General features: G+C 37.4%; 6 protein-coding genes across 11 annotated transcripts; all 6 read right to left on the reverse strand.

Annotated features, from left to right (window-relative positions):
* Positions 1 to 18: 18 nt before the first annotated feature.
* Positions 19 to 33,668, reverse strand: LOC135694323 (uncharacterized). Of its 4 annotated transcripts, XM_089115324.1 has the most exons (4): positions 31,401 to 33,668; positions 25,000 to 25,064; positions 7,466 to 20,716; positions 19 to 4,025 (listed from the first exon to the last, which is right to left on the reverse strand). In XM_089115324.1, exons 3-4 carry the CDS (start codon positions 20,694 to 20,696, stop codon positions 1,993 to 1,995), a joined length of 15,264 nt encoding a protein of 5,087 aa, XP_088971450.1. In that variant the 5' UTR covers positions 20,697 to 20,716; positions 25,000 to 25,064; positions 31,401 to 33,668; the 3' UTR covers positions 19 to 1,992. The 4 variants fall into 4 exon arrangements, with proteins under 4 accessions (XP_088971450.1, XP_088971453.1, XP_088971451.1 ...); XM_089115327.1 differs by lacking the exon at positions 25,000 to 25,064; XM_089115325.1 differs by lacking the exon at positions 31,401 to 33,668 and having other exon boundaries at positions 25,000 to 30,464.
* Positions 33,669 to 33,813: 145 nt separating this feature from the next.
* On the reverse strand, positions 33,814 to 44,023 carry LOC135694324 (uncharacterized). The gene is made up of 2 exons (XM_065213008.2): positions 43,753 to 44,023; positions 33,814 to 38,729 (listed from the first exon to the last, which is right to left on the reverse strand). The coding sequence occupies exon 2, from the start codon at positions 38,632 to 38,634 to the stop codon at positions 35,308 to 35,310; it is 3,327 nt and encodes a 1,108-aa protein (XP_065069080.2). The 5' UTR covers positions 38,635 to 38,729; positions 43,753 to 44,023; the 3' UTR covers positions 33,814 to 35,307.
* Positions 44,024 to 54,327: 10,304 nt separating this feature from the next.
* On the reverse strand, positions 54,328 to 60,360 carry LOC135694753 (RWD domain-containing protein 3). 2 transcript variants are annotated; one of them, XM_089115328.1, is made up of 3 exons: positions 58,462 to 59,240; positions 57,454 to 57,547; positions 54,328 to 54,435 (listed from the first exon to the last, which is right to left on the reverse strand). In XM_089115328.1, exons 1-2 carry the CDS (start codon positions 59,238 to 59,240, stop codon positions 57,457 to 57,459), a joined length of 870 nt encoding a protein of 289 aa, XP_088971454.1. In that variant the 3' UTR covers positions 54,328 to 54,435; positions 57,454 to 57,456. The 2 variants fall into 2 exon arrangements, with proteins under 2 accessions (XP_088971454.1, XP_065069686.2); XM_065213614.2 differs by lacking the exon at positions 54,328 to 54,435 and having other exon boundaries at positions 56,532 to 57,547; positions 58,462 to 60,360.
* Positions 60,361 to 60,497: 137 nt separating this feature from the next.
* LOC135694754 (putative hydroxypyruvate isomerase) lies at positions 60,498 to 72,105 on the reverse strand. The gene is made up of 9 exons (XM_089115329.1): positions 71,833 to 72,105; positions 67,924 to 68,031; positions 67,449 to 67,548; positions 65,939 to 66,050; positions 65,164 to 65,233; positions 64,702 to 64,751; positions 63,748 to 63,817; positions 62,413 to 62,547; positions 60,498 to 60,835 (listed from the first exon to the last, which is right to left on the reverse strand). The coding sequence occupies exons 1-9, from the start codon at positions 71,933 to 71,935 to the stop codon at positions 60,759 to 60,761; spliced, it is 825 nt and encodes a 274-aa protein (XP_088971455.1). The 5' UTR covers positions 71,936 to 72,105; the 3' UTR covers positions 60,498 to 60,758.
* Positions 72,106 to 73,990: 1,885 nt separating this feature from the next.
* On the reverse strand, positions 73,991 to 87,573 carry LOC135694752 (uncharacterized). Of its 2 annotated transcripts, none has more exons than XM_065213613.2 (11): positions 86,880 to 87,573; positions 85,190 to 85,259; positions 84,819 to 84,967; positions 83,119 to 83,200; positions 82,689 to 82,762; positions 81,788 to 81,915; positions 80,803 to 80,870; positions 80,415 to 80,491; positions 79,726 to 79,826; positions 74,964 to 75,052; positions 73,991 to 74,289 (listed from the first exon to the last, which is right to left on the reverse strand). In XM_065213613.2, the coding sequence occupies exons 1-11, from the start codon at positions 86,955 to 86,957 to the stop codon at positions 74,087 to 74,089; spliced, it is 1,119 nt and encodes a 372-aa protein (XP_065069685.2). In that variant the 5' UTR covers positions 86,958 to 87,573; the 3' UTR covers positions 73,991 to 74,086. The 2 variants fall into 2 exon arrangements, with proteins under 2 accessions (XP_065069685.2, XP_065069684.2); XM_065213612.2 differs by having other exon boundaries at positions 74,955 to 75,052.
* Positions 87,574 to 87,710: 137 nt separating this feature from the next.
* On the reverse strand, positions 87,711 to 115,012 carry LOC135694748 (receptor-type tyrosine-protein phosphatase S). The gene is made up of 28 exons (XM_065213609.2): positions 114,396 to 115,012; positions 111,114 to 111,476; positions 108,841 to 109,101; positions 108,129 to 108,395; positions 107,310 to 107,594; positions 105,963 to 106,068; positions 105,068 to 105,264; positions 103,731 to 104,033; positions 100,970 to 101,193; positions 100,626 to 100,701; positions 100,259 to 100,370; positions 99,366 to 99,511; positions 98,851 to 98,984; positions 97,895 to 97,982; positions 97,293 to 97,369; positions 96,948 to 96,984; positions 96,628 to 96,725; positions 96,027 to 96,146; positions 95,486 to 95,649; positions 95,229 to 95,364; positions 94,674 to 94,823; positions 94,057 to 94,150; positions 93,300 to 93,376; positions 92,516 to 92,650; positions 91,640 to 91,768; positions 91,010 to 91,161; positions 90,504 to 90,639; positions 87,711 to 89,748 (listed from the first exon to the last, which is right to left on the reverse strand). Exons 1-28 carry the CDS (start codon positions 114,493 to 114,495, stop codon positions 89,674 to 89,676), a joined length of 4,242 nt encoding a protein of 1,413 aa, XP_065069681.2. The 5' UTR covers positions 114,496 to 115,012; the 3' UTR covers positions 87,711 to 89,673.
* Positions 115,013 to 125,000: the final 9,988 nt, after the last annotated feature.

Here is a 125,000-nt window from a genome sequence, read left to right on the forward strand (position 1 = left end):
TATCCTCCGGAAAAAATGGCATCGTCCAAAAGGGCGTGGTCATTGACACACCTTTTGCCCCCCTCCCATTTATCCTAGGCTGGAGCCACCGCTGCTCGTCCTCATGGTTGTCACTCCCCATCTCCGTCTGCTGCATCGTCAATGCTGCAGAATGACTGGCACTTGAAGAGGTTGATGAAAGATTACACCAGTGTTTCGTATTCAATGGTGCTACATTGGTAGCGTTGTCCTATGCCCTATGCGTGATGAATGACTTGAGCCAATCCATGCCAATAAATTGGGGGGGATCGGCATTAGCTTCGAATATTCTTGAATTTAATTTCTGTCTCTTTAGCTGATATGCCAAACTTTGTACCAATTTTAGCCAAACTATTAATTTTCTTAAAATTGTCTCGGAACTCTTTACTAAATTTATTGTATAGACAATCATACATCTGAACTTTTGCCATAAAATCAGAAATATTTAAAGTTTCAAGCTCTAAACTGTTATTTTGTTGAGTATCTGCCATCTTGAAATAAACTTGTGATAAGAAAACTAATTTGCATCACAATCATTCTCAGTCGTTTCGAGTCATTGGAATGTTTCGATTAAAATCCCTGGGTCGTTGTCAGTCTTTCTTGGTCCTACCTCAGCGACCCACCACAACGACCGAGTCGTTATGTGTCATTGTGGGTCGCTGTTTGTGATGTCTCCATATAGTCGTTCTTTCAGTTTTACCAACGACCCTTAAAGACGGTCAACGACCCTCAACGACTATATAAAAACCAGGCTTTGTGTAACAGGTTTATGGTTGGTTGTGCGCTTTGTGCCTAACTCGCTCTCAATAATGTGGTCAGATAACCTCACGACCGACTTGCCGATGTTTATTACATGCTTGTTGATAGAGAAATCTTAGCCCTACAACTTGTTATGTAACTTCAGTCGCGAGTTACAAAATAAAATGAAGTTAAACCTATTCTACTCAACCCTTGTCGCGATATCCTAATGCTAGAGACGAAGGGTTTCTTTTTACAAAGGTTCTTCTGTGCCTCCCCGTTTTCTAACCTGTCCAGAACTTTCTACCTAACTACCTTTGCAAAATATTTTAAAGTCTCCATAAAAAAGAAATGCCTTTTTCAAGCTTGCTTGTATCGTGAGACACCTCTCTGGTTACATTAGTTACACTTCTGGTTACATTAAATTTGGTTCGAAAAGAACTTTCAGTCTCTTTCAGTCTACAAACCTCCAACAAAACGCTTCGAGTTTTGGTTCGAAGCAGCATACTGGCATTCAAATTTCCATTCCAAGGTTTTTAAGTCAACATTATCGCTCGGCAGATTGCACTAACTAGCACTGCTCAACAATAAGCACTGCCCAGGTTCCAAAACATCTACAACAGATCGCAGTTTCAGGCAACTATCCTCTGTTTAAAATCGAAGTACCTATTTAAAAGAGGTGTCAAAACACCTCATATTCACAAAAATACATGCATCTCTGATAATATTTGTCAACTGAAAGAACCTTGCCAATTAAGACAATTATATTCTTAAAAGTAGAGACCCGAAAGCTTGTCAAACGATTATGCAAAAGTGACTGGTTTCACCCTGGCAAATAACTTCCTAATTGGAAATTCAGAGAGATTCTTTGAAACTAATGATACAGTTTTAAAATCTCGCACTTTCTCCATTTCTCGAACATTTAGAGAAAAAACCACCTTTCTTAGCCACCTGTCAGTAACATTTGAACATTTTTTAACCTTTTCACTCACCATTAACATAAATGAAAAAAATAAGAGCGTGACATGCAAAATTTGAAATTAAAAAAATCTTGAAATAAAAATAATTAATCATATAAAAAGTGCAGGTTAGTGTGTTAATATAAAAGTAAACCTGGAGGTAAAAACGGATGCGTGTTATTTATGTGTACGTATTAGGAATCTCTGGTATACGAATTGGCGTGTATGTGCGTTTATGGGAACGATGTTTGCGTTTGTGAATGCACATGGTATACAGTCACAAAAACACGTACCCTTGCTTTTTTTCTTTGCTTTTTGAATCCTTCAGTGGCTTAGCGTCCACATCAATCGCAACCTCTCTATATGGCAACACGTTTACACCTCCAAACACCCAAGATCTCCGACTACTCGTTGAATCTAGGCCAATGCCATTTAATTCGGCTAAACTACCAAGAGACTTGGTTCTCTTCAGTCTGCGAACATCTCCAAGCTCGTCATCTGTTAAGGACATGGGTCTCCGTGCCTCCGGACGGCCTGAACTATAAACCAAACGCTGCCGTGTTGCTCGTACCCTTTCCAGTTCGGCTTGTCTTTCTGATACGGAATTACACCTTGCCCGCCTTTCTTCCAAGACATCGGCAAAATCACCTTCAGCTCGAATGCGACGAATTTCTCCAATCTCCTTATTAACTTCATTTTCCTTGTCATTTTTTGATTTCGTTGGTGTGTAACCAGCGCTCTCTCTGACTTGCCTCACCATCTTGAGTTCTCGCTCGATATCAGATGGCTTCTCCTTCATGGCTTTCACAATACCATCGTCTTCCTTGGGTTCTTCTGGTAAACTATGGCCCCAATTATAAACAAGAGTTTTATATTTAGTGTCTACATCGTCGCAAGCAACGCCGTCTGGCTTTTCGCGGATGATGTTCAACTCCATCTCAATTTCATGCTTCCTCTGTTGCAACGAACTTTCATATCTGTAGCTGTAATCAAAGCTCGCTGAACGCATACTTCTGTTTATCATTTCCAGCTCCTCCTCAAGCCTTTTGCACTTTACGCTGTTTCTTTCGTCAGTACTTGAATCATCATAATCATTCGATTCGGAATCAAAACTCATGCTCCTTCGCAGTTCCCGAACCATTTCAAGTTCGCTATCTATCTCTGATCTGCGGGTAGAGCTGGTATCAGAATTGAAATCTGCAACAATGAATATTTCATCGCTTGAATCTGAGTAACTGGACAACGAGCGATGGCCGCCCTTCCTTTTTATTTCAGGATATACAACAGGTGTGCGTGGCAGGTCATCGGAAAAACTGCCCTCATATTCAGTACGAGGCCCGATAGCATTTGTTTCACTAGCCTTTTTTCTGGCATCTATTATCCTAGAAATTTCATTTTCTGTCTCAGAACTCTTAAAACTTCGTCTTTGTGCCTTTTCTTCCATTTCTAACTCCTTTAAACTATTCTCTCGCATTTTTCGCACCAGTTGCAGCTCTCTCTTCCTCCCTTGCTCAAACATTCTCTGTGATATTTGCTTCGATTCAATATGCTTTTTTGCATTTATTTCTTTCCTTAACTTCCGAACATTTGCTAACTCTTTTTCGATTGCTCGCACTGGTGTCTCGGCTGTTTTCACACTCGCAGACTTTTTCGACCTTTGTAGTTCCTTAACGCCGGGAACAAACGATTCACTACTCCTGAAACCATGACCTTTCGTTTTACTTAGATTTCCGTCCCCCTCTTCATGGCTTCCCCTAGAACCAGTCTCTATAACTGGCGTAACTGAAAGTTCCTCTGTTGCTGTTGATAATGGATCTGCCACTTCAAAACCACGAGTTAACAAGTCTTTATTTTCCGCGTTTTTATTGACAGAAATGTCTGAAATATTTGCTATATCTGTGGAAATTTCTAAATATTCAGAAACATTTTCTGTTTTTCCTTTTCTTGGCGTGCTTGTGCAAACTGTCATTTCATTTGCATCAATATCTTTAAAACCTGTCTGGTTTTCGTTAGTCGCTTCACTGTTTTCCAACGTGGGCAACACAGAGCTCATAGAACCGTTTTGAAATGAATAAGAACATGCGTGCTCCATCTTAACTTTGCTTGCAGTCGGTTGAGCCGTTTTCACTTCATTTTTGTTATCACTCATATCTTCATCAGCCAAAAATTTTACGCTTAGAATGATATCTTCCTGTAAGTCATCGAAACCTAGGCCATGTATTTCACATTCAATTGTCATTTCAGCTCTGATACCATCATCGCACTGTTTAACGTTATTCTTCGAATCATCTTTACTAAAAATCTCGCAATCTGCAATAAATAGCATTTGAAATATTGCATTTGATAATGTTCATATTGACAATTTCAAGAGAGCTCTAACCATCAGCCAAGCAGTTCCAAATTGTATTCATGATCGAAATTCCAGTAAAACAATAAACTTAACAGTGCGTTTAAGGATAACAATAAAATTTACAGTTAACAGCTTAACCAATGTTTAAATTAGTAATTAATATTGTGCATGGTTCAAAAGAAGGAAAAAAATGATAGTTGTAAAAATATCGATACAGTAGAGAATTTTTATCATAGAAGCTTCCGAAAATTTAGTTAAAGGTTTAGTTTTTTCCACAGACCAATCCAGAGTTGTGTACAACGTGGCATGAAAAGTATGCATAACTTGAGATTTGACCGCAGGGCTGTTTGTGAGCTGTTTACGCAATCACCAGAGAAACAAATTAGCTACATGGTAAACAAAAGAGACATAAATCCAACAAAGAAAGTACGAGGACATAAACTCTGAAAAGAGCTATTGAAAATAATATAATAGGGCACCGGGGAATCAACAGTATGCATGGTGAAGGCGTTTTCACTGAAGCGGCAAGGACAAGATAATCAAGAGTAAAAGCCAAGAAAGAAAAAAAACCACCGAAATCTGCAAACATAGTCAATTCTCCAGTCAACCGAGACAGGAGCATTCCGTTCGTTCCTCTCAGTTTAATGACGTCATAGATCTTAATCTCGAGTGTTCCTCCCGTTCTCTAAAGAATATTCATTATCATGGAAATAATTCCTATTTTGATTAAACATTATCAGTGATTAATTTCCATCATCAGTTCAAATTGAATTTATTATCGATCATCAATCTTAGCTAAGACCTAAGCGTCTTCCAATGTTTTAAAGATAATCTCCAAATATAATCTATATTTTTACTTATTACGTTCATGCAAACCACACAAATGTTACTTTTGTATGAAAATTCATTAATATTGTATATTTGCGTATATTCGTTCACAAACCTCATCTTTCCTCTCTCGCTTCCTAATCATTTCTCCTTTTCTCTTGTCCGGGCCTAGTTTGAGGCTCGTGAGCCTTTCCCTAACATCACCAATTAAAAACAACAATAAGTGATGTCTTTCACAAATTCTGTCTAACACGATACCTTACACGTCTTTAAAACGCTTAGGTGAAACCAAATTCTCAAAAATCAAGCAACCTCCAAGAAATATTTAATAGGAATATTTGTGGAATATGGAGGTAACTTAGAGCACGAGATTTTCCCGCAAAACTGTAGACAATACGCAAAACAGTCGTTCAACTCGAGCTCACTGCCCTCGAAATAGCCAAGTTAAAGATGGATAACTCTGTGCAGCCTAATTACGCAATTAAAATTCTACAGATTCTGGTGCTTTATTCAAACCGCAAAATCATTTCATTTTCAAACTTTGTGCTTGCTCCAAAAAATGCTTCTCGAAGATTTGAGACATGACACACCTCAAAATTATCACAACGTGGCTATGATTTTGCGAAGGTGCTTCTCTATAGCAGATATAATCATAGGATCAATTGATGCATTAAATATTTATTTTCTAAGAAGTCTTTTGCAAAATTAAAGACGCAAATTTTCCGAAATCATGCACGACCCCTTAAAATTTCCTGAAGCATTATCACAACCCTCTATCACTTACGATATTGATGGTAGGCCTGCCTCCAAATAGGCAACTGCATGCCTTCAATAATAATTAATAATAATAAATTAAACTGTATTGAACGCTTACCCGTCCAAATTCCAGTATATATTTGCCGAAACAGGGTATTGATAAATAGCGTGCATTTCACACGAAACGTGTCCTAACTTCCTTGCTTTCCGAAGAATTCTATGGTTTTCGAGACACAAAAGTTGGTTAATCACAGCTTAACAGAGCAGCAATCAGCCGTGTCAGGGACAAAAACCCTTTAAATGGGTTACGGCACAGACAAATACGAAATACATTTTATACCCCCATTCTTTCGATAACAGCGACTGAATGCATCATAATAATCATAATCGAAATCATCGTAAAATTGAGTTGAAAACAACGTTCAACGAGTGAATAGGTCTGATGTCCCATACTGCTATAAAAGTCGTAGGAAATCATATATCGCAAAACATGCTTACGATTGTGACCCACAGTGTATGGTTTTCCGTTGATTTCAACCTACCCTTTTCTGACCCCAACTCCTTCAGCTGCGACAACCCACGCAGCCCACTCGCGAAAGCCTCCTCTTTTTGAGCAAGTAGGCTATTTTCAGTGGTGTAGGAGTCGGGGGCCTAGGGCTGGGGCATGCGCCCCAACTCTTCAAACAACGGTGAAAAGTGCCCCTGATGCATGACATTACAATACAAAACGATGCACCTTTTTCATTTTGTACTCTTACCTTTCAACACTTCTAACCCACTGCTCTTGTCCTTTTAGTTGCCACGCCCCACGTTCTTTTATAGCTGCCATTCCTATAGCATGCCCATAGAAACCCTCTCAACCACAACACCACACTGTAGATGTAATCACATTTGTTTTCTTTTGCGGCTGAGACCCTCATTACACTCTTTTCTTTTTATAAGAACAATTTTATAAGAACACGAGCCTCAAAATTGGTCGAAAGTTCAGAACAAATCAAAAACTAGCTGAGGCTGAGCTTCTGCAAAATGCAATTTTGAACAAGGTTTTATTTCTATATCTATCACATTTGTTTTCTTTATTTTGATCATTCACAGCCCATACAGAGGGGGAGGGCCGCTTAAGTTATGTGTACGGGAGGGGGGTGGCAGCCAAAATTATCATTTCCAGAAATGAACCAATAATGATAACATCTATGAGAATTTTAGAAATTTGTCGTAATTTGGATCTGGCGCGCAAACCAAACAGCCAGAGATCAATCTTGAATTAACTTTCCTTTTTTTAGTTTGCAGCAATCAATCAGACCTGCTAAAACTGTTTCATAACATAGGCCTTATCATGCAGAGACAAGGTCCCTTTATGTTTTTAAAGCAGCTTAATGTACAATGCTGCAAAGATCGCTATAACTGTCAAACACGAGGACTGAGTCACTGACAATAACATATGGTCCCTGTGCTGTGCTCTGCAGGAGAAATCGACGTGAAAAAATAACAGAGCTGCTCATAACTCTTCAAATTGTTGGTTTCTAGACAAAAAACCCTGCTTCCCGTTCTCATTCATAATGAAAAAAAAAATACCACAATAATCTCGTATATAACAGCCAATTCCTCATCCTCCTTTCGTCTTTACAGTATTTTATCCCAAGCAAAAGGTTACAAATTTATGACAAAGACGCAAAAACCAGGTTCTAATTCTCCCTATTGTCTTTCACCTCCAAACTTTCACAAGCCCAATAAATGTAAATATATGGAAAATGGAAAGGTTCTCGGATGTAAAAGAAATAACTAATTAAAAAAAAATTCAGAAGCACAAACTTACCATCCTTATTGAGCTTAAAAGGTACTTCCGCAGCTAAGCCAGATATGCAACTTTCATCGTTCTTGAAAACGTGGTGACAGTCTGTTCTGACAGTATCTACAGGGATCTTGTAAACGCAGCTAGGTTCACCAAACAAACGCATTTCACACAGCTGGCTCTTCCCAAGAAACTCAATAGGAACTAAGGACTCGATGATAGGCTCCTCCTTGACATCAACGTCCAATGACCACGTCTTCAAGTCAAAAGAATCAGGGGCTGTAAACAAAACTATAGGATCTTCTTTAATTTCACTGCTTTCCAAATCAAATTTTAGGGGGGTGTCAGACGACTTCGCCTCTAGACCATGATCAGTTGGAAAACTATAGACAATGACTTGTTCATTGTTCAAACTGTCATCGTCTTCTTCAGGAGTAGATTCAGAAGTTTTTTTGTCCGTCTCATCTTCTTCCAAGTCTTCAAAGTTGAAGTCAGTTGACTCTACTACTGCCACATCAATTTCATCTGAGATGACAACCTCTGGTTCCATATCACCTACGTCAACAGTTACCCTTACAACTGGCAGAGCACGCCTAGCCTCAGTGTCATCGTCGTCTACGTTGTCTTTACTGTCAGCAATACTAACAGGTTCCAAACTCAGCGGTTGTACGGAGAGTGTTTCCTCTTCGGTCGATATTTCCTCTGGTTCAGGTGCTTTCTCCTCTTTAGAACTTCCGAAAATTCGTTTAAACCTCCCGGTCACTTTCCCAGAAATAGTCCTCACGACACCACCTTGTGGAATTGTTTCTTCTTCGACATATTGAATATTGTAATCAGGAGAGACTTCACTGCCTTTCAGATCTGATAACGAATCATTGTCATGTTCATCTGACTGCACAATCTTCTCTCTGTAAACAACTCTTCTAGGAACAATCTCTGTGGAAGCAGTTTCAAAAAACGCTTCTTCATCATGCTTGTCCAGACTGTCTTCGTCTTCTTCAGGAGTAGATTCAGAAGTTTTTTTGTCCGTCTCATCTTCTTCCAAGTCTTCAAAGTTAAAGTCAGTTGACTCTACTACTGCCACATCAATTTCATCTGAGATGACAACCTCTGGTTCCATATCACCTACGTCAACAGTTACCCTTACAACTGGCAGAGCACGCCTAGCCTCAGTGTCATCGTCGTCTACGTTGCCTTTACTGTCAGCAATACTAACAGGTTCCAAACTCAGCGGTTGTACGGAGAGTGTCTCTTCTTCGGTTGATATTTCCTCTGGTTCAGGTGCTTTCTCTTCTTTAGAACTTCTGAAAATTCGTTTAAACCTCCCGGTCACTTTCCCAGAAATAGTCCTCACGACACCACCTTGTGGAATTGTTTCTTCTTCGACATATTGAATATTGTAATCAGGAGAGACTTCACTGCCTTTCAGATCTGATAACGAATCATTGTCATGTTCATCTGACTGCACAATCTTCTCTCTGTAAACAACTCTTCTAGGAACTATCTCTGTGGAAGCAGTTTCAAAAGTCGCTTCTTCATCATGCTTGTCCAGACTGTCTTCGTCTTCTTCAGGAGAAGATTCAGAAGTTTCTTTGTCTGTCTCATTTTCTTCCAAGTCTTCAATGTTGAAGTCAGTTGACTCTACTACTGCCACATCAATTTCATCTGAGATGACAACCTCTGGTTCCATATCACCTACGTCAACAGTTACCCTTACAACTGGCAGAGCACGCCTAGCCTCAGTGTCATCGTCGTCTACGTTGTCTTTACTGTCAGCAATACTAACAGGTTCCAAACTCAGCGGTTGTACGGAGAGTGTCTCTTCTTCGGTCGATATTTCCTCTGGTTCAGGTGCTTTCTCTTCTTTAGAACTTCGGAAAATTCGTTTAAACCTTCCGGTCACTTTCTCAGGAATAGTCCTCACGACACCACCTTGTGGAATTGTTTCTTCTTCGACATATTGAATATTGTAATCAGGAGAGACTTCACTGCCTTTCAGATCTGATAACGAATCATTGTCATGTTCATCTGACTGCACAATCTTCTCTCTGTAAACAACTCTTCTAGGAACTATCTCTGTGGAAGCAGTTTCAAAAAACGCTTCTTCATCATGCTTGTCCAGACTGTCTTCGTCTTCTTCAGGAGTAGATTCAGAAGTTTCTTTGTCCGTCTCATCTTCTTCCAAGTCTTCAAAGTTGAAGTCAGTTGACTCTACTACTGCCACATCAATTTCATCTGAGATGACAACCTCTGGTTCCATATCACCTACATCAACAGTTACCCTTACAACTGGCAGAGCACGCCTAGCCTCAGTGTCATCGTCGTCTACGTTGTCTTTACTGTCAGCAATACTAACAGGTTCCAAACTCAGCGGTTGTACGGAGAGTCTCTCTTCTTCGGTCGATATTTCCTCTGGTTCAGGTGCTTTCTCTTCTTTAGAACTTCTGAAAAATCTTTTAAACCTTCCAGTCACTATCCCAGAAATAGTCCTCACGACACCACCTTGTGGAATTGTTTCTTCTTCGACATATTGAATATTGTAATCAGGAGAGACTTCACTGCCTTTCAGATCTGATAACGAATCATTGTCATGTTCATCTGACTGCACAATCTTCTCTCTGTAAACAACTCTTCTAGGAACTATCTCTGTGGAAGCAGTTTCAAAAAACGCTTCTTCATCATGCTTGTCCAGACTGTCTTTGTCTTCTTCAGGAGTAGAGTCAGAAGTTTCTTTGTCCGTCTCATCTTCTTCCAAGTCTTCAAAGTTGAAGTCAGTTGACTCTACTACTGCCACATCAATTTCATCTGAGATGACAACCTCTGGTTCCATATCACCTACGTCAACAGTTACCCTTACAACTGGCAGAGCACGCCTAGCCTCAGTGTCATCGTCGTCTACGTTGTCTTTACTGTCAGCAATACTAACAGGTTCCAAACTCAGCGGTTGTACGGAGAGTGTCTCCTCTTCGGTCGATATTTCCTCTTGTTCAGGTGCTTTCTCTTCTTTAGAACTTCTGAAAATTCTTTTAAACCTCCCGGTAACTTTCCCAGAAATAGTCCTCACGACACCACCTTGTGGAATTGTCTCTTCTTCGACATATTGAATATTGTAATCAGGAGAGACTTCACTGCCTTTCAGATCTGATAACGAATCATTGTCATGTTCATCTGACTGCACAATCTTCTCTCTGTAAACAACTCTTCTAGGAACTATCTCTGTGGAAGCAGTTTCAAAAAACGCTTCTTCATCATGCTTGTCCAGACTGTCTTCGTCTTCTTCAGGAGTAGATTCAGAAGTTTCTTTGTCCGTCTCATCTTCTTCCAAGTCTTCAAAGTTGAAGTCAGTTGACTCTACTACTGCCACATCAATTTCATCTGAGATGACAACCTCTGGTTCCATATCACCTACATCAACAGTTACCCTTACAACTGGCAGAGCACGCCTAGCCTCAGTGTCATCGTCGTCTACGTTGTCTTTACTGTCAGCAATACTAACAGGTTCCAAACTCAGCGGTTGTACGGAGAGTGTCTCTTCTTCGGTCGATATTTCCTCTGGTTCAGGTGCTTTCTCTTCTTTAGAACTTCTGAAAAATCTTTTAAACCTTCCAGTCACTTTCCCAGAAATAGTCCTCACGACACCACCTTGTGGAATTGTTTCTTCTTCGACATATTGAATATTGTAATCAGGAGAGACTTCACTGCCTTTCAGATCTGATAACGAATTATTGTCATATTCATCTGACTGCACAATCTTCTCTCTGTAAACAACTCTTCTAGGAACTATCTCTGTGGAAGCAGTTTCAAAACTTGCTTCTTCATCATGCTTGTCCAGACTGTCTTTGTCGTCTTCAGGAGTAGAGTCAGAAGTTTCTTTGTCCGGCTCATCTTCTTCCAAGTCTTCAAAGTTGAAGTCAGTTGACTCTACTACTGCCACATCAATTTCATCTGAGATGACAACCTCTGGTTCCATATCACCTACATCAATGGTTATCCTTACAACTGGTAGAGCACGCCTAGCCTCAGTGTCATCGTCGTCTACGTTGTCTTTACTGTCAGCAATACTAACAGGTTCCAAACTCAGCGGTTGTACGGAGAGTGTCTCCTCTTCGGTTGATATTTCCTCTGGTTCAGGTTCTTTCTCTTCTTTAGAACTCCTGAAAATTCGTTTAAACCTCCCGGTAACTTTCCCAGAAATAGTCCTCACGACACCACCTTGTGGAATTGTTTCTTCTTCGACATATTGAATATTGTAATCAGGAGAGACTTCACTGCCTTTCAGATCTGATAACGAATTATTGTCATATTCATCTGACTGCACAATCTTCTCTCTGTAAACAACTCTTCTAGGAACTATCTCTGTGGAAGCAGTTTCAAAACTTGCTTCTTCATCATGCTTGTCCAGACTGTCTTTGTCGTCTTCAGGAGTAGAGTCAGAAGTTTCTTTGTCCGGCTCATCTTCTTCCAAGTCTTCAAAGTTGAAGTCAGTTGACTCTACTACTGCCACATCAATTTCATCTGAGATGACAACCTCTGGTTCCATATCACCTACGTCAACAGTTACCCTTACAACTGGCAGAGCACGCCTAGCCTCAGTGTCATCGTCGTCTACGTTGTCTTTACTGTCAGCAATACTAACAGGTTCCAAACTCAGCGGTTGTACGGAGAGTGTCTCTTCCTCGGTTGATATTTCCTCTGGTTCAGGTTCTTTCTCTTCTTTAGAACTCCTGAAAATTCGTTTAAACCTCCCGGTAACTTTCCCAGAAATAGTCCTCACGACACCACCTTGTGGAATTGTTTCTTCTTCGACATATTGAATATTGTAATCAGGAGAGACTTCACTGCCTTTCAGATCTGATAACAAATTATTGTCATATTCATCTGACTGCACAATCTTCTCTCTGTAAACAACTCTTCTAGGAACTATCTCTGTGGAAGCAGTTTCAAAACTTGCTTCTTCATCATGCTTGTCCAGACTGTCTTTGTCGTCTTCAGGAGTAGAGTCAGAAGTTTCTTTGTCCGTCTCATCTTCTTCCAAGTCTTCAAAGTTGAAGTCAGTTGACTCTACTACTGCCACATCAATTTCATCTGAGATGACAACCTCTGGTTCCATATCACCTACATCAATGGTTATCCTTACAACTGGCAGAGCACGTCTAGCCTCAGTGTCATCGTCGTCTACGTTGTCTTTACTGTCAGCAATACTAACAAGTTCCAAACTCAGCGGTTGTACGGAGAGTGTCTCTTCTTCGGTCAATATTTCCTCTGGTTCAGGTGCTTTCTCTTCTTTAGACCTTCGGAAAATTCGATTAAACCTTCCGGTCACTTTCCCAGAAATAGTCCTCACGAAACCACCTTGTGGAATTGTTTCTTCTTCGACATATTGAATATTGTAATCAGGAGAGACTTCACTACCTTTCAGATCTGATAACGAATTATTGTCATGTTCATCTGACTGCACAATCTTCTCTCTGTAAACAACTCTTCTAGGAACTATCTCTGTGGAAGCAGTTTCAAAAGTCGCTTCTTCATCATGCTTGTCCAGACTGTCTTCGTCTTCTTCAGGAGAAGATTCAGAAGTTTCTTTGTCCGTCTCATCTTCTTCCAAGTCTTCAAAGTTGAAGTCAGTTGACTCTACTACTGCCACATCAATTTCATCTGAGATGACAACCTCTGGTTCCATATCACCTACGTCAACAGTTACCCTTACAACTGGCAGAGCACGCCTAGCCTCAGTGTGATCGTCGTCTACGTTGTCTTTACTGTCAGCAATACTAACAGGTTCCAAACTCAGCGGTTGTACGGAGAGTGTCTCCTCTTCGGTTGATATTTCCTCTGGTTCAGGTGCTTTCTCTTCTTTAGATCTTCGGAAAATTCGTTGAAACCTTCCGGTCACTCTCCCAGAAATAGTCCTCACGAAACCACCTTGTGGAATTGTTTCTTCTTCGACATATTGAATATTGTAATCAGGAGAGACATCACTGCATTTCAGATCTGATAACGAATCATTGTCATGTTCATCTGGCTGCACAATCTTCTCTCTGTAAACAACTCTTCTAGGAACTATCTCTGTGGAAGCAGTTTCAAAAGTCGCTTCTTCATCATGCTTGTCCAGACTGTCTTCGTCTTCTTCAGGAGTAGATTCAGAAGTTTCTTTGTCCGTCTCATCTTCTTCCAAGTCTTCAAAGTTGAAGTCAGTTGACTCTACTACTGCCACATCAATTTCATCTGAGATGACAACCTCTGGTTCCATATCACCTACATCAACAGTTACCCTTACAACTGGCAGAGCACGCCTAACCTCAGTGTCATCGTCGTCTACGTTGTCTTTACTGTCAGCAATACTAACAGGTTCCAAACTCAGCGGTTGTACGGAGAGTGTCTCCTCTTCGGTTGATATTTCCTCTGGTTCAGGTGCTTTCTCTTCTTTAGATCTTCGGAAAATTCGTTGAAACCTTCCGGTCACTCTCCCAGAAATAGTCCTCACGAAACCACCTTGTGGAATTGTTTCTTCTTCGACATATTGAATATTGTAATCAGGAGAGACATCACTGCATTTCAGATCTGATAACGAATCATTGTCATGTTCATCTGGCTGCACAATCTTCTCTCTGTAAACAACTCTTCTAGGAACTATCTCTGTGGAAGCAGTTTCAAAAGTCGCTTCTTCATCATGCTTGTCCAGACTGTCTTTGTCGTCTTCAGGAATAGAGTCAGAAGTTTCTTTGTCCGGCTCATCTTCTTCCAAGTCTTCAAAGTTGAAGTCAGTTGACTCTACTACTGCCACATCAATTTCATCTGAGATGACAACCTCTGGTTCCATATCACCTACATCAACAGTTACCCTTACAACTGGCAGAGCACGCCTAGCCTCAGTGTCATCGTCGTCTACGTTGTCTTTACTGTCAGCAATACTAACAGGTTCCAAACTCAGCGGTTGTACGGAGAGTGTTTCCTCTTCGGTCGATATTTCCTCTGGTTCAGGTGCTTTCTCTTCTTTAGAACTTCGGAAAATTCGTTTAAACCTTCCGGTCACTTTCCCAGAAATAGTCCTCACGAAACCACCTTGTGGAATTTTTTCTTCTTCGACATATTGAATTTTGTAATCAGGAGAGACTTCACTGCCTTTCAGATCTGATAACGAATCATTGTCATGTTCATCTGGCTGCACAATCTTCTCTCTGTAAACAACTCTTCTAGGAACTATCTCTGTGGAAGCAGTTTCAAAAGTCGCTTCTTCATCATGCTTGTCCAGACTGTCTTCGTCTTCTTCAGGAGAAGATTCAGAAGTTTCTTTGTCCGTCTCATCTTCTTCCAAGTCTTCAAAGTTGAAGTCAGTTGACTCTACTACTGCCACATCAATTTCATCTGAGATGACAACCTCTGGTTCCATATCACCTACGTCAACAGTTACCCTTACAACTGGCAGAGGACGCCTAGCCTCAGTGTCATCGTCTTCTACGTTGTCTTTACTGTCAGCAATACTAACAGGTTCCAAACTCAGCGGTTGTACGGAGAGTGTTTCCTCTTCGGTCAATATTTCCTCTGGTTCAGGTGCTTTCTCTTCTTTAGACCTTCGGAAAATTCGATTAAACCTTCCGGTCACTTTCCCAGAAATAGTCCTCACGACACCCCCTTGTGGAATTGTTTCTTCTTCGACAGATTGAATATTGTAATCAGGAGAGACTTCACTGCCTTTCAGATCTGATAACGAATTATTGTCATATTCATCTGACTGCACAATCTTCTCTCTGTAAACAACTCTTCTAGGAACTATCTCTGTGGAAGCAGTTTCAAAAGTCGCTTCTTCATCATGCTTGTCCAGACTGTCTTCGTCTTCTTCAGGAGTAGATTCAGAAGTTTCTTTGTCCGTCTCATCTTCTTCCAAGTCTTCAAACTTGAAGTCAGTTGACTCTACTACTGCCACATCAATTTCATCTGAGATGACAACCTCTGGTTCCATATCACCTACGTCAACAGTTACCCTTACAACTGGCAGAGGACGCCTAGCCTCAGTGTCATCGTCGTCTACGTTGTCTTTACTGTCAGCAATACTAACAGGTTCCAAACTCAGCGGTTGTACGGAGAGTGTTTCCTCTTCGGTCGATATTTCCTCTGGTTCAGGTGCTTTCTCTTCTTTAGACCTTCGGAAAATTCGATTAAACCTTCCGGTCACTTTCCCAGAAATAGTCCTCACGACACCCCCTTGTGGAATTGTTTCTTCTTCAACATATTGAATATTGTAATCAGGAGAGACTTCACTGCTTTTCAGATCTGATAACGAATTATTGTCATATTTATCTGACTGCACAATCTTCTCTCTGTAAACAACTCTTCTAGGAACTATCTCTGTGGAAGCAGTTTCAAAACTTGCTTCTTCATCATGCTTGTCCAGACTGTCTTCGTCTTCTTCAGGAGTAGATTCAGAAGTTTCTTTGTCCGTCTCATCTTCTTCCAAGTCTTCAAACTTGAAGTCAGTTGACTCTACTACTGCCACATCAATTTCATCTGAGATGACAACCTCTGGTTCCATATCACCTACGTCAACAGTTACCCTTACAGCTGGCAGAGGACGCCTAGCCTCAGTGTCATCGTCGTCTACGTTGTCTTTACTGTCAGCAATACTAACAGGTTCCAAACTCAGCGGTTGTACGGAGAGTGTTTCCTCTTCGGTCGATATTTCCTCTGGTTCAGGTGCTTTCTCTTCTTTAGACCTTCGGAAAATTCGATTAAACCTTCCGGTCACTTTCCCAGAAATAGTCCTCACGACACCCCCTTGTGGAATTGTTTCTTCTTCGACATATTGAATATTGTAATCAGGAGAGACTTCACTGCCTTTCAGATCTGATAACGAATTATTGTCATATTCATTTGACTGCACAATCTTCTCTCTGTAAACAACTCTTCTAGGAACTATCTCTGTGGAAGCAGTTTCAAAACTTGCTTCTTCATCATGCTTGTCCAGACTGTCTTCGTCTTCTTCAGGAGTAGATTCAGAAGTTTCTTTGTCCGTCTCATCTTCTTCCAAGTCTTCAAACTTGAAGTCAGTTGACTCTACTACTGCCACATCAATTTCATCTGAGATGACAACCTCTGGTTCCATATCACCTACGTCAACAGTTACCCTTACAACTGGCAGAGGACGCCTAGCCTCAGTGTCATCGTCGTCTACGTTGTCTTTACTGTCAGCAATACTAACAGGTTCCAAACTCAGCGGTTGAACGGAGAGTGTTTCCTCTTCGGTCGATATTTCCTCTGGTTCAGGTGCTTTCTCTTCTTTAGACCTTCGGAAAATTCGATTAAACCTTCCGGTCACTTTCCCAGAAATAGTCCTCACGAAACCACCTTGTGGAATTGTTTCTTCTTCGACATATTGAATATTGTAATCAGGAGAGACTTCACTACCTTTCAGATCTGATAACGAATTATTGTCATGTTCATCTGACTGCACAATCTTCTCTCTGTAAACAACTCTTCTAGGAACTATCTCTGTGGAAGCAGTTTCAAAAAACGCTTCTTCATCATGCTTGTCCAGACTGTCTTCGTCTTCTTCAGGAGTAGATTCAGAAGTTTCTTTGTCCGTCTCATCTTCTTCCAAGTCTTCAAAGTTGAAGTCAGTTGACTCTACTACTGCCACATCAATTTCATCTGAGATGACAACCTCTGGTTCCATATCACCTACATCAACAGTTACCCTTACAACTGGCAGAGCACGCCTAACCTCAGTGTCATCGTCGTCTACGTTGTCTTTACTGTCAGCAATACTAACAGGTTCCAAACTCAGCGGTTGTACGGAGAGTGTCTCCTCTTCGGTTGATATTTCCTCTGGTTCAGGTTCTTTCTCTTCTTTAGAACTCCTGAAAATTCGTTTAAACCTCCCGGTAACTTTCCCAGAAATAGTCCTCACGAAACCACCTTGTGGAATTGTTTCTTCTTCGACATATTGAATATTGTAATCAGGAGAGACTTCACTGCATTTCAGATCTGATAACGAATCATTGTCATGTTCATCTGGCTGCACAATCTTCTCTCTGTAAACAACTCTTCTAGGAACTATCTCTGTGGAAGCAGTTTCAAAAGTCGCTTCTTCATCATGCTTGTCCAGACTGTCTTTGTCGTCTTCAGGAATAGAGTCAGAAGTTTCTTTGTCCGGCTCATCTTCTTCCAAGTCTTCAAAGTTGAAGTCAGTTGACTCTACTACTGCCACATCAATTTCATCTGAGATGACAACCTCTGGTTCCATATCACCTACATCAACAGTTACCCTTACAACTGGCAGAGCACGCCTAGCCTCAGTGTCATCGTCGTCTACGTTGTCTTTACTGTCAGCAATACTAACAGGTTCCAAACTCAGCGGTTGTACGGAGAGTGTTTCCTCTTCGGTCGATATTTCCTCTGGTTCAGGTGCTTTCTCTTCTTTAGAACTTCCGAAAATTCGTTTAAACCTTCCGGTCACTTTCCCAGAAATAGTCCTCACGAAACCACCTTGTGGAATTTTTTCTTCTTCGACATATTGAATTTTGTAATCAGGAGAGACTTCACTGCCTTTCAGATCTGATAACGAATCATTGTCATGTTCATCTGGCTGCACAATCTTCTCTCTGTAAACAACTCTTCTAGGAACTATCTCTGTGGAAGCAGTTTCAAAAAATGCTTCTTCATCATGCTTGTCCAGACTGTCTTCGTCTTCTTCAGGAGTAGATTCAGAAGTTTCTTTGTCCGTCTCATTTTCTTCCAAGTCTTCAAAGTTGAAGTCAGTTGACTCCACCACTGCCACATCAATTTCATCTGAGATGACAACCTCTGGTTCCATATCACCTACATCAACAGTTACCCTTACAACTGGCAGAGCACGCCTAGCCTCAGTGTCATCGTAGTCTACGTTGTCTTTACTGTCAGCAATACTAACAGGTTCCAAACTCAGCGGTTGTACGGAGAGTGTCTCCTCTTCGGTTGATATTTCCTCTGGTTCAGGTGCTTTCTCTTCTTTAGATCTTCGGAAAATTCGTTGAAACCTTCCGGTCACTCTCCCAGAAATAGTCCTCACGAAACCACCTTGTGGAATTGTTTCTTCTTCGACATATTGAATATTGTAATCAGGAGAGACTTCACTGCATTTCAGATCTGATAACGAATCATTGTCATGTTCATCTGGCTGCACAATCTTCTCTCTGTAAACAACTCTTCTAGGAACTATCTCTGTGGAAGCAGTTTCAAAAGTCGCTTCTTCATCATGCTTGTCCAGACTGTCTTCGTCTTCTTCAGGAGTAAATTCAGAAGTTTCTTTGTCCGTCTCATCTTCTTCCAAGTCTTCAAAGTTGAAGTCAGTTGACTCTACTACTGCCACATCGATTTGATCCGAAATGACCACCTCTGGCGTTTTGCTGTGAAATTCCGATGGGACAATCCATTCGTCTGTGGCGATTGTATTTATTTCTTCAGTAAGTTGACGCTCTTTCCATGGTTCATGTTTGCCCTCTCTTTGTTTTATCTTGATATCATCTCTTATCGTATTTTGGGTTATAGTATTCAAAACTAATGGTTGCACTGATATCTTTTCTTCTTCGAAACCATCCATTACAGAACCTTCATCATTTATAATCTTTTTCTTAGATCCTGTCAAAATACTGCTGAAAACATTTGTAAACTTTGATCGCAAAGAACCGGAGCTCTGTTTCCGGATACGCTCTTCTTCTAGAAAGAAAATTGTCAAGTTCTCTTTATTTTCTTCTGAATTGTTATTAAAAATCTGGGCTATTTCCTCAAAATTGCTTGATTTATTTAACGTCGGATCAGTATCAGTTTGTTGGGATTGGTTGGGTTTGTGTTGGCGCGCAGCACTCAAAATGGATTTTTCCCTACCATGCTTTGAGATTTTCCCCAAATCAGTCTTCGAATCCTCTTTTTTAGGCGTACTCGTCTGAAAAGTAGAAGCATTGCCATTTTGCTCTTGAAAATTTTGTACTATTATATAGTCTTCTTTGGAAATGCGATCATCTTCTATGTCAATATCAACGGCAATAGGCCTAGGGTAATGAAGAACTTCTTCACATGACTTTGAAAAGTCACCTGACAGTGTCAACTTCGATTTTACTTCCGGGTTGTCTTCGTTCGTGAAAACAATCTCAAATCCCCCATTCTTTTTTCCGCTTCCTTCAAAAGAGGGCTCATTAATGTTAAAATCCAAATCCTCATGTGATATTGATGCAGTAATTAGCCTTGTATATTGTTTGTCCTTCGGTTTCCGTCTTTTTGCTTTCGTTTTCTGCACTGGTTTCTCGTCAATAAATTCGATACTGTATTCGGTACTCCTTTGAAATACATCATCCTCGTCAAAGTCACTGCTACCCCTTGAGTTTATACCATTGATACTCCCACAGCTGACTGACAATAAACTTTGTGTTTTCAGCTCAAACGAACGCGTGAAATCAGCGGAAAGAGACAATGTTCTCAATTCTCGATTCTCCTTTTCGTCAATAAAAGATATCTGGTACCCATCTTCGGATGCGACATAGCTGTGACAAAAATTGCTCTCCTCTTCTTCTTCCTCAGCGCCTAGAGACAATTTGCTATCATTTCTGTCAACATAGATACGGAAAGATTCTTCCTGATCCCTTTCTGCTCGATAAATTTGCGTCTCGTACTCCTTTTCAAACTCTGTAATCTGTATTCGTCTTCGTTTTTGAATCAACGTAATGATGATGCTAAATGGGCAAATGTAATACCAATACCTCGTCCTACATATCACCACCCTCAGCTGTCTTCGTAACAAATACATCGCAAAACTGCAAAAGCTTCTCCATTCTGTTCGCCGTAACACCGAATCATTACCACAGCTACGTCGTTTCTTCGTTAGAAAAATAATTAAGGAACTCGTAACGATGGTTTTACGTCGAAAATGCCGTGAATTATATTTGCAAAGAATCAAAACAGACCTACTAGTTGAAGATTTTTGAGCGTCATCCTCTTCATCAGAGAGGAAATCAATGACAACATACTCAAGGTCACTGTCACTTTGAACTTCTTCATCCCCTTGGACTGGAGCGTAATCTCTCGATAACTGGCTAAGGTTTCCAACTGATGTGCTGAGCTCCCGACTTTTGTCATAAATATGACCGACATCAGATCCTACTTCATCATCTATGTACGAAGATGAAACACTGCTGGGCCTTATCTTCAGAGATCCGGTAAAGTCAGATGTGATTTCGATGTGTAAATCATGGGAATTCTTGGTGGTACTTGAGTATTCTTCTGCCATCCTGATACTGAATTACTTGTCTGTAAAAGAAATTTATCGTTCAATCCAATTTTAGACCAAAATTTGCTTGCTACACGATGACATTGATAAAAATCATGATCATAAAAATCTACAAAAGCGAAGATCAAGATTGATCGATCAGTCAACCAAGGTAAGGATCAGTCAGGATAATAATGTCATAGTCAATCCGTTTTCCAAACAATGCAGAACAGATATTTGTGCCTTAAATCATCATTTTGGAAATATGAGTATAAAAACTACTGAAATTTCTTGCGACAATTGAAACCACGTTCATGACTCAATTCTTACTTTAAATATAGTGAAGAAGGGCGGCGATGAAAAACTATTAAGCAATATTGTATGAAGAATGTCTGCATATGTTTTAGAGCTTCTGACAAACATATTTTGTGATATTCTTAAAAATTAGATGTTGACTGAAATACCAAATGACATTAAACATAAATCAACATTACTAGGATACATTTTCATTTTAACGGATATTGCCAAAAATGGATATAAATTTTCAGACTTTTTTCAGAAATTAAAAAGCTGAGATTATTGAGCTGTGTCCTGGTACATGTGGCCACATCTGGTGATGCCTGGGCCTGAAAGTAAAGCGAGCTGGCGACTCTCTTTAATTTATATGTGAATCTGGTCATATCAGGGACTCAAACCACATCACAGACCCTTGTCAGGGACCTGCCTTCCACGACACAAACCACAGAGTCACCCTGAGACGCTAACCATTAAGCTGTTCTCTTTGCTTGGATAATTTTGACAGTCTATGGAAGAACGGTTCAGAAAAGTTTTTAAATAGCACATTGAGGTAGCCTGTTAGAGAATATGCGAGGAAGATTACAAAGAATGTAAGAAAAACGTTTATGTTTTCGAATAAGTCAAATTCAGTTATCAAATGCGCCAAATACGTTCAAAACAAATTGGCTTTGACTGTGGTAAAAATGACTGGGGACAAACAAGGGGCCATGCAAATTTCTCGAGGGGTCATGGCTCACTTGGCCCTTTATGCGTGTAGATATGCTTAATCTGAATGCTTGTGCATGCATGTGTCTTAGCATAACTAATGGTTCAATATTTGCTAGCAAGGATAAAAAATAACGGTTTCTAGCATAAAATACATGAGAATTTCAAGAATCCAGATGACACTGTTGTTTGGGATACAAATAAACATACAGTTACCTCTCCAATTAATGGACACTCTTAAAGGCGGACACCTCTGATTAGCGGTCAAATTTTCTTCCCCTGATCGTTTTCTGGTCGAAGTCTCATGAAAAACCTTCTAAAAAGCGGACAATATTTTTTGCACATAATAGTCAATTTGGCTGTTTTCTTTCAAATTAGCGGACAGTACAAAAAAGTTATGAGCCAGCGAACAAAAAGCTGAGACGAATGAACATTTGCTCAAATATTCATTTCAAACAATTTGACACGTGACAATCAAATTGGCTTTTTACAGCTTCGAGCTTCTTTACAGCCCAGCTTACTAACTTTTCTTTTCCATGAAAGTGGTAAATTACTGGAATCTCCAGACTATAGCCACCTCCACGCTTCAACCTCTTTCCAATAACTTCAGATGTAATGTGTTTGGCACTTTCAAGAATAATAAGCATATTTTTTAAATGTTTTGTAGCACGTGTCCAACAATGCTTTCCTTTCGCAAAGAATCAGTTCTAATGATTTGCTATTGCATTTTCGTCCACCTCATTAGATGGCTCATGCCTGCATTGTAACATTTCCCCCACCAACGGACTCCAGACGTTCATATAGGCATGATATCCTCTTGTAAAAGACTTGTACTGATATAAATTCCAATTCTTTTCGATACATTTGGGTATCTCGATCTCGATCTCGGTCTTCAGTGATCATATTTGAGTTACAAATTGTCATATCTCTGAATTAAAATAGTTATTACTATGAATCAAGTTCCTTTTTCAAAGTTAACCTAAAATTTCCTCCGATAGGGGGGTGGCTAGATGTTTCCGACGGCTGTAGGCCCCCTAGCCCTCCCCTGGTGCCACCATTGATTACAGTTTTTAAATACAAAACTCGGGTCTATTTTCAAATTTAGGACTTATATTACAAAACTTTCCAAAAGGCGGACACTTCCAATTAACGGACACTTTGCTCTTGCCCCGACGGTGTCCGCCAATTGAAGAGAATACTGTATGTTCAAAGGTCCGTTGGCTTTAAAAATTTTGTATCATATGAATATGCACAGAAAACATCGATGACCTTGTGTGGTAGGAGCATAGGAGCATTCGTGGCTCTTATGGCAAAAATAAAGTCTTGAGAAAAATGAGAATGATACATCTAGTTTATATGGGACAGTTATGTTGAATAACTGTTTTTATCAAATGCTTTGAAGCGCTACGAGAAGCAAACTTGTTCTGCGAGCATTCGCCCCAATCCGCATGTGCATTTGACACTCTTATTTCATTGGTTCGGATAAATAGATAGAACAATCGATGAAAATCTAGACTCATCTCCTCAATAACTGCCTTAAAATAGTCAAGATAACTCATGAGCGAGCATACCACAAAAGGCAATCAGGCATACATAGCAAGCCCCTCCGTAATAAACAACGTTTCAGATTTGAGTGGATTATATAAACCCTAAGTCTTCGAATGTTGTCAAATACGCGTATCTATAAACAGTGGGTGAAAATGGTAAGAAATGCAATAGAAAGAATCCTTTAATCGTAACCACTTGATTCAAAACAACTTTGCGGATTTTCCTTTTATCTTAATCATCTTATGTCGTCGTCTGTGACCTTTATTACATTGTTATCCTTCGATTGACTACTTCATCTAAGAGGCAGCTAGACCCTGCAATATTTTTCAAAATAGAACAGGGGAATCACATATATCCAACAGTATTATTCTAAAAAATGCGCTTATTGTTAAGTCAAAGGCAATCTGTCTCGTTGTGGATTGGTTAACGAGAACAATAGCTGGAACAATAGCCTAAACACAATTCCAGCGCTCCGCCATATTTTTTACAATGCGATAAATTAAAGGGGACTGGAAACAATAAAAATCTCTTTGTTATTATAATCAATCAACGTTGTGACAGATTGCCTTTAAAGGAATCGGGCTCTGAAACAAACAATTAATTAAGCAAAGAAAGAAAAGAATTAGCAAGCAGCAACTTGTCATTGGAAAATCCATTTCCTGATCAAACCTTCATTTCTATAAGATTCCAACTGTTAGAAACGAGCAAGGGGAACCGTGAAAACATTATTAGTAACTGAAACTGTAGAGCTTCTGAAACCCGAGATTTGTTTATTATTCGGGCAAACATGAGTTTATGATTCAACTGTATACCATTCAAAATACCATTCTAGGAAAGAGCTTTCCCGCCCATCGCGGACCTAAATCTAAAGACAAATAAAATCTAGATTAACTCTAAGGATCAATGTTCCTAATAAAGGAGGAACAACCAGTGGTGGATTTAAGGGGGGCAACTAGGGGCAGTTGCCCCTCCCTCAACGAGTTGAGGCAAGTCTGGCGCCCCTTTTTTGGAAATTCTGCGCCCCTTTTGAAGAATGAGAATCAGATGAAAAAGGTTCTTGGACCGATAGGTTAATTTGCTTCATAGATTACCTAAAAGTTATAATGTTTATTCTGAAAAGGTATCTGAAATTGTTGTATACAGCGTACTCTCGTAAACAATTTTTGAAAATTTTTCAGCGCCCCCACTACCAGCTGCCCCTCCCTCAAATTTGCTCTGGATCCGCCCCTGGGACCAACTATCTGCAAGTATTAGAGGAAATCAGGCCAATAAGAAAAGGCCGAGAGGTAACTTGCAAGAATTTCGGAGGAGAAAATATTGTACGGTTGCTACGTATCAAACACGCCCATTAGCACAAGACTGTACTTAAATGACTAGGCAACAAAACTCCCACTCTGTCTGTCGCCTTGCTGTCATGCCTATCAAAATGATGTAAAAAAGGCATGGAATTCTTTAAACCTGCCAAATAGACTGCAGAAAAAATGTTTTTTTGACCGAATGAGGCGTGCAACCAGGACTGGAAGACTTTGTCCCGGATAAATCGCGGCTACAACCGTGCAATCTTTAACATACATTGTATATAAGTATATTCTTATCAACATACATATTTAGCTGTAAATTATAGTAGTGCAAATCAAACATCACCGCTCAATACACCTTGTACCAAAGGTTGCCTATTAATTTAAAACTTTGCACGATACCTCTGTAAATGCACCAAGTCGTTAAACTAAACCAGTACTAAACGTGATGAAATCTAAAACATTAAACGACTTACCAAGATGTCTTATGCGAATTATTACCAAAATGCGAATAGTATCTATTCCATAACTTTGAATTGACCTAGAAACAAAGAGAGACTTTGTTTACAGTGCTGAACCAGACGTGAAAACACAATTACGTAAAAATAACAAAGCAAAACACTGCGATGTTTCTTTTAGGCTCCCCTCACTCATCTTGTTTTAAAATCCGCCCATGCAAGCCGAGCAACAGCAGCTAAAAACAAATGTTTATGCGAAGATATCTTCTTACAGAAAATATTTTCAAGTCAAATATTTGAAGAAAACGAATGACTCGCATACACCAGACAAGCGAGGCCATGCTTTGGTATTTGACCTTCCTGTCAGTCGTTTCTGGAAATGATTATGACAAGTCAGGCATAACAGACAACTCCCTAAAGCTTATAAAAACATTAGTACATTTACAAAAAGGAAGCTCCCGTGAAGTCTCTGTGTTCCAAAGGAGTAAATAGGTTGAAACTCTAAATTAACTTTACATGGCAACCCAAAAATAAAAACAAGCAGGGCCGCGGAGAGAATTTATGGGCCCTGGGTCAGGACAAAAATTAAATTATAAGGCATGCCTAAAGCAGACGCTTCTAGGAGGTATGGGGAATGCTCCCCAGAAATTTTTATAAATTATGGTTGCTTAAACTGCTAGGGTGGCTATTTTGGTTGCTAAAATTGCCATGGTGGCTAATCTGCGCCGGTGGCAATGGTGTAGATAGAGGGGGTCAGAGGGAGCAAAACAAGAGGGTTAGGCACAAGATTTAGGGATATTTAATGAACGAGATCTAATTTATCACAACTATATTTAAGCAGGGTCTCTGGGTTGGCAGAGTCTCTTTTTAATGCTGAAAAGTGAGCCTTTTCTACTTCTTCCGAAAATATAAAGTGTATTGCTAGCCTGTGTGCCAAACCCTTTACTTTGAAGTGAGGAGTCTGCAGCACTGGAGCTCACATAATACTCCAAAGTTCTCCCGCCTCAGACCCCCACCGTTACGAGGAGCAGCATACAACCAGGGGCGAAACTACTGGGGGTATGGTAGGGGTGCTGCACCTCCCCAATCTTCAAAAAAAAAGATTTTGTCGGGCAAATTTATGGCTGTCAGTGTATCTGTCGGGCAAATCTGGAAATTTTCTTTAGGTCGGACTTTTATTGCTACTTTTTGCCCTAGCTTGGTTTTTTAATTCATGGTCTTTTCCCTCATCTTTTTTTCAATCTCCTCCCAGTTGAGAAAACAAAACAGAAACGAGGCTAGGGACAGCAACATATATACATTTCTGTCTTTTGTCCACCGATCAGCACTTTCGTCTCGAGCTCGACACGCACATGTTTATCTTCGCCTCGAGATGAAGTCTGAAGTATTGATCGACAGCGAAAGTATAGACGGAAAGTAAAGTGTGTTTGATGCGAGAAGGAAATGAACACTGTGCATACCCATTCCCCCTACTTTTTGCGAAACAAGTGAGCTTTTTACAAAATATTTTGTTGTGATTTCTAAATTTTCCCTTGACAAGCCCCCGCCCCCCCCCCTTTCCATTCTGCCTCGGAGCCCATGGAGCACTGACAGTTTTAAAAGCATCATAAATCAAAGCATGAAGGATATACCACCTCGGAATACGTTGTTTACGTTGTTGACATACGGAATACTTTCTTTTCCAAATGTATGATACTTTTATCATAAATTCATAAGGAGTTACAATTACAAATGGTCATACAGACGCCAAAGTATTTTAACTAAAAAAATTCGAATAACCGTAACAAGTAACAGAAAGTTTTAATCAGTTCAAGCGTGAAATAATATAAAATTTATCAAGAAATTGTAGTTAAGATATGAATTATAAAAAACTTTCGAGTTTATTCTATTTCTGAACATTATCCATGATTACAAAAATTGAGCTTTAATGATAGGTGTACCTGTAAAATACCTCCAATAAAAAACTTTTCTTTGCTTGAGGGATTTTGTTATGGTGAATTTAGAGATACGTGCTTGGGTGTCTAAAAATGTTGAAATTGCTTCCGGGGCAAACGAAAATTGAAAAAGTAACTCAGAAAATGCAACTGAAGCTCTTTTTTGTTGAAACAATTTTTAGACATACATTTGTTGAAACAATAATAAACAACTTTTTGGTGTTCCGCTTTGATAAAATTGAGACCCTACTTCAGTCTCCATTTTGGATTGCTCTCTTAACAGCTAGGTGATTTAGAAAGTGAAGACTTTTTTTTCTTTTATAGAAAAGACTGGCCTTACAAATGCACGCTTTTCGGAAACAAATGGTCACCAGAAAAACTAGAGGCATATTTTTTGACTTAAAACAAACAGCCTTAGTCTAAAGACCCTCTCTCGGGCTTCCCGATGATTTCAGCCCTTGAGGCGATGTGCTCTAAAAATGAAGTTCATGTATGACACGCCCTTTCATCAAGCATGCCACGCCCTTTCATCTAAGCTTCATACCCCCCTAATGAAAAAAGTGAAGTTTCGCCCCTGCATACAACACTGCTTCTTGGCTCAGTTACGGAGCAATGTTCATCAAATAACACAGGATATGTGATATAAGATTAGGGTAACCATAAGATGTTTCCAAAGAAAAGTCTTATTTCATCGCTGACCCCAGGAAACAGTAGAGGCTAAATAGCTTTTCTTTGATACTCGATGTCTATGGAAACCAGCATCAGAGATTAGAGACAGTATAGGAAATTTCCTTTTTCTGTGGTCAAGGGTTCCAGTCCAGTCAATAGTGACAAAAATGTCATGACTGGACACATCTTGTAGAATAAGCTCGTAGCTATGCGTGACGCAATCCGATCAGCATCATTATTCCAGGGAAACCAGGGTTGTAGAGTTTGGAGATCGGGGAGGCTGAGTCCCCCCTCCTCATGTTAATACTGAAATAGCTCTTTCATACTTTTTCTGTAACTTTTTAGATATTTCCTGCGATGGACGTATTGCTCTTTTCACAGCATTTCCCCCATGCGTCGGTAGAGTTTACACACTTTCGTTACTGGTTACTCGTTTTGTTATAAACAACCTAGTATCTAAAATGCTCAAAATTTTGGAAACACGAGTACCAGGCCCGTAGCCACGGGGTGGCATGGGGTGGCAATGCCACCCCTGGAGCACGAGAATACCGGCTGTTTGCAAGCCCCAAAACTTTTGTGTCCAATCTTGCCAATGTCTTTTCTGTTGCTTTATTGGATTGTCGTGAAAATTTATGTCAAGCTAATATTAGCGGAAGGAAAATTGTTCATTGGGGCATCTTGTTACCCATGTAGGACTTAAGACAAATTTTACATTGCTTCCACTTAGAAATAACTTCACTTTAAACTTTGCCTGAATTCCTGAACATGGCGAGTTTGCCACCCCTGCTCCACAGGCCTGGCTACGGGCTTGACGAGTACTGAAAACGCATTGCTAAGACACCCATATAACGAAGGTTGAGGAGAAAAGGTTCTATATGCTGACTAAAATGACAATAAGTCCTTCTTTAATTGATAGTTGGCATGGAAATCATACTGCTTTGATGAGCTGACAATGTATTTTGCATTCTTTACTGTGCTTCGTTCAGTTGTTTATTGCAGTTCTGCTTTGTTCCTAAAAAATGTTGCTTGGACACAAAAAGCCACAAAGTAGATTCAAACATCATTGAGGATTCTAATTAAAAACTAAAGAATTAATGCAAAAGTAGGATTATTCGTGAATAAAAGAGATTCACAATTTTGAGAAAGACTTATTTTCCTTAGAAATCGTTATCGCCCAAAAAATTGATAATTCCTAAGACACTTTTAATCCTGACCCAGATTTTGAAATGCTTAGAGAATAATTTTATGTTGTATCCAGTAAGATATTAAATATTTGCATTCAAAAATACAGTTTCTTTCTTATAATCTTAATACGCTAAAACTTTTCAAATGGGGGCCCCACTCTTGTTATCCGTAGAGACCCCGGTTTGCTTGTTGCTTAATAACTAGCTCGCTTTTAATTAATCCAAGAAATCACTCAAGATAAGTTCTTCCATTTTGTAACCTTTTATCCAAGTCTTTGTATGCCCTTCAGCAGGGGCGAAACTACTGGGGGGGTATGGGGGGTGCTGCACCCCCCCAATCTTCAAAAAAGCAGATTTTGTCGGGCAAATTTATGGCTGCCAGTGTATCTGTCGGGCAAATCTGGAAATTTCTTTAGATCGCACTCTTATTGCTACTTTTTGCCCTAGCTTGGTTTTTTAATTCATGGTCTTTTCCCCTATCTTTTTTCAATCTCCTCCCAGTTGGGAAAACAAAACAGAAACGAGGATAGGAACAGCAACATATATACATTTCTGTCTTTTGTCCACCGATCAGCGCTGTCGTCTCGAGCTCGACACGCACATGTTTATTTTCGCCTCGAGATGAAGTATTGATCGACAGCGAAAGTATAGACGGAAAGTAAAGTGTGTTTGATGCGAGAAGAAAATGAGCACTGTGCATACCCATTCCCCCTACTTTTTGCAAAACAAGAGAGCTTTTTACAAAATCTTTTGTTGTGATTTCTAAATTTTCCCTTGACAAGCCCCCCCCGCCTGTGTTTTGGTGTTCCACTTTGATAAAATTGAGACCCCACTTCAATCCCCTTTTTTGAATTTCTCTCTTAATAGCTAGGTGATTTAGAAATTGAAGACTTTTTTTTCTTTTATAGAAAAGACAGGCCTTACAAATGCTTGCTTTTCGGAAACAAATGTTTATAGCCACAAGAAAAACTAGAGGCATACTTCTTGACTTTAAACAAACAGCCTGAGTCTAAAGACCCTCTCTCGGACTTCCCGATGATTTCAGCCCTTGAGGCGATGTGCTCTAAAAATTGATTTCATGTATGACACGCCCTTTCATCAAGCATGCCACGCCCTTTCGTCGGGCATCTAAGCTTCATACCCCCCTAATGAAAATAGTGAAGTTTCGCCCCTGCCCTTCAGTTATGGAAAATTCGCTCATACGAATTAAAACAAAATGCTATCTTGTTTTGTAATAATCAAGTGTTGATAAAGAAGATGAAATACTCCAATTCAATACCATCTCAACAAAAACTAAAGGAAATAATTCTTTCAAATATCAACTGCTTGACCGTGAATGAAACTTTGTAACTATTGAAACTTTTATCAAATTTGCTGATCTCATTCGACGTTATGCAGGGGAACAGTTGCAACAGCACATAGGATGGATATCGATTATATATCCCCTAAAATACGACATTTTCCAAAGCATTAAAGTTTTTAGTGACAAGCGACGAAAAATGAGTAAAAGATGCTGGCCTATCGACTGAGCAGAACGATTTCTAACCTCGAGGAACAGAGCTGGGCCTGTCAGGCTTGTGGCTTTGTGATACCCTGGGTACCAGAGCCACAAAATTTTGAACGTCGCGCCGTTCATTGGTTTATGGAAACAAAGAACAACAATTCTATTTCAGTGAGTTTTCATTTCGTAACAAAGGACGCTTAATGATGCGAACGATGAGTTGTTCTAATTTATCACACTTCTCTAATTTCGAGGACCCTCGAAATTGAACAAAGTGAACAGCGCGACACACTGCCTTTAAAGGCCAATATAAATTACTCATTCAAGGAATACCAAAAGCAAAATAAAGGGTTAATTCATTGCCAAGTAAGGAATTTCCCCAATCAAATTTATACAGGGTTGTTAAGGGGGGCTGCAGAGGCGGATTTAAGCAACAATGATTGGGGGGGGGGGATGTTAGACACTAATTTCGGTGCTACGCCCTTCGTGTCACTGGTATATGATGGAAACGCCCATTTTTAAAATTTAGTATTTAACTTACGGGTAAAGACGATAAGAAGCAGTGGTGTAGCCAGGGTTGGAAGACTAGTTGGGCTTCTCTATAAAAACCCCGAAACGAGGGAATTTCTATAAAAACCCCGAAACAAATTTCTCATAATTTTAGCAGGGAGTGCTGAGCCCCCGGTAGCAATTGTAAACACCATCCAACACTGATCTTTTAGCTGTTAACATATATACTTTCACTGTACTTTCACCATCCACCGTCATGAATAGGCATCGACGTCGACTTCAGTTATTCTGAAGACTGTTTGTCATGGAAAGGCGATGTAAGTCATGTAAACATTCCATCGCATGCATGCATAAGATTACAGCTTATCTCTAAATTGCATAGCAACAATTCTTGGATGTTCTTTAATTTGTTTACTTCAAAAACATTAATCTACGAATCAACACCAAGAAATCAACTAACACAGAAGAACGAAATTGCTTCTCGCATCTTTGTAAACATCTCCAAGGCAAATGAAGTGATTTCTACAACGTCAACACAGCCAATCGTGTTTGGGATTATGCTACCAATTCAAAGGAAATTAAATATGAAAATCTACAGGTAACTGGCTTATGTCAACTCACCCTGAATTTATTCGATGGTTTAGCAAACAGGCTGCAAGCGCGCATCTCTTCCTCTTGTGTGTTCCACTGAACATCCACGATTGCAAACAGTAATATCAATGTAGCGAGGTTAATTATGTTGTTTCGTTGCGTTGAAATACAAAGAGCTCTGCCATATTGTTCATCAGACTGTGTCCATAGTTAGCTGTGTTCCTTTGAATTCAATAAATTAAACGATTATGAAAACAATACGCATTGTGTACTCTGAAAGAGAAGTTTGCAGACATTAACCTTCCCATACGAAAGTTTCCCTCAGGAGCAAACCAAAGAATTTATTCTGTGGAAACACAGGTGAAACTTTCTATGACTAGAGAACGGGGTTGAACTACTAAAGGGAACCCACGGCACATTCCTTAATCACATCACTAGGCAATTAATTATCCACTTCTGACATGATTACACTTAATGAGAGAGCAATATCAATCGGCATCACAACGATGTGGCGATGTGACGTTCCCTTCTTTATGCTGGCATTTTATCATGCAGCATATTTGTGATCGCGAAAACTAACAAGATTTTACGAAAGATAAATAAGGAATTGATAAGAAGAAATTACGCAACTTTTGATAACATTTTGTGAAGCTAATGGGTGTTAATAAATTAAATGAGTTAGGTCACGCCGAGAAAGATTTCAAATTTTTTTACATAAAAGCAAAGAAGTACTGGGTGCCTATGATTTTAATCTATATCTAAGTGACGATTTTGCAAATATTTGCAGAAAAAAATTATACTATTAAAAATTATAAAATAAAATAGGTACGTGAATGGAATCTGGAGAAACCCTTTTCGTGCAATATTCTAAAATCAACGGGCTTGAAGAACATCAAAACAATAACAAAACCAAAAATTCCCTAAAAGTAACTATACTTCTAAATTTTCTCCCTATTAATTTTTACCTAAACTGGCACATTGAATCGAACCCAAGGGGCTGGCCAATTTTTGCACCAGATAAATGGTTTTTGGAAAGCAAGGTTATATTGTCCCATTATCGGTGTACATGGTACTAGAATAGCAAAAAGGCCTAGACACACACGAAGGGTTGTTATTTCTTTGCAAGACTCTAATGACGGGGCTGAATCATTTGCCCCATTGGAAAACAACAAAACCGTAATCCAAAATCTTCAGTCAAAAATCCGCATCGAAGGTATCTTAAGGGACCGAGATGTAGGTATCTTAAAGTGGCTTGGCAACTTGTGATTACAAAACAGGGATCGAAAAAAGAGCTCCGAGGAAACCGAATGCAATTATAGTTAACTGAAAATAGATTAAAAACAAAACTTGAAACTTCATCTTTTAGATATCCATAAATAAGTTTTCAAGCCATTTACTGGTTTGGAAGTGACTTAGAAGATACTGCTCCAAAGTGTCTTAAAGAAATATAACAAAGAATAAATCATTTTTAGGGGGGGGGGGGGCTCAGTTTCTAGATCCATTTCTAGATCTACATTTCTACAATCTCTAGATCTATTATCATAGATACAGATCTCTAGATCTATTTAGTGCCTCAGTTTATATGCCCAATAGTTTAGGAAGAATTATGTTAATAAGATAATATTCAAATAGTACTAGCACCCTCCCGCAACAGTTGAGAATGTCCAGCAATACATTTTCCGGGCATTTGTTGGCAGATGGGTCTCCTGCCAATTTCATTGGTATTTGTGCGATTGAACATCAATAATTTGTTTAAAATATTACTGAAATAATGGGAAACTCCCAAACATGCGAGTCTCTGAAGTGGCAGCCATTTTGACCCTTCCAACAAAATTAAAAGAGAAATTCTTGACTCTGTCTTAATTCTTTTTTGCTATTTTTACTGAAGCTAACTCCTATAAACTCAGGGTTCTTCTCGACAAAAGTTTTGATGTACTAGAGAGCTTCTACTACGGTAGTTGCTACGGAAACAGTACCCAAGTAAAATTTCCATTTTTGTCAACTTTTTTAAGAACACAGTATTCCATTGGAAATAAAAGATCCTTCAGTCCTTTCAAACCCCCTTCCCAATCATGAGCTTCGTTCCGATGACTATATTTACTGTTAGTTCATTATTTCATTGCCCCCCCCCCCCCACTTGAAAAATGAATTTCCGCCACTGACTTAGGGCAGGATATCACATAAAAAATTGAAAATTTGGCTACTTTGTTAAACTTTTTAGAATATTATTGCCATAAGATGCCCCCCCCCCCCAAACCAAAAATCCAAAAATGTTCCCTTGGATATAACGAAAAGAAACCTTGGATATTTCGCCCTAATTCTCTTTCGTGCAATTTTTGCTTTCAACCTAAAAGCCACTTTCCTTTGCTAAAGTTCACAACAAATATTCTCTACGTGCTACAGTATTGATAAAACAAGGAATTATTCAATACAATATCAATGATTAAAATGACATCTAAAATATCTGACTTATATAAACACAGCATTCATACAAAACAACCATAGCTAAGATATTTACTCAACAAAGAATCTCAATATTTTGAACAAAAATACAGTCGTTTGATTTCTAAAATCTAATTTTTTTCTGGTGGTATCCTTTGTGCAACTCTACGTGAGCCGTTCAAATTGTTGAGGGTCCTGCTCCCCAATGTACAAAACCTTAAAACTACCAAACCTAATTCACTACAATAAATAACTTAAAAAGTTAAAATTACTTATCAAATGCCATAAATTAAACACTACAAAAAGTAAGGAATACTTCTATTTTTTGTAACTGGTAACAAAAAACTCCGTAAACGGTAGCAAATGTAACAACTGGTCAAGCAGATAAAATTCTGGATTAGTTGAAATTACAACTGCCAAAAGCCAAAACCACATCCTACGGCACCAGTTCGTTTGCTTTCAGGGGCATCATCCTCTGAAACAGCCTGCCTGATACTATAAAAGACTCACTGGCTGTTGATAAATTCAAAATATCGATAAAAGAATGGAAGGGTGATAATTTTTGATGAAAAATTGTCGGTAGAACAACATCAGTGGAAACCCCCTTCGAAGTTTTATTTATTTAAATATTTAATTTATTTTAGTATTAGTATTAATCTGTAAATTTTTCTTTTGTAGATAGTTTAAATTAGCTATTGTATTTAGCTACTGTAAATACCAACTTCAAATAATGTAATAATAATAATAAAGGGGTGCCTAAAGGAGCAAATAGGACAAGATGTATGATAAATAATCTGTTGAATTGAAAAGGGGCTTAAATTTTCCGCCCCCTAATTGTTGGGCCCTAGATAAGGAAAATATAATCGATTATGTAATTCAACCAAAACCCAACGGGCTAATAGAATCCTAAGCTGAAAGCTAGCTTCCCTAATAAATAGGGACGACAACATGACCTTAAAATGAATGAAAAGATTCTCTAGACGACGGACCAGAAAGTTCCTAACAGGCTTTCGAACACACCGTTAGTGGGTCCTGACTGAAAAATAACACCAGGGTCAGTTTATTACAAATAACAGACATAACACCCCTTGAAGAATGCTTGTTGAAACCTGAATGTTGAGACCAAACCTGAATGTTAAAAAATTGTTCAAATCAACATTTCTTTGTTTGGGAATAGGGTACAGCGTTGAAAATTCGTCAAAAATTAATTTGGGGAATCCACAGCTCTAGAATAAATTCAATACCACCCTGTAACCCTTGAAGTGACAGAAAATCAATTAATTTTACAACATCTATTTTTATCAAACTGGGTATGGCTTTCCCATAATTATTCTCAATTAAATTTAACGATCTGCAATTTACTTGTGTTTATGAGACGAGCAGTCTCAAATGTTTCCCAGGTCATAAAATGCTCTTTCAAAATTCCCACAACAAATCTCCGCATGATACTATCATCCTGCTGCTCAAAACATTGAAGAAAATCCGATTTAGATTTTTAAATAAACACGATTCTTTCATGTTGCAAAAAGATTCTGATTGTCTCCGTGCGGATTTGTTTCCCTTCGTACCTGCTTTTCATTCTATAAACCTTATTCAAACTGAATGGCAATCCTATTGGGTCACCTCCTATCATGTCTTCTCCTTCATACAGTTCAGGCACATCATTTTCAACTGCCCTGACACAATCCCCATTTAGATAAACACCTTTGTCTCTAGGCTCAGCCTCGTTTTTGTCTTTCTTTGAATATTCAGCCTCTCTGTTGCTATCTTCTGCAGTGTCAAAATAAATCGCGCCTTTTTCAGTGGCCGTTAAACCATTCACATCAGTCGTACCACTATTTTCACCATCCAACCCTTCCATATCATCGCTCAAAGCCGGCAATGGAAATACGCAAATAGTATTTTCAGAACTCTCTGTTCCCGAACTGTCACTTCTTTCGATACTTCCTGTACCTCGAGTTCCTTTCTTTCTTGAAAATAATCTCCTTATGCGCGCCCGTATTCGCGAAATTTTACCAGGAACACCATGTTCTAGCAAACCTTCACTGGTCGTCGCTTCATCTTCTTTAATGATTGTAATTTGATAAAACTTCCCGCAACTTTTTGAGGAACAGCTGATCAAATCATTTGCGTTTCTGTCAATGATACCCTGCTCATCCAATAAATGCCGATCACCTATTCTGTTGGACTTTTCTTCTTCAGTCTTACAAACAATTTCTTTAATTGGAACATCCTGATCTTCATCGACAATGTTACAGCTAGCAGACTCAATCTCCTCCATTTGTACTTCATCCTTCCTGTCACTTGCAGACATGTCTTTCTTTGATGAAGACACAAAAGACATTTCATCCTCCCTATCTTCACTCAGAAACACTCCCCCAGTACTTCTATCATTCTCTCCGGCGATTTCTTTTTGGTAAGTATCATCAAAATTTTCGCACTTCATTTGATTATACCCGTTTGCCTTTTCCTGCATGTTGCCATTTGAAACGACAAGCTCTTCACCTTTTCTTTGGTCATCAGCAAAGTCCTCTTTTCTATCACAAACCTCGCTTACAAGCCCATTATCCCCATTATCATCTGCCTCCCCAATACTGCCTTCTTCTGAATCTTCTCCAGCCGCTTTTTCGCCTTCGATTTCAGCAGCATCGATGGTGCCCAAACTATAAACTTCTTCTCTGTACTTGTCTATTTCGGCATCTTCTCCAGCCGCTTTTTCGCCTTCGATTTCAGCAGCATCGATGGTGCCCACACTATAACCTTCTTCTCTGTATTTGTCTATTTCGGCATCTTCTCCATATTCTCCATCGCCTTCGCTTTCAGCAGCATCGATGGTGCCCACACTATAACCTTCTTCTCTGTATTTGTCTATTTCGGCATCTTCTCCATATTCTCCATCGCCTTCGCTTTCAGCAGCATCGATGGTGCCCACACTATAAACTTCTTCTCTGTATTTGTCTATTTCGGCATCTTCTCCATATGCTCCATTGCATTCGCTTTCAGCATCATCCACCATGAAGACATCTTTATGTCCAGATTTCTCATCACTATCGTCTTCTAACTTTGTCTTTGCGCCTCTGTCAAATGCTGCATCTGGATCAATAGCATTCTTGTAATCGCTTGCAGCATCTACGTGATCTTTGGCTAATGATTCTGTAGACCTGGTTGCATAATGACTTTCAGGCTTCAGCTGGGCCGCTCTGTGCTTGTCTGTTTCAAAACCTACATCAACCAAGTCATTGTAGTCTTCTTCACCAAACTTTTTATCATCATCAACATAGGCATCCAAATTTCCAGCCTCTTCAACTTTTTCTTCTGTTTGCAGGGTGACGTAGAGATATGCTTTTGCCCTTGAAGACATATTATGCCCTCCGGTGTCACCATTGTTTTCCTGTAAATCCTCACTCGAATCTTCCCCTGTCAGGTGTGAATACTCTTGCATTCTATCAGATGCACTGACGTCATCAATGACAATTTCGTTTAAATCAATAAAACCAAATCTAGCGCTTTCCTTTCTTGTTAATTGGGATGCTTCTACGTCCTCCGAAACTCCGATCTCCCTTCCAGGCACTGATGCGATTATTTGGGAACTACTTTCTGCATTTTCATCCATGAAATCAGCAACATTGTTGATATCAACCCCATTGTCAGAACACTCGTCAAAACTAGAATCCCTGTTCACATTCTCGTCAGCATCATTGGTCAAATTGACGGTGTCAGGCGAGTCCTCGAGCAATAGAGCTTCGTTTTTAAGACTGGATGCGAGGCTAAGTATGGTCGATTGCTTGTTACTTGTTGATTCATAATGAGCCTCATCTGCATTAAAAACGAACTGAGAATTTGATTGCCCAGCATTCCAATCTGAATCATTCGATACATATTTCGTCGATCTGTTTCCATATCCAAGTGTAGGATTGAAAGCTTGGTCGTCTTGCAACATTGGTTTGACTTTCTGTGGCGTGCTTGTTGCAAAACTGTAATCAACAACGTCATTTTCAAATGCATCGTCTGCAATACAGCCAGCTTTCTTAGCACTTGTGTCAATATCAGCAGAAGCTAAAGGGGCTAATATCTCTTCCCCAGAGGCAGAAAGGTCAGAAGATAACGACAACCTCGTTTTTCTATCTGGAGAACTTTCGTCAGTGAATGTTATTTCGTATCCCCGCCTCGCTTTAAAGCGTGCGTGCCTGATGTCCTCGTGGCTCTTATACATCCTCAAGTTTTCGTTCTGTGCACGATTCAGTGTGCCAAAATTATCAGAGATGCTAAAGATGTTGTCCTCAGTACTGGATTCTAGCGCTTTACTCTGGCTATAATCGATATCGACAATAAGCAAATCATTATCATCCTCAAGGCTTTCTTCATACGATCGTGTGAAATCAGCGGAATAGGTTAGTTTAGAAGAGGATTCCTTTCTCACACCTTTGTACCTGACTTCATAATCACTGACAGTTTTGTGTAAGGCTTGTTTTGCTCTTCTTCTCTTTGGCGATACACTGATGACCTCCTCCACACTTCTGAACCTTCTTAGGCCAAACTTTGGCCGTTGCTTGCTATAACTGTTGCTAAGGCTTCCACTTCGAGAAAGTGATTCCGGTGAATCACAACCTTCTTTTACCGTCTGCGCACCTTGGCTTTTCTCTCCGTAGTCAATATCAACAATCAGGATGTCATCTTCGTCCTCAAATGACTCTTCGTATGACCGCGTAAAGTCTGATGAAAAAGTGAGCCTTGAAACTTTCGACTCGCTTTCTTCATCTCGAAAAGAAATCTTAAAACTTTTGTTTGTGTCTTTCAATTTGGTAATAAACTCAGAGCTCATTTTCAATAATTGTTCTTGGCACAAACCGAAATGCTTTGACCCTATGGGAGGTTGCTTGTGTTTGGCTAAAGTGACTGTCTCCCTTCGCCGCGCACCTGCAATGTAAATGGTAGATCGATTAATTTCTTGTGGGTAAAATTTTTCAAGATGACCAATAATTAGACATTCCTTTACAACAAACACCAGCTAAAGAATCGTTAAAGAAAGAAAAAAAAAATTGATGGACAAATTGTATTTTGTGTAACACATGATTTACCAAAATGAACCTTTTCAAGTGAACTAGATTTTTGGGTGTAGACGAGTCTAGATTCCTATTGTTTAGGGTTATTTTTCTACTCATTTGTCCGGACCAATGAGAAAAGTCGACTATATGCACATGCGCATCATGGCAAAGATTTTAGAGGGGGATATACACCTTATGGCGCTTCACAGCATTCAATCAAAACTATTACAATTCATAGTTGCAACATGCAAACCAAAGTTTCATTCTCACTCTTCTAATGACACCCTTTCTCCAAATTTTCCTCGTCATTTGATTCGGTTTCACTATGGCATATTTCCATAAAATAAAGGAACGTTCCAAATGCTAAGATGATATCATCGACTAAAACTGTACATGTGCACACGAACCCCCCCCCCCCCCCCCCCCCCAATAAAAATTGCTGCTTATAGAGTTCTAAAGTGTGACGTCAACAAAAGCCTATTTCTAGAATTTTTGAATTTTAACCACTTAACATAAAAGATCACCATGAAATACTTCCAAATCTGCAAAATTAGTCTGAAACCGATTGAGATATTGCCAATTAAAGATTTGAAGTTTGCTAACGAATCACTGTTATTTTCGCTCTGTTCATCAAGTTATGACCAGAGACCAAAATACCGAGGTTTGATGGGGCGAGAGCTAATGGGCATGTGGCCATATCTCAGCCAATTCGTAACAAATTTGACTGGTGGTGCATATTTAGAGGTATTTTATGATGCTCTTTCAGGCTATGGTATCCAAATTCAAAAATTCTGAAAATATATTTTTGTGACGTCATCCCTTTAGAATTCTATTACAGAGAAACTAGGCTAGGATAATATTTAATAAAATAACAGCACGAATCGCCATTGGGGAATAACTTCTCCCAAACAACAAATTCCAAAACATGTTTGACCATATTACTTCTAGTGACCACATTATAAAGGGCACAGCGGTGGCTTTCAGAAATTTTCCTGGTAAGATAAGAATTAAGCCATTTCTTGGCGACTTCTCAAAGAGACTTTCATTAAGGCTAGCTGAATTGATGAAAAGGGTTTCGGTACGGTTGTAAATGTCTTTCAGAGTGGTAATCTGCTTGTAATGAAGTTCGGACTTTCTCAAATATAGTTATTTCAAATCCTTTAAGAAAATATTGTGAGCTTACTGCTAAAATTATGTTACTGTGATTTCAAATGGGGTTATTTTTCTTATTAAAGATAAGTAATATAGAATTTATGAAGTGCTTGATCGTTTTCATCTCTTCAAAACAGGGTATAAAAATGGAGGGTACAAAAATACAATTATCAATCGTAAAAAAAAATTTGGGCTAGACTGCAGTTTAGCTACCTACTATTTTGTTTCCTGGTCGAAAGTTGAATTGAATCGCTACTATCTAGCAACGATGACACGAGCAACAGTAAGAACGAAGATATGAAGAAACAGACATTCGTTCATAACTGGATATGAAGCAAAATTAACCAATCTGTGATGAATTAACGGGGGTTCAGGGCGGTTGCCCCCAAGACAGCTAAAAAAACAAAGAGCGAAGTCATCCAGACTGATTTTGAAACTGATGTATAGCTGCAATTGTGCGAGAGTGAATCCTTAACTGGCTGAGCTTCTGACATTCGAACTTTCGATTGTTTCAGACACCCAGGAAGATTTGTCATTCAGTTCAACTCCCGACCAGGGAACAAAAAAGTTGGTCGCTAAAGTGCAGTCGTTCCAAATATTGCACTGAAGAAAAGTGAAGGCCGTGGCCATCTTCAATGACGAACTTAGGCAACTAGTCCGGGAGGTATCAAAGTAGCTTTAGATAAAGCAGGCAAAATTTGAGATCCAAACAAGCCTTTGTTTGAAAAGAGATAAAGAGGGTGGCTACGATGGGTTTCCTCCCCCCATCCCCCACTGAATGTATCAAAGTAGGTTTTAAGTACTTATAAATAGCTAGACTCACTTTACCAAAGTTTGTAAATAAGATTTGAATTACTATCGAGGTGCAGGGGCTGCGTCAAAGAGGAGGGAGAGGGACCAATCACGTAGCCTATGCCCTAGACCCCTAACTTGAAAGTAGAGGATCTGTGTAACCGAGAACAAAATCACGTACGAGGATCGAATTAGATTCTTGATCTGTGTAATTATGCAAAAAGAAGCAGCCATATATTGCAAGAAGGTCGTGGCGGCACGATACACATTATTTGTTGAAAGAAAGATTTGTAGATGCTGCGCAGCTATTTAATATCGAGAACTTCATTGTGACCATAGCCACCAAAACGTAGCATTAAAGAAGTTGGGTGTCCATTGCGATTGTATTAAAGGCAGTGAATGGGGATGAATCTACCCTACAGCAGGAATCGAAGGACTTGGAAATCAGTCGAGTAGATTTGCATCGAGTATAATGTTCAGTTTTTGCATAGTAGAAGACTAGTATTTACTACTTAGAATGTGGAGGTGGATTTTTTGTATGGGATAAGATCTGATGGTGGATACGACGAAGAAAAATATGACTGTCGTACTCGAAGTACATAAGAAATGGCATGAACTAGAAATAAAGACAAGACGCTTTGAATTTACACAGCAGAAAACGACTTCTAATTATAAACACAAGTCTACAGACAGTGAAAATCACTAAAGATTAATGAAACATTTCAGACAAGGCTGCCTACAAAACTGGAATAAATTTTGGGTCGAGGCCATGTACTTTCCAGACTACCCTGGGTGCCTGAGCCTCAGAGAGTCAAAGGATGAAGAACGGGGGAAAGGAAATGTGAAGGTCTGGCACCCAGGGTATTTCTAGACATACTATTAATTTCTTAGCTATAAACGCTTATCTCTTAGTTTTGTTGTTTGAAATTTTGAAATTCAGATGTTTAGAATTGATTATATAACGCCAATTAACTCTATCAGTAACAAAGTGTGTGTTTTGATACAAACTCATCTTCAGGTATTGTTCAGGCATCATTGTGAAATTGTCTAGCTTTGAATATGAATAAATACAAATTCTTTTCGCCATTTGAATGCGCAAACTGTCGCGGCAAACTACTATCTGTATACGCCATTGCTCACTTTGGTCATGTGAATGCAGCATATTTTACGCATACCGTAAATCCTCGAATTATCAAAGACCTCGTTTATTTTAGTAGGAATTTATTTATGAGCACTCAATAAATTAATATATACCAAAAGAATGAATTTTTGTGGTAATTCAATAAACGCCATAGGCAACCTCAGATGGCAAAAATCATCAAATTAAGGGGTCCAATTCGAGAATTTACGGCATTCGAGGGTGGGGGGTATTGACAATTTGTAATTCTAGGTTGGGGGCTTATTCGAAGGGAGGGGGGTTTTGAGAGGGGGGCCAATTCGAGGATTCACGGTAATCAATTTTCCCAGAGATCCTGGGAAAACACTCTCGGTTACACCATGGTTGGGAGTCTGGGACTTAGGCTACCATGATGCTGCACTTACAGTTAGGTTCTGCCAACAACTCCGCCCATCAAGCTTTTGAATACAAAGACGGTTTGCCAAATTTGGGGCCTTATTATTTATCTCTCATTGATTACTAGCTGCAATACGATCAGTCTACAGATACTGACTTACACCTTTCATGAGAACTAGTAAAGGACAGTAAGCGTCTGCATAAATTGTTAGATTTTTTAAATTTGGGCAAGGGTATTAGTTTTACTTACTGACGTATCGTGAAGAAACAATTTAATGAAATTAAATTAAAGATCCTTATTCATAAAAATTTCAAACCAAACTTTTCTTTAATGGTTGCCCCCCCCCCCCCCCCCCCCCACCATAAAATTCAATGTGATATCTCTGAGTTCCTTTTGCTTGGGCTCAAAAATGCCCTGTCCTGACCATGACCCTGGCCATGAATTTAAGGCTAACATTCGAAAGTACTTTCAACCAGACTTCTAAAACTATCAGTGTTACACAACAATGTATTACTTAAAAAAGTACTTAACAATATATGGAAAATGAGTAGAACTGGTCATTGCTGGTAAAAAGCGTTAAAGAACTTGCAGTGGTGGTCTGGCAAAACAATCTAATACAGGCACAAGCATTTTTGAAGCAACCATAACACTGGTCACCCTCAACCTTAAGAAATGGCTTGAGAACATCCAAGAAATTTTCAGAGCTACTTTGAGAATACTAATAAAATGTTCGTGTAGAGGGATGGCAATAAAAAGGACAAAATTCTTTTTGTCCTTTTCGGGGATTGATTTTTTTCTTCACGCTGACAAAGTGTTAAAGAAACACCTTTTTGGTAGTTTAATGGAACACTTCCCAATTACTGACAATTATATTCTTTAAATGACACAATAAATCGAAATCTTGACTCGCGAAGACATTGAATCAGTGTGCATGGAAAACCAACAAGGCACTCCATTTGATACGCTAAACAGGTACAGTTACTTGTTATTGCTTTGAAGATACACACAATTAAGGGGCGGGGCTACCAGGGGGTAAATGGTGTGCAATTTGGAATTTCCCCTTTAAAACAGGAAAGATTCTCACGTTCGCTCTTCAAGGAATAGCTGAGGAGGTTGCATAGGCCATCAACCCTCTGCATATCAAACCGACAAATTTTCGGGCTTAATTGACTATGATTTTAGGCAAACTCTAGAGTTGACAAGTCATAGAGATGAGACAAGGCAGCCAATGGGACGTAAGTTGGTTGTTGTAGCAGCGTATAAGGTCCTTTTGATAAAAATAACTACAACAGATTCTAAGTAATAATATTGAAATAAAACCTGACAATGTTGATGTTAATAAAAAATAAATCCAGTGTTATGAATAAATCAGGTATTAACTAACGACACACTTGACACATTTCTACTAAATATATAATAGTCGAAGAAAAAACTCACCTTCACTTTTCTGTGACAATTGATGACAAAGGAGAATATTAAACTTGAGGGCATGTGGATCGAAATTCTTGTAGAAATTTGCTGTCTGGATGTTATCGTGGCGATGTTTTAATGAAGCGTTGTTTTACATATAAGGTTTTGTTGCTGTATTGAATTTAAACACAAATGATTCACCCAACTGGAACAAACTGCTGTCGTAAATGCACTTGAAACAATAAATGATCGACAAAGGTTGCCCAGGAGGCTACTGAAAGAACTGTTCTTTGGAAAAGGAGCTTTTTTCAATGGGCTACGTACGTTGTTATTCAAACAAAATACAGCTTTTCGGCTCTCGAAGTTTGCCTTGCTAACAAATGAGCAAAAACTTAAGCAAATGAATTATTATAATATTTAAATTTCAGAACAGAGTGCCTTATTATCCGAAAGGGGGATATGGTTGTGAAAAATGTCCTGCAAATACTGAAAATGCAGATGAACGGTTCTTGTTGGGGTAGAAAGTTTCTAAACTGCGGAAAAACCCGAACGGAGTTTCTTTGTTTCTTTCCAAGACGGTCCTTGTTGATTGAACAAAGTTTAAATATTTTACTAATTAATCAATGGAAGGAACGCACGGCGTATTTGTAGTTTTCTGCTCTATTTTATTCAGTTTACTCCCAAAAACAGATTCCATGGCTCACGATCATTAACGGTAGGGACAACAGTACCTATCAAGTCTATTCCATTTCAAAGTGAAGGAACCGTAGAAAATAAAAAAAGCATCAACCGAACTATTTAGACAGAATAATAAAGCTGGCGTATTTAGGGGATTGAATGCTTGATATCTATCAGAAGCTTTTAGAAGTTTGATTTCAAAAGCTATGGGAGCCATTAAAGACTCATTGCTAACAATGAGCCATTGCGCTACGCAAGAGTAGAAGTTTACTGCCATTGTTTGGATCGTCGCCACGCTCGCAAAGGCCCATTGTTAGCAATGAGTCTTTAAAAGATACAATACACAGTGTTTGGAGGCAATCATAGAAATGGAGGCAATTGATGTCTTAATTATAGCACAAAATAGGGTCCCCAGTCTCTTAATCTTGTTTTGTGGTAGCGGAGAACGATGAAAATTATGGAGTCATTAATTTCAACACATTATAGGCTATTAGCACATAACCCCTGCCTCTGGAGAAATATTACTATCTTGGGACTCTTCAACATTACGGCCTAGGCACCAAGCTAGTTCAACTTCTAGTAGGCTTTTTTCCTAAAATATCAAATTGTTTCGTAGACGAATCTTGTTAAAAGACTTGTTGAACATCTGTCGTGCTGGAATTATTCATTTTTGATATTTTTTGACGGGGGCTTATTCGAGGGGGGGGCTTATACGAGGGGGGGGGGGGTAATTCGAGAATAAACGGTAGCAGTGGGGGCTTATTGGAAATTTGTAGTTCTAGGGTGGGGGCTTATTCGAGAGGGGGGATTTTTCGCGGGGGGGGGGGGGGGGGCAATTCGAAGATTTACGGTACTTATAATTGATATAGCTTAGGGCAAATAAAAAGAACTCAGATGAGCTATCGAGTTATTCGCCCTATTATATTGCATGCATAAAATTACATTAAATTAGAAAAAAACTTAAACATTAAGACAAAATTTTCTGGATAAAGGTTAAGGTTAACAATTATAAATTAATAAAAGAAAACAATGAAGAACTAAACTAAACGAAAAAAAGATGCCAAAACCCAATATCAAATCTAAATGCTCATAAATTGAAAGCTGGCAGATTTCTCGCTGAATTCACTTATAAAATTAGTTTCAAGATGACAAAATTGGTCCTGAATCCATTTTTTAAGGCTTTCACAAAGTTATATTTTGTTTTTGACTGTTTAATTTCCAAGGACATAATATTCCAGAGTTTAGCTCCTTGATTTATTATGGACATTGCTTTAAGATTTGTTTTTACTGCTGGCTGTGATAGATTGCCAGATGTTGCTTGTCTTGCATGCAGCCTCATAATTTAGAGAAATGAAAGGTTGAGGGTATGGACCTAAACCACAAAGTGCCTGGTGAAGCATTTTGGTAACAGTTTGGTGGGCTTATACAGACTGAGTTGTTTTCGAAACTCAAGTTGCCTTCAGACAGCAAGAAACAGAAATTTTAGTACAGTTGAAGGGAGCGAGGCAATGACGATCTTGCTAAATTTGTCAGACAATTGGTGAAAATCATTAATCGACTCATAATGGTAGATCTCGGTCAAAAATTTGGTTGTCATCAATTTCTATCCCTACACCTGAAATAAGGGTACAGTAGCTCCATATCTCGGGGTGTTGTTGATTACGTGACATGTTGTGCATGAGTGTAGATTGAAGAAATGAGGAGTAAAGGGTTATGATCAAAGTAACAGTTTAAGAGAACAGATTTTACATTATGTTTGAATACTTCGAATTCAAACTGTCTTGTTGTTTCTTCTGTTTCGCCTTTCAAAGCTTTCGTCAGAGCCATATCACCATGTATTTATTATCCCGTAGGTAAAGGCTGAAGAGGAGGTAATTATTTCCAAAAGGGTGCTGCCCAATTGTAAATAAACTTATTAAGAAAGCAAATAAGATATAAAAATAAATGCCATGTGCTTTCAAGGAATTTTATGGATTTTTTTAGGCGCTGCCAAGGAAACGTAGAGTCCAATTTAGGAATGGAGCAAACATGACTACATTTCTGCTGAAAAACAAATTTTATTTGAAAAAATAACATTCTTATGCAATACAGTAATTTTGTTACCATTACAAGTCTTAAAATCCAATAAGAACAATTTAAAGTTGTTTCTTTTAAGTTTCTTACGTCTTAAAAATCGAATACACCTGGGCATAAACTGGCATCTTATACTTAAAGTCCTCTTTTCTCATTCTTGAAAAAATCTCATGGGTTGATCCATTGATTATATTAGATCTGAATGTCAACAGGGTGAGCGTCTCAGTGAATTTTTGGCTATCTGTTATTATAATAGAACAAAATGGTTATCATAGCTGCTAAGACATCATAGTCATAAAAAAATGTCGGGCACTGAAGCGACACACGGAAGTTTTCACAACCTGGATAAAACTGGCCAAGATTATGAGCCCCAAATTTAGCATAGCATTTTTAAATTACACTCTTTTTTTATAAGAACAATTTTATAAGAACACGAGCCTCAAAATTGGTCAAAAGTTAAGAACAAATTAAGAACAAGCTGAGGCTGAGTTTGCTATTTTGAATAAGGTTTTTTCTCAAAATCGAGGATTTTTAGCGATGTGTGGGTGCTTTTTTGGTGAATATTTAAATTTGTCAGCAAATTAAGGCTGTCTCATTCACTTTGTTGGCAAATTAGGCCTGTACACCACTATAGAGCGAAAAAGCTAGCACTCGCACTGCTTACATCCTATTAGATTAAGAACAAATTAAGAACAATCCAGCCTCAGATTTTCGAAAAAATTAAGAACAATCAGCTTGAACTTTAATTTACTGGTTCTTATAAAAAAGTGTAAGTACTCCAGCTTGGGGGAGCGGAAGCAGTGCTGTAGAAAGGAAAGATTTATGGGGGATCAATGTTTGACAAAATAGGAACAACAAATTATACAATTTTTTAACAATAGCAGTTACGGGCAAAAATTCTTGTCTTAAGAAAAGACATGTCATTACGGTTGCTGGGATAAACCCCCCATCCTCAAAGTTAGGTTGTCAAAAAGAACCTGAAATTAGAGACGACGAACATACCACTCTGTAACAGAACGAAAATGGATAAAAAATTTAAATATTGATACAAAAATATTTCTTTAGTAAACATTATTCTTAAAAATTGGGGCTCCTTAAATCCTATATATACAGCTTAATATAAACCTACAAGCAATCATATTAAAAAACGATGTAACTAAATACTAATGCTGTTAAAGCATTTTTCTACTCTCTACTCTACGAAAGAATCTGCGTTTCATTGCTTTGGAGCGACGGTAACAAGTGTTCAATACGTTTTATAACTGCCTAGCAAATCCCTGGGGATGTATCAGGGGAAATGCCGGAAAAAGAAGAGTTTTGCAGAACTTGAGGGATTGATAGTTTTTTCACTGAAAAATTGTAAGTAATGTTTTTTATCTTTAGCAGAAAATTAATGCAAATTTGAAAATTTATTGAACTGCTGGGGTATAAATTGAGTTGCTGTCAGGACAACGATTGATTTTTCCATTGGGTATGCTTTGAATATGTTAACTCTATTTTCAAATTTCCTTAACAAGCAATAAAAAGCAATTCTTTATGAAAACATGTAGCACGAATTGCTAGCTTGATAACCACGCACTGTGGCAGACAAGAGCTAGAGTAAGAAATTTCAAGATTACATATTCATTACAAAAATGTCAACATTCAAGGACCCATTTCGGCTCCTCTTGGTCATCAACAAACTCTTCATAGAAGACTGATCTATCTCCTTCGCATTCATTCAGGTATTCGACACTGTAGGCCTTCTTTTTTAAAAGCTCTGGTGGCTTCAACTCATCGACATCATGGATAACTTCTTCTTTGTCTGTTTCCACTGACACGGTCCTCAACGATGAAGAGGAGCTTGTAGGCCGTGCTTTTCGAGCTTGTTTCAGCATTGAAATTCTTCTTTCTCGTTCAGCCTGGAACTCTAATTGATATCTTTTATCGTGCTGCAAAGAGGACCGGTTTCGTTTATGGTGTGTATCCATATTAACAATTATTGTCTTCAGCTTGAAGCTTGGTATACGGTGGTGTCCATTAAGGCTCATGTTGCCCTCCTTTCTCTTCAAGAAATCGTCATACATCAAGTATTCATCTTCTTCATTGCCAAGCAACTCTTCCTCGCCATTTTCAGACTTGTTTCTTTTCTCGAATTCAAGGCCAACATGAACTGTTTGCAATGGTGACTTTTTCGGGCTGCGCAAAGGCATTTTGGACGGGGTGCTTGTTTTATTCAGTCCAAGATCTAAGTCAAGATTAGGCTTTTCATCGAGAAATTTCACGTTAAAACTTCGTTTTTCAACATTTGGATCATTCTCTGACTCTGTTTCGAAAAAATTGACGTTTTCTGCAAACATGTCAACTTCTGCTTCCACAGCATTCACGTCCGTTGCAATGATTTCATCATCGTAAACAGGCTGACACTCAAGTTCGTCTGTAATGATAGGCACAGCTCTATCCTCCATTTCACAAAGTATCTCAACGCTGTATGCCTTGGACTGTCTGCTCAATGGTACTAAACCTCCGTCATCATTAATATCCATTTGAATTCCAAGGGTCTTCAGCCTATCTGCCTTCCGTTTTGTTTTCTTGCCAGGGTGTATATCAATATCATCTCTAATACCTGAATCGTCGTAAATCAATCTACCTTCACCCTTTTCAATCTTGTTGGAAATAGTTTCGTAAGTGAAAGCAGACTTGCTGTCATTGGCCTCATCTAAAAACTCGATACTGTATGAGCGCTTCAAATTCGTCTTCTCTTGCAGCTCCATCGATCGACTATCAGACATCCCAGTATCGTTGGTGGGTACTTCAATGTCAGAATAAACCAGAACACCTTCGCCTTTTTCGATTTTGTAATGGACAACTTCGGACGAGAAAGGCCTATCCCCATCATCTGTTTCATTTAGGAACTCGACGCTGTACGAGCGCTTCAGAGACGGGCTTTCGCAAATGCTGTCACTGCTTTTATGGGAGAACTGCGAACTTAAATCTATTGAGTCACTAAATATTTCTTTAACTTCACCCTGCTCGATCTTTCGTGCCACATTTTCAGTGGACAGTGAATCACCAGCACCTTTACCTTCATTCAAAAACTCGATGCTGTAGGAGCGCTTTAAGGGCCCACTTGCTGCTCCCACATCATGTGCTCCTGAATGGCGCTCTTCGCAAGATTTAGTGAAATCTCCAGACACAGAAAGTTTGGAAACTTCCTTGGTTTTTTCATTAGAGAAAACCAGCTGATAGCCAGACAAATCTTGCTTTTTGGAAGGAATTCCCGCCCCTATGCCATCCTCAAACTCGACCTTTTCAGTATAATGAATCGGCTTATGATTGCCTTTTCGAATTGCCGGTCGAATAAAAATAGCACTGCGATGCTTAATGTACCAAAGTTCTGTGGGAGAAACTGTAAGCCTGTAATAAGGCCTAAGGTAAAGGACTGTGCGTCCAGTGGAGTGTTTCTCAATCAAAGGAGAATGGGTAACAGCACGTGAGCGACACGTGATGAACAGTCTTCTCTTCTTAGCAAGGTAGACAAGGATCTGCTTGCTTGAGTTTGAATTTATATGCTCGCATGAATTTGTATCTATATCTGCAAGTTCCTGTTCCTCTTCATCGATCAGCTCAATAACAACAAAGTCATCTTCGTCTTGTTCTTTGAGACTTTCATTTATGTCTATAGTCTTTTCAGTCCCATTATACAACAATCCAAATATATCCTCTTTGTTGTTATTCTTGTTTAGGCCAAGACCCGTCTTCGGGCGTTCTTCTGTGATGGTTCTCTTGACAATCTCAACATCAGCATTTCGCAACGAAAACCTCCTGAACAAGTCCATACCCTTAAAAAGAAAAGAGTGGAGTTTCAAAATGAGTCATCCAGTAAAAACAAAAAACGTTTACAGTTGAAACGAAATGCACAAGAAATTAAAGTCACCCGCATAGAGTACACGTTGTGTATCATAGTTGCGTGGAACACGACTATTATTTTATTTTCAACAAACTGGAGAATGGCTTTGAAAAAAGCAAACATTTCTCTCTACACAATAGCGGCTTTTTTGTACTTAAGTTTTTCTGATTGACCTATTTCGATTCACAACCGGGTATTAATTTAAATTGTGTTCGTTCGTACACTTATTCTGACGTTTTAAACTCTGAGGAATGTCAGAAGAAGAGGCTTTGAGTCTGGAAATGTGATAATGTGTAAAAAAGAGAGAAAAACCCCTCGATGCTGCTAAAATGTTTGTATTTTATGACTAAACTATACCAACAGGTGTTACAATTCTCTTATCGAATAATTTGCTACTTCAAATACCCAATCGGTGTCAGTGGCGATTCTAGCCTTAAAAATCTGGGGGGGGGGTAGGTTACCGGGGGCCAAACTTTCAGTTATAGGAGCCAACGCTAGCTATTACTTTGGGAACTAGTAGAATGTAAAGCAGTGGCGTGGTGGCTCAAAATTAGCTAGCTACAATGCACCGATTTTAGCGCCCCCTAGATAAGTATGTCCTTGGTACAGCTCTATCAAGGCTGTTGTCATTATGCCAAATAGTTTTATTAGTGGTGTAAGCAGCTGTGTCCCCTAGGAAAAATAACAAAGAAAATTGTTGCTGGGGGCCCCTAAAGGTTCGGGACCGTTTGTTATATGACTAAAAGTAACTTTGTTCTGTTACTCTACTGAGTTTTATCTGTTTAACAATAATGCATCATGATCATGGTTTTCAACAGAAGAACTAAACTTCTAAAAAATAAAAGTCTAATAGCTTTGTGAGGTTGATTGGTAAAATTTGTCCATAGAAGTTATGTCTTATATCCAACCTCCATGAGATCAAGCAAATCATTCTGTTACACAGAATTTCAAGTCATACAATTTCGATAAGCAATAGTATATTGCCAAGGTATACTGGGATGGTATTGGGCTGACCCTGCGCACCCCACCGCAAGAAGGTGGATCTTCGCGATAATATATAGCAAATATAGAATTTAAATGATTGTCAAGAATGAGTTTTTCTAGCTAACTACAGAACTCTTGGTAACACTTGGTTTTTGCTTGGTAACTTATCAGAAAGGAGCCAAAATTTCATAAATGTCCACCTCGGTTACAAACCAAAACGCTTATCGGGGCCCCTAGTTTGTTAAATAAATGCAATTAAGATCGATTTGAGAAAAATAAAGAGAGCAACCCTAACAAGTGAAAAAACGATTGAACAGCTTCGGCAGAAAACATTGGATTTTTAACAGTAACTTTTGAAAAAACTGGGGGGCAAAACAAGGGGCAAAGAAAATTTCTGGGGGGCCGTGGCCCCCCTTGGCCTCTTCGTAGAATCGCCACTGATCGGTGTGGGAGGGCTGGGTTGCAAGGCAGTGTTGGGCCTAGAGCGAAGGCGTTCACCAATGTTGTATGAGTATTGGCTACAGCTGAATACCCTGGCCTATGATTGTGCTATTTCTAGTTTTTAAAGCACAATATTTACGAAATACTTCAAAGAAAAGTTAATGAAAAAGTTTTATAGCATTAGTAGCTGCAGACGTTTTAAACCCATCCCACGTTCAGACTGAAAACAAACCTGATTTTCTCACGGAAACAAATAGAATGTGGTTTAGCAGTACCCGACTCTATTTAATTACTCTTTATTCTCGAATAATGTATATCTATCAACAGAACAGAAAATAACCCACAAACGTCTATCCCTTAACGATAGAAACGAGAAATATTGATAGCATTGTCAAGAAGCATATGACAAACATGCAAAATTGGTTTATTGAAGAACAAAATGAAAAATGGGGCTTAGAGAGAATTCAAGAGAAAGGGCGAGAAATTTATGCAGAGGTTATTACAATGATTTCTATGTTTTATAAAGATTTGAAAAACCGATAACAACCCAAGTCTTATATATCCTACTGAAAATTGTAGTTATCTTGAACGAAGGGTGCCTTAATCTGCACGCAGACTCAACTGGTCTTCCAAGATATGAATTTGGTTGAATGGAAAATTTAATGTTTCTCTCCCAGTAGAGTCTGCGAATCAGCGACAAAAACAAACTCTGCTGTTGTCAGCATTCTGAAACGATTATCCTTGCGTCACGCATTGCAAAGGTTCGATGAAAAAAGCAAGCAAGCAAGGATAAAGAAAAGTTTGGACGTGCAGTTATTGTTTTCATCACCGATATTTGTGTTGACAGTAGTTTTCAATGTTAGCAGTCGAACGAATAATGTTTTACTTTGTCAAGAAAAATCCATATGGAAAAATTATTCCCTTCAAACAACAAGGTTATTACCGTGATCGAATTAGGGGATCAAAGCACGCCTTCCCGAAGTGTGAACTACCATGCATGACGGCAGAAAGAAAGGCCTACTGATCGCTATGGAAATTGCCGTCATATGTTTAGCTGTCAAAAGTAAGTGTACTTGATTGTAATTACTTAGGTAAGTTTTAATCTAAGATGGAAAACCCAGTAGGCGGGTAGGCTAAGAGTGCCTATGTTATCTTCCATTTTTAATTGAAAACCAAGATAATAAGAAGTCAAAAAAAAAAGAAATCAAGACCATCGCCGCATTCAGATTTCTGGAGCCATTTCTGGAATCAAGATCTATTGAAAATCAAACTTGAGCTGTTTGCGCAAAGTTTCCAGCGAACAGACGGATTTAGATCTGATAAGATTAACATGGAGCTTGTTCATTATGGATAAAAAATTATTTGTTTTCTTGCTTTTTTATTGAAATTTGAGAGGATTACCTAAACAAACAAACAAATTTATGAAAGTAAACAAGTCACAAAAGAGCATGGAGCTATAAATTCTTATATCCGTAGAATGTAGAAAGAGGTGGATGAGGTCTAATATCTACAGATACTGATGGCGAAATAAAAAACAATCTAGTAGTAAAAAGAGGGCGTTTTGTGTTTAACGGGCATATTTTTGTGATTGATCTCGAAAGAAAGATTCAACCGGGCCTACACTAAGCCTCAGCTTCATCATTCCGCTTTGTGTGGGACCTTTCTGCAAGATCCCTTCAATACAGCAAGCTGCAAAACTACCGTTGTGTTGATGGCAAATAGTTGATGGCATTTTTATAAAAATAATTTTATAGTAAAGGTTAAGAACAAATTAAGAAGAACAAGAGGCTGAGATACTAAAAAATGGAGGACTGTAAGAACATTGTTTTTAAGGATATATCTCATGACAGAATATATCTTTTGCTTATGAAATAAAAAACAGTATTTGTAATAAAGGGTCCGATGTTTCTCCGCAGTGAAGAATTCTCTCATTTCTTTCTTTCTTTCATTAATTTAGTTTTAAAAAATTATGAATTTTACAAATTTGCCACATCAAAACTTCCAAAGGATGCAATTATCTTATTGGTGGCTTCGTACTCCCCGTGGCTGGCATAAGAAGAACGGATAATTTGTTCATGAAAGTTACTTCTCCAAAGGGCACCAGGTAGACCCGCCCACCCCAAAATGAAATGCTGTAAATCTCTAAAGAAAGTTCGACTCTTTCGCAGGTGTTGGGTGTTCATTCGAAGAGGAACGCACGTTCAAGGACTTACGGTATGGCAGGAGAATAATTGGGAATCATTGAGGTACTTTTAGATTCCAAGTAAACATTACCGGCAAAACAAACGAATAGAGCAGATCTTTGTCATATTCCGCCTAATCAAGGCTTTGCCTGTAAGGAAATTTCACATCTGACTCTTTCAATACTTGTGAAAAGGTTTACAATAGGCATCATATCATGAAAATTGTAAACACAATTGTAATCATATGCAGATTAACACCATAAAATCTTTGATTATCGACCAACTCACCTTGGTAGACTTGAAACATGAAAAAAGATCTCTTTCTGAGTAGATGGAGAGGCAAATGGATCTTCTGTAAAACTATAATCCCTCTTGTACACCTTGAAATTTCAAAACCAACTCGCTTCGTCCCACGTCTGTGATCTGACGTCGTTTTAAAGTCTTTCAGCAATAAAATGGTCGCTAGAGAATTTTGTAAACAATCGTTTTACAAAAGGTAGATTAACCGATATGTTTGGCCAGTTATTGAGAAGATTGCTATTGGATACAAGGAAAAGAATGCGAACAATCCGCCTACAAAGAACTCTGACATCACACATAGGCGCACGCCATGCATTGAAGAATCCCTCGCCTAGAGCACTTTCACCAACATCTCTTTGACTTTCACAGACCAATCATCGAAAATTCAAGAAACGAAGTGAAATGCAAGCAGAACATTCGGAAGGGAGTTTGTTGTTTACTTTGTCTTGACATCGCTAAATATAGTGTACTCATTCTTTGTACACAAAAACCAATAAAGCTCCCACAGAATAAGGCTGAAATTGAAGTGAAAATGTCGCTTGTTTATTGTTTGTGTTGAATATCAAAATATCAGAATATCAAAAAACTGAAAGCCGTGCCTTGAAGAACCATTTTTAACAAGTTTCATAAATAGTTAACCCGCGATACCCCAAAAAGTAAAGAACTGGTCTGTCAAAACAAGATATATGATTGTCTTTTATCATGTAACAGAGGTCGAATAGTGGCCCTACCAAAATCTTTTAAACAAATTGATCACCTTTCCAGATTAACTGCTTGACGTTATTGAAATTTGTCTGTGATATAAATACAAAAAAAGGTCTCAACTTTTGACAGACCGTTTCAAAACAAACTGCATGCTGTGACTCATACACCAAACAAAGTGTCTTTTAAGCAAGATCAGCTAAACTGCTAGGGTTATATAATAAGATGAAATAAAGTAAGATCAGATTCTAATAAGCCGATCCTAACTGCTGGTTGATTGTCTGGAACCAAATAAGCTTCTACAAGCAGGGCCTACGCCACGAGTTTAAATGTGGGTGGCCAAGGCTAGCCAAAGTAGGGGACCAAGGCTTTTTTCCCATTACTGCAGCTTTAAAACTACTTGCTTCGCAAAAAAGTGGGGGGGGGCGTGGCCCCTCCGGCCCCCTGGTGGCGTGGGCCCTGAAGGCTTTTACGAGGTGGACAATATCAAACTGTCCCTCAAAAAGAACAGCCTTCTCGATCGTATCGTATAGGTCTAAAACCGCAGTAAAAAATAGTGACTCTGCTGCCATCGGACAACACCTTTAGGACAACCTAGATTTTGCAACATAACGAAATGTTGCAGATAATTGGCAGAGCCCGGTCGTCTTTTCATCTAGCAGTTTTGGAATCGATCTACATACAAACGAAAAAGCCGTCATTTTGTAGACAGAAGGAGTTCGTATTCTCTCTCGGACTCCAGTCTACAGGCACTGATTGGACAACTATGCCGGTCTTGTGCTTGCGCTTTTCTGATTGACAGGCACCGCGCAGCCATTGGGCTAGTAGGGGCTAATACCCCCCCCCCCCCATTTTTTGCAATAATAGGCTAGAATTTTTTTTAAAAGGTTTACTCTAACGAAACTTTGGATAGTTTACTCCTATGCAGTTCTTCTTGACTGGAAACCTTGTTTAATGTTTGTTGTTTAATGTTCATTTTCTAGGTGTTTTATCTTGTTTAATGATATGATGTATTTTCTAACTTGGTTAGCTTGATGTTTTATTACCCTCAAGATAATTCTATCTATTTTCATAGTTATTGATATCTTCTCTGAACCAGACTCTTTATAAAGATTAAGAAAAAATAAGCAAGTATTTTCTAAAAGAGGCCTTTTCCGGCGTTCTAGAGGGCGTGGCCTCAAAATTTTTTCGGTCAAATCCATTTCAGCCCCTCCACTTTTAGACTGGTGCGCGGTCCCTGCTGATTAGCCTATTTCGATCCTCAACTGTGTATGTAATTTGCATCGTGTTCTATCGGACCCTTATTCAGGGCCAAGGCCACCCACTTTTCTGCAAAGCAGAAATAAATTTTGAGGCAAAAGTGGAAAGAAATATACTATACCTATTCACATTTTTGTAATATACTATATCATTCTGAAATAAAATGTCTAGTAAGTAGTGATCCTTTAAATATCCCTTAGCTCTAGTTTGGTTCAGCCTGTTCTTGGAGTGTTTAGTCTTTTAGAAACGCCGTTTGGTTGATATGTCTTTACCATAGAAGACAAAGAGGCTAAAATTAAAATTGCATAGGGGAAATAATGGACAGATCTCAAACCAGGAAAATTGGAAAGATTTTCCAATCAAAGTTCTAAAAAAGGTTTTAGGGTTGCTAGACATTGTAGAATCAAATTTTATTTGGGGAATTTTGAATTTTTTCCTTATTTTCAAAATGGTGGATCAGATGCAAAATGGCAGAATTTTAGCAAAAATGTAGGCATTGAAATAGGCTTATGCTCATATCAAATAAATGCAGGTTTTGGATGTTTTCAAGTAGATACCTATTCACATTTCGTAACTATTCTATAAAAAGCGTCTATTAACCATTGTATTTTATATTGGTGGCAATTATCTCAAAATGGTGGATTTTCAGAATTGATCATTTTCAATAAGATTGCTTGCACTGATCTAATTTTGTCTAAAAATATGTGACTGATTCGTAATAACTTCTCAAGAAACCTGATCTAGAATAACTTGGTGCCAGCACATAATAATGTAATTTCGCTTTTTCTATGGCCTAAACTATCTGCCATTTAATAAATTTAATAATTTAATAAATAGTGTTTACAAATTGACCACAGGCTCTTTCCCCATCAAACCATTGGGATCTGGTCTTTGTTCATAACATCATGAACCAAACCAAAATGCTAATTTATGTTATGTGGTCAAAATTCAAAAATTATAAAAATAACTTTTTGTGACATCACACCTAAGAACTCTATAGCATAGTTGATTTCATGTTAGTTTTCAAAGAGTTATTTCTAGCATTCCAAAGGTGTGGTTGCAAAAATTCCCAGGAAACTCCTTTGGCCCCCACAAGCTGGCTTGCTTCACATATCTTGGCCCCTTCGCCTCATTTTGACCATCTTTAATATGCTTCTGCCATTATGAAAACTTCACATCCACTTTTTGTTTATATTACTTTCAATGAATAATTCTCACCTTTTACAACTTCTCAGGATCAACGCCAAAGACCTGGAACGCCTTGCTAACTTCATCCCATGTTTCACACTCTATAAATTTAAATCCATCAAGCCTGTAAACAAAATCAATAATCAAAGGTGACACATAAACTCAGAGATGTTGGGGATGTGCCAAACCAAAAAAATAAACTACTATGTTGAGTTTTTCAGCATTCCATACCTCTTAGTAAAAAGCCTTACACTAAACTTTCATACAATTGTTTATTGCCCTCTACCTTTCACTAGAATTTCATAAAATTATACAATGCCCCCTCCTTCCAATGTTTACATAAATTAGTTCATTTTAAGACTTAAGTAGACTAGACAATGCTTTGTCAGTGATTGTCAATTAAAATCAAAGAAATGCGTCAGCAACAGTAATTTTTTGTTTTAAAATGCCATGAGTTCTAACAACACAACCATGCTAACACTCTAGAAATTTCTACCATGTTTTAGTTGTTATATTCTTACATTACACAACAAGGTTGAAAGAAAGTGGCAAATGTGGTGAATTCTTAAAATTTCATTCTTAATAATGGCATCAACCTGAGTGATAGGTGTTTTGGAGGAGTTATAAGCGTGATCTAAGATGTAGGTTATTTAGAATACTGAGAGACAACCTGATATCCAGTAATAACAGTTGATTAATACAGAATTGTTGATGCAGAGTGTGACAATAATGATTGATGGCAGAAATACTTGAAGGGTTGTAGGTTAAGGAGCAAAGCACCAAGGCAAAATAATAGCAAAATAAGGAGTGGTTTTAGGTGTGGCCCCTTGCCCCATGCTTATGGTAGCCAGAAAGGGGCCCGAAACTAAGAAAAAAGCACAAAATTGTAAAGGACAATGGACCAACAGCCCCTAAATCCCCTGCTGAGAAAAACAAAAGAGATTGCTACATTTTTCAAAAGAGAGACAGGCCACTTTTCAACAAGTCTTCATACTCTGGTTTCTCTGACTGATGGTTTAAATAATTATTTGTACTTACTCGTCGTTGGAGAGTGAGCAATCAAATTCAAGCAAAATGCTCATCATTCTCTCTTTGCATGGTCTGCCACTTGAGTCCACATCAACATTTTGTGATCTGTGAAGCTTAATGTACTCCTTGATGGACTCATGTTTCCCATATACAACAATCCAAATTGATTTTTTAAAGAAAATCAATCTTCCATAAAGATTCAGTTTATTCATCCAACTTAATATGGTCTTTTTGTACTTTTGTTTGGCTCTCATGTGATCAAGTTTCAAAACAAAACATTTTTCGCTTGATACATTGGGATTTCCTTGTTCTTCTGCTCCCGAAGACTGTTGATGCATATTGTGAATCCTTTCCTTGTCTTTAACAATAAACCGTTCTGTATTTTCCTTCATCCATTGAACAATATCCAATATCATTGGTTCTCCACGACCTTTTAAACAACGGCCTATATATTGAACAAGCCCCGCTTTCAAAGTATCGACCTCAGCTCTTTTCATATCTGTGCTTGTAACTGAAATACTTTCCAGCTCATCTGGATACTTACAATCAATCGAAACGGAAAGAACTAGGTTCACCGTTTTAGGCTCTTTTTTCGCAACGGAACTTGCAGCAGCGCTGCTTGCAGAATATGCAGTTTCCACATCAACATTTACATTAATTGAGAAGCTAATGCTATAAGCATTGGCCTCATGTAAACAATTCAAATCAGAATGAAGGCAGAACTCTCCATCCTGACAAAATATAGCACGTAAAGTATCAATTTCCTCCAAAATATCTCCCAGTGGCATCGTTGTGGTAGTAACTTTGATTACCCGCCAAAAATCAATCAGGAATCATTAAGACGAGGCTGTTTCCTCAGTAGAAACATATGAGCCCCGCGCCATCATAAGAGGATGAAGGTAAATTGTATTGATTGTACCATAGTCAATTGACTATGATATGATTGTACGGAGTAATAAATAATTTTTATCTAGATGCAGCTTAAAGGTAATATGTCCAGCAAAAGCAAGCAACTCTGCAGGGGTTTTCAGAAACTTGTGATTTATCATGTCATCCCCCAGCCCAAAATTGAAAAATAAAACAGTTGATCATCCACAGGTTTTTATTAGTGACACTTAAGTTGAAAAAGCTGACCGAACAAAGTATCTGGATGTGATCATGGATAGAAGCTTAAATTGGGAGGAACACGTTAACAGTCTCCGTACCAAAGTTTCTCGTGTGATCGGATTTTTGAAACATTCCAGAAAATTTTTACCTCAAAACACGTTAAGTAAAATGTATCGGGGTATCGTCGAGCCCAATTTTCGATCCTGCTGTTCGGTATGGGGGTGCTGTGGGGTGACTAAACTGCAATCCTTGCAAAAGCTGCAGAATCGAGTTAAAAGCAGAGTTGATGCGTCTGCTATGCCACTGATTCGCAGTTTGGGTTGGCCAACTACAGATGACATTATTAGAAGCGAAACAGCTGCAACAATGTACAAGTCATTAAATGGGTTCGTCCCAGAGTACCTTTCCAACCTGTTCGAAAAAAATTCGATTCGAAATGCTAGAAAACTGAGAAATACCGATACCGATCTTTCGCTACCCTTCCGGAAAACAAACAATGGGCAGAGAGCCATTTCTTTTCGTGGACCTAAGCTTTGGAACCAACTTGAACCTGATGCCAAACAGGCACCTTCCCTTGCCACCTTGCCATTCTTATTTCGTAGTATTTATCTTCTTACTTATTAATGTTTTTGTCACGGCCCCCTGAAAAGCAGTTCTCGTTTAAAAGCAGATGGGGCGGGATCATGGAATCTCTGGAAGATTTTTGCTATATTTGCATCCTGCGTTTGGTTTGACTTTAGATTGTCGTCTGCTTACGCCAGGTATACATGCGATGAAGGAAATGTTATTACACATTGAGCTTACAATATGAAATGTGTTCTTATGATGCAATTCAACGAACCAACGATTCCGCTTTTAGAACAAGTGGGTGATTTTCTCAGCGTTCTCGGTGTAAGGTAAACAGCTGGTGTAGGCCGTTAAGCAGCAACAAAAGCAAATGAAAATAGATTAGGTGCTTTATTAAATATTCTTTGAATTTCTCAATTGAATATTAAGTGTATTAGTTAATAATAAAATACATACATTACATTCATTTTATCAAGATATCACCACCACTCATAAACTCGATACAATTATCATTTACGAGTTACTAAACATTTTTCTTCTTCAAGAATTCCAGGAACGCTTCGTTGATTCCAAGTCAATGCAAGGAGTAGACCAATTTGCAATGTGCATTTCTAGATATCGAGAGCATCGTCTCATGACTTTATTACTCTCAGCTCCATATCATCATCCCTTTGTAAATATGGCTCAATCCAGCCCAATCCTTTTGAATCTGGAGAGAGAAAAAAACCAAAACTTAGAACTGGAACAAATAAATAAAAGACCAATAATTTAAAAGCGCTAGATTTTGTTTTCAAGGGGAACTTAGATTATAGCTTGAAGTCTAATATAATGAGCAACTTGAATATAATGGGGAAACACCGGCGAGTGATTGATCTCAAATTGGTATTGAGATACCATAAACCCCCGAATCAATTCCCCCCGAAAAAGAAAAATATAATTAGCAACCCCTTCAAAGGAGCGTCTCCAACACTCAAGTCAATCTGTTTCTTGTTTATAAAAGGGACCGTGAGGAGGATGGCTATGACGCTGACTAATCGGTAAATGGTTGTTTATAGTGACCTTGAAATTAGGACTAGCGTTTCACAATTTAAGAAAGTTTAAGTTGATTTTATTAACCAACACTAGCTTTTTGCTTCATGCGACTTAAAGAAATTTTAAAAAGCTAATCATGGCTTTGAAAAAAGCAAACAGTTTCAATAAAACGTCAGAACATTGATCGAAATCCCAAAGTTGGAAAATAAATACACCCAGGTGTAGATCAAAATAGGCCAGTAAAAAACGCGAGCTCCGAAGAAGCAACTCCTTAGTGGGTTCATTAGAGGATATAAGGTAACGGTGTTCAGGTCAGTATGCTTGAAATCAGAAAAACCTGGTTCCATGTCTAAAAATGATAGCTGAAAATGAAGACAGAATTAAGTGTATCGATACAGGAACTGTGACCGCCTTCTAACAATTAAAAGTACCAATATAGAATGTTATCTTTTAAAATTACATGGAACGTAACACAATGATCTTAGTAGATTCAAAGCTTATGCCCCTCTAAATCGAATCTATCCTGTTACAGCTGGCTACAAGCTCTAGTAGATCTGTGTTGCTTTCAAAAAATACAAAGAAATTACCAAAGTCAAAAGGTTTTCCTGGCATTAACTGTCAGTAGTGAAAACATGTCAGAAAAGAAAAAGAAATTATTTTATCGGCCTCTAGGGTGCGATTATAGAAGACATTTTCTGTTTTCTTCAGACCTGTGTGTCAGAGCTTCAACGAGCAGGTGTTTGGGGTTGCTGTGGCTCTCATGAGAACTTTTAAAACCGAGCTGTAGGCAATCACAACTGACAGCAACTTTGACACTCCAGGCGGACGATTTATCAATGAAATTGGTAGGAAAACCACATACGATAGTGAATCTAACATCTAAAGTCACAAGGCTTGTTCTGCGGTTATTGTGTAACATGTTCATCAAAACCTCAAAAATGATGCATTCGAAGTTTGCATATTACAGACATATGCTCTGGAGGTTTCCGATTAAAAAGTCGCCAAATCAGTTGACAAGGAATAATTAAAAGAATATTGACATTGCTTTACTAAAATCGAAGAGAAAACTTTATTACTTGCCAATATTGACTTCATTGTTCAATATGGAGTTGTTAAATTTATGAGATGAATCGTGTCAAAACATAGTTAGGTGCCTTAGGAATCCTATTACACTTGGGCCAATGGCATGCGTTTATCAGAAGAATTATAATAAGTCCAACCATAGGAGATGGGTTTGAGAACCGTGTAATTTACCTTGCGGAACATATTCACATCCAATCCAACCGGAATATCCAATTCTTAGCAGATGATTAAACACAAAAGTGTAATTTATTTCCCCGTTACTGTCCGGCTCGTTCCGGTCAGGCACCTGGCTGATTTGTATGTGTCCTAGAAAGTGGAATGAAAAGTTTCAGTTCAGGTATAATCTGATGCTGAGTCACCAGGAATAACAAAACATTTTTACTACCTAGTAACAGCTACTTCTAAACTTTGTATAACGTCTTATTGGAGCACATAGAGGTGAAGGCGGAGAGCTCAGAAGTACAACAAACAAGCAAAAACTGTTATACACTTAAGTAGAAGAGTAAGAAGGAGCAAAATCAGATAAAACCTCAATATTGTGGATGAGCTAAGATCGAGCGATTGATTGAAAACTAAACAAATTGGTTCTGCACCATGCTATGAAGAAGAACCAATTTCTCTTTATAATGACGATTGTAAATAATACAACGGTCTACGACTCTTTACAGCCCCATCAAAGGAATGTGTGGATTACAGCATGTTCAGTTACCTTTAACAAATATGCTCATCACGTGTCTGTCAACCAATATTCTTATGAAATAAGACAATCATCATTTGTAACTATACTTGTTATAGAGTTGAAGAAAGATATTGAAATTTTTGGCCAGAAGGTTGTGTAAACACAAAGAAATTAAGGTGACTTGGAAACTTGAGAAAGTTTAAGAAATCATATTAATTTTTGTTTCCAAAATACAGTGCTTGCAGAAATTTAGGCATTGATCATTTATTATTTATATATTCAAATTTTGACCCGATTTTGTTAATAATTGAAAAAATCATGTAATTTAAGGAAATGAAGTGACTTTACATCTGTCTCAAAAAACATCTTTAATTAAAAACAAGCTACAATTTTTTATAAATGTTTTGAAAAACGGTGTTCTACGGAGAGGGGAAAAAGACTAGCTGTGTATCCCCAATTTTCTAACCATGCCGATTCTAAACCCATAAAAACTGATGAAGGTTTAATAATAATTAGATTTTCTTGGCCAGAGGAAGGTTGACAACTTTTCTAGAATCTGTTTTTGCTATCAGTCACGGAATCTACAGCTCATGTGGACATTAATCGCCTCTCAATTCGTCAAAAACGGCAAATACAAAAAAAACTGCTTTCACAATAAAGTTTCTTAAACAGCTCAGGTTTTCATTTTAGTTTGTTAACTTGGCTTTTGTTAATACATAATAGTAGGATATGATTGCCTTATGGAATTGTCTCTACAAAAATTTAAGGTTTCTAGCAACATCAGATAGTATAAATAGTATAATAGTATAAAAGGAAAAACAACATGCCTATGTATGGTAAATAGTTGGATAACGTGTTTGTAATGTCTCCGTGCGTCCGCTGATGATGGTACAAGTCCTGAAATACCGATAAGACTTTTCCAGACAAAAAGATCCGATTTGCAAATCAAACAAGGGTGGACATGACAAGGATGACATTTGACAGACAATGTGATGTGTCAATAAACAGGGCTTTGAATAGTAAACAAAATCATAATAATCATCTTAATATCCTATAAAATTAAAATGGTTCAATATAAAAGTGAACTAGAACAATCTAGGCAGTTTTGATTCAAATTTATACACCTCAAGCTTTGTCCTTGTTCACCTCGCCCTTTCGGTTGTCAAAATTGAAAGAAATATAATTTAAAGGCTTTTGTGCAACCAGCATGCTTTGCAATCGCTGTTAGTTATGTGAGAAGAAATGGACCCTATTTGGTAGTTTCACTGAGTACAATAGTACGCGGGTTTTGAAAATATTGTCGCAAAGCATGCCGGTTGCGCAAGACCATTTACTGCAGGATTGCAGATTTTTTTATTACTAAATTGCAAACTTACATATTGAGGAAAAAACTTTTGCTTGTTCTCAGATAGTCAATAAAAAACATAATTTCAAAATTTCTGCAAAAGCAGGTTAAAATCAATGACATTGTTTAATAACTTCTAACCATGAAAAAGGATTCAGAAAAATGGAGCAAACTAATTTAGGATCCAAGTTATCTTTATTATCGATCAACCGGAAAGCCTGGGAAAAGCTTCAGGATATTTTATAACATAAAAAATTAGCTGAAGATAATCAGTGCATGTTACGAGTTTATTAATTTGATTTGGAAATTTACAGAGCAATGCAATGCTATATAATCATTAATAAAGAAATATGCGTTAGAATAAGTATTTTGACTTGCCTGAAATAATTCTAAAGTAGATAGATATACAGTAAATTTACCCAAATACATCTCTTACCAGTAACAGCTTTACATTGTCACAATTCAGTTCTTTTATAATTTCAATAGCTAAAAAATATTTAAGTCGTAACAAGAAGAAGTAAAAAACTTTCAACTACCTACATTTAGCTGTAACATTTCATTCTAACTTTGAAACTTCAACGTAATTGTCAAAATAATTTCATTTACACATTTTCAAAATAAAATGGGCTTCATAAAAAGTAGAAACTAGCAAGAAATTTATCCCTGGTTTTATATATGGATTGAACATTTACAGGCTTAAAAATTTAACAGATGTACACATGGCTTCAAAGATTTTCAAAAGTAAAACTAAATAGTTTAGTAAATTGTAGCGTTTCAACTTGTGACAACTAAATACAAGGCTGAATCCAGGAACTTGACAAATTTCATAACACTATAAAATTACAATTATCAAACTATTATGATCTTTACAGTTCATAAAAATGCTTACGGCTCATACCTTGATCAGTCTGGCTTAGGAAATAATTGTGAATGTTTGAAATTGGCTCAATCAAAATGGTTATGTTATCCTGAAAATAGGGAAGAGCATAAGGTCAGTTTAAACAATTGAAATCTATCAACATCAAAAGTAATGTTTTATAAATAACATTAATGCAATGAAAAATAAACAAATAAGAAACTAAAAAAGTCTCAACCTCTGAAATATAGAATAAAAAAGAATACATGAAAGGAAATATTACATATGGCTTGTTTTGTTTATTTTTTGTTATCTCGTCTAATTGAACTCATTTGCAACCAACAAAAAGGTGTGGCCTATTACTGGTTTATAAAAACAAAAATACTTGTATATCAATGTTATCTTCACAAAATTGAGCAATGATACATTGATGCTTTACTAGAAGGAGATTGGGTTCTAAGAGGTTTTTAGTGGTTAGAAAGTAGCTTTGCCTCAAATCTGCTGTTCTGAGGGAGTAAAGAATCTTTTTGATGTCCTGCTAATACTTCTTTGATAAACTTTATATATAATTTTAAATGTTTTGCCTCATTTAATAAATAAAGACATTTTCAGCTTCTAGTTGAAAGGTTTCTTTAGAACTTGAATCACTGATCAAAGGATTGGCAAGTCCAACTCAAGATTTGTAAGATGAGGGCACCACAACAGGAAGAGTATTTGCAAGTTAAGGAGTCGTGGTCATAAACCTTCACTTTAACACAACAAATGTAAGAATCTTAGCCATATCAAGTAAATTCAATTGGAATTTTATATAGATTACCAGAGCAACACGCTGTGATGCATATCGAAGATTTTGGATAAATGTTTCTCTCCAAAGGCTTTCTTTCTCCTCATTGTCTCCTTCAGGATATACACCAGAAGGAATGTGAAGACTGTCAAGGAAATTAATTGTTGACAAAGTGTACCAGTCTGTTAAATGATTATTTTGAGGAACTGGTGTAAGCAAATGCTTCCCAGTGATAATTAAATTGTGTTGCAAAGGGAAAAACATACAGAACATTACATGAAGCAACCCAAAACAAAAACAAAGCAGCCAAACCACCCAAAACCACAAAAACCACCAAAAACAACCCTAAACCAGGCAAAACCATCCAATATGACCCAAACAAACCACAATGATTAAAAACCAACAAAAACGATGCAAACTATCATTTTTCAAACAATCTTGACCCCCTAGATGCTGTATATGGCTAAGATCTTTTCAGGAACACCAATTCTCTTCAGGAACTGAGCTACATATTTATTTAGGCCTAGTAACAAGGCAGAAGCACTTTGCACGAGTCTCAAGCATTTGAGAATGGAGAAACAGTAGAGAGTACAATAGAACTGAATTGGTAGAACAATGAATCCAACATAATTAACAAGGCAGGTATGCATATTTGCAGCATATGAAAACACTTTTCATATATTTTTTTAGATTTAAGAACTTTTTTCACATGTAATACTGACTATCACATATGACATACCCCTTCCTTGGAAATCTTCTCTTAAAATTTAGACAAATTATAAGAACATGTTTGTTATACATTGGAGGGCCAACTAGGCCTTTCCTGGAGACGAGGGCTATAGCCTGGCCTGTGCAAACTCCACGCAAAATAAGTTTGTGAGGGCTTTTTTCTGCCTGCCCATTTTTTCAAACCAACATTCTCATTTATTCTGCGCAGTTTAGCTTCCCAATGTTTGTACTACTTACTGCTAAATATCAGGGTGTTAGTAAATAAAGAGAAAGAGGTCTTACAGGTCTATATGTTTATCCCATGTTAACAAACTATTGTATTACCTGCTAAAACTTGCAATGGAATAGGAAATGTGTTCGCACAAAAGGAATAACATATAGCGCGATTAATGCTACAAATAATTAAAGTAAGAAACGTTACACTATGCTGTCAAATATGAAACAATTTTTTTCAAGTCACGATATAGACTAGGCATTCCCAAAAAAGCCACATTTGACAGGCAAAGCCTAACAAAACTTTGCCATATTTTAAAAAAGTTATGTCCCTCTTTTGTCTCGTTTTAAGGAGTGGTAATTCAAATTTAAAGGTCTAGCAATACACACAAAAATGCCTTCTTAAGGCGAATAGTGTTTTAATATACTCAAATTTAAAATACTCAAATACTTGCATAAACAACAGTTCTGCAAGGGCTAAATAGCCCATGCAGCCAAACTGGCAAGGGCTTTTTATAGCCCGCGTTGTATTTTTAGATATTGAGCATAATTTTGGAAAGACAAGTAAACTTATAATAAAAATTGTTTTTAATTTACTAACCGTTTACACTTTAGTGCGGTGCAGTACTGAATTGAGAGTTCAAGGCATTGTTGAAACTCATCTTGCCGATTTGGAACTGCTGCCAGACCTGATGTATCACCTGCAAATAAAAATTTTGCTTTAATTATCAAGTTTTATTGACCATTTGTGCTAAATGACAAACCTTTGAAACAAGTGGTAAGATTCATAAGTATCTTAATATCATACAACTTACAAACAAACTTTTGTTTGATAGATATATTTTACAGAACTCCACTATTAACTATTATCAGCATTTTCATAATGACTGCATGAATTTCATATATATACTACATATTAAAATATATACTATCAGTAGTTTTACAATGATCTTTTCCTAAGAAATATGAAAATATCTAAATAGCAACATAAAATATAAGCTTGAGAGAAAACAAGCTGGTTCTAAGACTTAACTATTTTAGAGGTTTTACAAGAAAGAAGACTGGCATATGCATACCTTTGAATGAATTTAACAGAACCTGCTCAACTTTAGCATTTTCCTTTGCCTCAACTAATACATTGATAGCCACTGAATATGGATCTGCACATTCAACACCACTGAACCCTTAACAGAGAAGTATCAATTATAAACCATAGTTTATGATGTATATACTAGAATGATCAGAAATGTCAAAGGAGGTAAAATGTCAAAGAAATTAAAACTTGCATGGAAAGGAAAATAATCTAAGCGTCAAGATCAGAGAACGAAGAGGAAAGTTAGTTTGTCAGTCATCTGTTGAGGCATGAAGAAGAAGCAGCGTCAAAACTTGTACTCAAGTCCTCGAAACATTGGGAAATGAAGAGAGGAAGATCAATGATTAAGTACAGTGATGTCATCAAGCAAGAGATAAGAGCAAATCAGAGATAAGAGCATCTGTACCAGATAGAAAATTGTGGAGATCCATTGTCAAAAGTTGTCCCCCTTGAGGGGTTCACTTTAAGTCAGTCAGTCAGTCATGAGATACAATTAACAGCAAAAATACTGTTTTCATACAAGTTCAATTGAAGGGTAAATATTAAGGAACACAGTGCCTAATATATGGAGCTGACAATCCTCTCTCATGTAAGTGCCTTTTCTTAATGTGCCAATACAGTTGTTTTCTTTGTAATAATTTGCATTGTAAGAATTTCTAAATTGTTATTTGCATCAATGTCAATTATAATTGGTATAAACCATAGTCATTTTTAATATATAATTTGTAGTATTTAAATGTAATGTCAACTCTGGTTCTTTTTGTTCAACGTTATGGATACTAGGCTTCCAAGGTATTTCCATGCTCCCTGTGGTATGGTATTTATGTTTGGCAACAAATCATTTGGGAAAATATATAAAAACAGAAGATGATTATTTTTAATCATGTGAGGCACATAATCCTAAATGGCCTACGTTGTGCTCAATACTCATTTCTAAAGGACATGTAATTTCTTTGGGACACATCTTAAATTAAAGAATAAGGTTGTCATTGAAACTTGATTATAAGCCATCTTTTTATCTTTTTCAAACGCAATGTAGATCTGAAATCAATAGGGTCATTCATAATTCATAAAGAGCATTATAATGAGCTTCTAGATATTCTTAGCATCATAGCTTCTCCAGCTTTAAATTTTGTTCTCAAAGTTTATTCTGTTTGCAAGCTCTTTCTTAGATGTGTGATGCACACATTTAAGAAAGACATAAAACCATATACTATAAATGTGACAAAATATTATAGAATAGCCACTTAGCCTGATAGCCCCAATTCACATACTTTTAGTACAAAAGACTGTTGTCTGACAGTGGTGGCTAGTGTGAGATAATCAATATGAGGGTTTCCATCATGTGAACATGGTAAAGGTTTTTTCAGGATGATAAGATTGTAAAGGTGGTCAAGGGGGCAGAGGAAGCAGATTGTCTCAGGGCCTCTGGGTCTATGGGATCTGAAGTAAAGAATTCAATTTTAAGAACAGAATTACTAAAACAGAAAAATATGCCTAGAAAATAGTGAAAAGCTTTGAACGATTACATTAAAAGTGTTTTAAGCTAATCTAAAAGGCCTGGTCACAAAATGATTCTCCTGGCTTTGCTTGAAGGAGCCTCCACATTTTGGCCCAGGGCCCTGAAACCTTGCAGTGACCCTGCCTGCTGATACTAGAATGTAATTTTCCATATTCTGGCTTTTGAATTGGTAGCAACTATTTCTTGGTTTTGAAGATGTTGGACTATTTATAGGACTATAAAATAATTTAATGGTTTTGAAGAAAGGAAAGTTCTAGTCAGTCAAACTTCAATTGCTGCCCCTTGGTGTGGCATTTTTCATCTGCAAAATCATCACAAGAAGTTGAACGTACAAGAGAGAGCACTAAGATTTCTGTTGAATAATAATCATTCTCCACTCTCATTCTTCAAAAATTAAAATGCATTTTTCTCTATCAAAATCTACAAAACTATGAAGCAGTTTAATCCTGTTTTAATGCAAGGCATATCTTTTTATGCTTATCTTATCTTTTTATGCTTATCAAAGCATATCTTAATATGAAGCACTGTCTGGGTAATCCACAATATGTTGCATCATAGACCTAATCAAATGAATTTTGGCACTAATGTCCTAAGGCGGGGTCTTTGGGGTGTTTCAAATACCATGATTCTGCAAGAAAATTTTCCTATTACCATAATTTCACAAGGATATTTTGACATTACCATAATACCAAGTTTTCAAAATGAAAATTACCGAATACATTGCAGTTTGAATTCTAATTAACTTCATTTAAGTTTCGAGAAATTTCTGGGGAAATGGTAAAGATTCAAGCATTTAATATATGCCCATTTATCAGCAGAAAGTTTATAATATATCCAAAGCTTATCGGCCCACATAATATGAAGCTTGTGCAGGACCCTTTTTCATTCATCTTTCCAACATTAATTCTCTGAAAATTTCATCATATTTTGCTGACTCCCACTTTGACATTTTACCTTTTCAGAGTTTTCTTGATGGCTACAGCTAGTCCATTTCTTTTAGACCTCAGTGCTTTGAGGCTTTGCAGTTTTCTCAGTTGTGAAACAGTTTTGTGTATGCAGTTTCACTAAATGTATTCATGATAGCATATTTTCTTTCTAGATGTGGAATCATACTTTGTCTATGAATCCCAGGGATAAAGTGCTGAGGGGGGGGGGGGGGCTATGGGAGGCTGAGCGATGAGTTAACAAAACATTAGATAATTCTTCAAAAACCTATGTAATCCTCGACGGCACATCATTTTCTGATCCCCCATCTTATCTTTGCACAAATACTAAAATGATGCCATGCAAAAAATTTAATTTCTTGACTCTGCCTACTCCCCCTATTCCCGCATAACTTTTAACCTGAGATCACTTGTCTCTTCCAAATTATATCAATTCCTGCAGTTAAAGTATCAAAACAATATTTGTTATATAAGGGTCAAAAATGTTTAAATGTTTTACTGATGGATCAACTTTGGGGTGAACATTAGTTTTAAAAACAAATGTAGGGGAAATTGAAATATGTTTCTGAAAGTGGCAACCAAATTCCATGCTTAAATTAAAACATATAGAAGAATCAAGTAGCTATTTGATATTGCTCTACAATTCTGAAAGCTAAATCAAATCCAAAATAATTGTTAAGATCAACTGAAATAAAGCACTTTAATCTAGCTTTATGCCTACAATTGGAAAATGACCACATAGATATGTTAAAACATAATCGGATGTTAAGATTGGACAGAAGAAGGTTTGAAAGATTTTTCTCAAAGAAAAAAGCCCTTTCTTAGCATCCGGTTCAAGCTGCTGATACTCTTTGTGCAGAAGACGTTATCCTGTTTATCTGGCAGCTTTTTAGACGTTGATACAAAGGAAAGTCGTTGACAAAAATTATGAATAGGAGAGGTCAAAGACAAGACCTCTGTGGTAGATTGTCGCATTTAGCTACCATTAAGTTATTTATATTCTATGTAGTAAATACTTTCGAAATTGATTAGCTTTTCTTATTTTGAATAATAAGAAGCTATTTGTAATAATGTTTTCGAAATGAAAAAACATGACACACGCAAAGATGCACTGTTTTCGACCTCTGTGCAAAGATACACAGAGGTCGAAAAAGCGTCCGAAAGAAGGACAACTTTCCAAGCTAGATTACCTATAAGAGTTCAAGGACCTCAAACTGCAACCTTCGTTTCTCACTGAAAACTAATTTTAAAAACAACTGACGCAAGGAACCTTCCTATTTAGTGGCTGTTTATTTTCGTATGACCTTGTAGGAGTTAGAATCGGCCTACCGGTGGAAATCGGTAAACAGGAGGCCGACATCAAACACCTCTGCATATCTAATGATCTAAGAAAATCTATACTCTAAAGATGCAAAGTCGAATATACCTGCTCTCTTTGCAGCAATATACCTCTCTGGCAAACAGGCTATGTCTTGGAAAAGGAACGATAGATTGGCAGCAAATCTCAGTTTCACAGGGCCATCAGACATGTTTTCAACACGCGTAGACGACGCCTCACGGGAGGCGATACTATAGAAATTGTATGGGCGACATCTAAACAAAACAATGGAGTCTACTAACGACAATACTTCAGGCTGCTCCAGGCAATAACAATTTTAGCCAAAAATGCAGGTGCACATTCACTTTCAAACTTTCATAAGGAGCATTGTCGAAACATTTGACAGACGGCACTACTGGGTGTGGGGGAGGGGGGGGGGGGGGGTTGGTTGTTGGATGCGGCGGTGTTGGGGAATGGAGCGTTTTCCTATTGCTTTTGAAAACAGAGTATGAAATAAAAAGAGAGCAAACTGCTAATATACAGATTGACTTTATTTGATCTTCTTACTAACTAATTTACGTATATTTTTATTCTTTATCTATTATTAGCAATAGTTTAGTAGCCTGCGTGACGCAGGCTATAGTTTAGTAAATAACTCTCTGGATCACTGACATATCTTCATTTTAGATGTGTAACCATATCAAGGGAATTGATCAAGTATAAAGATTGCTGATACCAATTATTGCAACCATTTCTGCCCTTAAATTTAATTCAAATATGAGATTAGAATTTAATATGTTAGTAATTGATGATAGTTGAAAAAATACAAAATTGACCGACCCTGGAGACTGCATTCTGGTGTTAAACTATTCCAGATCTTTACACCTGTTGGAATAAAAGAATATTTAAGGGTATCTGTTCTACAAAAAGGGATGGCAAAGACTTGCTCTGAACGACGTCCATGTAGGTTTACACGAGTGAAGCAGGAAACAGGAATTTCAACAAGATTTTTACAGATCTTAAGCCTCATTCGATCTCTATTCTCTATTCTGTAATCTCTATTCTATGATTCGATTTTAATGACATTTCTTGTCGTATGCGAGTCCCAGACTGTTGACATGTATGTAGCAGTTCGCATTTTCGTCACGTGGGCAATCGCAATTTCTTCTAAATAATATATGTATAAGCTGGTGGCTATCTGTTCCTTGTCACTCTAAGCGTTTTACATTTGTCAAAATGAAGATTCGTTAACCTATCTTTGCACCATTGTGAATATCATCCACGTCTTTTTGTAAAGTATGCAGTCATCAGCAAATATCGAGATCTATATCTAGATAAGTCGCTCTCTTTGTTAGATTTTTTGCCTCTTGCCAATGTCTTTTCTTCTTTTTGGAAATAATAAATTTTGGAAATCATTTTTACTTAAGCAAACGTCATGATACCAGCATTCCCTTTTTGCTTCCACTTAACTGCTTTTCTACAGATCTGACAAGGATATTTCACAGTACTGGGACCTGGATTTAAGCTTATAATTAAGTATCAGTATTTAAGTATCAATTTGATAGTAGCTAGGTTTAGATATCGACGTAAGGTCAAGTTTGACTTGCAATTAGGCCATCCAGTGTCCTTGCATCGTTGGTTCAGAAATTAGTATAATGCTTGTAGTTTAGTTTTGGAATTTTGTTCATCACATCCTTTGGGCTTGAAAGCATTAATTTTAGAGTCAATAGTATTGGGATTGTGCTGCGTATAACACAAGCAGAGGAGCAAGAAAACGCATAACCGCGATCTTCAATCAATGGCGATTATTTGACCTAGCCATCATAGCACCGATGATGATAAAACTCAGAGCTCACAGAGGGCGGGGAGTGATCTGAACCGTAATAATTGACCTTTTTTGTACATATTTCACTTGGCTTCATTGTTTGCTCCTCATAGCTACCAAATGGAAAATCATTTCGTTTAAATCGTAGTCAACTACAGCCTTTTGGCCGTTTATGTGGATAAAACCACATGACTCAAGGCCCCAATATACGTCACAAATTCTTTGCCGCTTTCCCGGCCTAGGCCAAACTTTGAGTGACAAGAGCAAAGAAATGGGGCGCAATATAGCAATTCCGACATAAGGATTCAATAAAGATTGGTAAAAGGAATTTTTCAGACTGAAGTTATTCTTTTACCTTAGAAGCACCGCATAAGAATGGCAGAGGCTCGAGTTATGATTTTTTCGTAAAAATGCAGAACATTATCAATTATCACGAGAATGTTTAAGAAACTCATTAAATGATTTCTAAAATCGCAAAATATATTACCGGTAGCTAACTTGATAAAAACATCGAAGGATAAAATTTATTCAAAAGCATTAAAATTCCTCAGGGTCTAATGAATCTACTTCATCTGAAAGTTGCAGTGACGTATTCAAACTGAGATCTTCTAGCTCCGTTGACAGTATTGACAGATCTGAGAAGTTATCAAGGCTGTTTGCAAATAATTCGCCGGAATATCGATTTTCATGGGCAAAATTCTTCGCCGGATCTTTAGGACTTTTGAGCTTTGAATTCTTTGCTAAAATTGAATTTAAAAATGCTATTAAAGCTCAGTCAGTAACAAAAATTAAGCCATATTAATCACAGGTTTTAACACTGGCGGTCGTTTACCGCAACTGGATCAGGATGGAAGTGTTTGCAAGGAATGCCACTGGTTGCCAGCAAAGCCATGTGAGCAATTTGCCAAGCGCATTAATGGCTTCACCACTTCACCTAAACCTCTTCTTCTGACACAATTTTTCCAATTCATCTTGCATTTAGATCAACTATTCTTTGATAATTTTAATGTTCATATCCAGATCCATTCTTGAGCACCATCATTGATTTCAGAAACTGGACAACAAAATCAGCATTTTCCATCATATCTGTCTCCATGGAGACAAAATCTTCACCAATAGGCAACGGTTTTTTTCATGAACGTCGGATTGGGTCTTGCAAACCTGCACTATTGCCACATTAATTCTCTCAATCAACTTTTGCATGTCGATCGATTTGAGGTAATCAGCCATTGATGCAGCGTCTTGTAACATCAATTCCTTTAGGACTGATTTTCTATAAGGCGTTTAATGCATTCCAACCCACCCTGCTCTATTGGTTGAATCATTCTCACCCTGATCATTTTCAATACGACTTATAAAGACAAAACAAGAAGGAATCAGAAAGTTCTTCTAAAATCAAACTTACTGTTCCTACTTCGCTTGTGTCCTCTCTCCTCCGAGTGATTCTGATGTTTTGGGTTGCCAATGCTATTCAAGTCTCGATAAATCTTCTCAATCTCGTGACTATAATAAAAACTTTCAAAATTAGACAGGATGTTTTCGACAGAAGAATAAGGGAGGCTAACGTATTAAAAGCCTCCAATTAAAAGGTTTCTTGACAATTAATGTCCCTAAGCTTACTTTGCTACTTTGGCTTGTCTAGCCATCCTAACTTCGAGCAATGCAAACGATAGGAAAACATCTAATACATTTGACTTGTAACAAAAATATAATTTGTAACAAAAATATAACTTTGTAACAATTGTTAATTTGATTTTTAATCATTTTAACCTAACTTCATCCGCCCATTCTTCCAACATAATTGCTTACCTTCAAAAAATCTTGGCCTAATTTTTCTTATACTGCCTTCTTTTATAAAATAGTCCACAGTAAGAGAGAAAAAATCTCAAGTAAGACACCCTGCACAAACGTACTCTATCTGGTTTAGGTTTGAGTTTCCTTTAGTGGGGGGCTAAATATTGATGTTGGCCCCCTCAAGGATGATTTAAAAAAGTGTGTAATGTTCTTGAATTTCCTATATCCTGCTCGACCAGTGCAACACCCTGCACCCGGCCGAGAGTAGATAAAACGAAAGAAGTCGAACCAACAAATAACGTGTTACGTAAAGCCAGACCCAGTGGCGGATCCAGCCAAAAATCTGACTACCACCGAAATGAGATAGATGGTCGACCATACCCTTTAGACCACACCCATTTCTTGGTCACACCCGGTTTTCTAAAATGATTATTGCTTTCTATAATTTCTTATGTAGACCATTTTCAAGAGACAAGCGGTGCTTTACTGAAATTTCATGTATCCTTAAAACAAGCTTGAGAAGAAATAAATAATCTTATTCAATATTCTGAGGATGGATATTCTAAAAAAAAATTTACAACATAGACAGGACATATAGCCTGACAATCTGACATTCAAGCTAATGTTTGCTTTCTCAACGGATTCTGGTAGTAGAAAGCTCAGGCTTTCATAATCTGCCAGGTGACTTTTTTGAAAATGCCTGGATGTCACGTGACTGATGACGTCATTTAACGGTAAAAAGTCAGACAAAATCATCGCTAGCTCCTCACTAAAGGGTTATTTTTTAACGCAACTTACATATATTGACTCGTCTCATTGCAAGCTTTCAAATGATATATATTTAAGCAAGATTTGCCGACATAAGTATTTTCATTATGACGTCATAACAAATTTTGCATGACGTCATCAAATATTTTATTGTCATAAAATGATACGTTAGCATAATTTTGTTTTAATATGACGCTGGCTGTCAGCAAAAGCTTTTCTTCCATATGTTTTTCAATCAAAATAATTAGTATTTAGTTGATTTAAATTGAATTTGTGCCAACCGCAATAGCCAAAGTTTAAATAAAGAAGTCGTTACTATCTGACGAGTGAGTCACTTCTTTCTCCGAAGATGCAAAGTCTTGCTCCATATTTGAACCGGGCAATGATTTCTCTGCATCCGCATTTGAATGTTACACTAAATCGGAAGAATGTCTTGGCAATATAGGCTATCCAAGATGTCCTACCGATGTGCTGAAGGTGCATGACTTTTTTCAATAAGGCTATCTTCTGCTGCGAAATAAGGCCATCTCATAAATAAAATACTCCATCTGCCATTTTTCTGATGGTGGATTTATATATGGATCTGGCTCCTTACACATGCAATTAAGAAGAACAGCTTTATCTCCTTGTCACAGTACACCTTCAGGAGTTGCAAGACTAGAGTTATGGTTTTGATGGGATATGAAAATGCCTTTTCGATAGAGGCAGCCTTGCCAATCACGAAAGCTTGGTGGTCTTCGTTCATTATTGAGACTGCTTTCGCTGTTTTCTTGGATCTTTGTGCCCCAGAATGCAGCTTAAGTTTCTGACTATACTTTCGTTTCTAGCAACAACCTACCATTCGAGCAAAATAGCTCATTTCTTTGAAATATTTCTTCCATGTTAGCGCTAGTGTCATCAGTCCGTGAGAACATTTTGTAAAAACGCCACCCGAAAACGCCAGATGGAGATTTGATGAGACGGCCTGAGTTCGTAGCATCAAACCCAAGGAAACATTCAGTGTTTGGTTCAAGAACATTCATGGATGTGCTAATCCTCCTTATGAGGCTAAAGCAATGAAAGTGGAAACAAAGTCAACGCTAAATATTTAGAAACAGCACACGAGCAAGCTAACGGCAAAAGAGAGTCAACAAGGCAAGTGCATATAAAAAGTGGAGAGCAAAAGATACTCCAAAGTAAGAAGAGTATTTTTACATTGATGAAAAAAAGAGAATCTTATGAGACTTGCTCCCGAATTCTTTCGAAGCGCTGAGGGTCACAGGCCCCTGACAATTCAATTTATCGTAGCTTAAGGAGGAGAAGCATCGGAGACTTCAAAAAGCAAGTAGAAGTCCCTCCAAGATGTAACCACAAAAAGGCGGAAACCAGAATATTTTGCATGGTAACTCGAAAGATGCAAAAGTAGTTGCTGTTGCAAAACATACTGATTTATGTGTGCTGCTTGTTCATGCAACACAGAAGTGCAAACCCACAAATTAGTGGTTTATGTGCATAAATAACAAACAAATCGTCAAGATTTGAGGCATCGCTGAAACTTTTGGTTCCAAAATTTGCTGTATTTTATCACAGATTAATGGAATTGTGGGCTGAGACAACTGCATATAAGCACAACATTAATAAGGTTACTGTGAAAAAAGCTAACGAGGAACCAGAAACAAGTCATCATTAAAAGTCTCTCCAAAGGAGTTATCGCAAAAGCAAAGACATTCGCGAAACAGCAGAATATAGTGGAACAACATATAAAAGCTATTTAGGGACAAAGATATTTATCAAATCTGAAAAAAATCATCTGCCCCAATTCCAGCAGATCCATAATCACTCAATCAGAAAAGAATTAAATTGTATCAACTTAACAAGGTTATTTTGGCGACACTGTTTAGGTGCAACTACTGCAAGACATGTCCCAAAAGCCTGCTGTTGAAATTTGGACGACATACTCGACCGTCTAAATGGTTCACAGGAAAGCAACTTCCTCATCTCCGAGAGCTTCCTTTACATCACAAGAATATGAAGGTGACGCAGGAGATGAATTTACCCATTAAGAAAATCATACACTTTCATACCCAGCGCTAAAGACCTATAGTACGAAGACATCTTGGACAACCTATAATAGTGCGAAGATATTTTCCGACTTAGCAACAGTCAAATGCAGATGCAGAGAAATAATTGTCCGGTTCAGAGTGGGAGCAAGACTTTGCGACTTCGGAGGAAGAAGTGACACACTCGTCAGAAAGTGACTACTACCTGTTTCGAACTTTGGCTATTGCGGTGGGCACAAATTCAATTTAAATCAACTAAATACTAATATTTTAATTGAAAAACATTTGGAAGAAAAGCTTTTGCTGACAGCCAGCGTCATATTAAAACAAAATTATGCTAACGTATCATTTTATGACAATAAAATATTTGATGACGTCATGCAAAATTTGTTATGACGTCATAATGAAAATACTTATGTCGGCAAATCTTGCTTAAATATATATCATTTGAAAGCTTGCAATGAGACGAGTCAATATATGTAAGTTGCGTTAAAAAATAACCCTTTAGTGAGGAGCTAGCGATGATTTTGTCTGACTTTTTACCGTTAAATGACGTCATCAGTCACGTGACATCCAGGCATTTTCAAAAAAGTCACCTGGCAGATTATGAAAGCCTGAACTTTCTACTACCAGAATCCGTTGAGAAAGTAAACATTAGCTTGAATGTCAGATTGTCAGGCTATATGTCCTGTCTAACACCATAGAATGAGAAAAAAAGATACATTTGGCAGAATTTTGAAGTGTCGCCTAAAACTCGCATTTAGTCGGACAATTACTTATGAAAATCAGACCTGTTGGAAATTTCAAGTTTAAAAAGCTAGATAAAATTTGTAATTATTGAGAGCAACTTTTGTTAAACAAAGAATCATACTTTTGGCGAATATTGTGGGCCTGACTTTTAATTTAATATTCTTTTAAAATATATTCCTACGAATAGTTGTGTATTGTACAGAATAATGGGTCACATCGGCTTTGGAGTTACAGTTTGCCCACTTGCAGAATATATAGGCATCCCCCCATCTTTCTGTAACGTTTGAGCCGCGTTGAGCGGCAGTACTACTTCAACCCCCCATCTGAGCGGTAGTCAACTCGGTTGTTCATTGGTTGTCAACAAAATTTGTATGCATCCTCCCAGGTTGGCAGTGATTTCTGACGATTTGATTGGTTAAGGCAGGCTGACTACCGCTCAGTGCAGCTCGAATCCGCTCTACACCGACTCAACCCCCCTAGCTAGCAAGCCATGATTTCATCATCCCCCCATGCTAGCCTTCTATTTGCAAACATGTGGCTCGGCAATTGGCACGCAATTTCCAGAGCGATAAGCATTAAAAAATATCTCTGTGAAAATTTCAGGCATGTTCCTAGGAAGAAAGGCTTTGTTTGCAGCGCGATCAAATAGTTTCAATTTTTAACTATGGTTTAATTAAAGTAGTAGGATAAACAGGAAAATGATCCTTGTTTCTATGATTTTTTGAATAATCTGACTACCGCTCGAGCGGTAATGGCGGTAGTCTGGATCCGCCTCTGAGACCCCCGAAATGAGCAGTCAAAAAAGCATTGATTGAAAGGACCTACGTCACGCGATCCATTTCCTTCTGGATGATCGTGTATTCTTTGTCAATCTTCGAGAAAGACCGTGACTGCATTCTGTACTGATCATTCACAGACGACACATCCTGCATCAAAAGTAAGGAGATGAAATCGTTAGCGAGCATCTTCCACTTGTTATAGTACCCTAGCAGTACAGGATCAAAAATCAGCATCAACACAAGAGACTCTTCGAATAATGAAAGGGGCCTCAGATTTACTGAATATTGCACCCTAGAAACGCAGTTTATATCCACCCTAGAAACGCAATTAATCTTCAGGGTCTACAATTTGATCTGCGTGTTCAAGCTGCAGAAATACAATAATGTGGAATTTTTCGGACGGGAAACAAGCAGGATATCAGGTATATCCTAACAGGTAGAAGCAGTTGAAAAGTGTCTACACCTTCGTACATTGGGAAAAGAAAGTGATTGCTAATCAAAAAGCATTACAGACCATCCAACGATATTAAAGGAGTTCTCACATAATCTGAATAGCAAATGCTGTTGGGTTTAGTTGAGCTTACATCTAAGATCTTTTGGCAACGTTGGAAGAGTACTTACAGTCATTTATAAAGAGGAAATATAATGACATGCCAGAAGAGGGATGTCAAATGAAAAAAGAGGGCGAATCAAGCAAATGATGAAAATTACAACAAAAAGTTGTGTAAAACCTACTTTCTCTAGACGAAGCTGACGCATTCCAAGATCTTTTGATTCACCAACAACAACGGTAACCTCGTTTTCCAGTTTCACTAAAACAATAAACAAATTCATTTACGGTTTAAGATGTGTGCATCCCATTTCCTAATATCTATGAAAGCAACTGTCATAATACCACAAGAGAGGTTTACACCCAGTAGATTTACGTCATCCAGGGGTCTGGGTTAAAGTTGCACTCGTTCTGCCTCTGATAAAACTTTGGATCGATATCTATTCTGTTTAGCTTTTAAGACGAATTTGCAAAAAAGATCCCTTAGTTACAATAACTATCAGAATAGTTAACTATCAACTAACTTAGTTACTCTTTATTGGAAAGGGCGCAAATATGGCTGAAAATACTCACAAATGCGAGTTCTTAGATTATCAGTTTCCCTTCTGAGCATGTCTGTTTCTTCCTGAAGTAGTCTTTTGCTATACAAAAGGAAACGACAAACACTGGACAATTAAAATTAAATTTGTATGAGTCACAACAATGATTTAAAGCACCTTATTCTTTGAAAAAATCTCTCCAGGACTGCAAAACTGTCTCCAAAACGCGTTGTTTGATAGAAATGTGTTTATTTTTCGTTGCAAAAATAAAGTTAATTTGATTAAAAAGAGGTGGTGGCAAAGTTGACTAATTCCAGCAAAGAAGGACAGTGGGCTGCACAATATGCCTGTTTACTAGTCAATTCTGTCTATTGGCTTCTCTGTAAATTCTAGAGAAAATTGAATTTTCTTTCAGCACAGAGCAAAACCTTAAAGAACCTAAGCCAATAGAATCTGGTTAAAAATGGCTTAACAGAAACGACCACGTCTGTCCAGAATTTTACTTTCTGTATTTCTAAATGGGAGAACCATTTGGACTTCAAAAAAAGGTAAAAAGGCCGATAATATAGTCAGCGCGATCATGTGTAAATTATTTTGTGAAATTCCAAGCAGGAAGAAGCCCTTTATAGTTCTTTATAGTTAAAGAACTTTTATAGTTCCTAAACTCCCACAGTTCCAAAATAATCATATGTTCCAATTTTCAAGCTAATTAAACTCTCTCTTAACATGGTGCGAATTAGTTTTGACTAGCTTGCTTAATTCAATCTTCTTTTAGCGTCTGATTCAAGACCATAAATCCGTCGTAAAAAGGGATCGGGGTGGAAGGCATATCCTTTGACAGATCACTTTGATCAACAATTCTGGCCAGTGAAGCAAAACAAATAATTTATATTTACGTAACATATCTAACAGATGGTTTACTTAATTCATACTTCATTAATTCATACATCACTTTCCAGAATACTTAATCATGTAGGAGACTTGCTACGAGTTCAATAAAAAATCACCAAGCCACGTACCTATCGGAAATTTCTTTTGACAATGAAAGGAGAGTAACATCATTGAGAGCATTGTAATCATCACTTTTTGATTTCGTTTTGATTAAGCTTCGTATTGTGTCGAGCTCTGATCTAGTTTCTCTCTGCCACTGAAAGGCAAAACTGATTTTTCAGTAGTACTCAGGATATGATTAAAATGATGTGATTGAACAGCAATAAACAGCCTAGAGGGCAGTCCGCCTATGCTAAACTAGTAAGCACCACCTAACCTTCCATATAGAATCCAACACGAGAGATAAGCGGTCGCAGATTGGTCAGAATGAAAGAAACCAATAAAACGCTTCATTCTTATTGTACGTCACATTCAGGTACACCTGGATACAAAGCTCTCCCCACATGTACAATTTCCGATGTTTTATTCTTGCATTAAAGTTGGACACTATGAAACTTTATCCTGTTCAGTGATGGTAATTATCGATGTTTTTCATCCATCCCTTGTATCAATTCTGACAGATCAGTTATTTATTACGAAATCTGCTTCGACGTTAAGTGTCACAAGCAAAGATCGAGATACAACTTTTTGTTTCGGGGAGGGGGCAGCCCTAATAAATAAGTGTAACAATAGCCATATTTCACATAATAAAAGTATTTTACTTGTGCTACTTAGGAATTTTGGGGGGGTCAAGGCCCTCGGCCTCCCGGTATCTCGGTCCTTGGTCACAAGGACCCAAGGCCATGGTGCTTCTGTGCCAACAGAATTGGGTATATGCTCATCTCAAAAGACATTTCACCAATTAGGAGTAATACCCCCTGGTATTTTCAGTACTAAACCTTCATCTGCAAAAAAAGGAATGAAAGCAAGATAGAGGATTAAACTGGTGATAACTGAATAGCGAGGCAAAAGTATCAAGTTTCAAAATACCATTTTCAATTTTTTCTCCGTTGCAATATCGACACCTTTTTCATGAAGTCTTTTTGTTAGATGCTTTAGTTCATCTGAAAGGCAAACAAAAGCGACCACTGAATTGAGGAGAGCCAAAGCTCTTGCTCCCTTCCAGGCCCTCCTCAATTGCCAGAGGGGAGCATATGGATTTTTCTCCTGAATTGCTCTTTAAAACAAAATGCTCTCCTGAATTGCTCTTTAAATCGATTTTTCTTTTTTTCTTTTCTTATTTATAAACAGCTAGTCTGGAAATCACAGTTTACAGCTTCTCTGCTAAAAATATCATGACCAGGCCTACTAAAGCTACCTTATTCAAGTTCCTTTTTCTTCTGATAAAAGGAAAGAAAACACTTACTAGAAAATCAGAATTATTAAATATCTATTTACTCTATAACAATAGATTGATTACCTTTGAGTCGTTTCACCTCTTCATTTTGTACCTTATTTTCATATTGTAGCGATAAAACTGTGTTGTTTAGGGAATTTGTTAACTGAAAATAAAGAAAATTTATATTTTTCAAACATTATCATCACCTCTGCATTGTATAGCCCCAATGTGAAAACAAGACATTCTATGCAAATTTTCTACAATCATAAATATATCCAAACACATACTTACAATATCACTGGCTAATATCAACAAAATCCTTGTGGCTACAAGTAACCAGAATCTTACTAGTAGTAAGATGTGACAGGGAACCAGCATCTTACTAGTATTAGAGTTTTAAAATGCATTGGAACAGAACTGGCAAGTCTCTAAAGTTAGCTGTTGCTATTGCAAAAAACACAAATATAGCTGAAACCAATTTACATCAAATTGATAGCTAGGCAGTCCTTTTCGTGAGCAAAATTACGCGTGTGTGGCAAATCGCACATGTAAACAAATTTGCGCGTGCGATCGCACTTGTAAGAAAATTTGAAGTACAAACCTGATACAATTGGTTGCCCTTAGCAGCCATCTTTTAAAAGTCGCCGTCACTCTCCAAAGTTACAAGAGCAAGTAAAAATTGTTTCCAACAGCTACTTGCTTTCAGGGCCTAATTACGTTTTGACAGGAAATCAGTTATTACACTTAACATGCTAATGGCGACTTAGCTGAAGACGAGACGCTAAGTTGAATGGAGCACTCAGTCAAAAGCCAAACATCACTTCCAAAAATTGGAAAAATCATATTGTGGTCAAAAGTGCGAATCAAGTAACATAGGAAAGGATAAACAATCATGAGACCATGGGAAATTGATGTTAAAGGGCCTCTCTAGCAAAAAAATTTTTTTTAATGACTTAAAAGTTAGCATCTGGTGCGTGTATTATGACAAAGTCATTGTTTTTGAAAAATTCCAATTAGTTTAGAAGTTGTAAGGTTTTAAAGTTGCACCTTTCCGAGAAAAAAAACGACAAAAGCCGAATCAGTTTGGTGACATTCTGACGTCACAATGTGCGGCTCTCGTTCGCAATGAATTTCGTATATCTTCCACCGAAGCGTGAAGGACTCATGATCACGCGTTGATAACTGCATCCAGTTCCAGTTCCTGTTCCAGCTCTTCCCTCGCGTATAATTAATGGAAATTGTCACTTCAGTTGTTCTCCAGAAACGATGAACAACCAAAGGCTTCAGAATTGGTGTCTGAAATGCTCAAACTAAAAGCTGGTGGAACAGAACTGAGAGTACCATCACTTGCAGTGTTCAATTTGCGAATCGCCGTCGTTCGATTCGGTTTGAGGCGAGACTATCGGAAATACACTGTGACGTCAAAATTGCGTCACAGTGTCACCAAACCAAAAATTTTTGTCGGTTAATTCAATTAAATTATCGAAATGCAAGAGCTTATATCTGTAAAAAAATATCGAAAAACAAATAACGAATTCGTGATCAGCAGGCTCAACTTCTTTATAAAAATTGCCAATAAAATGCAAGTGCAAAATTTGGCTGGAGAGGCCCTTTAACAGAAAACTGCAAAACACCTGTTTGCGCGTGTGGTCAAAAGCACGCGCAATTTAACTTGCGCGTGTGCAGGCGTGTGCGGGTGCGATCGCACGCGCTAAACGAAAAGGACTGCTAGGATAGTGTATGTAACCATGAATTTTATCACATTGGTAAGTTTATCTTACTTGCTCAAGCTGCTCAACTCTGTTTGACATTGATAAAACCAAGGATGAACTGCTCGCATACTGACCAGATTGCAGTTTTATTCCATCTGGAAATACTTGCTTTCGTTGATTATAGCCTGCAGGACTTGCAGAAAATTGTGCTGATAACCCTAAGGGAAGATTATGGATTAAGAAATGCTTGATATCTCAGGTGGAATGGCTAATTAGAAAAATATGGGTGTGACTTTAAAGATGAGCATAAATATATCAGTAATAACGATAAATTGAATACATTCAGCAAATTGAATACAATGATAAAGAAACTGTAAACATGCACTCATTTTGAGTTGATAGCTTTGAATTTCATATATAAGTTCATCTTGCAAACATACCTTCCCTTGTTCCAGGATTAGAATATCTTTGAGAAAATGGAGTGCTTTCGAATCTTGGGCTCATATTTCTCTATGATTTGAAGTGTAAACAATAAAAAGACAAATGATTCATTATTTCAGCAAAGTATTGTACAAGATATGCTCCAATATATTTTCTACATTATGCAAAAAATAAAGCAAAAATTGGAAAAAGTGAAAGAAACAACAACAAATTGCATAGCATTTCCTCCCTTTGCATTTTGTTGTTGCTAAAAGCTAATTAAGTGATAATTCAAAACTCTCTTTGAAAAGTATGCTTGTGACAACAAACAAAATTACTTTTTTTCATTGGTCATCTAGTCATTTTCAACTCTTGAAAATACCTTTCCAATGCCATGACTGTGCTACTACTAGACTTAATTTGGCCCTGTAATCAGGTCTTTTATTCTATTCTCTTCATTTCCACCTTTCATTTTATCTGTAACAACAATGAACACAAACTTAGCATCCCCTTAGCAGGCCTGGCCATTTGAGAATAAGCCATTTAGCTCTTGCTCTACTCCAGGTGCTTCTCAAATGTCAGATGGGAGCTACAGATTGTTCTCCTAAATTGCTCTAAAAAGCAAATTGCTCCTCTTGAAATCAATTTTTCTGTTTTTATTTGAATACAAACAGCTAGTCTGGAAATTACTAGGAGGGCTCTTTGTGGCTCTCTTGCTGAAAGTCTTGAGACCAGGCCTGATGAATGCTCTTTTATACAGTTCCTTTTCCTTTTATCTACTAAGAGAGACCCTCTTGAGTGTAAGGAGTTCATCTGTATTCAAACCATAATTTTTGGATTCAGGTTGATCAAACTTGCATCTCACTGTTTACCAGATTGGAATCTTTGAAAGATGCGCAGGGGATCTTTTTCATGTCCATGAAAATTGCACAGATAAAAATTTTATGCAGCTGACACTAGTTACCATCAAAATACAGTATGTAACTTTTGGCTATACATTTCAGAGAAAAACATTAGCAACATCATTAGTGGTGATAAGCTAAGATAAACATTTTTCATAATTCCTGAAAATAAGAACGAGGGACAGCCAACCAGATGAGAATACTTTCTGTAAACCAAAATTGACGCAAACTTTGAAAACTTTGTGCATGGTAATAAATTAGATCATCCTGTCCCATGTCTATTTTACTCCCAACAGCTTTAACAAAGACTTGGTCGGAATTTGCTGCAGCATTGTCAATGTTGTTACTGCAGCATTAAATTCCAGTAAAATGTACATGAAAAACTACATTAGGTAATCGGTGTTATTTACTGTCTGACTGTTCAAAAATATGAAAATTTTGCCACAGACTAATTTTAACATGAAAGTTCCAATTTAATGATTCATTTTTGGCTCAAACGAAGATAAGAATTGACAATGCTCTAACTCTGTGTCAATTTCTATTATTGCTTTTTTAAGAGTCGTTGATGTGTAACATGGCTATTTATTGAAATTTAATGACGGATGTATGCAATGAAAGTAAACGTAAAGATTCTGTGCAAAAAGAAGTCCAGCACACAGTTCTGTGTCCGAGTGAGTGAGCAAAACATAACCATGGACGCCATAATAGTTTCACGCGATTCATATATGTATTTCCTTCAGTCACGCGGTAAACACAAACGTTATCAAAGATCTTAAATATTATGATGGTGTTGCAGTTTCATACTTGCCTTGTAACTTGAAATATTCGCCTCTGTTTCCGTTAAAATGTTTCTTAAAGTCTTCTCCCAGCTATCGACGCCGGCCATTTTGAAATTTGTTTTTGGCGCTTCCCAGTCTCGCTGTGATGACGGGGCATCCCATGACTGGCACCTCAGAGACTAGAAATGACTATTCTGTGCTGGCACTGAACTTGATGAGATCACGATTTAGTGGGTACCTAAAGCCCCGATGTCGTCACTCCATCTTTTCACTTCGTTTCAGGCGAAGATTACTTTGTAGTGCTAGGTCGAGTCTACACGTTAACCCTTGCTGCCTCAATACCCTGTTTCCTCCCGGACCCGACGGATTCATGAACTTGCGTTGGTGATGGACACTGGGGGCTAAAATTTTCCCTTTTCTCCGCTTGAAACTTCAAATCACTTATCTTTATCCAGCGTCTAGCCCAACAAACGTGGAACGAAAAGCTCATTTGCATACATACAATGTTGCTAGTACGAAGGTATGCCATGAGCATTTTTTAGAAGGGTTGCCAAACGGCCCCAACATTGATTAGTTGAGATAATATTCACCGAAAAATTTTTAAATGAAACAAAACAATCTTAAATTTTGATTCACCGTATGTTCATTGGCTAAACAAGATGGCCAGATGGTCTCAAAATTTACTGAACATGAATGGTGGAGTTGGACAATGCTAAGTGAAATAGTGAGAGTGTTTGGCTGGGGCTTAACTTCAAAGTTCAATGTTTGCTGCCTTTGAAAATCAAACAGCCTACGCCTTAAAGACGAATACAAGAAGAAATAAGTTAAGGAGAGGACAAAAGAAAAATAATATACGTGGCTCACTAAAGAATCAAAATAAATTGTACACTAATTTAATCTGACTCTATTATCCTACAATAAGTTTTAAATAGGGCAAGAGTTGCACGTTTTGACAAAATATATCTTACAACAAACTACATCACCACTTCGCTAAGATAAAAACGTTCCTTCGGTAGTGAATAAAGAAACTAATCAAGAATACGACAAGTTTAATTGATGACGTGCTCATTATCTCGAAAATAATTAAAATAGAGATAAAACATATTGAAAATTAACTTAACTAGTAGTACATCCTGGTGTGGCTACATTCTCACGCAGCAATTACTAGTTATTTTAAAAAATGATTCTAAGTCAAACTAGGATATTTCCCTGCAAGTTTGGTTATCATTCCCAAGGTTCTTCAAGCATAGTTAATCTCAAGAAAAAAATTTCATGAAAAAGGGCCTATTCTCCATCAGTGAATTCATGCCTCAATGCTTAATTTCAAGAATAAGAATAAAAATGAGCCAGACAAGAAATACTGGTTTTATCTAACATAAATTGTCACAGTTAAAGTATGCCAAATTAATTTTTTCTTCGTATATATTTAGTTAACAGGTAATACAAGCTCAAATGATTCTTGCCTTGAGGATTGAAAATTTTCTTTGTTAGATGCCATTCCTGTCTTGTCGCATATGCAAGCAAGGATGACGTTTTGACTCGAATGCAAGTCACAAAAGGTCTTTGGAGCGCTTTGGATCCCTTACACGTGATAAGAAATCCAGACGACGACCATATTGCGAATTAATATACACTCAGCAAAGATTTTTTATGACAAAGAGAAATCATCCTATATGAAGAAAAGACTTTAAACTAAAACAAATAAAAAGAAGCCAAAACACTTAAAATACGAAAAATAAACTTTGTCGAAAACAACACTAAGATACTAGGAATAATGAAGGATTTTCCATTTAAGAAAATTAACAGGCTTAAGTTCTTCATCAGTCTGTAGGGTCCTGCCTGAAAGTTATATACATATGCAAGCCATTGTTGCTCGCTTGTTGAAACGCGGTATTTTCCAGTCTCACTCCGCAAGTCTCCTCTTCAGAACATTCAATGAAATTTTCTTAGAATTTTCGACATTAAATGAGATTCATTGCCTTGATAATTTTCATAACGCCTATTGTGACCTAAAATCGGATCAGAACTATCAAACTTTCCTCTTAAGACTCCTTTTTTTAAACTTTCGAAACTTCCTTCTTATTCTGCACTTTCCGGTGTAGTTTGAGATCTGAGCATATCTTCCTAGAGAATCCTGGGTAATCTGGGCATATCTTACTAGATAATCCTGGGTAATCTGGGCATATCTTTCTAGAGAATCCTGGGTAATCTGGGCACATCTTCCTAAAGAATCCTGGGTAATCTGGGCATATCTTCCTAGAGAATCCTGGATAATCTGGGCATAACTTTCTAGAGAATCCTGGGTAATCTGGGCACAACTTTCTAGAAAATCCTGGGTAATCTGGGCTTATCTAGATAATCCTAGGTAAAAAGAACAAACGCCCATGGCAACATACAGCAACACATAAATCTGCCTATCAACAAGCATTCCTACACCGTGATAAAACTTTACAGAGTGGTAAGATATTTCCTATGAGTTCCGTTGCTTTCGATCCAGTACAAAAGAGACAAATAGGTTAATAAATAGCTTAGATCCGTTCTAAATATCAAGAAAAAAGCTTGACAATAACTAAAACTCATTCAACAAAGACGAAGTTCACTTAAACTCTCAAGTCTGCCTATCGATTGATCAGTCGCTCAGGGATCTACTAGCCCTTCTTGCCGGACAAAAATTCAACAAACTGTGCATTGGGAACATCTTGAGAAGTATATACACTAAGTTCATATTTAGCAGTCTCTGATGCCATATTGTTGCTGGGTCAATCTACTTTCGAATACCAACTTAATGCAGTTTCTAGGTTTTCCAGCTCTGAACAATCAAGTTTACTTGAAATTTTCATAATTGCTGAATTTATCAATGAAGTTCTTGATTGCCTTGTAACAAAATAAATAATTTTCCTGAAAATGAAAAAAATACATCAGATATATAATAAGGCAATTTAGTGGCATGATGGAAATGCGAAAACCAGCACTTGTTCTCTAGAGGTATTACATACAACGCCTGCCAAATGTCTTGGAACACTGAAGTTAGTTTGAAGGGTCAAATTCAGCCATCCTCCTCTCCCCCACGGAACAATGTTGGTTGACTATAAAACGGGTATGGGGATTGGAAATTACCTTCTTTTGCGTTTCTCTTATGATTTTTGCCCAAACCAGTAACATTGTTCTAGGGGGAGGGGGCGGAAGTTGCAATTTTTTTCGGAAAAGGGATGAAAGTTAAAAAATGCAATGCATATATTGGGTGTTTCAAGTACTTTTGGTAGGCATTGTATGTTTTGCGCCATTCACTGCGCCAAACACGTTACCCCAAAATATTGCAGGCCCAGGTATACTGAAGTTCTCAAATTTGTGCAAATTTTGAAATAAAACATGTTTCAAGATTACACCAAGAAGTGAAATTTCTTCAAACATCACATTTTTTCTATATTCATATGCGAATGGGGGCCTATGAAATGCTGGTTTTGAATAAAAGGTAAGTTATTTTGGGGATTTCTGGGACTTTTCTTTACAGCAACTTGCCATTGTTTGTATAATTTTTCTTTTCTTACTAAAGACTACTACAAAGCTCATTAAAGGTGAATGAGTTGCAAGGCTGGCGACTGAGAAATTCTTTTCATGCCAAAACATTAAGAATTAGAAAGGCAGCTGCTTACCATGGATCTAATCACGTGAGGTCGTTGGGTTCTCATCAATCGCACAGTCTGAAACACATCCACGACGCCCTCTAACTTCAGTCTTTCAATGCAAAACATTATCGCACATAATGTTCCACTTCGGCCGCAGCCATCGCTGTAGACAGATCGACAAATATCAGGATGATTAGCCATAAAAAGCTGATCAAAAAAAGGATTACATGTAGCTTATGTTTGCTAATGCAAGCTATTGGATTTCATTTGCTCCATGGTGCATCCTATGAATACAAATAGCTTTTATGTGGGTGGGGGTCAGAATCCTCTGACAAAATTTTGATACACACATCCAGAAAGTGTCTGTATTGACGTTGATTTCAAAGTTCGATAGGTAGATATATCTTAAGACACAAATATGGCCAATACGTAATACCACTTGACAAGCACTGTTTTAAACACAGCTGCACGGTTGCTTAAACGTACAAGCGAGGGGTTAGCCAATAGCAAAGTTGTGATGATAACTAAAGTACCTGCAGTGGACAGCAATCGAACCATTTCCAGTCATCATTTGTGTTTTTTGTAGCTGGTTGATCAGCTCCAAAGTTTCTATTGAGTCTTTAGGACATGAATCGAAGGGCCAGTCGTAGAACATGAAATGAGTGATAATCCGAGTTTCCCCACTCTAAAATCAAAACACAGTTTTTTTGACAAATGAATTAAATAGGCTGGGCAAGGTTTGAAGCACTCTCCTTCATCTAAACAAAGATAGCTCTTTTGCTGCTTTGCCATTGAGTGATCAATGTCGTATAGGCAGAGCTGTAAAAGTTCTGGTGTATACGAGAGCAAGATGTCTCGTAGAGCAAGCTGGTTTAACTCCATATTTTACCCTGCAGGCAATCATCAGGATACTATTGATCCAGTATTTCGGCGGCTGTTTTTATGCCTCAATTATCAGACTACGAATTACCCAATATTTACAGGTTCCATAGCTACATTACATGTAATGAAGAATACTGGCTATTCTATCTTAAGCTAAAGACTTGTTGTATGGTGCATTGCATTTGTTTTCCTTTATCTAATTGCATAGTGGCGATGGAGACGTCATGAAAAAGTCATTCAGCAAATTCATTATCGAATGACTGCTAATTTCGCTTGCCTACCTTTGAGTTTGTGACTCTGAAGTCCCTCTTAACATAACCACTCTTTCTCTCTTCAGCAGCAATTTGCACTAACAATAACCCGATATTAGCAGGCTCAGAATCGATAGGCCAGTATGGAAAGCAATGGGACTGCAAGAAAAAATGCATCTTCAAATCAACTTCAATTACAACAAACTTCTATCATTAAACAAACAGGAAACTCCCTCAGAAAGGACATATTAAACAAGAAGTAGAAGAAGCGTTACGAAATCTAGTTAAATTTCAATAAATTTGTGAAGTATGTACTAAAATTCAAGTGATCTTTGTTTGCTTTAGCCAAAAGTTGTAAACTTCATTTCGAAAGGAGTACCAAATTCATAGTTTGAAGGCTCCGGAGGAAAGAGCGATCAATATGATATGTGATGTTTTTCTATATCCTAGCACTGATGGAAGAGACTTTTTCTTAGAACTCTTGTCGTTATAATAATTATGTCATGTAGAGCGTTCCTTGAAGCTTAGTATATTGAATTTCGAGAGTATCAACCTTTATGACTTTTGTCTGAGATGACTTAATTTGCTAAGTGGATTCAGCTAGCTTAGAAAGAGCAAGGCGCCGATTGGGAGAAAGATGAATGATGTGGCTTCCGTTTTGCTCCTTCGTAGACGACTTTCAGTTATTGTACACATCAGTGTTATGTTTGTAACCGATCTTTTCCAACAATCTTTTATTGAGAGAGCTGAAATTGGCTACGCTGTGTACAAATGGGATGATTAGGGAATCTAATTAGCAGCCATCCACAGAATTCAAAATCCTGTGTCTTTTATTCTATTTCTAACAAACATCAGATGATAATATTAAACGGACGATGATACTGAGCTATGGCATCAAAATCCTACCGAGTCACTCTCTTCTGGGCTTGACAACATGACAATTGAAAACACCTCATACTCCCAAACCATTCTCCAAAAATCTTCTACTGTATTCTCCATTGGGGCTTGCGTGAGAATGAATGCCTCTCTGTGCTGGTATCCCTGTGGATAGAAACGACAGTGCTGGTTCTTATTGTTCGTTTGTGTGAAAGCAAGCAGTGGCGGTGCCAAGGGGTGTTATGGGGGAGGGGGGGGGGTAATTACTGAAAATATTCTGGAAATATGGTCTACATATTTTTTCTAAAAATGGATTAAAAAATGCTGGGTAGGGGAAGATCAAACTTCCTAAGGAAAGTTAACTTGCTACAAATCACTGAAACGAGGCAAAAGAGGCGTGGTCCCACTGCCCGCGCCAATCACTCTCCAAGTCTGTAATGGCTGAAAGCAAGTAAATTTTCCAGTAAGAATCACGCTCACTCAGCTTACAAACAAAGAATACTTGTCAGGCCTACAAAGTCGAACACAACATCAAGTCTCTGTAAAAATAACATCAAGTTTAACAGACAAACAATGTTCGGATTGGGACAAACAATTAAAGTACAACGGAGAAACAAAGAGAAATTGACGTTTGTTTCACGATTGCCATCTAAGTATAGCTAAAAAGGCAGTGGAATTTTGTAGACAGATGAAATTGAGTGTCATCATATCATTACTCGTTGTGTGCTTTGACGAGACGCTATGCAAATACCAGTATCATCATACCACTGGTTTCTTGGGCTGTAGAAGTGAGCAAAATTCAACATCAACTTACATCCACAATGTTCGCGTTAATGTAATCTGATCCAGCGACATTCGGATACGGCCACAATCGCAATCGTGTTGATTCGACTAAGAATATAGTAAAACATCATTGGTAAAAGCTAAGCACATAAGTAAAGTATGTTGTGTACATTGAGAGAGCAATAAATTATAAAGCAACAAAATACTTATGGGGTTATAAAGAGAACGCTTACCGCCAGAAGTGTTTCATGAATAAAATTAACGCGGTATTACTGTCATTTTATATAACTTAAAGTGTAGATTTAAAACTTTTCGAAATAGAGTAGAGTTTGATTCCTAATTCTTCGTTAACCTGCTATTATTCAAAGGCTGATGACGACCTCATAAATTCTTACAAAACTCTTCATTGAAAGCTGTAAGCACAAATGCATGTATAGGTCTACCTTTCACAAGCATTTCAATTAAGAATACAGCATAATCCGGTTATAACATACTTTAAGGGACCAGCGTATTAAGTACGTTATATCCGAAGTGCGTTGTAGCGAGGGTAAGTAAAAATTGATTAAAACCAAGCACACCTTTTGCCGGGACCAAGCGCACCAGTACGTTATATCCGAAAGTACGTAATAACTGAGTACGTTATAACGGGATTCTACTGTATTGACATAAATCCAAAAATAATAGAAAAATTTCACGTGGCGCTCAAAAATGCTGTGCATCTATAAGGCCTTGTAAACAAACAATTAAAAATTGTTTCTTTACAAGAGTTGACCGAACAATTTACTTACTAGGTATTATTTCTGGGAAACGATTCTTGCTTGCATTCACCTCTAGCATACCAGCTTCATAAATGTGATTCTCTTCTAAGTTATAGCTCAATCGCTGCAACATGAAGCAAAATCATAGAAAAACAGAAAACAGACTTTCATTACGGATTAGCTACAAAAAAATAAATCTCTCTGGTGCTTCGTGAGTTCAAGTTCGTTTTTAAATACAAAGTTGCTGCCTCTAAGACTACTAGAATTTCATCCGAGGGATATGGCATTAATTTCATCCGAGGGATATGGCATTAATTTCATTTGAGGGATATGAATGGCATTTGTTACGATAAATACAGATGGTTGGGTGGAGTTTGACCCCCTTTTCAAATGGCAATTACTTGAAATGAAGTATTAATCTTGCAGCAAATATTTGGATTTCATATACTTGATGAAGACATAACAGCGAAAACATTAGTAACCAGAAAGTCTCGATTCAAACACATAAATTTAAATTGAGGTAAACATAAATTTACCTCAAACACAAAATGCTTTCTCTGTGTTTCTTCAAAAACAACTATTCAATCACTCTAAAGCATTTTTTTCCAAGATAAATAGCAGAAAATTCTCTTAACCGATCAAGTTACCTCAAACTCTTCATGCAAGAAAGTCTTGTTAGTGTCTGGATTCATCTTTTCAAGCTCCTTGATTCGAATCGGCAGATCTCGAACAGCGATCTCTGTATTTCCACAAAAAACAGCTTCCAGTAAAGCATCGTATATAAAAGCATATTGTCCCTAATGAAAAAGGTAATACAGGTTTTTGTATAATTGGTAGAAATGCAAAACTCTAATTGAGTTTGATGTATAGTTTTATCATCACACCATTTAGTGTTGCTAACTATACGTATTCTCAAAACTTCATATACGTTTTCCGACCAACCTACTGAATAGATTCTGGCTAATTTCAATTTATGTATATATCATTACATGAAACATATCTGGAAAAAATATAACTAAATGAAATATAGTGGAAGCGAGAGCAAGCGTAAAATCATTAGTACTGATGAGGAAATTGCATTCCAACTGCTTATGAAGACTTAAGATTCTAGCTTTAAATACTAGCTGAAGTGTTGCATGACATTTCTAGCATCAGGAGTTGGGTTTATCTGCGAAAATAACATCTAGATAGCAGCAAAATACCTCAGTCTGAACCATGTAGTTTCTTTGCTTTCGTATATGAGTTACGAAGCCATGAACATCAACAATTTGTTCTTTCCTCATTTGATCAAACATTGCATCGAGGGTTATGTACGTTCCAGTGCGCCCAACACCAGCACTGAAAATGGATTTACCGTTAATCAACATTGTTAGATACAAGAAACAAACTGTTAGATAGGATGGTCTCAAACTGCAGCAAAGCGTCACAAGATGCGCATAACAAAGCATAATGAACGAACCTGCAGTGGGCTATAACTGGGCCTGAGTCTTCCCGCATTAATGATTTGATTCTTCTTACGAACTGCAATAGGCCAGTTGCGTACTGGGGGACTCCATGATCAGGCCAGCCTGTGTACTGGTATTGCGTCACGATTCGCGGCTCGTGCTTCTGTTTTCCAGAAACCTGAAACAGAAAAAAGTTCCTTATTGTCACAGGAACAATTTGATGTGTTTCTTAGAGGAAATACACAGGAAGATACAGAAAGAGCGCATTATGTAACTCAAATGAATTTAATTTTGACTAACACTGGGCATTTTTTAAGGAAGCATTTCGTCAAGACATTCTAAAAATGTTTTAGCTCAGCTCAGTCGAGATAAAGAACAATAAAACTTATATGCTCAAAATAGAAATATTTCACCTCCTTGGAAACAGTTTTCTTGAAAAAATCTTTGTCCAATGCCAACTTACAGTAATTATCTATCTGCTTCCTTTGTCAGTTGTAAAATTTCATACAAACCACTGGTTCAAATTGATGTAAATAAAGGAAAATATGGACCTACCATTGAAATCGAGAATTTCCTTAAGACGTAATCAGCCAACTCGATCTCCTCCTCACGGGTGACTCTGATGCTACCATACTGTTCCGAATCATACGTGGGCCAGTACCTTTGGCATTTAATCTACAGTAGAAAGTAAATAGCATTTTGAAACATAAATAAGCAGTAGGTTAATAGTAGAAGTGTAATTAAATCCGTGACTGCAGCAGCGCTGTAGTCTGATACAAAGGTAGGGAGTCTTGATAGGAAAGTGTAAAGTCAAAATGGCTTCTTGACTTTTAGCTCGCAAATTACTAGACACAGAGCATGATGTATGATTTTTAAAAGGCATAAAATAATTCTTAGGTTAGATGTAGATTTTAGAATTCTAGTGCTTTGGTGCAAAGATCCCATATTCAAATGCCATCACGTTCTAAAGAGATTGCATCATTTTCAAATTCATTTAAGAATTTAATAATCAATCTTTCTAAGTAGAAGTTTCTTCAGACTGGATATGACAAAATGGGCGCTATGTCAAAAGCAAGGGAAAGCAACATGGTGATGACATGTATAAAATTCTATAGGCCAAGACGTCCCAATAGAAATTCACAAAGCGAACACGTACCCTGCACTTTTCGATAAGATTTGTCACCATGACAATGATGTGCGAATTCTGTTCCCATACCATCCTCCAGAAGTCATTGAAGGAAGCAGTAACTGGGCCTGAAATGCAAAACACAAAGTCAGATTTAATCGGTAAACATGTAAATAGGATCTACTTTCACCAATTCTGCTTTAGATTGGTCTGGAGGTTGGTACATAGGCAATTTTACTATAAATAATGAAGAAAAAACAGAATGTCAAGTGGAATCCTTTTTGTAGAATTTAATGAAAAAATGGCTAAATAAGGAACGATGGAAAAATCATATAGTGAGAAATAAATACCTTGTGTAGCTATGAATTTCTTTCGCTTGTCAAAACCCTGAAAAAGTAAATTGTTTATCAGAAACCAGTAAGAAAATATTAACAATCAACCCAGCATCAAAATTGAATACTTTTAGACTACCGCAACTAACATACTGAAACATCGCAAATTCAAAACTTATGAGTTTCAATTATTCGATAACAAAAACATCCTACACAAATTGGTGTTATTCCTAGAGTAAATGAAAACAGTAGATCTAATCTTACATATACCAAGCATATATCAAATAAGAAATCATCAAAAACATAGAAAATGATTGATCAAGAACAACCAAAAAAGAACGTCGAAAGGAAAACAAAGCTTACATCGATATAATTTGCGTTGATGTAGTCAGAGCCAGGTATGTTCTCGATATAGCTCAGGATCACGCGACTGTGGTCATCTGTGGAAAGAAAAAACAATCCGAAAGACTAGAACAAATCACAAAAATATGGACAAAATAAAAAAAGTTTCTTGGCTTACCAAAAGTTTCTTGGCTTATTAATGGAAATAACAAGCATAAAAAGCAAATATGTGATGCTTAGGGACTTGCAATTACATTTTCTTTACTTCCCACATTCTAGAATTGTTTATCGTATTCAATATTACACTTTATGTTGTTCACAACAACTTAATCAAATATCATTTATCAACATACGATTAAATTAATCTATCAAATAGCGAGAAATAATAAAGAGCATGTAAACTTGGATGCAATTGGGAATCTAATGCTATAAGAATTAACATATTTTACATATATACCTAAAAAAATTCGGTAAGTTTATTAAGTGAACAGTTAAGGTGAAAGTGTGAGCATTAGACAGAAACATGCACTGCCACTGACAGCCTAATAACCGGCCCAAAACGGGTCCACAATCAATTTTTTTTCAAATGACAGTGCTTTATTTCTATCTAAAAGTTTACTTACAGGCGACGATATTATGGTAACGATTTTTGCATTTATTCTCTGCCCGGTCGCTTATGTCACTCGTCAGATTGGCCTCGCATTTGACACTCTACGATCATAAACAAAACATGCATTTGATAAAAGTTTAAGGGTGATAGGCTACTTTCACTGTAGTTTTAATAAAATGGGTATACAGAATGGAGAGAAAATAGAACGGTTGCTTTAAAATGAAAAACGTGGGTCTATGCATCTAATTCGATAATGTGTTAGAAGAAGAAGAAGGAAGGTAGAAAATAGGTAGAAATAAGGAAGGATGAAAATAGGGACAAATGAGAAACAGGGACTACTAGACTTTAACAGAACAATGTTCTTTAACAGAACACACTGTGTTTACAATCATATTTGGTAAAAAGAAACCAACAGCAATTAAAATACACTTAAGAGATTTTTCCGGCTTTCTGGAAAATTTGGCAAAACACCAGAAACAAAATAAGGTTGAATGAATATGTAAAAGGCGAAATGATATGGTTCTTTGGTGATTAAAATCGCTCAAATGATTCATGTATTATCCAAGGGTATTTCGAGCCGTAAGCAACTGTTTTGATTTTTGCAGTCTTTTCCGAATAGAAATATGAGTTGAACTGAGCTTAAGGTACACTAATTCGTCTGCGAAAGATGGAACGGGTTGTGTTAGCAAGGGCGAATCAACTGCAGGGTGGTCACAGAGTTGGGCAGGAACAATGCGAGGCAAGGGCGGCAGGAGGGAAGTCAAAATGGACTATGGTACTGACGATGACAAAATTGGGAAATTGATTCATTACTCGAAAACAATTGTGCTGAAGCTCACTTTTCATGGACAGCACATCAATAAACAATAAAGTAATGGTGAGTATACACTACGAAATCATGTAACTATCGGCATATCAAAGCGAGATGGAACTCCTTGATTTAATCTGCAATAAACATTACAATCATACCCTGAACTCTTGGACAAAACCAGAGTCCTTCGAAGCGTGCAGTTGGCCACAAACGTCCTTCAATTCACCAATTTTGATTGGTCGACTTGATATGAAAGTAGGACCTTGCGACTTCTTTTCGTCAATGCTGTTTTCTGGAAAATATGAATTGACATCAAACACTTTTCTAAACATTTCTAAAAAGCTCTTAGTAGTCGAAAAACTTATAAGACTATGTATACAACTAGAAGGACATCAGTCTTTCGCTAAATATTTCATCACATTTTAGAAAACAACTTATTTATAATCCGCTTTTCATCGATCCTTCTTTTTGGCCATTTTTTGCATTACTGATGTTTTTACCAAACCTGTGGACTTTTGGAATCGTTCCTTCAAAACAGGGGAAACGAACTCCCATTTATAAGAAAAAGAGGGTTTATCATTCCTTTGAAAATATGATATTCTTTCTGTACAAACAAACTTTTGAACAAGGCAGTGATTTGAATACAATTGAAGGGCAGTGAACAAGCACTTACGCTTTAGAAGTGGCGTTTTTCCATTCGTAGAAACAAGATCTGGAACTTTTTCATCATAAGGAGACAGCAGCCTCCTTTCCGGGGACGGACTGGCGTCAAAAGGCTCCGTCACAGAATTATTTGCCTTCTTTTGAATTCTTTGCTTCCTGTAAGACGAAGGTTTGACAACTTATGCAGAGCAACTAGCATTTTGTAAACAGAGTTATAAAAAATAATTTCTGTATCGATTACTTTTAAATATGTAAATGAATGGTTTTCGAACACGTACATTTCAATATGAAACCAAATAAACGAGATCTGGCCATGTATTGTATGTATTGTTCCTAACAGAGAATTCAACAAGAAAAACCAAATTCTCACACCAATTCCTGACTGTTGCTAAGGTTGGTTACACGTAAGGCAGAATGTTTTGTGTTTAACATCACAATATTATTTTCCCACGGCTCAGAGAAAACTACCTGGATGATTATTTTCAAGTAATGTGGCAATTAACGTTTTAATTTTTAACCACAACAGCACAGGGCAGTGAGATAACGATATTATACTTGTAATTTCGTGAAGGGAGGAAAGGAAATTTTACATCCTTGGCAAGATGGGTGTGATCTACACTCAAATGTGTAGCATGATATGTCTTTCGAAAAAGTTATGTGTTTATATTTTGAACTTCTTTATAAAGGCACGAATTGCGAATTGCAAAGGTATATTTTGTCACGTCCATTAAAGACACAGTATAGCGTCACGCTTGTTAAAATATCGTTTTTATCAAAGTACAGGCGGTTACAGTAAAGGATTTCGCGACAGTATGTATTGCAAGATAGGAAGGCCAGACTATCTTGCACGATTAGACTTGGTCTTAATCGAATTTGGCTAAATCTAAATTCACGTCAAATTACCTTGCAATGAACAGAATGAGAATGATGAGGAGAACCAGAATAACGAGGAAAGAGAAAATTCCTCCGATGATTGGGCCAGCTGATATTTCATCATCTGTACGTGGGCGTGGCCCTGAAACGATAAACAAACAACATTTTTTATAGTTACTACATGCAGAAACATTAATATCGCAAAATGATAATGAAGTAGCCTAATGTCTCCGCTTCAACATGAAAAAAATAAAAAAAAACCAAGAACATAGAATTCCACAATCCTGTTCCCAACAGAATTTGTTGTGACGCGATTCCATAGTGGGAGGTAGAAACTTCAAAGGCAGGGAGAGAGGCATGATTCAAGGTAAAGTGCTTTGTAAATTATATTGCTTACCTGATACAGGGGCAGTCGTCGCTGTTTCAATGGGGTCACTGCGTTCGCCACCCCCAGCAGCTGTAAATGCTTGAATCTGTAAACAATGCAGCATTAGCAATGTTAAGAATGGGGGGGAGGGGTCGAATCAATTAGAGTCGAATAAAATTCTAACTAATGAGACCTTATTCATTGTGTGAAACCTCATATGCTTCATATTAACATACTTTAAGGACATTGCCACTTTTTATTTCGTCGGTAGATTGTAAAAAAAATAAATGTTAAGAAAATTATCGTTAGCAAAAAGCCAAGCTTGGGTATTTCTTTTCTTATTGATTAGAAAAAACAACAAAAATTCTACCTACCATTAAGGTATATTTTGTTGACAGTTGCAGGTTCAAAATCTGATGACTGAATGTATCATTGGCGAGATGGTAATCAACTTTCTCTTCGTATCTACGAGTTGAATTTTCATAGAACACCATGAAATGCGTCATAATACCGTTGCTTCTTTCCGGGCGTTGCCAGCTTAGCGATATGGAGCTCACTGTGCGGTGTGTTATCTTGACATCTTTTGGCACAGATGGGACTAATGACAAAATAAAATATACTTTAGTGTGAGCCTTACAATTCTGAAAAGGCATTAGAGCTATATTCTTGTGATAATGTACCAGCAACGGACCGACCACATATTGCCTAGACTACGTAAATGGACAGAGTCAATAAATACTCGCCAAGAAAAGAATCAAGACAACGACAGAAAGAAATCTGGCAAACTTTACAAAACATTTACAAAACTGCCCTGGATCAAATCAAAATTTTCTTGCCTATTTCTTCCACTAAGCCGTCCAACATCTGGCTAATTTTTAAAGAACAGTCACCTAAATCCGTCTTTACCTGTGATATAAACCATCTTATCAAGTTTTTTATTGATCAATTGAATTTTCAATTCATCAAGGCATGGAAGCCCCCCCCCCCCCCCTGGCCTGAAAAACTGCTTTTCAGGGAACATAGGCTTCTTGATTTTCCTTACACCTCGCAGATCTTTTTACGCCCCTGACCAGCCCTATGGCATTACTGCTAGCGTCATCAGAAACGATCTAGCCCATAGGGAATGCTGCCTTCTGGCACCCTTATGTCATTCCAGTGACTTTAACAGGAATGTTATTCTCAATGTCGATGTTATTTTCTGCAACGTCATAAAATCAAACAATGCAATATATAACCTGAGGTTATTTTCTAATTCATTTCATTCAACCTAAAATAACAACATTTAGTTAGTAGCTAATTAAAATTACTTATAAGAGTCTTTCCAACAGTAGTACTAGCCAGTTTAGCATTTTGCGAATAAACATCGGCATGTCAAACATAAATCAATTTACAAAGAGTACGAAAAGAAAAAACATCAACAACTTAACACAAGTTTGCTAGAGCTACTAACTCTAGCTAGAAAATGAAAACCTAGACATAAGTTTGACATCAAGTAAAATGAAAAGTCACCACTACAGTACAGATGCTCTGATATCCTTAGGGGGGGTGGGAGGTACTCTTATCTGCAAAATAGCTTTCGACGTGTGAACTTAAAATTTCAGTACAGACTATTTATAATGACACAACTTCACGTGTATAACAACTTGAAATCACTATCACGCTTGCAGCACAACACTATTGTAACCTTCTTAAAGACTCTATTCTCTTTCTTTCTCCTGGGACTAAATAAATTCAGATATCCCTTAGTGGGTCCTGGCTATTTTTAGAAACAGCTTTTCTGTCAAGTTAAAAACAGTTAAAAAATCGGAATTTTCTTACCAAATGAAATCGTAAAAAACAAATGTAAGGTCATAATTGTTATTTCCCACAGTCAGCTTTTAAGTTAACCAGACAAGCAACAATGGCTAATTAACATCGAATTTATAAATGAATTTTCGAAGTTCAATCCTATTGCCTATGTTCATTTCCAGAAAGAAACTAAGCAATTTTCTCATTTAAGCAACAATTTTCTCTATTCGACGCATTAGCTAGGACATCAAAATCATTGCAAAGATTTGGTTCCATAAAATTTTATTGAAATTAATGCTTATATTAGAAATTAAAATAGAAAAATATTGAAAAAAGTCAATTAGCAGGACAGACGAAAGGCAGCCAAAATGACACCTGCCATCTCGTGCTTGTAAACATGTATTGTTTCTTCAACTATACATTAGGAATGCTATAACCTGGTTTTCCCTATACCAGTACCGAGAGAGAGTACCGAATAATAGCTTAGTTGTGTTTTTCATAGAAGAGCAATTTTAAATAGTTTGCCGACTTTAAGATGCCAATTTGATCGGAACGGGCAGGTGAAAACAACTAGTACTCAAATTTTGTATTTTTTTAAACAACCTTACGCTTTGACACTACAATAGATGACGTAATCAGTGCAGTTTGAAACAAATTTAAATTTGACTGAATCAGAACAATGACAGACCTTGCTAGCTTAAAAAATCACGTAGAGGGAAAGTGTGGGAAAGTGAGGGAAAGTAATTATATAATTTAGAGAATCAGCCAGCCTTTGCATTTTGATCTCAATAAACACTGTCTGGTAATAGCAGGCAATTGCCACAAAAACTGTCAACATAATATGCTATCAGAAGAAACTTTGATTGCTTCTGGTGATTGGTTGGTTCGAAAGCTTCGTAGAAGGGTGTGGCCAAGAATTCGGCCCACGAATGAAAAAAGTTTGAAAACAATAATTTCGGGGAAAAAACATTTTTAAATCGAAGATTCAGAAAGAAACAAACAATAACAAACCGAAAGGCAATAGTTCTACAACACTTTAAATGTGAGGCAAACTACTCACAGAATTTGCCCCAGTCACTCCAATCAGATAATTAGACGTGAGAGAAAAATTATAAACACTTAACAGTGCATCCTAAAAAGTTGGTACAACAAACTTCAGGAATAAGGAGGAAACTTTCGACTCTGAGCAGTATAACATAATTTCAAATTTAAATGCTCAAGGAATGAAAGCTACCCGGAAAGTGTTAGGCAATTGAAGTGAAAGAATTCAAAACCATCGACTTTATCGACGATCACTCTTCATTTTTAATAAATGCCAAAAAAGTATAGAAGCTGGCAAGACTTTACCTCCTTCCGGTGTTGTGAACGAGTATGTTTCTGAAAACGGTCCCCATTTGCGCGCCAATCCAGTGGCCTCTCTCACACGCAACCGATATTCTGTAAATGGAAGAACCTCGACCTCACGTGAGCGCAGCTGTGGGTTTTTTACAAACAATTCGTTTCGTTTATGCCATTTTCCAAGCTCTTTGTACTCAAAATCAGCCTCCGAAGTGCTGACCATGCCGTTTACATCTTTTGGTGGCTGCCACGTTAATCGAATCAGCTTTGCACTTATTTCCAAGACAGTAAGATTTCGTGGAGCTGAGGGTGCTGAAAAAGAGACAGAGGGAATTTCAACATTAATTGCTTTTATCTTAAAAACATTAATCACAAACGGATTTATTAACAAAAAATACCAATGACAAGGTTCTCCTTTAAGACCTGGCTCCTGAACATAAAGGATTTATTTGCAATGGTTGGTGGAGCCTGTGATAGTGCAACAATAGAGCTTGTGATAGTGCAAAATTTGATATATTCTATCTAATGTGACGTAACCTTTTATAAGTATAGCTAGACCATGATTCGGGGGGCTATAGATACAAAAACACGGGCAGGAGAGGGGCTGGCTGAAATGAAAGAGAAAATCCTTAGGCATTAACATCAAGTTATAAACACCAAAAGGACAAAATGGCGGAAAATACCATTCAAAGGGGGATAAGAACGGTGAAAACCCTGATAAGTAGGAGAGGTCTGGGAAAATACAGGGCAAAATTAATCAAAGAAAACGAGGATAAAGCACGTGCTGCTGAGAAGCTACATCTGGTCACAAATCATAAGACAGCATTAAGACTTAAGACATTTGACGTACAAGAGCGATATCTTCATTTTACTTGTATAGGTCACACCTTATTAAATGACATTAATAAGTTCATGTCTATTCTCACATTAAACTAAGGCTGTATTTAGTAGAAGATCTTTCTACTGAACATATGCCTGATTCCGTCTTTAAATGCTAAATACTAAAGGAATAACTAAAAAGATGCTACCGAAAAGTCGTCGTGGCAACAGGTTTTCATCATAGCAATAGCCAAATGAAAAGTTTGTTGGACCTCAGAATTTAAGGTCAAATTTACGCTCTTGCAGCAGTCATAGTTAGCTTGAAGATATCTCTCCACAAAGGGAGTAGTCTCTGGCGAAAGAAAGACTTACTCCATGGAGCAATATAGGCACAGGAAGCCTGGTGGTATAACAACAAATAAATATCGTAAAGACGTTCCCGTAAAAAAAATTGTCAGTGCTATGATCCTAGTTTTAAGAGTTTGGTAGAAACAATTAAAATCTTGAGAGAAACAAACTAGACAAACCTTCATATGCCGTCCTTTTCGTAAGAGCCTTGGTCCAAGGACCTGGTTCAACAGTAACTGCGCGCACCCTTGCGGAGTACATGTGGAAGGGCATTAGGCCAGTCAGCACGATTTCGGTTATATTACTAGTTGTGTTCTTTATCGTAGATTTAGTGACGTCAAAGCCTGATTCTGAGCCATAGGCGACTTGATAATTCCTGATAAAAGATGGGTGAATCCGATTTCTTATGTGAGAACATAAAATGTAATGATTGTCTTTAGGGTAGAATATTTTTCTGCGCAGGGTGGTGGTTTTAATTTTGGGGGAATATATACTACTGCTTGCCAGCCTATTGGCTTGAACGCGAGTTAAAAACAATTCATGGATTTTTGGAATGGTGAAAAACTTTCAATATGATTCCAGGCCTATAAACTTAGGAATTTGAAAAACAATGTACATGTTTTTTCATAAAAGCCAGATGACTGTTGCAGAGGCTCCTTTTCTAATGTACATCTTGCTTCAGCGTTTATTTTTCTATGTTTAACTACTATAAAATCAAACCTTGGTATTCTTATACAAAGTGTGCTCATGTAAAAAAGAGTGTAATTTAGAGCTAGTGGAACAGAAACAAAGATCTTGGATTTAACAATCTTAACAAAAAATCTAGATGAATAAACCATGGACTCTAGAGTCAAGCCTTTGAGCTTGAATACAGGTGGGGGGGGGGGGATTGGTTGAAAGGTAACATAGCAATAAGCGCATTGAAATCATTTTTAATTGTTTATATGAAAAACGGATACGAGATAAATCTTCTGCAAAAACGGATACAATATAATTGTTTAGATGATAATGGTGCTGTCTATGATGCTGATTATGATTGAGATTAACTGAAAAAATTATGGAGACAAAGAATACCTAATGATTCCATTTGATGACAAGGGCGGAGACCAGAAGATAGTCAATTGCCTCTCTGTATTAGGATCAACGTCAGCAAACCCAAACTTTACTGGTGAACTTGGAGCTAAAACCAAAACAAAAATCCATATCATATGGAATCGATTGAAACCTTGCAAAGGGAAGAAACAGAATGAATTCAATCAGCCTTACAATGAAATACAGATGAATGCTTAAGGTAACGACAATGTTTCGGAAATAAAACTGTTTGATGAAATTAATAACATTTCAATTGAAGGTAAACATGGCGATTGTGTCCATAGGGATGCAAAAGTTATCTTTAACACCCAAAACGTATTTTCTATTGATAAAGCATCTGTTATTCTGCAACATACAAAGAAAGCGGCAATTCAATTACAACGAGCTTTGATAAAAAACGGAAATTATAATTATTTGACAATATAAAGAAAAACTTTATAAAAGCTGTAAAACGGTTGCATTGGAAATGAAGAATATAATTCAAATAAAATCATTTCTTTATGATTCGGAACTTGGCGGATCTTTGCAGCACACAAATTTTGTCCATTTAAATTTTTATTTTTAAACATAAAAACTCAGGGACCTGGTTTAGTTCAAATAATATTGACTTGATAGTATTTACAGACGTTTTGCCTTTAAGACTCATTGCTAACAATGGGCCTTTGCGAGCGTGGCGACGGTCAAAATAATGGCAGTAAACTTCTACGGATAAACCAAAATTAATTTCAGACTGTCTGAAAATGCATTATGGGTTGTTTGCGTGTGGTGCAATGGCTCATTGTAAGCAATGAGTCTTTAAGAAAGTCTTCTAACAGAAAAGATTGAAAGTTCCTTAATCCGTAAACTGGCGATCTACATTCAGGCACTGGTAGACCCCTATAAAAATCAAGAAATCCAGCAACTCTATAGAAACTTAGCTTGCAATCCCGCACTTCGAAAATTGCATCTATTCTAAGACCGGTCTGAAGTAAGTGACCGGATCCATAGCACTGAGAACTTAACTAACGTAAATAGCCGGTTTAATCTTTAGCAGAAGATGCTTTGATTATTAACCGGGAAATAAAAACATAAAACAATGATAGTCTAGAGTCACAATGTCTTTATCTATGCACTATCAATAATAAAAGATAGAATTATATCTTTCTTATAGCAAAGAGAAAGGTTGCGGTTAAGGAGTGTTCATGGATATTAAAAAATCATCAATTATATCTTACGTAGTGAATGGAATGAGCGTATAGCGGAACAATAATTACGGTCTAGGAACAATATTATTTTTCCTACAGAGCCTAGAGATAATAATAAATCCAAGCAGTAATAAATCAAATTTACCGGCTTCTGCTGTTTTTCCTTTGACTTTGAAAGGCAGGCTTTCTAAGACTTGGTTTTTGGCAATAAATTCAAAACCATACTCGCTGAATGGCTGAAGATTCTGGAGTGTCGTATTTGTTACTTCAGGGCCGAAGTTGAGTTCTTTTAAAAATCTGTCTGGTCCTGACGCAAGGAGTCTCACTCCAACTAGAGTAGCACCACCAGTGTCATTTGGCAACACCCATTGTACAGAGAGGGTCTTTGCCGTCACTTTGGTGATTTTTGCATCTACCGTACCAGGTCTCTCTGCCAAGGGAGAAACGTGGTGTTAAATCTCGGACTGAGTAAAAAAACTGACTGGGTCCATAAGAGATTAGCAAAACCTAAAATAATGCTTGACACAGAGTATCAGGTGTACTTTCTAAGTTACGCTTGATGTCACTATATAACTGCTTTTAAATCCTTTTTTGTACAAGGAAGTTCAGGCTAGGAAAAGGCAGGAAGCATTAATGAAGGTGTCTTTCTGAAAATGAGGGAAAAGGCGAGAAAAAAGCACGATACAGATAACATAAAAATTGATGGAAAAAAACAAACCGCACAGAAAAGTAATGAAAGGTTTAGAGAGCGGCCAGAGAAAGGGTAAGGCTCCTGGGGACATTTTTAAGAAAATCATAAGAAAAAATAAAAAATGACTTGACTAATCTACTTTCCAAAGGCGTCAACTATTTGATTTAATAAAGCTTATTAACGACTGTGCGAAAGCTAATCCATTTCAGTTCAAAATATAGCAAACACCTTCAGTTTTTCGCACTGTACAAACGCCCGGTGCAGAACACTTACCTAACTTGACGACCTTGACGCTGTGAGGCCTTGAGCGGCCGACTTTGTTCCAAGCATAGCATTTGTACGAAACACCGAGCTCCGCAGAGGCTGGTTTCACCAATGTATACGTCGATTCTTTAGAAACATTCAGCCCGAAATTACTCTGCCAATAGTACTCTGGCTTTGGTCTGCCGTCGGCAAAACATTCCATTGTCACTGGATTTGGGTTATCAACAAAGGAGTACAGAGTTGCAGATGATTTGGCAACATCGATAGTAGGAACGTCTAAAAAGCAGCATTTACTACAATATCACAATATCACAGGCACAGTCACACAACAGTCAATATCAGTCTAGAGTAACGCCGTATATAAAGGTCATGAACAGGCTTTGTGTGTAGATAAAGACGGGTTTTAACAGTAACAACGACTTTCACACTTAATGCGATTATCAAGCTCCAATGCAAGTGCTTAAAATTCAACTTAATTGTAGCTAAATTCAAACAAATCAATGTTGGAATATGATTTTCATTAAAAGAGTAAATAACATCTTGTCTTATTGACCATGGCGTAGACGGACTGGTAGCTGAAATACATTTTTTGCAGAGGCTGCAGGCCCTGTCAACCATTAACGAAGGGCTGGGAATTGAGTGATCATGACATATGTACATTATCACTATTATGCTAATTCGGTGCTGCATTAAAGATTTCGAAAAAGTCTATATTACTTACAATTTACAATTAGGGAAGTAGTATGTGATATTTTTCCGGCAACATTTGAGGCCAAACATTCAAAAGCACCATGATGTGTTTTGTTTGCAGTGACAACAAAGGACTTCTTCCCTAAACCAGAAGCCAGCACCTTCGTGGATTCTTTAGCTCTCCATTGAATTTCAGGGGTCGGTTTCCCAATTGCTTCGCAATTCAGCGTCACTGTATCACCTTCCTTCACCTCCAACAAATTAGAAGACTTCGAGACAAACTTGGGTGGTTCTACAAGCAAAAAAAATGAGAAGTGAGTCAAACATTGCTTCGAACTTTAACATCTCAAAAGAAACTTTCTAAAAACCAGAACCTACCCCCAAAAGTGAAAAATTTTTGCAATTAGATTTTAGAATTAGATTCGATCATTTAACTCTTCTTTGATTCATTTGGAGATGTGGATGTAAATTCCTTGAAAATTCTTCCTTCGATGAAAAAGAATAGAATTTTGAAACAGGTTGGCTTACTGGTTTGTGTCAGTTCGAGTTTTTGGGTATTGTTGCTTCCTAGCGAAGATCAGCTTATCATAAATATAAACCATTAAGTTGTTGATTAAGGGTCATAATGTAGGGCCATCATGTTCTTCTTTGGCGGTTTGCATGCTCATTAGACAAAACAAAGCCTATAAGACTCCTAAAAGTCATTAAAAAAGATGGTAATTAGGACCGCAGTAAACAAAAGGCCGGCGAAAAATGGCCGATGCGAAGTAAAAACCGGCGTAAAAGTTCGATGTTAGCTTAGGGCAGGAGTCAAATGGAAAGTGCTTGCTTAGGCCAAGTCTAATAAGGAGACGTTGCAACAGTAAAATTAAAAATAGCTCCTTTTCTACTGAGGTCCTATGATATTAGCACCGTAAAGTGACAAGAAAAAAGAGCCATTGAATTACAGTGTGTTCCAGGACTTGTGCTAAAGACTTCAATAATGCTGCGTTTAAAAACTGAAGGAGAAGTAAAGGCCGTGGGAAATGCGAGCAGCAGAAGAAGACAGTTGGGTGCTTTCACTAACTGAGGGCTTCTTGAGCCATGGATTTACAAAGTATCCTAGAGCGGTGATGTCATCACTAATCCTCGACATCTTACTTGGTTACGCGAGAACGACAATCATTAAAAACTCCCCGTAAATAGGTTTATATTCTAATAAGGTATTAAGAGAAAACCATACATTTATGTCTGAAAAATGCAGATTTTTTAATGCAGGATTTTCATTCTAATACCTTATATTTTCAGAAAGGAAAAAGATTACAAGAGATCTTTCATTTCTTTGAATTTGTAATACTTTGGTGTAAATTATTTGTGTTTACAAATAACATGATCCACCTCCTTAGGGAAAAGTTCGGCGTTTTAATCTTGTCTTAACTACAAACTAGAAAACAAGAAAAATCTAACCTTAATGCTGAACGTGTAACTAAAATAGCGCCATTTTTCGTGCTCTTCTCAAATCTTATAATAAATTTTTAAACTGCGGCGGGAATTATAAGGAAATGGATTTTGCTTCCAGTATATTGATTAAAAAACATGCTCTTAAGAGGCTAAAACTGCCAAAACGAATAGTTTAAAATTTAAATATTCTTCACGAAAAGCAAAAATCTATGTCGCTAATTTTTTGAAAGAAATTCGAGCTTTGCGAGGCAAGACTCCACTTTTTTATCGCCACTTATCGAAATGGTTTGTAGCTCTTATTAATTACTCGTCATTAACGTAACGTTGAAGAAAATCTTCGATATTGCAAACACAACTTAAAAGCTTGCCATCGTCCAAAAAATTATGTTCAATATTGCACTTGGATTCTTTGGCATTTTTAACCTGCATTTAACAGCCAGCGTTTTTACAACATTTTTCAGATGAAAACTTGATACAAACATTATTCATATCATAAACTTTTGAACCAGACATTAGAGATGTTGAAAATAGGCCATTTATAAAAAAATGCAAACAACCTTTTTAAAAACTCTTGAAATGCTTGAACTTAAAATTTGGAACTTTGAAAAGTAGATTTTGTAACCATCAATTATGTTAAGCAATAACGAAAATTCATTCTTTGTCTTTGTGTATTTAAAATCTTTTCAATGAGATAGATGTAGAAATCTTTTCAATAAAAATGATCAAATATTTTTTCCTACATATGAATACTCTTAATTTGAACAATGTACTTAATTTAAGTCAAACAAACTTCTCAAATTCCTGAAAGGAATGACAAATAATGAATGATTTGAGGAATGATAAAAAGTACACAAAAACACTCACCAACTATGTTAATAATGTTCCATTCCTTCGTCAATGTGCCACCAAATTCCATTTCTATTCCATATATTTTATTTTCATCTTCTTTCTGGATATTCTTCAAATAAAATGAGGCAGTTGCTGCCTTGGTGTCTACCTCAAACAAAATTCTAGCTCTTTCAGTTTCACTCAGTTGTGTAGAGATGCTTGGTTCTTGGTTACCAAACTTGCCAGCCATTACAAAAGAGAGGACAATACCATCTTCAGATCTTCCAACCTTAATTGTTCCTTCATTAGGATTAACAGAATATTTGCCGTAATACCAAGTAAAATTTGCTGTGTCTCCAATTTTGACCTGTATTGGTAGAGGGCTGCTTCCTTCTTTGCCTAAAATTCATGTGATAGTGATGTATAGTTTTTTCCATCATTTAGCAATCAATTGAAAGAATCATAGCATGAAGCAGAAGTACATTTTATTTCAATTGTGATTGTGTAAAGCATCTTCCAAACGAAGTATTTGATAAAGCAGAAGCTGCTATAACCATTAAAAAAATGTTCAAATTTATCCAGAGTAATTTGGGATTTCCTCAACTAAGGACCCACAGTGGTCTGTCCCATGTCCCACCTTGACAACTAGCGATAGCCTTTGCATCCAGCAGCTTTAGTTAACTTTGCTTAAAAGCATCCAAAAATAATACTTCTTTATTTGTTGAAAATGTGCAGAGAAATAGAAAATAACATCAATTAGAGACAAAATTCAGGCTCGAAATGTGTTCAATGGTTAGGAGATGCCGTGATTATTAGGTTCCTTATCTTATTGTTATAATGATTGTTTGATATTTGATATTGCTGTATTTTTATTTAGTATTTTGTGGAATGTATGTTGTGGAATTTAAAATATAATGAACCTGAACCTGAACCTGATTACCTTCCATACAATAAGGCTTCTAGATAGATCTTAAAAAAACTATTATTCCCAGTGTCAAGTATAGTGTGTAAAGGTAGAAAAGATTTTCACAAGAACCCTACTCATTGTAGGTATTCAATGACATGCTCAAGAACAGGTTAAAATTAATTCAAATACCTTACACAAATAAAAACTAACAATTCAAATACATCTAGTGAATACAATTAACAACAAAACATAAGGACAAAACAAAAATTGAATGACAAGATTTCAAAAACTGCAGGTGAAATTTAAGCAGGTGTGATAACAAAGAGGTTTTTACATAGAAGTCCATCACCACACAAGAAAACACTGCCTTACATTGATGTCCAACTTTTGTAAAGTTATGAGAAATGGGATTCAGTGCACATAAAGAAAAGCAATATGATGATTATGGATTAAACAGTCTTAAATCCTGTTGTTAGGAGTAAATCCGATTGGACAATACCTGCTTTTATGCATATATAATTGACTAAATGCAGAAAACATATTTTTCATTGCAGATTTTTAATTAATTCATGACTGAATAATTTGAGTTTAGCAAAAATGAAAAACTGCATGATCTTAGTAAATGAGAATGATATAAACAATTTTTATTGTTTTTTTACAACAGATTTCCCGAAAAAGGGAAAACAGAAAATTTTGCTGCACAAAGAGACCTTATATAAGCCCCCTTTACCAGCAGAAACTTGAAATAGGCCCTCTTCTTTATAAAGGCCCCCAAAACTTGTACAAGAAATTAGTAAAGAAAATATGAAGAATTTAGCAGAGGGTTATGATGTTGGCAAAACTATAGAATCCAGATAAGATAATCGAATAAACCTCATCACATACACCTTAAGCAGTTTTTGACTGTATTAACAATCACAGGTGGTCTAGGGTCAGGGAAGGCTCTCCTACAAATATGACATCCAGAAATACATAATCTCTATCTAGATTCGCTATGTCCACCATGAAGTTCTCCTTGTGCAATATTGCCAGTTTCTTTTATATATTTTAGAGGGAAAATCTTTCCTGGCTTTAAGTTTTAAGGCTGACTTCAAAACTGATACAAAACAGTAGATGTTCCTTTAACAGCCAGTCTACCTTCAAGCATCTATAATCAAGTTGGCACAAACCTGAGAAACAGCCTTGAAAAATTTACAAGTAAAATTGACAAGGCAAATCAAAGGCAAGTGCATAACTGTTTTTTGGTACAGTTTTAAAAAACATTATATCTATCCTGGCTTCTAAGGCATTGTCTCTTTCCAATTTTATTCAACACCTAAAAATATCCCAGACTCAAACAAAACTGTTTTTTATTTCATGCCACATTTCAAGGTAATTAAGGGACATGATTATTTTTTAAAACTTTTAAACAATCTTGGAACCAGCCTCTGCTTTTGACTGGCATATTTTGCTGTTTTTGTTTAAAGAAACCCCTTTATGTAGATATTGAGAGACTTTCAGTTGGCAAAACTCCAGTTCTTGATGACAAAAACAATTGTGCCTTTGTAAGGTAAAAAACAAAATTATACTCAAGCTCTCTTCAACTATGCATGAAAACTGTGAAAACTATACTATACTGGTCAATGATCACTATACTAGCCATAATTATTTAAAATGATTAAAAAAAATTCGTCAGAAGATATTATTTGCTTTACTTATAATAGCTCCAGCTTCCAACCCTTTTTTGATTAGTAACATTAACAATTTATACAGAAATAATCTATATATCATTACGTATTTGAATGAAATGTTTCTAAGCGAAGTTTTCGGAAAACGGGCATTCGCTGGCTTTGGTACCTTTAATATATATACCAGGAAATAGTTTATGATTCCGGATGCGGTCAATAACTCAAGCTGCCTGCTTTTATCTCAGGTTCCTCGTCAAATTGGTAGACAGTAAAAACTCTTCGTTTAATAAGACCAAATACAAAACTCAGCCTTTCAAGCTTGAAAAAGGTACTAGTGTTTTCTAAATCTACTTGTCACGGACAATTGCATTAAACCAATATTGGCTATTTTACATGACAAAAGGGTCTGTAAACAGACAGACAGATTTGGAAACTTTAAAGAAGGGATGATATTAACCGGAGTGAGGAAAAACGTAGTAAATTTGCCCAAAAAATTAGAAAATACTATGAGAAAATCACAGCCCCAAATTTTACGACTTTTTCTCTGAAAAAGGTTTTATCCCGTTGGTCCCGTGTAGATGTTTTGGATGTTGGCAGAAGATAAGAGACGGTACATGAAATAATAAAGGACCTTTGTGCAGAATTCTGACAACGCCTTATTGTGGACTAATTTATGTATCAGAATCAGTTGAAATACAAAAATAAGAGAGGTTGAACTCAAAAGACGCTTGAATGGCAACATACCTGTGACAGTGATAACCCCAAGTCCATGACAAAGCAAATAAACGACAAAAAGCATCATCTTTGGCGCCCAGGAACGAAGAGGTACTTTCTTTCTCCTCATAACGAACCAATCAATTCGAAACGTTTAAAAATCCATAGCGCAATAAAAAATGTTGACAAATTTCAATAAGCTTTGTTAATACGAACAGAACATTTACACTTCGTCTTCCCACCGTATTATTCGATCCGAATATATTTGGAAGTATGTTTCGCAAATTAACGTATAACACTCATGTAGAAACTATCACAGTACGACTTTCAGTCCTTTCGTTGTATATCACAGACTTCGAAATAACATCCCAGCTGTAAGCAACAAACTTGTGTTTAACCAATTCGGTGCGTCAACGACGGTCTGAAGAGATGGACTAGTTTAGCGCAGCTTCGAATCCACGTAATCGATTCATCAAATTTGCCAGATTTGCTACGAATATTCCAAGTGTAAAAATAAGTTTCAAAACAACTCTCCAATTAATTATTAGCAATTTTCAACGGAACTGAAGTACGAAATACTTGGATAAACTCGCCTCTCCGCCTTACTTCGGTTCCGGATCACAACCTCGTCTGGACTGAATTCACGATGATTTCGTTCATTTGCATAACTATTGTTTCCAAATCCCTGAGTTGCTAGATTTCATTGGTTAATCCTTCCTTTGTCTATTGTCCGAATACAAAAGGATTTATTGTGATTCAATAATCTTTCTCGAAAGGCCTAACATTTCTGTCTGGTGATCTTGTTTGGGACGTGATATGTATACTGAATTAAAAATTAACCTCTTCTTGTTAAACAAGGTTTCAAGCTTTTCCAGAACGCTTCCACTTTAGGAAGAAGTATCAGGTGTGTAGTTAGAATGGTTTGAAGCCAAAATTCTGCAAAAATGTGTTAAAATAATGGGCTATAATTTCATGTGGCACGAGGAATTGGGAAGGATCACTCCCGGAAGGGGTAGTTCGATGCCCTGAATAAATTTTTAATCGCAGTTTATTAAAAATTTGGCCATTCCTGGGATTTCTAGGCTTCTCCCCGACTCATCTATGTTTACCTCGTTCGAAATAGAAATATATTCTAATTTGGAAATAGAAATGTGGAAATTATCTATTAATCCTGTAAAAAGACTTGGGAATAGCCACATAGTAGGAAATAGCCAATAATTTTCGCTAGTATGAATTTATAGACATTAAAAGAGTTGAAAGCATTTGAACGTGACCTGGAAATAACATAATGGGACCAAAATACCAAATATAGAAAAGCTGTTGTTGAACCACAGAACAGAAATAGAAAAGGGTTGAACTGAGCCACCTGCGGTTTTTACTGGCATTTCCCCAATACTCTTGGGTCACTCCCATAGTAAGGCGAGGCTGTAGAAACCATGATTTCGTTTTGATTTTAAACAGGGCCTCCGACGAAGGGGGGGGGGGCGGAGGGCCTTGCCCCCTTAATTTTTGAAAAACAATAGAGTTTTTTCAAAATCTTTTGTTATGGGTGTTAAATTTTCCCTTGCCCCCCCCACTTTTCAACCTTTGTCGGAGCCCATGTTAAACATTTATTGCATATCAAAGAAGCATCAATTCTTGCAATATATTTCAAATTGTAGAAAAACTTAACAATGATAAGCACTTTAAAAAGGAAACATTTTACTGTTGGCATTGGGTAGGGCAGAAAGTTGTGAGGTGACGTTATCCAACTGCCTCTTTCATGGGAAAGCCCCTACTCGACATGGTTCACATTCGCAAATGGTTGACAAGAATGGACAAGAAATGGTTGACATTCGCAAAAAATCTGTAAACAAACACGGCAGGGCTGTGCGTTATCACATGACTATCATCCAATTATCCAGCAGCTCTTCCTAGAATTGCACCTAAAATAGTCAGCTGGGCAGGGTCCGGAATAACCTGGGTACAAGACTCACTCAGGGTAGGTCGCGGAACAGAAACCGCAAGTTCAATGACGTCATTCCTTATTTCCAGGAGGGTCTACAAGGATTCTTGCTTCACGTTTAACAGTGGTATATTCGGTCATACTGAATAAAATTTTTGATTGAAAATATTCTATCTTTTAAGTGAAAGTACCTCAACTTTAGGCTATATCCTGGAAAATTGTTGAATAGGATAGGATATGTTGAAATGCATGAAGGATAGTAACCGGAACAAAAATTTCCGTGGTTATAAAGGATAAAGCATGCAAGCTTTGGGGGGGGGGGGGGGCAACTGCCTCCAGCTACGGCGAACTTTCTTTGTTAAAAGCTGTTTTCCCTTTTTAATAGCCAAAGGCTTATGGCAGAAATTGTGCCCCCCTCCCCTACCAACTGACAAGGCTTGGAAAATTTCCTCGAAATGGGGAATTTTATAAGAGGAATAGAAAGGAAATTGCGGCTCTAACAAGAAACAGAAAAGTTAATTGCCCTAACCCTCCTGACCCACCACTCGAAAGGTTCTATCTCCACCACTAGTTGACCATCTCTTCCACTCCCTAGCTGAATCTCCTTGGGAAAAGATATGCATTATATTAAAAAAAGGTGTTTTCAAGTTTCAAAACAAAATAAAGATAGTATGATTACAAGTAGGAAACAGGTTGCATTTAATAAACGAAAAATAAGATACTGCAATGCATCATTTGTTAAACTCCACTGACGTACTTGCAGGTCAATAGAGTGGGCTGAATCACCAAAATACTAGTTATGAAAGTAACTCTTTTCGTTCATTTATATGGTGTGCAATTTTTGCGCCGCTCAGAGATTTTAGAGTGCTATTTTGCCATGTTAAGGAGACGCTGATGATAACAGACTAAAAGAGATTGTGGAGGGGATTAGAGCAATGTTGAGAAAAAAACCAATGTTAGTAATTTTCTTTCCTCTGTGGTAAGGGAGACAATATGAGGTTTTTTTAAAGTGAGTTTTTGTGAAAGAATATTCTTTAACACAATTTATCTCGTTACGCTAAAACAAATACAAATTTATAAGCAATTTCGGCTGCATGTGAAACCATTTTGAACATCATATGGATTTATGTCGTGCTTAGAGATGCTTTGTGTGAAACAATGAAATAACTTTGAAAAATATGAAAAATTTTCTGGCATCAGTAACAATGACTATGTAAAAACCACCTTTGAAACTTTAGAATTATTTTCCTGTCTAATTGTTGACGGTATAAAGAGAATTATACGTGTTGCATCACTGTTCGTGCACATATAGGTTTCCTGAGAATAACAGATTACAAATTCGTCTTGTTTGTCTCCAAAACTTCTTTGTCACCAAGACAAAAAACTTTGAATTAGCTCTCAATTCATTCATATGTGGAAATCCTATTGAGATCTGAATTATTCTTTTGAAACAATCGACTTCCTTACTTTCGAAAAATTGATTTGAGGGATTTGGAATTTTTCGCTCTTCAAAATACAATCCAGCACATCTATACCAATGTGAAATATAAAAATTCGGGGAATGATTTTTGGTATGATATGAAAACGGGAGCAGCTTTCCGATGAGGTTGAAATATTCCATACGAATCGCATAAAACTTGCGTGAGTCAATCGCATAAGACCTGTTGAAGAAGAAAACAAAGACATGGAATTTTTAATGAATTATCTCTAAAAACATGCTGTTGTAAAATCAAAACCTTTTGTTCTTCAAAAGATTTTGAAAACACTCCCATCCCCTTCGTAATAACTCTATACTTGATTTATTACTAAGGGGGGGGGGGGGGGGACGTTCCATCATTTGTCTATAACAATTATTTTCGTGCATCATGACAGTTTGCCTCATCAATATTGTCTTTAAGTCTAACCTCCCAGGAGGGAGGGCCCAGTTCAAGATGGTTAAATTTAAAAAAAGGCACTTGAAAGCTCAAAAAGGGGCAGCTTGAAGACAACTCAGGACAGAATGCTGCAACTCGTTATTGCCCCTGTATACATGAATGTTTTCATTCCATGCAAAAGCATTTCTGAAGAATTACAAACAGGATTTTCCAAAAGATCCTCTACATACTTTTTACAGGGGCGTCCCCAAAAGGGGTGCGGGAAAGGCGGCACCCCCCGAACAATTTATCCGTCGGCACATTAAGGGTTTTTGCCGGGCAAAAGAAGCAGCTTTTGCTCTCACCCTGTAACCTTTTTGCAACAATTTTGATGTATTAACATTTCTGTAGTAACTGAACTTTAAAAGTATGGCACTAAAGTATGAACATTGAAACAGAAATGCATAAAAGCAGCATATAAGAGTATTTATCTTTTGACTACACCCTTAAATAGTGAGAAATACTATTTTGTCGGCAAAAAGCAGTTCTGTACCCCCTCCAAAATTTTTTGGCTTCGCCCATGACTTTTTAATAAGCAACAAGTCAACTTTTCAATAAGCAAAAAGTTGAAGAAAATATTTGTTTTGTTATTTATCAAGATAAATAGAACTGAAAGCTAACAGTCATATTTTTATGTTGATGTATCAGTATTGCTTATTGCTTTCTTGTTTTGTATATGCCATGATCCAACTGTTGTACTGATGATGGCAGCATAGTTATGAACACTCATACAGTGTGAATTTACCCTTAAAGGGGTGCCCCCGTCCCAAAATTTCTCAAAAACAAAAGGAGGAAGAAGAAAATTGTTCCTCTACATGCTAAGCCCCGGCCAAAAGACTCGATTTTTCACTCGATCACTTCACTCAACAAGAAATCAAATGAAAAATTGAGTCGTTTGGCCACCTTGTCGAGCGAGTCGAATGGCGTCGAGTGAAGTTTCAAAAAATCTCTATCAAAAAAGTCAAGTGAAAATGGTGTCGTCGAATGAAAATCGAATCGTTTGGTCACCTTTTCGAGCGAGCGCGTGCGCAGTTATCATCTTTTATGCTTAGTTACCTTTGAAAGAACTAATATATACGAGAGCTGGGCGGCCAAAAGGAGGCAGGGAAGCATACTACCCTGGGGCCTCGAGGTCCAGGGGACCTCTTTAAGTGATGAGCTCCGTTTTAGGAGTGGAATTAATCAAACGAAACAAAGGTTGCATTGCGCCAAACTCCGCAGTAGGTGGTAGAAGGCCTATGGAAAAATTAGAGAGAGCGGTCTACCAGTATTAAAGAATTGTCCCCTTTCGCAATTTTTCAATACCCGCCATGCTTTGAACGACTTTATTTCACCAATGTTATGCACTATATTCCACTTGCAGCTGTCACATTACTGGCCCCTATGCAACAATTTTTATTCACTTTTAGGATTAGGTAAACCATTCCTTGCTAAGAGCTGGGAGGTTCTTCTAATAAAATCTGCAAAATATGCAAGTAGCCTCATTCATAAAGATTAGAAAAATTTGTCTGTTTCAAAGCAAGCATTATTTAAATGTATGTAAGAAAGGAACAAAAAATGAAATAACCCCTCAATGTCTCATCTCTATACAGTCAAGTCTGCCTATAAAAATCTTGCTTATAAGAGACTTGGCTTTATTTTGCTGAATAAAACATCCCCGAACAATACACTAGGCAGATTCATACAAAGGTTATTCACCAGTCTGTTTTTGTGTAAATGATTTCTTCACTGTACGTAGCGTCTCAAAATTGTTTTAAATTTGTCACTTATTGCTGCGTCGGAACCGAACAGCCTGTGAAAAGAGCCGAACAAATGACCGCTAGCAAGACCAACTGCTCAGTTTCGACGGAATCAATCGGATCTTCAACCTAATGTCTTTACCCTTTAATCATAATTGATTGGTCATTTATTTTTATTCATGCTATAATTAATAATAACTTAACGAGCTTCGTTTCGTGTGCTCCTCATCATCTCGGCTAGGCTCGCATTCGCACGCCATGCGAGCAGCGAGTTAGAAACGAACGAATTAATTAGGTGCAGATCCCATTAAGGCCTATGAAAAATTGGCCTAGCTACTACAGTTAGACGTTGACCGTGTTTAGCGGGATTAACGAGGCAGGTCAAAGAGATCTTGTTTGAAAGAAGGGCAGTTGAAATCTTCATAGAATTTCGAATTAATGATCAGATCACAGTGAATAATCACACACGAAGGACTTTTCTTCTTCGTTCATTTCATAAACAGCAGCTTAAAACCGTATTAAAATGGGGATGTAGTCAAAACAAAACGGTGACGTCATCACCACTCCTCCTGTCTACTAATCAAGAAGTGATATTCTCAGGTGAATGAAGTTTTGCGTATCACCCTTGGACGCAGAACGGTACGCGAAGAATAAACATGCAATATGAAGTGAAGGAAACGCGTTATTTAAACAAACGAGTTCTTAAACAATGCTGATAACAAATCACTTTAACTTTGCTGAAAATAAGCGCCTTTGTCTTGAATCAACGCAACGTTCATCATTACCGCACACCTACCCGGCGTTTATATAACAAGCGGTGTTTTGGAAGGCATAAAATCGCCAAAAGTGAATGACAATCAGAGAGCACTTGAAAAGAAAGTGGTCGAAATGACATTGTGGTGAGCTCAAATGACTTATTCATACGAAATGACGAGGCTCGATACTCTTATCGAAAATCTCATTGTTGCGCTCAATGGACGCGCTGTATATTGACGCCGTCTTGAGGTAACCTTGCAGCGAAGGCATGTACCAGTGACTGCATGATAACACGACCGTAACCACAACCACATCGCTCGCTTTCAATACATAGGCCTATTTCTACGAAAACCTCATCACAGTGCATAACAAACTTACAAGAGTACCTGTTGAAGGCCTTGTCAGCTTTTATGAAACAAAGTGCAATTGGTTTATAAAACTTTCAAATCTCTAGACATTTGGTTGACTACCAATATTTGTCGCTTTTCAAAGGTCTAGACAGGTTCTAGACTTTCAAGAAACGAAAGACTTTTCGTTTTTTATTCCTAAAATAGTTAAAAGCCATAAAACTTCTTTTAAGACACAGGAAAATAGTTTGCTGGCAGCACACAGCTTCGGTGCATTTCAGTCACAGCTTTTTTACGGAGGACTTTACTCTTTCATGACTTCAAAACTTCCCGTAGAGCCCAATATTGTTAATACTTTTCTGCTTTTCGAGAAATAATTCTTTAATTATTCCCCTGATTTAAGAACCTTTATCAAACGATGTATAGTTAAAAAGTCAGAAAGTTTGACAATTCTTCGACCAAAATAGAATTTTAATTCAAAAAAGAAACGGTTGATTTTGAGACACATTGTTATGCTAGAGTAACATTATCAAGGTTGGCCTAAAGGAGAATGGGCATTTCAGCAGTAACTCCAACTTGAGCAAAAATCAAATTGGCGTACTGGAAGTTGGGTTATTGAATACAAAACTCATATCTGCCAAAATAATTTATTTTCACTGCAAACATCAAGGTTAAAAGCAGGCAGAAATCAACATTACCACCAACCCTTTTCACGCTGTTGAATTCCCTTCTATTTCATGATGGTTAAAAATTAAATACCAGTTGTTATGTCCTGTTAACTATCAAACCTTGAAACGAACTGCGGATTTTTTAGTTGTGATGAATGGTTTGCTGGAATGATTGCTGATATGCCACACCCAGTAACGAAAGGCTGTTTCCATAGGGGAAATAAGCCAACTACAGATGCTTGTCTACTTCAGCTCAATGCATCAGTAAGAAAGATTCAAAATATTTTAATCGAAAGAATAAGAGTATAGTCTCAAAAACTGTCTATTGGATCATCCAGTCAGGAAAGAAGACAAAAATGCTACACCACGCTCATAGAATGACCTTGAAGGCACCTCTCCTGTTGTCGTAATATCCACTGTGAACAGAAGTTCGACACGTGTTTGGTTTAAGTACACAGGCAACTGAACAACATTCGTTTCGTCCACAGTCTCGCCCGGAACGATATGCTTCCAAGTCAAGCATGTATCAGGAAGGTCTGTGGTGATCGTATTGCACAGAGAGAGTTTGTTCTTGGCACACTCAGCTCCTTGCAGTTTCAGTCCTACAGAATAACAAGCAAGATTAAATCTGTATACAAAGCAAGTTTTTTTTCTCAAAAAAAACTTGACAAGGAAACCGAGTAGTGAAATTTCTGAGATGATCAAAAATCTTATAAATCTAAGATGAGACATAATTGCCATAGGATAATGAAAGTTAAAAATGTTTTAGATAAAAAGTACGGTCTTTTTGCACCTATTTCTAATATTTCCCAACAACATTATAAAGGGGTGTTTCTATTTATAAAGGGGTGTTTGACCATTTCTTACTTTCTAACAAAGCAAAAGCCTGACAAAATATCGTAAAACTCACTAGCGTTACCCAGAAATAGTCGCTACTACAGATAGCATCATTAAGAAGATTTGTTTATAAAAAAGAGGCTAAATGATCAGTCCGCGGTTATAAGAAATGTTAATCAATTAACTTGCTCTTCTTGTCAACCCGCTCTAAACACATTTTTTCTCTATGACTACTTTAGGTACCCCCCAAAATTCAGAAGAATCATCCTTAAATTGAATGGCTTATCATCTTGATGGTCTTTATGTTGAGTTCGTAAAATCAGTAAAAACTTCAACTCACAGAATAGCAGTTTCACAAACACAATTAACGCAAGAACATTGATGACATTTCCTTAAACTAGCTCAACCAAATACTATTCCCGAAATTGTGTAGTTCCATACAAAAAGACATATTTCTGCAGATAATGGTCACCAATTCTATTTTTGAGGATATGACAAGATACGCCGTGATACAGAAACATTCTCGATATGCCATAAAAATGTCCAGTCTGTGCTGGAATATTTTCTGTTATCTCACACAGGAAATAAAATGAATTGTTTTGCAACCACGAAATAAAAGTTTGCGTCAAGATATTCTCAGAAGTTTGTTATTTCAAAAGATTAAGATTAAGTAGACTTCGAAAGGGGGGAAATTGTAAATGTCTGTAATACGTGATGACGTCACCAAAAATATTTGACGAATCTATTACATGGATTAAAAAATCTGAAAGAGCTTCATAAGAAACATCTCTCTATGCATAATCGGTTAAAAATGCTAAAATAAGCTGAGATATGGCCACTTGAGCATTAGCTCTTTTCCTATAAAATCATTGTAGCCTTGTAGTTCAGACCAACCAAGCCAAAATAACTGTTAGCAAACCAAAAACTTTCATTGGCCAGATCTCACCCAATTCGTAATATTTCACCCAGAGTTATTTCATAGTGTTCTTTCATAATGCGTGGTCAACAGTCAAAATTCTAAAAACATATTTTCATCACGTCCCAGTAAGAACTTTATGGCAACAAACGACAAATAACACCGTGCGACTTTTGCATACACACCAGGATGGAAGACACAATCATGATTGCTTTAAATGATTTATAATCAAAATTGATGACGATGAATGATTGATGATTATGATTGCTGATTATGATTGATTAATTATGTGATTGATGACTATTGATACTTCTTTGACCCTGTACAATTCAACATTTCTAGTGTTGGTCGCGGATACCGTCAACACACTACAGCAGTAAGCCGATCTTGATTATCGCACCAGCGAAATTTAGCAAGAGACGGTATCGAAGAATAGCAAAATCATTTCACCTTTTATGATGAAGCTGCAATCATCTGGTTTCAAAGTCCCTGCATTTCTCTCAGCAATAGTGACCTAGGAATAGACAAAAAATTTACCGCATAGCAAACTTGTGCGATTAAAAATGCGCGCAAAGCATGAAAAATCCGCCAAAATACTAGAAGTTATAAATGTGATTACTGTCTTTCTTCTAGAAATGTCAGGATGACCTTAGAAACTGAAGAAAAAAGTGTTTTTCATCCCTTCCTTGACAAAGTTTAAACTATTACTAAATAGGGGTGAAAAACTATGAATCCGTGTAAGTGGAACTTGAGGGTCGATATGTGATCATGTGGTCGTTGAAGACACACAAAGGAAGAAAATATTTCACGCAAATTGTTTTCCTTCTAAATGCAGAGCTAAAGAAGCTTATGCAGGTGTAGATAGAAAAACAAGCATTCGTAGAGAAAACCGCGCCTGTGGATACTACGGATATTTTGCGATATTTTAGCAGAGGCAGATGGTCTGACCAATTAACGCGGATCAAGTAACATTGATTGGGAGACGAGCCAGCTGCCGTGCGCGAGTAGTTACCTACAATTCAATAATGAGTTTCGCTAAAATGTCAGTGATTGCGGGACAGCGGTTTGAAATAGAGGATCAAAATTGCTAAGATGTTCTAACTTACAATCCATAGAGACACTTATATTAAAACCACTGAAATCAGAATAAGCAATCGAACAAAAGAATAAATCATCTTGCGATAAATAAGGATTATGGTAACAAACAAATAAAAATATTGAAAACTCAAATACTCAGAGCATAAGAAAACCAATGTTTTGTGTTAAAAAAGGAATGAGAAGTTGAGTTTTTATGAATGAGAATGAGTCAGTATGAATGAATGAGTTTTTATGAATGAGTCAGAAGAATGAGAATTATCTGTCTGGACTAACGAAAAAACACTTATGAAAATATTGTGTTAACTTTATCAGTAGCATGTGCACATGTTGTTCTTTGTCTTGGTACTATCATCAGGATGCAATAACTACAAATACCTAATCGTTGTTATTTTCAACTCTAGATAAACGTAATGATA

This window comes from Rhopilema esculentum, unplaced genomic scaffold, assembly GCF_057945365.1.
Source record: "Rhopilema esculentum isolate cy_ngs unplaced genomic scaffold, ASM5794536v1 HiC_scaffold_26, whole genome shotgun sequence".
Classification (NCBI taxonomy): domain Eukaryota; kingdom Metazoa; phylum Cnidaria; class Scyphozoa; order Rhizostomeae; family Rhizostomatidae; genus Rhopilema; species Rhopilema esculentum.

Bases quoted from the DNA above. Each gene is read 5' to 3' on its own strand.
- LOC135694323 (XM_089115327.1), bottom strand. From the start codon at position 20,696: ATGGCAGAAGAATACTCAAGTACCACCAAGAATTCCCATGATTTACAC. The intron at 4,026-7,465 runs GTAAGTTTGTGC...TATTTATTGCAG, and splicing joins TTTTAAGCTCAATAAGGATG to ATTGCGAGATTTTTAGTAAA.
- LOC135694324 (XM_065213008.2), bottom strand. From the start codon at position 38,634: ATGAGCTCTGAGTTTATTACCAAATTGAAAGACACAAACAAAAGTTTT.
- LOC135694753 (XM_089115328.1), bottom strand. From the start codon at position 59,240: ATGCCACTGGGAGATATTTTGGAGGAAATTGATACTTTACGTGCTATA. The intron at 57,548-58,461 runs GTAAGTACAAAT...TTTTGTTTACAG, and splicing joins TGCTCACTCTCCAACGACGA to GCTTGATGGATTTAAATTTA.
- LOC135694754 (XM_089115329.1), bottom strand. From the start codon at position 71,935: ATGTCTGATGGCCCTGTGAAACTGAGATTTGCTGCCAATCTATCGTTC. The intron at 67,549-67,923 runs GTATGCATATGC...TTTTATTTGCAG, and splicing joins TCTGTTAAATTCATTCAAAG to GTGATACATCAGGTCTGGCA. The intron at 62,548-63,747 runs GCATGTTGTTTT...TCCACTTTCTAG, and splicing joins CAACTATTTACCATACATAG to GACACATACAAATCAGCCAG.
- LOC135694752 (XM_065213612.2), bottom strand. From the start codon at position 86,957: ATGGCCGGCGTCGATAGCTGGGAGAAGACTTTAAGAAACATTTTAACG. The intron at 85,260-86,879 runs GCAAGTATGAAA...TTCAAATCATAG, and splicing joins CGAATATTTCAAGTTACAAG to AGAAATATGAGCCCAAGATT. The intron at 83,201-84,818 runs GTAAGATAAACT...CTTTATTTTCAG, and splicing joins GAGTTGAGCAGCTTGAGCAA to TTAACAAATTCCCTAAACAA.
- LOC135694748 (XM_065213609.2), bottom strand. From the start codon at position 114,495: ATGAGGAGAAAGAAAGTACCTCTTCGTTCCTGGGCGCCAAAGATGATG. The intron at 105,265-105,962 runs GTATTCTTTGTC...ATCTTTTATCAG, and splicing joins TCATCAAATGGAATCATTAG to GAATTATCAAGTCGCCTATG. The intron at 95,365-95,485 runs GTTCGTTCATTA...ATCCATTTTCAG, and splicing joins CCAGTTATAGCCCACTGCAG to TGCTGGTGTTGGGCGCACTG.